Genomic DNA, 138,601 nt, shown 5'->3' with positions numbered 1-138,601 from the left:
ATTGTTAAAACCATGTTTATGGAAAACAATCTTACTTGGCTACGAATCATCGCCAAAGAAGAAGAAGGATATATGGTTTCATTTAAACTTTTAATTGTAATCTGCTTGGGGGCAGGGACCTGCCTTGTGTGCATTTTCCTGTGTGAAGCACCATCTTCACAACACTATAAAGAACCAGAAATCAGAACATAGAGCTAAAACCTCCACCCCTTTCTTTGAAAATAGATAAGGAAGAACCTTATGGAGCAACTTTTGGTTGGGATAGGGGCAATACACAAGGTTCCCTTTGAAGACTGCATGGAAACTGCAGCTAATGCAGAATGCAGCCAGTGGCTATTATCTCTGGTGGGATAGTGTCTAGCTAGTGTGTCAGACTAGGATCTGGGGGACGGCCAGGGTTCGAAGCCCCACTCAGTCATGAAGCTCACTGGGTGACCTTGGGCCAGTCTCTGCCTCTTGGCCTAACCTACCTCACAGGGTTGTTGTAACCAAATGAGCCCCTTAGAGGAAAAGGAAATAGGCTGGTCTTTTTGAAAACATCCACTTCTCCTCAGAATTCCTCAGAAATTTCTGTGGCCCCTCTACACAAGATAGCTTTGCGTCCAAGGGCTGCCGGAGATGGGCGGGGTATAAATAATAAATTATGATTATCATCACAGTTGCTGAGGACAAGGAAGGTGGCTCCCATGCTTGATTTCTTTCTCCTTTAAGTCACAGCATTTTGGTTAATGGCAGAAAAGGCCCTAATCCAGCCTTAAAATAAACATTAAAAAAAAACCAAAAACAGATCAAGAGAACACTTTGCGTGATTTTTTTGCCTTGAAAACATTTATTTTACAACCTTGGTTTCTGATAATTTAGCAGTCTTTATTTTTTCAATTTTATGTTCCTATTCAGACATACAATACATAAATTACATGCTAAAACATAAAATAAATTCCTTCTGCTTGAACTGTAGGTATGTACAGGAGCTCAGTATTTGCGAGTGTTAACAATCCACAAAGTTCGGACAGCCACAGCTACTTACATACAATTTAAAGGATGACCCTTTAAGTAACATAACAAAATATATATATATATTTTCTATGTATATGTATATATATATAATTGCTTTTCAAATGCATTTATACTTTTTGATTGTTCTTTACAACTAACATTTTTCTTAATTTAAAAAAAAAAATTCTGGATTTCCCCTTTTCTCCAGCAAGTACAAGTGCAATATGAGATTCTTGATACATCTTCATCAGGTCACACAGACTTCAGGAGAGGCCACAACAAATCTTACTAAAAATCAACAGTTAAGTGAATGATGGAATCTACCAAACTTTGCTTTCTGGAGCCATGGTTCATTTCAATGGGGCTTGCAAACCTTCACTGAAAGGAACGGCATGAAAGGAGCAAAGGCTGACTGGGCCACAGTTCATCCTAACTTTTTTTACTCATATGCAAGAAGAGGCTGCCTTGAATTGAGCGATAGCTACACAAAACAAAAAACACATACCGTGTTCCCCAATAGAGGAGAAGGGGCAGCAGGAGGAGGAGATGATACAAAAATTAATAGAACACCAGCAGTAGCTGAACAACGCAACACACACGCACACACACACACACAGGACTAATGTGGAAAACGCAATTTCTACAGCTTTTGCAGCTTGGCAAATCTCCAGGTTCATTACATACACACACAGCCCACCCATCGACACACAACACACGGGCGTACCAAAAAGTAAAATAAGATTGCTGAGTCAAAACATTGAAACGGAAATAAGCTGCAGGTCTTGCGCTGTGCAATTAAACAATTTGGGTTGGTTTGCCTCCAGCAAAATACCAAAAATCAAATGTCAAGTGTTATTGTTGGCCTACGGATTAGAATCTAAGAATTAGGCAATGGGACTGCGGGGAGAGGTAAAGAAACAATGGAAAGACAGGAAGGGTCCCTGTCCTCTTCCTCCAACAGGGAAAAGGAGAGGCTGTCTCTGCCATGCCTAGTTTTGGGGTCTTTAGACCGGGGTCCAGCAAGGTTAACCTCGCCTGGGCTGGTTCACTCCCATGGAGATTGCTCTGGGAGCCAGATCGCGTCTGCGCAGATGCGATTTCCAGCGTTTGCATCTGTGCAGATGCAATTTCCGGCACCGCAGAAGCGAGTCCCCACTCCGCCAGTTTAGCGCAGCACGCAGGGACTTGCCAAGCGGGTGGCTCAGTTCAGGGGCGGCTCGTGGGCCATTTAAACAACTCCGCAGGCCCCTTGTGGCCCATGGGCTGCAGGTTGCCAACCCTTGCTTTAGACAATCCCATCGACTCATCTCCTTAACACTCAAAGCTGAATTACCAACAGAAAAGAACCACAGCAATGCAAGCACTCATCCTACGATTTTCCATGCTATGCCCCATTTTGTTAAATACACTGCCTCTAAAAAGAGCTCAGAGCCATGCCCTGCAACTATTTCAGAAACCCCCTTTCTCCCACTTCAACCCCTGACAACCATCCCAGAAAGAACTCTTTGCCTCTCAGGATATTGCTGCCTTCTCTTTGAATCAAGCAGACATGTTCAGGGTTTTTTTTTTTTTTAAGGACATGCATTTGCTGTCCATTCTTGATGTGCTTGTTTGCAGGAGCCAAAATTGCTGCAGGAGGCTCCTAGAATCAGGGCACAGTTCCCACCTCCACCTGTAGCGTAGGTAAAAACTGTCACAAGGGTTGCTGATCGAACAGCAGACCCCCCCCCCCCCAGCAACACCACCACATCACTGAGAACATAATGTGAAACTCTGCCATTGAATAAGCTTGGGCGGGGTTCTCTCATGATAGGTTAGTATGCAATGAAATGTTATGGAGCATCACATTTTATTGACTACTGTGAGGGCTAAAATAAAAGGGGGGTTTAGAGAAGCAATGTTTGGAAATTACTAAGCTGAAAGAAAAAGCTCTTGGTAATATCAGAAATGGCAGAAATCTACCCACAAGTGCTACAAGGATGTTTACGTAAGTGCTTTATATATACATGTATATACAGATAAAAACAACAGATTCATACATACACAGCCTGTGAAATTTATTTAGCATTCGTAGGTACAATGCCCCTTGGCTCTCCAAAAAAAGGATGACTGCATCGCTCATTGCACCAAACGACTTTTTTTTTAAATAGCTGCTGCAGAGGGGATTTGGAGCTCATCTGGAATGTAGAATAAATTAAGACCAGTTTCCCAAGCGACAGTTTTCCTGAACACATCAGGACTTGGCACTTTGGTGTCTGAAAACGTAACATCTGGTTCTTAGTAGCTCTGAGAGCGGTGTGCCTTTTCCACAGCAGTTATATCTAATCAGTGCATCCATGATACATTTTCAGACACGGGAAAGCCTCCCAGGGTCACTCCTGTGTTGGGAAAGGGATGAAGAATCAGCGCTCAAAGCAAGTTTCCGGGTGCAAGCCTGCGGCTTGGCGTGATTTAGTAAGAAGCTTGGAAGTCCAATCAGCAAACTACCAACCTTCCTCAGGTCGCATTAGCCCCAAATTGCATCTCCCAGGTAATCGAAACGGCAGCCCGCCAAGCTCTCCATACCACGAGAAGCTGTACAGATCCTCCCTGACTCTGCACGAGTCTGATGATTGGGCAATAATGAGCAGGTTAACGACAGGAGTTCCTAACACAGCCAGCTCCCTGAATGCGATCTGAGAGCAAAATGGGCAGGTTCATGAAGATGCTTGGGAAAGCTAGCATCACTTCAAGTAAAAATGAAAACACTAATTTAATTGGCTAGCAACACATTTAAGCATAGAAAAATGGTGCAAAAGTTTCATATGCGCTGGCAGTGAACATTCTTCATGTAAGCCAGTGCCAATGGACTTTTAAAAAGTTCATTGCCCATTTGTCATCTCTCGCTTCATTCTCACTAGCGCCAAATGAAAAAAAAGCCATGTTGATTTTAGTAAAGGGGAGAGAAATGCTCTGTGACTCACATATTCAAGTCCCTGGGAGCTGAATTGAGCCAAAGAGCCAGAGCTAGGATGTGGTTTGGCCACCATGCAAAGCGAAGCAGTTACTTATGGGCTTGTGATGGCTTGGTGCATTATATATGCCTATCACAAAGCCACGTGGAACTCACTTTAATTGGCCGGATCCACTGGTTTTGACACAGTTAAATAGGACTGAAGGACAACCTTCTGCAAGTCTTTTAACAACATAATATGGGTTTGAAAAAATGAGAAAGGTGAGCCATGGCAGTCTAAAGGAAAACTGCTGTAAGAGGATGAGGTAGTGGACTTGATAAATAAGACTGAAGACAGATGTGGGTTTTCTTCCAGAAATTTTAAAGGTAGCTTGAAAGAAGGCTCACACTGAGAATCATGTATGCTCATCCCCACTCTCACCTTCTATTAAATGACTTTGGTATGGTCTCAAAAACCCTTAAGTCCTGTTTGTCCAGAGGCAGCAACAAGAAGACTTACAGCAAGTACACAAACGCAATGGAAAGTGAAACTCCTCTCAAATCATTTTCAGCTTTGTTTGCCTCCAGTTGAAGATAGAGCTATTAGAAATTAGAATTAGAAACTTTCCTTTATCTCAAACAGCAAGCAGACTTTGAAAGAGCCACCATTGCTCCCTGTGTCCAGCAGCACAAGATTAGGAGCAGAGAGCAGAGACTGTGTTTAAGACTATGTGAAGCACCTTCATCCTGGCATTTTAGCTTAGCAATTAATGGATATTTAGAACAAGCTTCAGTGGGATGTAAATCTAAAGGACACAATGGCGTAAGAAAACACAGGAAGTACTACAGCTTTACCCCCAAATCACTACTGGAATGATTATGAAATCATTGCCCAACAGCAAAATGATTAATAAATTGATCTACTTTAAGTGAACACAAATAGCGATACAGTACTCTGAACTCCAAGACTGAGAAGGAGAAGGGAGGGGGGAAAGTGCCTTGAAACTCTATTGAAACAATTAACTATGCTAGAGATTTAAGAAGCTTGTTTCCGGTGGCAGCAAACTGTTTAGGGGTTATTACATGTTTGTAAAATCCAGCCTGACACCGGATCATGGCCCAAGTTCTTCACTAGATGTTTTGCTCTGGAGCGCCAATGTTGTTAGGTCATGAAATCAGTCCAAGATGGTCAATTTTAATTATGTTAAAATCAAGACTGAAGACGGGCAGCAGGAGCGCAGCTGAGATCATACTTTACTTTTAGGCAAAGAACTCTGTCACCTTTTATAAATTCTCCATATTACACTCTCCATGTAACCCTCAACAAGATGGATGAGGCTTTCAAGTCTAGATATGTAAATCTGTGTGTGTGTGTCTCCTAACCCCTGGGTGTGGGACGTTGAATAAAACCCAGTGACAGGCATTAGGAATGCATGATAAGCCTGTTTTCGCCTAGAGAAAGATACAAGTCTGAAATATATTAACTTTGAATCATGCAGGTGGATTCAAGGAATATTAAAGTACTGAGCTGTCCAGGGTATTTAGCCGAAAACTAAGGGTGCAATATCAAAACGAGTGTTAACAATGTGTTAGCTTACCCAAATGTTAAGAACTGCCCTTCTGCCTAACCTAAGTAAAGTGAACATGCCATATTGGGCACCTTTGGAGAAGACTGGAGAGGGCAGGAGAAGAAAGAAAAGAGCTGGCTCGGCTTTCAAAAGACGGTTTTGGTCCATTTGGTTAAGAAGCTTTCCAAGATCTTTCCTTTAGTACAGATTTCAGGTCAGGTGTAGGGAAGATGAAGTTCTGCAAAGAAAGCAAACCCTGCTTTTGGGGAAGCAGAATGCATGTAGAACAAAGTCAGGCCTCATCCCACACAATCTGCATTACGAGACTGTGGGATGCTGAGGAGGTGATGGCAGAGCCCGACTGCACTATTTCAGACTGCGGGCAAGGCAAGACATTTCTACAATGCTCCCCAATAAACAGGCAAAGGGCTCAATCAGACTTATGTGTTAATTTTTCTATTTGCATTGACTTTGCTTTTCTCCACACGCCCTGGGGAATATTCATGTTGGCATCTCCCACTTGCAGTCTGAAATGGTACCACCTCAGAATGGTGCGAGAGAAGAGACAGCCACAGTTAATTCCAAAAAGGAGGAGGAGGAGAGACAAAATTGGGGGGGGGGCAGAGAAAAAGGGAACAGAACAGACTGATCTGAGCTCTGAAACTCAAAAGCAGCAGCAGCCCTGAAGCTCAGTGTCCCTGGGTGATGCATTTTTAAGTGGATTGAACATTTTCTAAAATGAGACTGAACAAACAATAGCAGAAAATTAGAGAATATAAGTTGCTGAGATACCTAAGGAAGCCTCATGATGCCCCCACATTCACACACACACACACACACACACACAATTTCCATTCATAATTTTTTTTCCACCGCAGAGAGGGAAACCGTTCCAGAATATCCATCACAAAGTTATCAATGAAGGGATGTAAGCGAAACCCCAAATAAAATAAACATTATCTTTAAAAAGAACACGTGCAAATCACTACATACAAGGAAACAGATGTGATTAGTTATTTGACAACCATTCAGCAATACTAATTAATCAACCACGCAGTGCTCCAATTTTGTAAAGCTCTGCACACTGGTTAGAGCAGATCAGACTTATTGATCCCATTTTAGCAAGGTAGAACAGAGGCAATCAAATTTGTGCTAGGAAGCCACATGGCTGTAGCTACAGATAGAAGACTTGGTGTCTCAGCTCCAAAACACTGTGTTTTGTCTGCTGAGCCAGTCAGCATAGATCTGTTTCCTACATCACATAGCAGCAAACTGAAGCTTGTCACCCAGTGAACACTCAAAAGGGAGCCACAGCCAATCTCAGTCCCCTGATAAGTATGCCTGTACCTGCAGCATTTATCCTAGAAATGTTTTTTTAAGTACTCTTAGATGCATACCTAGAATGCATGTGTAAAGTGGCCTTAGTTTTCTTTTTTTAAGAGGTGCTTGTAAAAATGTAAAAAGCAATGCATATTCAAACAACAGAAATCTAAACTTTACTCGACTATTTATTTGCTTAGACTTCATTCAAATGCGACAGTGGGAGCATACATAAGTTTCTGTTTTCCATGTTCATGCACAAGTTAAAAAAATGGCAGTAACTGATCATAAATAGTGCAGGGGAATGATTAAATTCAAACAAAACTAGTGTGCACTTTAATTTGAGATAATTCAAGTAACGTCTGGTTTTATAACAAAACCAACATTTTGGCCCTCTCCTATACAAGAACATCTTAACTATAAAGCCACTGACACTCAGAAGATGAAACAGATGTGCAGGGAACATTTTTTTCCCTTTAAAAAAAAAATCCCTTCCATGCAACATCAGCCATTTTCAAGGTTAGCTCTTGAGACAGGGGTGTTAGGAGCAAAGGGGCAGTTGGGATATACTGGAAATCTTAGTTGCTATCAAGTGGATGATCAACAGCCGCCTTCAAGTGATGTTTGTAGCTCAACTGTATGGAAGTGTGGTGGCTTTGTGGCAAATTTAAATTCTCTTTGAAAAATGCTCATTGTTTTTTTGGCTGGTATCGCTGCTTAAAATGCAGAATGTATCCATCACACTCGTTGTGATAACTCCTCAATACATTACAACACAAAGACATTTATAACATAAAACTCCACACATGCTAATTTTTTTTCTTTTTTAAAAAAGGAAACGAAATAAGACCAAAAGCTAAACTGCTTTAAATACTGCATGCTACAGTATCATCCATGTATCATCAAGATACGACACTGAAGGTGACAAAAGGCGAAGGGATTACAAAATATTCTCAGCAGGTTGGAGGCTGCCCTCTAATTGTGGCAGGACGTCTCCCTTCCCCGTACTCTATTATCTAATGTCCATGATTCTAGTGCTGGATTGGCCATATTATTTATTCTTATCCATTCTAGTTAACAGTGCTTCCTTAACTTAGTTAAATCCATCGGTATGGTAGCTGGGGTGGGAGTCCGCTGTGAGCTGGGTCGTCTCTGAGACTGGCTGTATCACAATAGGTGTATCTGAGGTGTCTGAAAATAAAAGGAAATCGTGGTTAGAGAGCTCGCTCCTAAAACTGCTGAAAGGAAGTGATGCAATGAAGACCTAAGTGCTTCTAGGCAACCAGGTAAAGGTAATGGTAAAGGGACCCCTGAACAGTAGGTCCAGTCGGGACCGACTCTGGGGTTGCACGCTTATCTCACTCTATAGGCCAAGGGAGCCGAGATAGAGTTTCCGGGTCATGTGGCCAGCATGACTAAGCCGCTTCTGGCAAACCAGAGCAGCGCACGGAAACGCCATTTACCTTCTCGCTGGAGCGGTACCTATTTATCTACTTGCACTTTGACGTCCTTTCGAACTGCTAGGTTGGCAGGAGCAGGGACCGAGTAACGGGAGCTCACCCCGTCACGGGGATTCGAACCACCGACCTTCTGATCGGCAAGTCCTAGGCTCTGTGGTTTAACCCACAGCACCACCCGTGTCCCTAGGCAACCAGGTAAGGGCATCTAAATTTTTTTCCCCTTCATTGCAGCTACAAATGACCAGCGTAGGATTGTGGGGGAAACAGGGAAGTTTGAAAGGCCAACTTCTGTGCAGTTTCTGTGCAGCCGTTAATTTTTAAAAAGTTCCTCCTTCTTAGGATGCTGGTTTGCTTCATTACTTTCCCATCAGTTTCAGTTAAACAGACAGAAGGGTTGTAATTAATTAATTATTTCAACACCATATTCTTAGTTAATGGTGTCCATACAGTGAGTAATATGCAAGGTAGGGGAAATTCCTCCATAAACTGCTAACTGTGTCAACAAATGTTACCCGCATTTCCTCTTAAGGCTACACCAACTAGCTTCAAAAGAAGCATACCCACTGGGTGCCTTTAGACCATCGTTCCATGAATGGGACTGCAAAGATGGAAGGGAAGCACTCTCCAGTTTCTGCCATCAAGCCAGGAGTCAAGAACTACTGGACATTTACACTCTCTGCCTCCTATGGCAAGGAGACCCACCAGCCTGGCCAAACCCATGGATCAGAGAAGGAAAAGCTTGCAAGAAACTTGGCTTTCCCTCTCCCTGCCATAAAGAACCCCCGGGTGCAATTGCCACAAGCCCTGGAACTGCGGAAGTGAGAAGCAGCACATTCTGGCCCCCAACCACAGGACAGGGGACAAAGGGGGTGCCCGGCTGTGTTTGTGTGTGTTTGCAATTCATGTACAGGTATTATGAGCTGGCTCAAGGGCCGTTCCACTGACAGGCAAGTTATAAAATCTTCTAAATGATATGATCAACGAATTTGCTCCCCTCTTCACCATCTTGTACATGAGCAAACCTTGGTTTCATTAAGGGAGATATTTAGGAATCTCCATGAAGCCAGGTCTTCAGAAAAAAACACACATTTGCAGCACAGATATGCTTTTTAGGCACCTCCTGATAAGCTTCAGTTGAAACTACACGAAGCTTCTCCTCTTCCTCTCCCTACTCAGCCCTGTGATTTTGAGACATTCCATGTGTGGCTGACCTGGAGAGCAGAAGACTTACCCCTCTCATCTGACTGTAGCTGTGCCTCCAAGTCTTCGGGGGAGACATAGTATTCCTGCTCTTCACCTTCAGGGGGTTTCGGTTTACACTTTCCACAGCAACAGTTACAGCAACAGCAGAGACAGCAACAGCAGTAGCAGCCCGTGATGAGTCCACAGAACACAAACAGCGCCTGCACAGAGGAAAAAGGAAAGTGTCTCCAACTGGCGCCTCTACAACGAATGCCAACTTAACTTAAGATCTCATGCTTGGGATATCAGCCGCAGAAAAACAGCCTCTTGAACTTAAAAAGCTCGCACCCTCCTGACTCGTAGCAGAAAAGCTAAAATGGGAAGGGAACCTCTCAGGCAAAGGTTTGCCTCTTCACAATCGCATTATGATGGTCTCATGAAAAACTGCCCAAGTGTCGTACAATTGCAAGTTACTATGTCTTGAGGTGAAGCAAAGGCCAAACCCTCTGCTCTAGCACTCCCAAATCACTGCTGTAGTTTATGCTATTGCAGTTGATGGACTGTCCCAGCCTATGGCTTCTCATCAATTACTGTGGGTGGAATTCAACCATGCGCTCTTCCAATCATTCTGTCTGCACAAGTACTGCCAGGTGGAACGACCTCATATTGTGTTCTGGAGCTTCTCCCAGCTCCCCAGAGCCAACTCTGGGGGCGCAGGGCATGCAGAGGGAAGAGAGGGAAGGGAGCCCATTGCAGAAGTCCTTCCACAGACCTTTGGCTGTGGGGGCTGATTAGTTGAATCCCACCCTGTATTCCCCCAAAATGCAAGGCAATACACCCATGATATGCCTCAACAAGCACTAAGATGTCCAGCTACTGCATAAAATAAATAAAATATGCCTGATTTGTACAAAATTACAAGAAAGCTAATCATTTCAAAACTCCTAGATTAGGGAGCTGTTTCAGTTTGCCACTCAGTTATCTCCTCTGTGACGCACAAAAGCTTCTCTCTCACGACAAAGTAGTCAGGAGAAAGCAGGAAAAGAAAGTATCCCAATGGGTGATTCATCAAAACAGGAAACCAACACATTCAGAAAGCAAGTTAAGTGACTTCAACAACTGACACCACATGACACACTGAGCTTTTGATAAAAGACCACACAACCCTTTTTGTACTGTAAACTTGAGTCAAAACAATCTTCTTTCAAACCACAAGGAACCTATAAAAGCATTCCAGGAATTTCAAGAGATAGTGCTTCGGAGACTGCTGCTTGTGGAATATTTCTAAATCAGTTGCCATTTTAAGCCAGAATCCATATTTTTTAATGGCTGCACTTAAAACTTTTAATCGTGACTGGACACCACAGGCCAAAATTTGCGACAGTACTATCATTAGAAAGGAGCATTCTGCTTTTTTTCTCATGCAGGAGGCAATGTCTCCTCCATACAGAATCATAGAATTGTAAACTAATTGTAAACTAAACAGAAATATGTCTGCTACGACAGCACATGCACATCATCTAAAAACAAGAGCAGCAACGTCTCTTGCTTCTGAAACGTTTTTACCCATACACAAATCTGAACAATAGATTATATGAGTTTCGTTAAATTAATTAATGGAGTTCTATAATAGGTTGCAATCCTAGGGCATCAGAAAGAACCTTCTGACAGTAAGAGCTGTTTGACAGTGGAACGAATTCCCTGGGAAACTGGTACTGTATAGACTCTCCTTCACTGGATGTTTTTGAGCAGAGGTTGGATGGTCAACTGTCAAGGTTTCTTTGGTTGGGATACCTACACTGCAGGGGGTTGGGCAAGATGACCCTCAAGGTCCCCTCCACCTCCACAATTCGGTGGTTCAATGGTTCTCTTGAAAAACTAACATACCTACTGGGGAGGCAGCAGAATCGCTCAAGGTTCCTAGAAACTGTTGAAAATTCATCCTGTATGGGATAATTATCGTGCTACACAAAGAACATGTTCAGAGGAGAATCTCTCTGTTGCTTACCTTTGCCCACCAGCTGGATAGCACAAAGTACGTGTTCACATTCTCCTCTCCAAACTGCTCTGCTACATACAGACCCAAGGAGCCATACTTATCATAAATATTTCGTTTTGTAGCATCAGTTAATATCGCATGTGCATTGTTGATTTCTTTAAATTTCTCTGCAGCTTCCGGATTATCTGGGTTCTTATCGGGGTGATATTTTAATGCAAGTTTCCTGTGGAAAGAAGAAACCACAGAAGAACATGACAAGCCTTCTGGACCAGGGCAAAGGTCCGTCTAGTCTAGCATCCTGTTCTCACAGTGGTTAACCAAATGCATATAGGAAACACACAAGCAGTATCTGGGTACAGCAAAACTCTACCCCTCCTCTGGTTTTCAGCAATTGGCATTCAGAAACATACTACTTCAGATAGCGGAGGCAAAGCACAGACATCCTCAAAACAAAAAAAAATTCCTTCCAGTAGCACCTTAAAGACCAACTAAGTTAGTTCTTGGTATGAGCTTTCGTGTGCATGCACACTTCTTCAGATACACAGTGAGGTTGATGGACTTCCATTTCATGCGGCTCAATGTGGTGCCTTCCATAGTGTATCTTCCATAGTGTATCTGTGTATCTGAAGAAGTGTGCATGCACACGAAAGCTCATACCAAGAACTAACTTAGTTGGTCTTTAAGGTGCTACTGGAAGGAATTTTTTTTGTTTTGACTATGGCAGACCAACACGGCTACCTATCTGTAACACAGACATCCTCGTTAGCAGCTATTAATAGCCTGATTAATAGCCTCCTTGAATTTGTATAATCCTCTTTTAAAGCCATCCAAGTTGGTGGCCATCGCTGTCCCTTGTGGGAGCAAGTTCCATAGTTTAACTATGTGCTGTGCAAAGAAGTACTTTGTTTTGTATGTCCTGAATCTTCCAAAATCCCGTTTCACTGGGTATCAATAAATTCTAGTGTTATGAGGCAGGAAGGGGGGGGACCTCTATCCACTTTCTCCATGCCATGCGTAATTTTATAAACGTCTAACATGTTGCCCCTTACTCACTGTTTCTCTAAACTGAAAAGGAGGAGGACTCAAACAAGTTGCATGATCTGCGTCCATCAAGGCATCTCAGAGTTGGGATACTGAGGTTCAGCAAACCTTCACTTGTCATGGTATAGAGATAGTTGACCTGGAAGCCCCATTTGTAAGAGAAGTGGGGGAAGACAGTGCTGTTGGCTCCCTGCCTTTATTCCACAAGGTGCCAGAAGCCCCACCTCCTTTGGGGGCCTCTTCATGCTTCTGGGTGCACCTTGTTTTCCTTTTTTTAAAAAGTAAGGTATGAACGTGTCTGACGCGAGTCTCATGTGGGGGCTCTTGCTGGGGGCAGAATCTGAGAACTGAGTGCAGCAACTCCCAGGCTGCACTTGGTGGCAGACCTGGATCTACTTTGTGCCACTTGCAAAGCCTGGCTCTGGGTTCGGGAGGGAACTTATGGTGTTTTTAACAGGTATCCCACAGCCATGAACTCAAAAAGGTTGAAAACCTCTGCCCTTGGCCATTTTGGTTGCCTTTCTCTGAACCTTTTCCAACGCTACAAAATTCTTTTTGAGGTGAGGCAACCAGAACTATACACAGTATCCCATAGATTTGTGTGATGGCATCAGTTTTATTTTCAATTCCTTTCCTAATGTTCCCTAGAATGAAATTCACCTTTTTCTTAGCTGCCGAACAATATGAAATTCAGGCTTGTTTCTGTTTGGGAAAGCTGTGATATGCAAGGTAAAGCGCACATGTGCGCGCACACACACACACACACACACACGTACAATTCTATACATGTTTACCCAAGTCCTACTGAATTCAATGGGACTTACTCCCAAACATGTATAGGTCTACAACCCAAATCTACCCTGCCCCTCCTATTATTTTCTGCAGCATTTTCCGACACTGCCAATTTTTTACAGCGTACAGCTGCTCAAGTCAAAAAGAGTAAAATTGTTTTGCCCAGATTTAGTCCGTAATGGCAGAAAGCATCCAACATAGGCAATGTAGGGCTGGTTTATATGAAGAGCAAAAGCCCATTAGAAAATGACATGTAGCTGCTACTCTGTAGAGACTGTCAGTTTCTGCTCATAAATATCCTGCAAAGAGCGCCTTGTCTCAAAAGTCACATGAGAGAGATACAACTTCAAGCAGATGTTTGCCCAAAGCAGAGAACTGCAGTTGTCGGTTGACTCCTCCACATCCAGAGGAACAAAAGACTAATATTTCCAGACAGATGCACAGCTACCCATTTACGGCGAGGAATAATATATTTTTTTTCTCAAAAAAAAAAGGGAAGATTCAGTGTGATACAGAACATAGGACGCTGCATTATATTGATGGTACAACGAAAGCTAACACACATTTCCACAAATTTCTGTTCACAAAAGAATACCTGCAGCCAGAATCTCCACAAATCTCCTATTGTTTGCTTCTCTTCTGAGAAATAGTGGGAATACAATTAAAGTTTATTATTTGGAACCCAGCGTTTCCGCCCTGAGTTAGTGCAAACTCAGGAAAAGTAGCTTGCTCACTAAATCACTTACCATTGTGAAAAGGTTTACTGCTGACCCCTAGTGTAAAATTCAGTTCACTGCAGTTTATCACTAGTATGCCCTCTGGGCTCACCCTCGCTTCCCTTTCTTTGTCCTGAGATTTCTTGTTCTTCTCATGATTTCTAGACACGGGTCCGAGAGATTTTCCTTTTGGCCTGCTGCTTTCCCCAGGAAAAAAACACTGTTTACTGCTGAATTGAAACATATGTCAATCTGCAGAAAACTCAATTGACGTTTGTTCCAATTCAGCGGTAAACTGTGGCTTTCCCTGGGAAAAGCGGAGTGAGGAAGAAAAAACCTCTCAGATTCATGCCTAGAAGACTACTGCTGTTTCACCAGCACATCTATTTAGCCAATGGACTTTTATCTTCCACTGTTCCCAAAAAAATTTAAAGCAAGAGCATCAAAAGTTTTGATTTTTTTTTTTTATGTGATTAAAAGTTTGGTGTGAAAAGCAGACTGATCTCTACAGCTAAGATTTATTCCCAAGACAAGACTCATCACGGAGTCACTGGACCTTCTTTTTCCATCGCTGCCCAGTAAAATAGCTGTGAGGAAGACACAACTTTATAAAAGCAGCATTATGTGGACTGACAAGAAAACTGTAGATCATGATTCAAGCCCTATTATGTTCCAAACTTTAGGAGAGATTTTATTACTCAGTGGTATGACCTATGATTGAAAGAGCTGACGTTCTGAAAATATAACTGAACCAATCTCTGGTTCTACTTATCTCAAAATCATCACAAGATACAGCTAGAGCAAATAGTGTACTGTGTAAAAGGAGTAAAGGTAAAGGTAAAGGTACCCCTGCCCGTACGGGTCAATCGTATCCGACTCTGGGGTTGCGTGCTCATCTCGCTCTAGAGGCCGTGAGCTGGCGCCGTCTGGAGACACTTCCGGGTCACGTGGCCAGCGTGACGAAGCTGCAGCTGGCAAGCCTGCACCAGCCCAGCACACGGATACGCCGTTTACCTTCCCACTATAAAGCGGACCCTATTTATCTACTTGCACTTAAGAGTGCTTTTGAACTGCTAGGTGGGCAGGAGCTGGGACCGAAAGACGGGAGCTCACCCCGCCGTGGGGATTCGAACCGCTGACAATACGATCGACAAGTCCTAGGCACTGAGGTTTTACCCACAGCGCCACCCGCGTCCCCCATGTAAAAGGAGTACCGGTATATAATTTTTTCTGCTTTCTTCTACTCAACTACTTTGAACAAGGAAGCTGGGGTAGATTCCTATTACCATGTTTTGTGTTTTTCCCCAGATAGAAACCATAGTTATCTATGTTTCAGATAACCCAAACGGAGTACTAGTAAATAGAATCACCTCACTTGCAGTGTTTAGCATCTCAGAGATAGCAGAAACTTACGGAACGATAATCATGAGGCAAGCTGGCTGTGTTAGAATGTATGCTATGTTCAGAGTGAGCTCTTGGCCTCCTTACCTGTATGACTTTTTAATATCATCTGAGGTGGCGTTCTTGTCCAGTCCTAGAACATGGTACAATGATTCCCCAGATGTAGACAAGGAGCGTTGCCTCTGGTCTCCCATCTTGAGCTAACCTGGAGAGAAAAGAGTATAGGACAAAAATTATAATTGGGCCAAGTACCGGATTTCACACTAGGTGGTGTACCAGGGTTCATAGCCCTGCTCAGCCATGAAACTCATTTGGTGCCCTTAGGAAAATCACCATCTCCCAGCCTGACCAAACTCACAAGAGTGTTGAGAGTAACAGTCAGAAAAACCCCTATGTGCCACTCTAAGCTTCCAGAAGGAAGGGCGTGATACAAAGAAGATAAAATTGGTTTATAATCTCAAGCGTCTTCCAACCCCCTTTTGTAGAGGGTAACTTTAGAAAAACATCTAACATCTCTGAAGATATGACTATGCCCAGTTCGCACGTAACACTACGCCAAACTGTGGCTAAGCATTGACAAGCAAACACGTCGGCACTTGAGAACAAAAATCACTACCCACAGTTTTGCTGCTGTTGCTCTACACAGAGCTAAGTGATGGTTTGGTTAAGCATTTTGTTTGAACCTGACTTGTGGTTTTTCTCCCCCCACATGCTTAGCCACAGTGTGTGAACCAGTCTACTATTTCTTTGACCCCTGCACTACTTGAGGAGCAAAAAATCCCATATCACAGTTTGTAATTGCTGTTTATGTATAGCTATTAAACTCCCGTCAAAACTGTACACAACAAAGGGGTCAAAGAAAACTCTCGCAGAACATAAGCAATATGTTTTGGGTAACCTTAAAAATGCCCGTTAGAATCCAAGCAACACTTTGTAGTCTAGCTTTAGATGCAAATTAATGCTAAATGGGGTCTGGGGAGCTAATAGGGACCCAGTTACCATAATGGGACCATCTAGTACAGTATGCTGCCCAGAAAAGCTCACAAAAATCTTATGATGACTGTATCTAACCATTACTGATATTTCCCTGTAAAGGGTAATCAAGAGATGTTATTCCTGAACATGGAGGGTATGACCATCATGCTTAATAATCAAAGCATGTTTTTTCCCCTCCTTTTTATGGTAATGATCACAATATCATCCTATGGTAGTGAATTCCTTTAGTTAAGTTACATGTTCCGTGAAGTAATGATCACAATATCATCTTATGGTAGTGAATTCCTTTAGTTAAGTTACATGTTCCTTGAAGTAGTCCCCTGTAACCCACATGTTCCGTGAAGGCAGCCCCCTGTAACCCCACCACCCAACTTAGGAACCGAATGGATGCCCCAAATGGTTACTACAAGCAAGAGTAGAGAACACTGGCCTAGATCAGGGGTGGGGACCTTCTTCAGCCTGGGGGTTGCATTCCCTTTTAGGCAAGTTTTTTGGGGAGTGGGCACATGCCAGATGCTTTGAGTGGGGTCAAAGCCAAAGTGAGCCGAGTAAGATACATTTTACCTTTGTACAGTAGGCTAGTTTTTACACAAAGAGACCCTTTCTGTTCTCCACCCAATGGATCCAAAGGCTCCATTGTCAGGGACATGGGTGGCGCTGTGGTCTAAACCACTGAGCCTCTTGGGCTTGCTGAAGTGTTGGCAAGCGCTGATCTGGCCCTGAATTGGGTAACTGTGCCCCTGAAGGACCAGGTGTGCAGCCTGGGAGTCATTTTGGACTCACAGCTGTCCATGGAGGCGCAGGTCAATTCTGTGTCCAGGGCAGCTGTTTACCAGCTCCATCTGGTACGCGGGATGAGACCCTACCTGCCCGCGGACTGTCTCACCAGAGTGGTGCATGCTCTGGTTATCTCCCGCTTGGATTACTGCAATGCGCTCTACGTGGGGCTACGTGGGGCTACCTTTGAAGGTAACAACTAATCCAGAATGCGGCAGCTAGACTGGTGACTGGGAGCGGCCGCCGAGACCACATAACACCAATCTTGAAAGACCTACAATGGCTTCCAGTATGTTTCCGAGCACAATTCAAAGTGTTGGTGCTGACCTTTAAAGCCCTAAATGGCCTTGGCCCAGTATATCTGAAGGAGCGTCTCCACCCCCATCGTTCAGCCCGGACACTGAGATCCAGCTCCAAGGGCCTTCTGGGGGTTCCCTCACTGCCAAATTACAGGGAATCAGGCAGAGGGCCTTCTCGGTAGTGGCGCCCTCCCTGTGGAATGCCCTCCCACCAGATGTCAAAGAGAACAACAACTACCAGACTTTTAGAAGACATCTGAAGGCAGCCCTGTTTAGGGAAGTTTTTAATGTTTGATGTATTACAGTATTTTAATATTTTTTTGGAAGCTGTCCAGAGTGGTGGGGAAGCCCAGCCAGATGGGTGGGGTATAAACAATAATTTTATTATTATTATTATTATTATTATTATTATTATTATTATTATTATTTAGACCTGCTGCTTCTCCATTCCAGTCGATGAACTCCAGGCATTTGCATTTTGAGAATCAATTTCTGTCCATACTTCTCATGGTCCCAAATATTTCTCTTCTCTTGAAGGCTTAGAGCCATAGTGTCTCAACCAACCTATATTCATGGAACAAACCCACCCCCCATCACTTAAATTGCTCCTTTCAGCACCTTCTTCCTCTCAGCCATGATCAGTGACAAAGAATGGGGTAAAAAATCAGTCCTTTATTTTTCCAGGGAAAACTTTCCATTTTATAAGTTCATCAGTAACTATGGATGGCGTTGAACCACAAATAGATTATAGGCAAGCTTGGCAGTTTTACTAAAAACAAGTAAACAGGGCATCAGAAATTGTTCCAATGCAAATTACACTTTGTTGTGCAGATGAATATTTTCCAGAAAATCCATGTCACTGGCCATATAATAATGATTAATTATTTCAGTGTGGGATAGCCAGTATTATGTACAATGTTCTAAAGATGGACATAATTATAATCGTATATAATGGCAAAGAGCAATTAAGAAAAGGAAATACTCAATGCTTTTGAAAGGTACTTTTTCTTTCAAAACAGCACTGAGGGCCTGACTTAATTTTGCCGGACTATAGCACTGGTCACTTGGCACCCAGATAATGAATTCCAGTTCACAGAATATGTTGGAGCCAGATGGCAAATCGGAAACCAGGTAGAAGCTGCTACATGGGCAATTACTTTAAAACCTAGAATAAAAATATTTAGAGTGAGGCAAGTAAGTTTCTGTTGAGACACAGTGAGAAACACGTGAAGCCTTGCTGCCATCTGGTAAGGCAATAATTAGAATATATTTTAAGCACCACTTTCAGGAGCCTGTATTATATGACAGCCAAAAGAGATGTCAAAATTTTAAGCACGCAGGGTCCAAATGGTTAAGGGGCAACAAAACCCTCAAACATTGTTCATGTTGTCAGGTAAGAGAAGAAGCGTCAGACGGCTCAAGGCTCCAAAACTCACAGCAGACCAAGAAGTCTGTCATGCATGTTCATAGAGTCTGAAAAGCAAACTCCAATTCTGCAGAACCCATCTGACATTTCGAGCTGTCCTGTTTGGCTGGGACGCATTCCACAGGTTTAGAAGTGTAATACGGGATTGTCACCTGACTCTGCACAAAAGAGATAATTCTTCTTACAACCTCAAGGTAATAAATGACAATGTCCTCCTGCCATCCACAACACAACACTCATAAGTTCTTACACCTTCCATGACAATAAACCCGAGGACAGAAGCCAGATATAATCATTTCTACAGATTCTATCGTAGACTCCTTTAGCACTTCACAGATAAATTAACCTCTTTCCTGACCTCTTTGCTATCCAGTTACAAGACTAGCTGTTGATACTGAGCTGGATCTTCATGCTGCCACGCCAGCTGCACTTGGACACAATGCTCGCCAAAGGTTAGAATTGTCTTTCTCAACCTGATGCTCTCCAGATGTTTTAGACTACAGCTCTCAAAAGGCCCCGCCAGCGTGACTGTGTGCTAGCTGTGCTTGATGATGATGGTGATGATTTTATTTGTAACCCGCCCATCTCACTGGGTTGCCTTTGTCTGAACTTCAGGTAAGTTCATTTTAATTTTGTCTGCCCTTTTGGTGTAGATTCTCTCTCCCCACCCCATATTTAATTTTATTATATTACTGTTTCTGGTATTTTATCATTGATCACGGTAGGGGGGGGGCTTTTTAGGGCTGAAATGCTGCAAAGTTCCACTTATTATTTCTATACCACCCTTCATTCATAGATCTCAGGGTGGTTTGCAGCATAAAAATACAAGATAAAACCACAAAACTCACAATAAAAACAAGAACAAAACAATAACCCCACCCCCTCTGATACTTTTACCTTCTGAGTATGAGCTTTTAAATCATTTATGATCAGGAATCTTTGCAGATTTGGAAAATGCTATGTTAAAACATTCCAATGCATGATCGAAATGAAAAAAGATTCTCAGCAACCTTTTTTACTACCCACATAACTGGCAGTACATAAAAGAAAGCACTTCTTTATGCAGCATGGTTATACTCTGGAACTTGCTCCCACGGGAGGCAACAACTTCATGGAGGAGAGGCTACTAGCATGTCTTTGGGGATCCTGCCCTCTTCTGCTGACATGACCAAGCGAGCGTAGACATCACTGAGACAGGACATGCTGGGAGAGCACATCTTTGTATGAAACTCTGTCCTGCCATGTGATGCCCCAAACCTTCCTGACGCAGTGCATGTGGAAGGCATTGAGGCATTGCTCCTGGCAGGTGCAAGCTGCCTACATCTCACTACCATAAAATAGCATGCTCAACACGCATGCCTGGTAGACCTTCATCTTGGTATTGGTCATTAGCATCACATACTCCCATACCCTTCTGAAGGGGCGAGCCACTGCCATAGCTGACTTGCCAATACGCTTGCCTAGCTCAGCGTTGATGAGAGAGGTTGCTGGTTACGGTGGAGCCCGGGTGGAAAAAATCGTTTACCGGCTCCCAGTGGAGTGTGGAAGGCTGCAAAAGACCATGACCTGCATCTCAAACACTGGACAGCAGGGAGACCATCCACAAAGCATCACTTGAAAATGGAGCATCTGGACAGGTTCATATAAAAAAAGGCAGTCTTTAAGGTATCATAGACTCAGACTGCTTAGGGCCTTAAAGGTTAAAGTAAGAGCTTCAGAGTGAGCCCAGAAGTAAATTAGTAGCCAGCACAGCCGAAAGAGCACCAAAGTGATGTGATCTCTATGAATGTTGTCCTCTTATGATTCCATGAACGTTAATGCTTAAAACCAACCAAAGAATCCAGTTAATACCTTGATGACAAGCACAATGTTATCAACATTCCCTGGATGTAATTCAGCCTTTCGGGGCATTATACTAAAAAGGCAAATTGATTTACACAGGCAATTAAAAAAACACCTATGCTTGGGTTATCTCCTCGGTTCACATTTTCACGTCCAAACCCCCTCAAAATCAAGCCCAAGTCCAACACAACAATGCTACTAACAAAACGAAGAGCTGCCATTCTTCAGCAGCAGACTCGTTGGGAAAAGACAGGCTGCTGGCTATTTTTGGATTAGGTCATTTCAGCTAGCCCACACTAGATTAAATAGGCCTTTGGAGGAGGTATTTTTAAAGCACGTGGCTCTCAGCCAGCTTAACACTCTCTCTCTCTCTCTCTCTCTCTCTCTCTCTCTCTCTCTCTCTCTCTTTGGTGGCACGGGCCTATCTTTTCTCAACAAAAGATGCTTATAAAAACAAAGCAAAACTGAGCATTATTTGGTTCTCAAGACTGCCTCTTCCAAAGAACTAGATGCATTGCATACCAGAGGCAAATCATGCTCCCATCCAGGTGGTGGGTAAAGAAATTTAGTGGGGTGTGTGAGTGTGTAAAGGAAATAAGACTTGCAACAGCTAGAATAAAAAAGCAGGCATTTTACAAATCCTTCCCCTCCCCCAGCCATGTTAAGATGGGGGAAAGCTATGTGACTCAGTGGGCATAATGATCCCAGATGTAAGGATGGTTTGCATATATGCCTGAAATCCACTTCTGCACTTTCTACAGCAACACAACTGTTCAAATGCAACAGACCCACTGAAACAGGGGCATCTGGGTTTAATATATGAGCTCTGAGTGCACCCACTAAAATCAATGGACATGACCATCTTAAGTTCATTGATTTCAAGTACTCTATGACTTTCTTAGACACAAACCAGAATATCCAATACATTCAATTGTTGTTGTTGTTGTTTAGTCGTTTAGTCGTGTCCGACTCTTCGTGACCCCATGGACCAGAGAACGCCAGGAACTTCTGTCTTCCACTGCCTCCCGCAGTTTGCATTCAAATTTAATGCTAAATACATTCAAATTTAATGCTAAATTTCATTTGCACTGCAACAACATTGTGCTCTGAGAGTTCTGACTGAGGTGCCTTATATTATTTAAATTAAGCAGTTATGCCTTGAGCTCCAAGGCCCAAATGCAGTGCAGGATGAAAACAGAGAGCTGCATCAGCATGAAATTCCCTGCATGTTCACCTGAGATTAACCGGAATTCAGAAACCAAATTCTTTCCCTCGCGGGATGGCATTGACAGTCCTCTTTACACTTTTACACTTTCACTGTTGTGTAAGGTGGATGAAGTATTTTGCTGGGTGCTTGCAAAAGTACAGTAGCTGGGACTGAATTTGGCATCTTAAGGATATCAATATTAAGATTTTTAAAATGAAGTTTCTGGCTCTTATGCCAGCAAAGAGAACATGAGAATATGTGGGCAATACCTGAGAAAATTTTACTACTAAACAATTACCGTATTTTTTGCCCTATAGGATGCACTTTTTCCCCTCCAAAAATGAAGGGGAAATGTGTGTGCGTCCTATGGGGCGAATGCAGGCTTTCGCTGAAGCCTGGAGAGCGAGAGGGGTCGGTGCCCACCGACCCCTCTCGCTCTCCAGGCTTCAGGAGAGCCGCAGCGCCAGCCCCACAAGGTCGGGGGACAGCGGGGAGGCGGAACGCCGCCATCCCGCTGTGGTTTGGAGGCTGACGGCGGGGAGACGCATGCTTCTCCCTGCAGCAAGCTCCGGGGACAGTGGGGAGGCGCAGCGCGTCTTCCCGCTGACCCCGGACCTGGTCTGCAGGTGGGCGGCGGGGAGAAGAGCGCTGCCGGCCCCACAAGCACCTGGGGGGGGGGGAAATAAAATTTTTTTCCTTTATTTCCCCCCAAAAAACTTGGTGCGTCCTATGGGCCGGTGCGTCCTATGGGGCGAAAAATACGGTAATTAGCACTAAGAATTTCCTTTGTATTGAACAGAACATGGCACAATGGGTCAATACATCTGGCTGTTAACTAGAAGGTTGGTGGTCTGAACCCACCCCAGGGACTGCTGTGGACAAGATCCTGCATTCCAACTCTGCAATTCTATGATTCTAAGCACTGAGCACCCACAAGGATTTTTGAGAGTTATAGAAGAGTCCTGTCCCTTCCTTGTTTCTCAACTGGTAGACTTTGTTTCCATTAACAAACAGTCCTAGTTTCTGGATAAAATCTTTGCCCTTGCGGTTGTTTTCTATAGGACAGTGGTGGCCAAACTTGGCCCTCCAGCTGTTTTGGGACTACAATTCCCATCATCCCTGGCCAGTGGTCCTGTTAGCTAAGGATGATGGGAGTTGTAGTCCAAAAACTGCTGGAGGGCCAAGTTTGGCCACCACCACTACAGGATATTAATATCAGCAGTCATACCATCAGATGTCAAAGAGATAAAGAATTACCTGACATTCAGAAGACATCTTAAGGCAGCCCTGTTCAGGGAAGTTTTTAATATGTAATGCTGTACTGTTTTTAACACTGATTGGGAGCCGCCCAGAGTGGCTGGGGAAACTCAGCCAGATGGGCGGGGTATAAATAATAAATTATTATTATTATTATTATTATTATTATTACCGCAATATATTTTCAACTTGTCAAAACATGATGCTAATCTGACAAAACCTAACTACCTACTTTAGTCAAGCTGACAGGGATACTCCAGGGATACTCTAGACTCCTTCAGTTTGGGACAGCGGTTAAATAGGAAGGTCCAACAACATGGGCTTACACCAGCATTGCTCAGAGGATTTCTCAATGCATGCAAGCTATCTTATCCCATTAGCAAATGTAACCTGGAGAAGCAACACGTATCTCAACACAGCAGCTCTCATGAGTCTGCAGATAGTGGACAGATTGACATATAACACCATGGCCTTTTTGATTATCTAAACCTAGCCTCACCAGTTTTCTTATGCAAATCCCTGCCTTGCTACAAACAATAAACTTCCAGAACCCCAAATCTACAAACAAACATGTAGTTTTAGCCTCATTCTGCTTTTGAACGTTCTTGCATTCAAAAAAAAAGTTAGGTGCAAAAATGGAAGCAAAACTAATTTAAATGTGAGATGACAAAAGATTTTCCATATACAGTGGTACCTCTGGCTGCGAACGGGATCCGTTCCGGAGCCCCATTTGCAACATGGGCAGAATGCACCCCACGTCTGCGCATGTGCGGGTCATGATTTGCTGCTTCTGCGCATGTGCGTTATGGCATTTTGAGCGTCTGCGCATGCGGCGAAACCCGGAAGTAACCCTTTCCAGTACTTCCAGGTCGCCGCGGGATGCAACCTGAAAAGATTTAACCTGAAGCAAACATAACAAGAGATATGACTGTAATGGAAAACTTAGAAGTTTGCTTTTCACAGGTAATGGATTATCTAATGTGTACACATTTTATATTCTGCAGAACACCCATATCACTACCTTTTCCACAGATTCAGCCCTTTTGGGGAGCCCTATTTCATGGGTCCCACTTATGTTCTGTACCTTTAAAGAGCATGCCTTGCTACACACTCACCAGCCATCTGTTATGCATTCGAGACAAGGAGGGTTCCCTTGAAGTAGTTTCTCTCCAAAGGCTATGAAGAAAGGTAATCTCCTGGATTAAAACAGCATCACTCTTAACTGTCTACATACCAAGCACTAAGGGTTTATAGTTAGTACTATTGCGGGGGGGGGGGTGAGGGGAACAGACATGCACATATGCTAAACCCCATCATGCTCCACATTTCTTCATTACTTTCATTGTTTTCATGTATCTTAACCAATGTTTAAGTGTTTCATGTCAGACTTAATTTAGATTAACAAACGTCTCTGCTCATTGAGTCACTACAGTGACTCAGAGTCCCTCCTTTATCAGTGAACATCTGTGCCTTCATTTTAATACCCAGCCTCATGGTGGAATCACACTGCACAATGCTAGCTAATTTGGTCGCTGGGGGAGGAAAGAAAAAAAACTACACAGCTGTCAGTCTTGTTTTCATGCGGCCCCCTCAAGAAAATAAGAAGGGGGGCTATTCAAAGTAACAATCCAACACCTTCGAAATCTCTGATATATACTAGTATCTGTGAGATAGAACATCAGCACCAACATATATAACTCTGTAAGGAAACTGCAAGGTCCATATGCTTTGTCATTTACAATAGCCCTCCCTTTACAGCTGATTTTAAGAGTATTTCCCATGTCTAACTAAACAAATTGAAGCGGCTTAACAAGAGTGACTGATCCCAAGTTGCTTACTCTGCCTTGGCAATGAAAACACATCTCTGAAGCCAGCAAGCTGACATACTTCATTAGTCTTCTAAAGTGCTAAGGCAAAAGAACGCCAAATATGCCCAGATTGTGAACATTCTAAGGATCAGGCCTCTATGTGCAGCTTGTACAGCACATGAGGAGCCTGATAAACTTCTTCCTCTGAATTCGCAAAGCCAATGGACCAGGCCTACCTCTAGAACACCTACATGCTGACATGAAATTAAGCAATGCATTGAAATCTTCAGCCACTTGGGTCTTCAATATAGAGCCAATGTAGTATGGTGTTAGAATATTGGGCTAGGACCTGGGAGACCAGGGTTCAAATCCCCGCTCAGCCACAATACTCACTGGGTGACTTTGGGCCAGTAACTGGGGAGGGGGACAGAAATGTAACCCCCCTGAGCTCCTTAAATAAAAATGTGGGCTATAAATGCAGTAAATAATCATTATTTAATATCGCTTTATGTCAAATGCATCAATTCTTAGGCTATGGTCCAATTTCAAAGCTGGCCAGTAACATCTCCCTACCCTTTTGCACAAACGTGTGGCCTGAGACTAGCGACCTCCTTAGCTTTATGGACAGGTTCATAAGTGGCACAAAGCCCCCCAAGCTGATGTTATTTCAGTGCATTGTGTACCAGGCTTCCCACTTAGTATGACCAAATCCTACAAAACTGATAGTGTGTTGCATCAGCCGAATTCCATCTAGGAACATCAGTTTGCAAATCAGTTCCAATTATTTATTTATTTGGTCCACTGGCAGCAGTTTTATCGCCTGTATGTTGTTTTTATATTGCTTTTGTGCTATGCACTTTCTCTTTTCTGTACACCACTTTGGTATTTTCTAGTAGCACGTGGCTTTAAAATCTTGCAAATACAATAAATCTTTTGAGACTTTCTTTTCAACATGGCCTTATAGGACTTGGCATTTTGCATGTTGCCAACTCTCACCCTCCTGCAACATCAAAATATCTACCACCCACCTGCCCAAGTCCCTTGTCTTCCAACAGTAGACAGCACTAGATCTGCAAAGACACACAAGCTCATTCCACAATGCATTTTCGGTTCCTGCATGAGGCTTTGTTCACAAGAGATGCACACTCATTTGATGATAAGAATACAAACCTACGTGAAATCAATGAACTTCAATTCAATGACCATCCTCAACATTGCCAACTGCTAAGAAGCCTGTTGGGTGAAACACTTCCTTTCTTATGAAGCTGAATGACCTGTCAACTACTTAATGGGAGCTCTGATATCACAATGAATTGGTTGACATCACAAAATGGAACAAGCAACAGAAGAGCCAAAGAAATTTTGAAGGAGCAATGAACATCGGTGGCTGCAAAGGAGAGGCAGCACAACTGAAGCTCAGAAGTGATGAAGCCCCAGCAAGATTATAGGGCTGAAGGCTATGACACGGACCATGTGGAAAGGAACCACAGTGACAAAAGGCAAAGACTGGCTGGAGATGACAGTGCCAAAAGGTTAGTACCCCAGGCCCAGAATGAGTGTGTGACAACTAAAATGGAGAAGTACCCACACCTGACATTGGTTTGTCAATGATGGGGGAAAGAGAGAAAAGGGCAGGTGTAGAGTGAGAAGGATAGCTAGCAATGGAAGGGGAAGTAGCTAAAGACCAAAGATATGGGAACTGGCCAGGGAAGAGTAGTTGACTAATGATTGGTGTGGAGAGAGAGAAAAGAAGCAAGAAGGAAGATGGTAAATCAACTGTGGGGCTCATATGGCATAGGGAGGAGGTCAGATACAAGGAGGACCAGTGCTTTTTTTCTGGGGGGATGCAGGGGTAAGCATATCCCTAAACCTATTGGGAATCTAAGTTTGGCCTCTTTGAGGGGCAGCATTTCAATATGAGTAGGAAAATGAGAGTAACCCTAAACATTTTCTTTAGAAAAGAAGCACTGGGAAAGACTATTATGAAGAGAATGAAATGGGTAGTTGGGGAAGGGCTACCTTGGGTGGAAGCCATGGCTCAGTGGCCCAGCACATGACTGGCATGCATAAAAGGCGTAGGCTGAGTCCCCAGCATTTTCAACTAAGCAACAAAACAGATCTCTCTGCCTAAGGCCTTGAGAGCTTGCTATCAGTAATTTATTTATTTTATTTGATGTATTAAATTTCTATACCACCCTTCATCCGAGGATTATAAGGTGGTTTACAATATGGAAGCACATAAAACAGTAGCGAATAAAAACAACAGCCCACCCCCACAGCAGATTGTATTGGATTAGATCAATTGGGAGAAATGAATCGGAGTGAGGCAAAATCATGTGTTCCTACAAAAAGAGGAGCGACCAAAATGCAATAGATGGAAACAAGCAATGGGAACAGGTGGTTGGCAGATGGAGATTAATAAAGTTGGGAAGACGGCCTGCATGAGAGCTATGGGCATGGCAAGCTCTGTCCTATGTCTCTGAGGTGCTTCAAGTGCCTTGACAGCTCAGCAGTAGCCTCAGCATTCCCTTGTACCATTCTCCTCCCAACCACCAAAGCTGGAGAAGAGGATAATCCTCACCCTCCATCTCCAAGGTTGGAAGGAAGGCTGGGGTTCATTACACTCATCTGAGTATGATGGAACATTTGCCACAGCAAGCACAACTGCTGGCCTATACATGCAGGAAAGGTTGTGAGACTGAAGGGGATTCCGTTCTCGCCTCTCAAAGTAATAGCTTTGTTAATTTCTGCTGGTATAGCATATTCTTATAAAATGCCAACGCCTTTTAAAATGCTAGCATCCCTTGTGGCTCGTTTTGTAGCTATACACATAAATAGCAGCACACTAATCTCTGGTATACAGAATTATGCTGCACAAAGTGCTCCCTGTAAATAAATGCACAGGTGGCTATGAATAAGAAGCCAGCAAAGAAAAGTACATGGCTCAAACCATCCAGGAATTATTCCGAGGGGGAAACGGCTCCCAGCCCCAAATTAACCATGTCAGAAAGTATGCCTGCTTCTTTAAAGAAGCATTACAGAGGGATCACCTAGGGCACACTGGTATGGCACACTTCCCACTTTAGCACAACAGTGCTGCATCAATTCCTTTAAAAAAAGAGCACAGGACAAACCCATGCCAACTCTGTTCATTGAGCTGTACAGGCTGAAATAGTCCACAGAGGTCCCAGATGCCCTTCTTCGAGATAACAGGTAAAAGGCCAGTGTAGTTTTGAAGTCAATCATGTGTGGATTGCATAGGACAGATGTGCATTAGACCTCCCTGAAATCATTTCTGCAGACATAGCTAAAAGATAGCTAATAGACAAAGCTAATAGATACATTAGCTAAAAGATAGCTAATAGACATAGCTAAAAAATAGCATACACTGATCCACGGCTGGTGGGGGCTTGAGTTAAGAGAGGAAAAGAGCCCATAGTTCAAGCAATGAGGAAACCCAAGCATCTAAAGGACTATGTTAATCAATGGTAAACTAGGAGGGACCCTGACTTTATTAGACTGTTATTTCAATGTCTATTAGTTACCGTAATTGTGCATGTCACTCTTTATTGCTCTATCACTCTTGAGAACTTAGATGCCAATGCAGCATACCACCTTCTACCCTTCAAAACTAGCTTTGCACTCTATTACAGATTTCTCAAACTGCATGCATGACAACTACTATATTTTTCGCTCCATAAGACACTTTTTTCTCCTAAAAAGTACAGTAAGGGGAAATGTCTGTGTGTCTTATGAAGCAAATGCTGCACGGAGGAGGGACGGATGGGAGCTATGGCTCCAGTCCGTCCCTCCTCCGCAGCTCGCTTTAAAGCAGCAAAGCGGGACAGGAGCCACTTACATGGGTGTAAAGCAAGCACAGTGGTACCTGTGTAATCCCTCTGCCCCCGCACTCAGCCACCCCCTTGGGATGACGCTCGCGTGGGCAACGTACCACGTCCCCACAGGTGACGTGCCGCCACGCAAGACCCTCCCTCCACCACTGGTCTTGCCGGGACAGTAGTGCCTTCCTTTACAGAAGTGTGAAATTTGAAGGGCAGCTGTGGTTTGGTCCTTGTGTTGTGTACAAAGGTGTGAATTAGGTAGGTTAAACTTTAAATGGGAATTGAATCAGATTTCTCCCTCATTCCTCCCTCATATGAAAGACTCCAGAGCTCTCTGCAATGAACAAAAAAGGAAGAAAGTCCCACTTCTTTTGGGTTTATTAAAATAATTGTGTGGGGCCATACCATACAGTCCTTAGATCTAAGGGACTCAATGCGGGAAGCTCATATATTTCCATTGCCTGCATCCCTTACTAGGGGATAAAGTCTCTCTTCATTTGTTAATAACAGTGGTGATGGTTCTTAATGCCACTGTTGACTGCTGTTCACTTTACATGGTTGAAATATTAGTCTGATATACCGGTAGTTTATTAAATAGTATAGTACAACATTTTATTCAGAATATATTTTTTTCTTGTTTTCCTCCTCTAAAAATTAGGTGCGTCATATGGTCAGGTGCGTCTTATGGAGTGAAAAATATGGTAGCTGTGGAAACAAGGGATGAGTCTTGCACACCAGCACCTGTTAAATCCTGTGCATTCAAAGGTTATTGTTCCAGAACTCAGGTCACATTAGATGTCAGAACTCCTTAGTCTTATTTAGTTACAGAAGTTTTTAATGACTGGTGTTTATAATGTATTTTTAATCCTTTGTTGGAAGCTACCCAGAGTAGCTGGGAAAACGCAGTCAGACAAGCGCGGTATAAATAATAAATTATCATCATCATCATCGTCATTCAATTTAAAACCTAGTGATGTTAAATTCTCAAGAATAATCTTTTGTAGAATATTCTCAAGAATATTCTCAATTAATGAGAATATTGTACCATTGAATGGCACTACAAAAACCAGTTACTGACACTAAATAAAAATATAGAAACGTCAACTGTTTAAATGAAGACCACCTTACATGCTGCTACACATAATTGTATAGGCCTAGGTACTTTAAATGTACAAAGCATTAAAGGTACTTTCTGTAAAAAAAATACCATACTGTATGGCCAACGGTATGAAATTGCTAAGAATAAGGTCATACCAAAATGGGGAGGGGGGAGGCTATTACATATAGATGCAATACATACAAATTCAAATGTTCATCGAATTATGTAGCTCACATTCCAGAACTACCAATGGTGAATGACACAATGCCCAGTAATATAACTGGATCAAAAAAAAAATCATTATTCATTACTTACACTGGCAATATCACAGCTTGACTTATTATTTACTAGATTTTTTAAAATGTTGGTTGTAAAACTGATTCTTACATTAGAATTTACAGTTTGTGGACAATATTGTCCGGAGAATTTTCTAGCAAAGAATATTCTCGAGAATATTCTCATTCTCCGGAGAATACTCTCACCTCAAATTACTATTAAAACCTAACTTTGCAATGCACATTTTGTTATTGTAATATATTCTTTTACTGCACCTTTGAGGAATAAGAGCTCTCTGGCAATGCAACTCAATCTCTTATGTAAAACTGCAGATGCCCACCCTGAACTTTTGAAACAGCGATGGCTACAGGAATGAAATTAAAAGGGTTGTTTCTCTTTCAGTCAACTATTTAATCAATAAAATGACTCAATAATATGACAGATTACTAACTATTGCTTTTTCCCAACCTGTAGTGCCAGTGCAGGATCAAACATACAGCCAACCAGCTTAATGTTAATTAAAAATAAAAGTTAAAATCTGGCAGCTTTCAAGCGTAGCCCAACTCGTGTATAATACCTTTATAAGGCTAATCCAAGATGCAGTCCTTGCAACTAGTGCTAACTAGAAAGAATTCTCATCCTCCACTTCTACAAACTCCCACAAAGCAATGATGGAATCTCTCTACCTGCTGCATTTGAAGGGAACCAAACTGCTTTCTGCTCCTGCCACATCATCTGCCAGAGATCTGAGATTTTCAAACTCTTAACAGAGGTTAAGAGGCTTCACTTGCCTTAACAAATCCGTCCTTATGAAACAGCAGAGCTAGATCCTAGATGTGGGATCCTAAAAAATCAGCCTTCAGGTTCCAGAACAGGATTCTCCTAAGGACAAAGCACAGGTAAACAATATATCAGATTGCTAATAATACACTGTGTGTTGGGAGAACAGAGATGGGGCAGAGAATATTTAACAATGTCAAATGTTTATAATCACACTAATCTAATTCTTTCTTGCTTAATAATAACTGATTTAAATGATCCAGAAGACAGTTTTATGACTTTACTCATTGACAGAAAAATATAATCTCCAGCAACTGCAGTTTGCACAGCTAATGCATGCAAATTTCTACAAGCAAGTAAGAATGATGGGGGACTTGGACTTCCCATTGATGTGAAGTCTCTTACAGCACTAGAATTCAATATGGTCAGTGATAATATTCAGCAGCTTCTAATTTGTGCAATTGATTAGAACAAGCAGAATCAGATGAGCGAAATGACTGCAACCTTTCAGCAAAATCCCACATGAAAGATTTTAAAGCATGAACTAAAAGGGTTTGGCAAGAACCTTTGGCCTTTGCCACATGAGATACTCTTACAAGTAACCCTAAAGAAAAAGGCATTTCAAGTGATTCAAACAAGTATACCCCATTGTTTTGGTGGTTGGCATCTGTCTGTCTCGGTAGACAACAGAGGGGTACACCTTTGGGGGTGAAGTCAAACTGCTGAAAAGGTCGCAGCGCCTGCTGTGGCTGTAGAGACCAATATGGGAGAGACATGTTTTGTTGCAGCTGGGGCAGTTGAAGGTGCCCAGTTGTGCTGCTGCAGATCCACCATGGTGTTTCATTGTTCTGGTTACACTTAGATTAAATGGCTGGTTGACAAATAACATCAAAAGGTAGTACACCATGAGGTTTTGTAGTGAAATCTGTAATGTGCAATGAGGTTCCATGCATTAGTTTCACTGTAGAAAACAATGCTGTGGGTTGTCAGAGCCACAGACAGCTCTCTCTCTCTCTCTGTTTTCATGGTTGAGAATGCATGGTGATGTAATTAATTAGCCATCCAGCTAAAATTAAAAAGGAATAAAACTAGATTATTTTTTTAAATGGCAGCAAATGGGTGTAAAGGACAATAAATGTTGGTAGCGAGATAAAAAGGAAACTCAAGACTGTCATTTCGGTTACAGCTTACATGTATTTATGTGAAATCATGACTGTGCCCATTGACATCTTGAAATTGGTAAGCTAATGAACACCTCAGTGAGATAAAAGGCTATTTATTCCTATTCAGATCACAGGTGATTAAACTGAAATCCATTATCAGTTGTATTTCAGGAGTTTCACACTGGAGTCTCCCTTTGAAGTATCTGTGCTCAAGAATAGCCACCTTAAGGTCGGTAACAGTGTTCCTGGGAGGTTGTAATGGTCTCCTACTGGTTTCTATTGCCCTTTTTATGTCAGTTTTTTGTCTATTTACCATCATTGATGCTTACTGCACATGTCAGCAAGGAAGGAGCACATAGCCTCCCTGCTAGGATGGAACGGTCTCAGATCCCAGCCTACTGACAGAGGTTTGGATTAAAATAAAGCTCTCTGTTTACTGAATAATCTTTCTGTTGTTTCAAATACTCTGACTATATTTTCATAAACTGCATTTTATACAGTGAAGAGATTGGTCCCTCCCCTACACACACATCCAAATGAGAGGAGAAAAATCACAATTCAGCGTTAATGCTTTGAAATCTACTTTTCTTCAGTTCCTCCATTTGCACAGAATTTCTGACTGCACTAAAACTGCAGGTTCTACAATCACATTTTTTTCTTTAAACTCATATTACTTGCCTTGAAATTAATAAACTATCTTCATATGCTAGAGGGGCAGTAGGTATACAGAGAAAATTATTGTCATCCTAGGTTGCTAACAGCAACACTTGGCCTTTAAAAAACTGATTGATTTGTTGTCAGCTATGCCTGATGCTATTAACAGATGGAGGGGAAACTAAATTCTACTCACAAGGAGATGCACTAAAGTTAGTGGTTCCAAGTTAGTCACATCCACTTATTTTAATGGATCTACTCAAAGTATGTCTAACAATGGATACAACCCAATGACAATATTAAATATTGTTGCTATAATAAATTTTGAAACATGAAAGTATTTTATCATATTTTTTACCCAGCATCTCCTCCCATAGGAGCCCAGAGTGGTACAAAATTAGATAAAAACAATCTAATTAAAATACTGTTAAGAAGCATTTTTATGTGGGTATCAGTAAAAGAGTTTATATATGCAGTACAAAAAACAATGAATAATAGGTTATCAACCCAAATAATCCTTGCCGAAGGTCCAGGCAAAATTACATCACCATAGGAGACAAACACAATTCTACAGGGGGAGAGGTCCAAAGTCAGGGTGTTCCTGCGGCGGTGACTTAATAGGCCATGCCCAATGGTGGGGCTATGAATAAGGCCTCCATCACAGATCTTAAGGCACAAGTCAACAAGTATTGGAAAAGATGTTTCTATAAGTACTAAGGCCCTAAGTTGTCCAGGGCTTTTAATACTAAGACTAACACCTTGAACAGGAACCAATAGCTCAGAGGCAACCAGTACCATGCTTTCAGGATTGGCATTATGTGATCCTACTTTGTTGCCCCGTTTATTGGCCCTAATGAAGCCAGTCACTGCCCCCAGACACCAGCTTAGGACCTGGATAGTCTCTCCTGTAAAGGTAAAGGTTAAGGGACCCCTGACCATTAGGTCCGGTCGTGACCAACTCTGGGGTTGCGGCGCTCATCTCACTTTATTGGCCGAGGGAGCCGGCATACAGCTTCCAGGTCATGTGGCCAGAATGACTAAGCCGCTTCTAGCGAACCAGAGCAGCGCACAGAAACGCCGTTTTACCTTCCCGCCAGAGAAGGCACTTTGATGTGCTTCCGAACTGCTAGGTTGGCAGGAGCAGGTTCCAAGCAACGGGAGCTCACCCTGTCGTGGGGATTCGAACCGCCGACCTTCTGATCGGCAAGTCCTAGGCTCTGTGGTTTAACCCCCAGCGCAGCAGCATACCAGTATTCCAGTTAGTAATGCAGTCCTTCCTGTTTCAACGACCCAAACTTCTTGTATAGCGGAAATATTGGACATTTCTACAGCCAAGTTCAGCATGCTAGGTTTTAAATTATGGACATGTTCATCAGCATCAGAAGCAAACTGCTAGCATCATCAGGCTGGCCGACCTCTTTCAGAATAGATCCCAAATGAGAAATGTTTGCCTCAAAACTATTTTTCAGCAGACCTTGGAGCTTTGTATCAATCCTAAACCACCCTGCCTTCACCCAGAGGAAAGAACACTGTTGAATCATATCAAGTACTGTCGAATCATAACTTGGAGAGAGACAAAACACAAATGATTTGTTTGGTTGATTCAAATCATCCTTACTGCTTTCTGGGTGCTCTGTTGTTGAGCTCTTTTGAGAAATCCACATGGGAAGAGGCAATAGCCAGGTCTTCACATCATAGTAAGTGTGAGAGTGTGTCTTATCATGACCATATAAACACGCTGGCTGCCCACAAAGAGCCTGCAGTCGCTTTGCTCCCCCCAGAATTTTTAGTTCAGCACAGGATGGTAACTCAACCAAGATTTAGCTTACAGTGTTGTGCAAACCCAGGATTGCGGTTAAAGTCTCTCCTCCTCAACCTTGGCTACAAATCATGGTTTAGGAGGAAATACTTTAACGGCAAGCCTGGGTTCAGATGACACAGTATGCCTACCCTTGGATTATTTGCCAGTCCAATCTATACAGTCCAGAGATGAGCAAAATGGCTGTTGCCTTCTTCACAGAAAATAGTGTATATATACACTAAGCCATAGTACAGCTTAGCGTGATATATGAACATGGCCAATCTGTGTGTTTAGTGGGTCTCTTGGCCTAGAAACACACTATGAGAAGCTGAGGATCCAGAGTTGTTTAAACTCATTTTTCCTAGGTAAAAGGTTATGTTTCCATCACCTAATTGGAGCAATCTAGTACATACACATGCACACAATTTTTCAGCTTAATTATGGCCCCCAACTAGCTCACACTAAGACATATTTTTAACCATCATCATTAACCTTGTTTCACAGGTTACACAGACTCTTGTGACAAGTTTAACTACCGCTGCCCAAATGTTGTTGCTCTAATAAGCTTAGTGGATTAAAATTTAGCCATTTAAGTCTAATTGACCAACTTCTTATAAAGGCCTGTGACCTTGTACTCCATGTACATATGACACACTGATATTGAGTACAAGTAGACATAAGAGGGACATCACACCGTCATGCTTTGGGGGCAGAATGATTTAAACCACACCATGGCGTGGTTTGGGACTCCTCCAAGTGCACTTTGTCCCTGAAACAGCTTTTGCCTCTCCTGTTATAAGTGAACTCACCCCCACCCTGAAAACACTGGTAAAAAGCATTGAGGGAGCGAACAATGCAGGGTGGAAAGTTTAGTTACCTCTCATGCTGCGCATGAAAGGCTCCCTCCTTATGCACACTCTGAAGGGATTCAGTAGTAACCCAAGCATCCTTCACACCCCCACCCCCACTGGGAGGGGCTTTCACCAAAGGTAGAATAGCAGTTACCATAGCAAGTAGCATTCAAACTCTTATATGACACTACAAAAATTAAGATGTTAAAGAAATTAAAGATTCAGGTAGGTAGCCGTGTTGGTCTGATGCAGTAGAAATATATACTGTATAAAAAATAAATTGTCCAGTAGCACCTTAGAGACCAACTAAGTTTGTTCTTGGTATGAGCTTTCGTGTGCATGCACACTTCTTCAGCTTATTTAAAGAAATTAAATTCTTTAGAAAGTCCCAAAGCTTTCCATTTCACAGACTAAATTACTGAATTGGTTAAATCAAAGAACCAATGAAGTATTTCTTTTGGGGAAAGATATTAAAAGAAAAACACAAATCATCTAGAAGAGAGCGCTTTAAGCTGAGCTGCCTATTGACTTATTTCTAAAATAAGTTTTTTTAAAAACTACATTAGGATTCTAATATAAAAAGCAAGCAGAAACGGAACTAAAGAAGACGAACATCAGTTGCCTCCCAGCAATGACAGGCATTAATATCATGCAGGTGGCTTTGAGTGGATGCTGGCTGGTTTTTAATATATCAAAACCGTGCAAGAGTTAACGCAGCATATTATCACCTCAGTGTAGGTAAATATCCCCAAAAAGCTGGGACCTAATTAAATATGTAACCAGCCCAGGTTATGAAAAAACAGTGCCAAGGTAATATAGATGGTTCGTATCCTTCCGAAGGAAAGTATCCTGTCAGGAGAAAAAGAAATAAAGTACTTCTATATACTGAGAAATAAAGAGTCAGCAGAAACCCACTTGGAATAGCCTAAAGATGGAAGGTAAGAAACAACTATAGCTACAAAGACATGAAGAACTGTTGTTATTTGACCTAAATATGAATTATATATAAAATCTAAAGCTGAAACCTCCACTACAATGTGAACATGTCAAAATACATTAGCAATATACTGTTTATTCTATCAGCTAAACAGCAGATACACGCCTGCTGCTCGAGAGCCGTTTGACTGACGTGATCCTGAAACCCGCCTGCTCGCATAAAAAGCCTAATGCTTTATTCTGCCCTAGAATCACCAGATTATGAATGTGAAACGAGAGCGCTAAGAGCAGAGCTCAGAGACTGTGACATCAGCAGCACCAGCAGAGTCAGAGTGACTTCATGAGACTGCGCACCACGGGCAGCAGCGAGAGGCCTGGCAGGGTGTCAAGTGCGCAAGAAGATGCGCCTCCAATGTGGGTAAGCTACACTAATACCGGAGCAGTCTTTCCAAATGTAGTAGCAAAGGAAACATCCAGCCAGGGCCTATGCAAAGCAATGTATACTGTAGTTGATGGTTTTTCCTTTTCAAAGGTGTGATTAATAGGAGAACTGGCTGTGTACAGTGTCTTGAAGCAAAATCTCCTGACAATGAGCTGCAAACAAGGAAGCAGACTTCTGCTTCTACGATGGAACTTCACCCTCCTCTGTGCTCCCCGTTCCCATGCACCCTCGAAAATCTGTTCAAATGGGTTTTGGGACCCTACCGGTGAAGGTAAGAATAAGATCCAGCAACTAAAATGGCAGTCAACGTTTTCATTTTTGGAAAACTTAGAAGTTTCCCCACCCCCTTTTTCCTCTAACTCACTAGGACACCTTCAAAATCCCGGAATCTCAGGCACACATAGGGCCAATGATTTATATGCATACATTATAGATGCATCAGACAAGAGTAAAAGAAAAACACACTCCCTCCTTAAGTTTGGTTTGCTGGTTTTTTGAGAAAGGAGGCTGTTTACAAAGGGCAAGGATGCTAGGTGGAAGTGTGAATCATACTATTTAATGTGCAATGTTTCCTTATAGCCACCTGCAAAAGACCAAGGGAGAGAATCCAGAACAGCAACCATGTTAGCACATGTTGCTAACAAGTGATTCTGGCATGCATATGCAATTTTATTAAATATTTTAAACTGTTGGTTTTACTTATATATTTTCAGTTTAACTTGCTTTTAGCTTCAGACTTTTATAAGTAACTTTCACATACATTTTATATTTTATGTACCAAGCTCCCATGGATGTAACTCAGGATTCTAGTAAAAAAAAGCAGAGTAGGTCATGCCAGCCTTAAGTCTGTCTGCCTCTGTTCTACAACCAGGAACTTCTCTACTCTACCATAAGGGGATGACTACTTTAAACAGATAAAACCACTAAATAAGATCTGCAAGAACAAAAATATGACGTGACTGATCCCTTGATGGTCCAGCTCTAGGCAAAGGACAGATAAGGACACAGAAGTTCCTGTGGGAGGTTCAAGACAGAAAACAACACATGCTTAATTCATTGAATTCTTCATCACAGGATGTTGGAAAGACCATCAGCATATCCTGACTTTTAAAAAGGATGACACAGAAGTATGGAGCTATATCAAATACTACTGGTCATGTAACCTATAAAAAGGACCCCATGTTTGTAAGAGGGTCAGTCCCAAAATACTCTGGGGTAGATGAAAGTGCTGCTGCTCAAAGGTGAATCTCAACCAGCCATCTTTATTTGGAATGGTGGGAAATTAGTTGCTTAGTGAATAGAGTGCGGGCCTGCAAGGAAGAATGGGTATTCCAATAAGACTATGAATGAGGTTAGGCTGTCAAACTTGATGGCAGCTCCGAAAATAAAGAGTGAGGAGTCACTTAGTGCTAAATGGGGACTGAAGGCGGTTGAGAGTAAAGGATTCAAAGACTATGTTTAGAAGACTGCAAACTCTTCGCAGAGTGCAAGAGGGTTTTTTCCTTCTGGTTCCTGGTATTGCCTATGAGAGCAATACAATTGAGAATTTCTGACATGTCACTGAGAAGAACAAGACCACTGAGTTGAAGGTTTACCCCAGTGCTTACCTCATGGGAGAGTAAGTGTTGGACACCATCTGTTTTAGATATTAGATTGCTATCAGCTTGTGTGCTAAATAGCTTTCTCCTCAATTAATAGGGCACGGTCCGCACCAAGTGACCTGCCATGGGGCAAACGTCAGCTTGGGGAGGATATATTTTAATTGGTAAAATGACTGCAAGGGGAGGGTTAAACTCACACTCCTCCCGCATCTCCACTGTTTCAATCCGATTTGGAACTTTCCAAAGTGCTATTAACTTTTTAAAAAAACCCAGACAAACAAACAGCGAGAGATCCTGTTCACCAATCTCTAGTCCTGCCATAAGTCAGAAGGTACTGGTATATTTTGACATGTCAAGACAGGATACAAGGAGGTAAAGCCTGGATCATCATTCCAACTGCAAAACAAAGGAAGGTGAATTGAAGTGGCACTGGGTAGAAGGGAAGAAGGGTGTTTAGGCAGGAATGTGTCTAGGCAAAGTACACACAGAGAAAGAGGAGCTCAGTTCCCATTCTGCCAGCTGTTTTAGTTTCTTCTGCACAAGGGAAACCGAATCACACACTACAGTGCAATGCTCATGCATTTTTGTAAGGGTGTGGCATTCAAAAGATTCTAACCTTAGCTGTGCTTTTTTGCCACTTCAAGTTTCTTCAAGTTTTACAATGCCAGTAAGAAAAGTGTACATTGTGGTCAAATACTACCAGGCAACGCAAGCTCATAAATGAGATAAAGTGTTCTGCACTGCATGTACTGCCAACTGAGATATTCTTTCCTTTCATTTTCTCCCATTCCTTTGGCTTAGAAACAGAGTACAGTGGAACCTCTACTTACAGATGTAATCAGTTCCGTAAGTCGATCCGGCAATCGCTTCTGCGCATGCGCAAATGGCAGAAGCCGTTTCTGCACGTGTGTGAATCACTGCAAACCCGGTATTTACTTCCGGGTTGGCCAGGGTCACAACTTGGATTGGGCCCAAGTAGAGGCTAAGTAGAGGTTCTACTGTATTCAGGTTTAGAACACTCCACCCAGGCTTAACAAAAAAAAAAAAAAAAAAAAAAAACAAGGGCTACAGGGCTGAGGAAATATTTCAGGTTTCTGGACAACCTGGAGATTATTCCAACCTGGCCCCACACAAACACAAACACCATTAAATACATGGCTATACTCAGAAAAAGTTATCAGAGAATTCAGAAATGCCTATGTTAGGGATCAAATATATTTCAAATTTCTGTCAAGTAAGATTAACAGTAATAGCCAACTAAGTCTTATTTTTAGTTTCTTTCTCTCTATATGTAAAATAAATAAATATCACCTTAGGAATTTTGAAAGTGGTAGCAACAATATTCCCTTTGGTACTTAACATAATATATTGCTGATTTATGAGCACGCTGGGTACAGCATTTTCTAGGGAACACTGAAGCTCAGTACAAATGTTACACTTAACCATGGTACCAATACCCTGGATGTTGCCTTAACCCTGGATGACTCCAAACTTACAATGTATTTTGGAGAGGACCTATAGTGACTCCTATCACACCTAACCAGTATCCATGCTGGAAGGACCTGATGGAAGCTGAGCATCCAAGAATCTATGGAACACCACAAGTTCCTGTTAGTTTGCATTTCTTAGTACAGTAGGTATTGATCTGATGTGTAGAAATCTTTCCTATTCTAATTAATTCAAGAAGGTTCTGGGAGCTTTGTGTGTGAAAGAAACAAGCAGAAGGTTCATGATGTTTGGGTTACCCCTTTGGAGAAACTGAGTACAGCTGGCTTAAGCTGGTTCTGTTATCTCTTTCCGGCAAGGTCATGCTGATGATGATAATAAGGCCAGAAGGAGCCTGGGTTTCACTTTCTCTTTCTCTCTCTTTTCCTTCTGATGTGGTGTTCCGTAGACATAATAAGTTATTGTAAGTTTAAGATAAGTCTGCTGCAGCTGGATTTCTTAAGGACAGTGCCAATCCTGAATGTATTGGATTTGTGACCAAGATGCTCATTTGCCTTCAATAGCAGTAAAGCTCTGCTGGATGAAATTAATTGCCTCTGGTCTATTTTTTTGGGAATCCTGCAACATATTTAAGTTTTTACTCTGCTAACTATACATCGGAGTTCTGCTCTGAATCAATAATGAGTAGAACTCCGTGACAGTTCCTACCCCTGAATTAAGCAATAGTTTATTACAAGCCAAGACCATAAATCAGTTTCAATCCTTCCTTCTTTTAATAAACCACCATTAAAGCTGACCATAGTTTGTCCTTTCCAGCTATAACAATAAACAGAGGTTAGAGTAAAAACAGGAAGCAGGTGCTTCCAGTCCCCAAAGACAGGAGCAAGCCCAAGGCTCCCTCACATAGCACGAAACTGCAGTTTATCATTATATCCAAGTTGGGTCATGGAAGCCATTGGTTAGTTTACTGACTAAGTCTGAGAGCATACAAAAGTCAACCATGAAACTTGTCACCTGCAAGCATAGAGGCTGGGTAAGTGGGGCAACAGTTTTTCATACTTTCCTCAATGAAGCAGATGCTTAACTACTTCATGAAGATTTACTTCAAGGGAGGTACTTGGAAGCAGTCCTTAACCTAGGTTTTCTATTGAGGTATAATAAACATCTAATCCGGCCTTGATACCTGAAATATAGATTTTTAGGGCCTACCCTATTCTTGATTCTTGTGGCTATAATTCATTTTAGACTGTTTTAAATATTGAATTTTAAATTGCTGTACCCTGCTCCGAGGCCTGATGTGGTAAGTAAGAAACTGAATAAACAGCAGTCAAGGAAAATAAACCACAGTTCAGCATTATGCCTGCAAGAATAACTGTTGCCAGGCTTTAATAAACACAAACTACCAGGTTTCAGACAAGCATCAATTACCTGAGTGACAGGAGTACTGCAACTCTAACACAGTTTATTTTGTTTATTTTTCCACTTACGCTATTGTTAATGCACAGTATCAAAGTGTGAAGTAACTGTGCCTATAGTGAACTTTCATGTCTGACCAGTTACAAGTACCTAGCAAGAAATCTCATAGTGCTTTGGACAAGGGGTTGATGCAACACCACCAAAATAAGATTAAAATGTGAATTAAGAAGAAGGAGTGGTGACTATGAAAGAAAGCTAAAATGAAACCTTCCAATTCAAAATTTGACGGAATTCAGAATACAAAAGCTGTCTAGTCCAAAATTTAAAAGCTTGAAGATAAATTGAGGTCTCAAAATCTTAATTAAATTATGAAATATCACTTTCATTTCAGCTGGCTGTCTAAAGCTTTGAGACTGGCAGTTTTTAAATTCTTCAGTGCTAGGATGCCTTAAGCACCTACTATACTATTAGGCACAATCTTATCAGCATCCTTGCAAGTGCTATTACAGTACTGCCTGTGAACTCAATTCCACCGATATTCTGCGGCAGCAGTTCTCAGACTATATCCATGCTAGGACATCTCCCTCCTTGGTGCTCATTTCCCCAAAAGTGCTTCATTCAGCAGGTTGTCAGGTCTACGGACAGCTGGTGATTCATGGACCATTTTTAGCATACTTGCTTTTTAGCAGCCCCTGTTAGTAACCAGACTGGCAACTATGCAAGATATTTTATCTGGGAAAGTTTTGGAATTAAAGACTATGTTACATAAGCGAGGCAGTGTTAGTCCTGCATTTGGCATCCTTAAAACATGTTACTACCCCCCCCACACACACACCAAAACAGCATGTACAACAGGAAACAGGAAGGCAACATTTCACCAGCAGGATTTTACTTTGTAAATTAACCGTAACACCACATGGGAGAGACAGGACCTTCTTTCATATTTGAAAAAATAAAGGCTAGTCTCAGTTCTGCACACTTGTACTGTGTCCAGTTCTGGGCACCACAATTTAAGGAGGATACTGATAAGCTGGAACGTGTATAGAGGAGGGTGAATAAGATAATATATCTAAAGCGCTGTCACAAGGAAGATGGAACAAGCTTTGTTTTCTTCTGCTCCAGAGGGTAGGAACCAAATCAATGGCTTCAAGTTAAAAGAAAGGAGATTCCACTAAACATGAGGAAGAACTTTCTGATGGCTAAGAGCTGTTTGACAATGGAATGGACTCCCTCAGAAAGTGGCAGACTCTGCTTCCTGGAAGATTTTTAAGCAGAGGTTGGATGGCTATTTGTCATGGATGAGATTCCTGCATTGCAGGGTGCTGGACTTTTTTATTTCATTTTTTAAATTCATTTTTCTTTTTCATTCATTACATACATCTCAAATTCTTAACATTTACTATACATTCCTCCCTCCCCTCCAAGACTTCCCCCAACTTGCGCTTCTGGTTTGTTTCTATTTTCACCCACTTTGCTATCTCTCAACAGAGAAAGTTATTAATAACATCAAACCTAAAAACAGAAAAATAAAAGTAAATACACCATCCTATTTCACTATCTTCTAAACGTTTTCTGATGTGGATAATGTGGATGTTTATTTAAATCCTGCCATCAAGTCTATTGACTTTCTTTGTTTCTGCAAATATAATATGAATGGTTCCCAATCTTTTTCAAAGTCTCTGTTGTCTTTTTTTCTGAGTCTATCTATCATTTTTGCCAGTTCTGCAAGGTGCTGGACTTGATGATCCTTGGGATCCCTTCCAACTAAGTCTACAATTCTGTGAAGTACACAAAACAAGATTTCTTGTTGCTTTCATTCAACTGGCAGATGGCGAAGAAAACTGGGACATGACTCATTTCTACAAGATCTTTAAATCTGATATAGTTACGCACAACTGTCGGAAATCATAAATAAGCCTTTTGGGGGGCGGGAAAAGATGAAAAGACAAATAATGAGAATCTTCGAAGATGGACTACATACTTCTTTTTGTTACTCTACTCCTTGCTTTTGGTGTTTTATTTATTTATTAAATTGATATCCCACTTTTCCTCCGAAAGGAGCCCAGAGCAGCAAACAAGTGATTTTAAAAAATCTTAAAAGCAAATCTAATACAGATGTAGACTAACATATCAGCAAGTTTGCCACCACATTTTCAAATTTATCTCTGCAACTATGGCTTGTTTCTGCCCTGCTTCCTCAACACATTGTATTCAAGCTAGCATCCTCAACACTGTACAGTGGTACCTCGGGTTACAGATGCTTTGGGTTACAGACGCTTCAGGTTACAGACTCCGCTAACCCAGAAAGAGTACCTCGGGTTAAGAACTTTGCTTCAGGATGAGAACTGAAATTGCACGGTGGCAACGTGGCAGCAGCGGGAGGCCCCATTAGCTAAAGTGGTGCTTCAGGTTAAGAACAGTTTCAGGTTAAGAACAGACCTCCAGAACAAATTAAGTTCTTAACCCGAGGTACCCACTGTACTGAGAGCATGTAGTAAACAAGTAAAAACACCAACCTCCCTTAATAACCTGTTTCCCCAAGGCTAACAAATCTGGGGTAACACACTGATAAGCAAGAGAAAAGAGCAAGAATTGACACTAACTCTGAACCTGCTCTGTGAATTTTTTTACTTCATTGTAATACGGTCTTATGCACACCCATCCATGGAAACCTTTTCAAAAGGCTGTCCATGTCTGGAAAAGGACAGAGATACTTATTACAAATGTTTGCTTGTAACTCATTATAATGGCTGTTTCCTACCGCCAACATCCAAAAAAGGATATCCATGAGGAAATCATGCCTAGCAGAGAAATAGCAAGGTGAGGGGGGGAGATATTAATCTTTTCTCCACCTACTTTTCTGCTCTGAATCACCCACCAATCTGGCCACCCTTCAAGCTAGGCTCCAAACACCTGCTTACTGCCCCCAAAACGCATTTGATATCCTGCAAGGGAAATGTGACTGGGAGCGGGTGACCTGGAGAAGAAACACAGCAGGTAGGGAATGGGTTTTACACCTCCTCTCTGCCCTCCTATTTCATCACACACACCCAAAGCTGATTTTTCAAAGATAAAGGGGCCATCAGGAGTAGAATCCAGTAACTCTTGAGTCTGGGTACCCTAAAACTCCACTTCAGAGAGAAGGAGGAGGAGGAGGAGTTTGGATTTGATATCCCGCTTTATCACTATCCGAAGGAGTCTCAAAGCAGCTAACATTCTCCTTTCCCTTCCTCCCTCACAGCAAACACTCTGTGAGGTGAGTGGGGCTGAGAGACCTCAAAGAAGTGTGACTAGCCCAAGGTCACCCAGCAGCTGCATGTGGAGGAGCAGGGAATCGAACCCAGTTCACCAGATTACGAGTCTATCGCTCGTAAGGAAATCAAGCTCAAGATTTCATTATCCCATGCTGGACAGCTCCAAGAGGACTATACCTACCATGCACTGAGAATTCCCTACATTTTCTGGACACAGGATTCCGCAGGCTTAACTGAAACAGCCTTTCTACATTAAGTACAGGTGAAACCCATAAGGTATGAAAAAGAAAACAATGTTGGAGATTGCTGGTGGGTCAAGTTTCACAGTTTAAGCAAATTAATGTATTACATAGTTGAGAAACAAAAAAATTCCTTCCAGTAGCACCTTAGAGGGCAACTAAGTTTGTTATTGGTATGAGTTTTGAAGAAGTGTGCATGCACATGAAAGTTCATACCAATAACAAACTTAGTTGGCCTCTAAGGTACTACTGGAAGGAATTTTTTCATTTTGTTTCGACTACGGCAGACCAACACGGCTACCTACCTATGGTTGAGAAATGTAATTCTCATCCTAATTACTAAGCGTGTAAAACTGACATTCCATGCAGCACCACTGCAAAGAGAACATATTGCCAAGCAGTTATATGTCTCCTACATCACCTTCTCCTTCAAAAGATTCCCCAGCAGGTCAACAAACTGCTTGCAAATTCTACATTTTGTAAGAAGTTTCATAGCTTGGTCCTAATGCACTAGTGGGTCACAAGCCCAAGGCCAGAAGCCATTATGTGAGCATGGCAGAGACAGTAAATGGAGCTCCAGAGGCACAAATGCTTAGAATCTGAATGCAACAGCAAATGCCACCATGATTCAATTAAACATACCAAGAATGTGTTTGTGCTTTCCAACTCTTGGACTTCTTTACGGACTACTCAAAATTGAAAGTGAGCAAAAATAATGAGCATAAAATGGATTAACTGGCATACATAATTTAAAAAGAACTGCTGGTTTGACAGTTTAAGTAACAAAAACTTAAAACTCTGATTCTTTACTTCATCTTTTTGTCATTAGCTAAAAGCAACCAACAACCAACCATTTCCATGGATACATTTGCAGATGCCTCAAGACATGACTTAGAAAATTACTTTATTCAGCAAGTCAGCATTTCACAATCAGCTACGTCAGAGGTAAATGTGTTAATAGCTATTTGCATTTTTTGGAGTAAATAATCTTATAAGACTGCAGTCAGAGATTTGATGTCACCAGCTTACCATCCTCAATTTCAAGAAGCTGCTCCAAACATCAGAACAAAAATATCCAAATGTAATTTTTAAAAACAATAATAATAAATGTTCTGATGTACTCAACAGCCTGTTTAGACTGGAAGCAGTTGCAACAACACACACAGGAAACACACAGAACAGAAGGGTAAGTGCTGCGTGTGACACCTTTTCCATAACACGTAGGTATGGCAACACATATCAGGTGGTGGGAGAAACTCAACATGGGGTTGTCATTTTCAGCAGCACACCAGTGAACAATGTCATATTTAGTCCCACCCCAATTTATGACTATTATACAGCAAGTCTTTGCATAAGACACAACCAGCATCTGTTCCTGAATGGCCTTGGTATGCATTTTGTTTCTGGAGCATACTAGGAAGTTTTTTAGGGTGTTTTTGCTTTTATGGGTTATCTAAGAGATAAGAGAAGGCAATTAACCCACCGAAGCACAATTAAATGCTGCTGTAAACTAATGAATCAAATCTCTTAAGGCAGTTTGCAAAGATATTGCACTGATAAGAATGAAAATATTCTCAGGTACCATTTACTAAAATCAAAATTAGTCAAAAATGGGATGCTATGGGGCAAAAGCTCCTGATATAACTCCTGATAATTGAAGTGTCATCACATGTGTTCAAGCCAGGAAGCAACAGACCTACTTTTTACTCATTTTGACTACTGTTTTGGATGGATTTTTTGCACAGACAGTGATAATCCAAAAATAAGTTTGAGAAAACATGTATTATAAAAGCATTTGCATAATTTAATTTGAATATGTATGCAGTTTGTGTTGTTGTATCTTTAACTTTGATTTAAATACATGTTGATATAAATAAATATAAAGTCAACTATTTTTCTGCTTTGCAGTTTGTTTAGCTTGCATAGTGTGATCTGCCATGAACACAATTTCCTTCTGGAAAGGCAACATATAAACTGAAGCCTAATCTAAGCTGTAAATTAGAAGACAAATAGCAGGGGATTTTTAAGCCTAGAGAAAAGGTATAGGGTGCATTTTGACAATTTTTTAAAAAAGTTAAAACAATGTTAAAAAGAAAGACAGCACAAGCAACAAGAGGAAGCTGGGTTTAGCTTAACTTTATTAACAACTTCCTAACCATATGAACAAGTGAACAAACTGCGTAAAATCAGAACTGGGCAAACACCCGTTGCCCAACCTACATTTGTTAAAATAATGGGGATACCGGGAACAGAGGAGGGATCAGTGGGTGAAATGTGCCTTCCCCCCCCCCCAGCCACTAGTTCTCACCTGCAAATGTTCCCCAAACTGTCCCCCACACACTCAAGTTTGGCTTAGTTCCAGTACGAGTTTAGCTGGGCAAATCACTCATTCTCATCCTAGGGAGGGTATAACATGGACGAAGAATAAGAACTGGCAGATTGTCCCACATCTTCATCCCTGAGGATGGTAATCCTCATGTTTCCCATATAACATTCGCCTCTCCACTAAGCTGGGAAATGCTGACCATGTTCAACCTTTACTGTCACAGTATGCCTCTGAATACCAGTTTGGGGAACCCCAAGTGGGTAGAGTACTCAAGTCATGCTTCTGTGCTGTCCATAGGCATCTGGTTGAGCCACTTTGAGTACAGGATGCAGGATGAGATGGGTCACCGGGCTGATCCAGCAGGGCTTTGATTACAGTGATACCTCGGGTTACATACGCTTCAGGTTACATATGCTTCAGGTTACAGACTCCACTAACCCAGAAATAGTATCTTGGGTTAAGAGCTTTGCTTCAGGATGAGAACAGAAATTGTGCTCCGGCAGTGTGGCGGCAGCGGGAGGCCCCATTAGCTAAAGTGATGCCTCAGGTTAAGAACAGTTTCAAGTTAAGAACAGACCTCCGGAACGAATTAAGTACGTAACCAGAGGTACCACTGTATATCCTTATGGTGGGATTTCCTCCCTTACAGCTTTTCAGAAAGGGGAACAGAAGATGCCAGTCATCTAAAGTTTCTTAAGGCCAAGTCACACAGTCATGGCTAGCAATCCGGTATGTGTGCTGGAGTAGCAGATGCATGCAGTCCTCACTGTACATATATGATGGGTGTCATGCACATATATGTCTTTACATACATTGACCTGAATGTTACATTCAAGTTGGTAAGAGCAACATTCTGAAGACAGATGTTTAGTTACTCTAATCATAAAGGGGTGGATTCACCCAACATTCCCCCAATAAGTCTGCTGCTTCCTGTCAAGTCTCATGCTTAGCTATGTCCCTACTGGAAGAAAGAAGAGAATGCACATGTGTGTTCCCAGACGTCCCCAACCCTGGGTGTGGAAGGGCAGGATAAAAACCTAACAAATAATAATATTAACTCCCACAGACAAAGCAGTCCCCTATACCCACACTCCATCAGGGGGGCCTGCTACACAGTTTAAGGGCCTGTGATTTTATGATTGGCTGCCAACATCTGAATAATATAGAGTACGTACTGTCACGTGCATAGACAGACGTCCCTAAGGTATACAGACTGGTGAGAAAGCCAAAAATGGTACCCTGGTTACCCGACCCAATCTCCGTTTTTATTGGAAGACACTTCCATGCTTCCATCTCTAACTCTCTAGTTCTGGCAGTGACATCTGTTTTGCATCGTCTTATCTTGCTCTGTAACTATGCTCTTCCCTACCCTCAAAGACATGGAACTGAAAGCCTGTAACATCTCAGTGTTAGAAAGGCTTACTACCCTTCTCTTTCAGGCACCAGTTATCAGTCTTCTGTTCAGTATTGACAAAGGCATGTGTGAGCCATCAGCTTCCATTAACCATGGCATATATAACTGAAGACAGGAAACTAGAAATAATTTCTGCGGCCACGGCAGCAGGAAATTGACACGTTATATTTCCTGGATTCTTATTTACCCACAGATTACATTTCTATATGACAGGGAAAGATGTCATATGTATGCATGAGAGCTCTCTCTATTTCCAAAGTACAATAGAATTGTCTCAGTTTACCAGACAACACATGGGTAGATAAGAGAGGTTGGTGATAAAGCAGCCAGATCACTGGGAACCAGCAGCTGTGCAACTGAGAAGCTTCCGCTCACATGAATAGCATGACTTAATGCACAAATGGTCACCACTCAATCCACAATCCAACATTTCATTGGAGAAACAGAGAACCAAATAAAGTTGAGAAGCTGCCTACAATAGTTTTGTACATATTTTCCCGCCCAACTGATTTCCAAACTGGCCCAGTTTTGAAAGGATGGGAAGTTACAGAGCTTAATGTGGTAAAGCAATTTAGTTGCAAATGAAAATGCCACACTATAGAGAAGTGCAGAATAAGTCCCCCACCACCTCCCAGAAGCCCACAAAGGTTTTCCCATTAAGGGCAAATTAATTTAGCTATGGCTTCAGTTTACTGAATTAAAGCATATCCTGTTGATGCAAATTTAAGAGCAACACCTTCACTTCCCACCCTGCTTCTTCCTCAATTTTAATCTCCCTTTTCAGTAGGCACAGAATAAATTAAAATGTGCTATCACCATTTGTTAATTGAATTGGATTTATGAGAGTCTGTAAAAGAAATGAATCATGCATCACTAGCAATATTCAGTTGAACTCAAATATTCTGCTTGTCAGCACTGGCCTCCAATTGGAGGCCTGTGGCCCACAAATGAGCAGTCTAACCCAGGGGTAGCTGATGTGGTGCCTTTGAGATACTACAACTCTCATCATCCTGAATTACTGGCCAAACTGGTTTGGGCTGATGAGAAATATAGCCCAACACTTTCTGGAGGGCTCCACATTGGCTACTTCCCTAACCTTTACATTTGTGAGGTTTTCTGTTTTGTTTCTCTTTTAAAGAAAAGGGAACAGAAAAAGACATGCATTCAGAAATCATTTAAAAGTAGCTCCTAGGTCCAACATTGGGCTTAAAGGCGGATGCCAAGTTTTACATGATTGAAAATGTATAAATACAACCATTAGCTCCTTTCTGATTCTCATCCCAAATCAGAGCTTAATTTCTTTAATGCTATATAGTTGCCAAGCTCATCAGTAGATGACCAATCTAGTTCTATCTTACATTGCTTTGCTTCAGTGACCAAATGCTGTGTCATAAATGAAAGGCAACCTCACCTTTTCAGAGTCCAAGGAGAAAATTAAAGCAATAAAACAGCTTGAACAGATAAGGCAGATTTCATCTCACACTAGTTCAAAATGATGTACTGACCCTTGAATACACATTATACTACAGAGCTTGCAACCTGAGACACAGCACAAAATGCAGAGACCTACAGCAAAAGCTAGCAGTACACATTAACTGCAAACTGATACTTCGGTGGATAAAATGCAAGCAAGATGTGAAAGCTTCTAACGTCCCTTCTGTGTCACAGCGCCAGCAGCTGGCATGGATGGCTTTCACCTCTTCCTCAGGGGGAAAACTGGCTCCAGCAACATAACATGCTCCAGTAATATGTCAAATGAATTGTTCCACCATGTCTACGACTGCAAGGTATTGATAAAGCACAGAAGAGACAACTAAGTGTTGCTCTGACTCACGGCCCTTGCTCATTTCATCCAGCAACATTTAAAGGCGCTATCTGGGGGGGGGGGGAGGGTGGCTAAAATATTTGGTGGCCACCAGTCAAAACCAGACAAGGGAGAACGCAAATTCAACTCTCAAACTCATTTCATGGATGCAGTTAATGCATCACGTCATAAAAACTCCAATGTGCAATGATTCTGTGGAATCATCTATTAGGGAGACAGGACCTCTTGAGTCTCTCCCACCCATGTCACTTGCCATTATCAATCACAGTGAATACACAGCAATCCTAAATATAAGACCATTATTTATATAATCTGTGAGCTTTTTAATCTTTAATTATCTTGGAACTGCATGAGAAGGGAGCTTGAGCACGTACCTATGATAATAGCTTTCCCTTGGCACAGAGTATATGTACGTCAGTGAAGGGATGAGGAGTTCCCCCAGCCTACCTTGGATGAAAGAGGTTCCCAAGAATAAACCACCAGCTCTCCCCTGCAGGAACTACCGCTTTATCAACCCCATTCTCCACATTATGTGGAGGAGCACATGCATGCAGACACACACATCTGCAATAGAGCCAAGGCCCAGCCTCACTTTCTTATGCCCCCCTCGTAGTTTCTTCCCAATGGCTTGAGGCCTTTTTCTTGGCAATCTGTCTATCAGCATTAACAGGGCTGTGCTCATCACCAGGCAGACTCTGGCAAAGGGGGGGGCACATAGAGAGGATGTTATGTCATGCAGGAAGAACAGACGCTTCCGACCCCAACACTTTCTCTTTCACAAACACCCAACGGCCCTATGCATGATCTCCCCACAGCCACCTAATTCCAGCCTCGCTTTTCTCTGTCATCCCCACCCCGACCAGCAGCCCTCTCTCTGCCCTTCAACTGCACCGGCCTCCTCAGCGCAAACGCGACCCCCCAATTCCCCTCCCCATCTCCCCTTCCTCTTCTTTTGCCAGCCCTTCCCAAACCCACCTCATCCCTTCTTTCCTCCCCAGTCCCTGGTCGAACGACCCCCATTCCCCAGCCCACCTCCTTGCACTCCTCTTTCCCTACCCACCACAATCTGACTACATCCCACCCCCCAAAAAACACACACCCATCTTCTTCTCCCTCTTTCCCCTCCCCACCCCTCTGGGGTGGGCCTCAATTTCCCCCCTCTCTTTCACTTACCCCCTCCCCATTTCACACCCTCCTCATCCCCCCACCCTCAATTCCTCCTCGCCCCCCCACCCTCAACGACCCCTCCCAATTCCTCCCCATTGCCCCCCACCCTCAAACACACCATGACTCCTCACCTTCCATTCCTCCTTAACACAAACCTTCTTCATTCCCCCCACCCTCAGTCGCCCCTTGCCCCCCACCCTCAACGACCCCCCAATTCCCCCCGCCCTCAAACACACCCTTCCATGACTCACCTTCTATTCCTTCTTACCCCCCCGTCACCCCTTGCCCCCCACCCTCAACGACCCCTCCCAATTCCTCCTCATCCCTCCAACCCTCCTCGCCCACCCCCCCACCCTCCATTTCCCCACACGACCCCCCTCCCCACAGCTCCCCCCCCCAATGCGCCACAGAGAGAGACCCCGAGCCCCTCCCGCAATGGCTTCTGAGGCGCTGACAGAAAATCCGCCGCTTCCCTCCTTCCCCCCCCCCCCCTGCCTGGGCCGCCGCCGCCGCCTCCGCTGCGCCCTCCTCACCTGCCGGATCCTCCGCCGGCGTCTCCCGGCGGGTTGGGCTCGGGGGGTCGGATCCTGCGCAGCTTCCTTCCTCGGGGGGAGAAGGGGGCCGGCAGCGGCAGAAGCAGCAGCACCGAGCAGAGAGAGAGAGAGACGGCGGCCGGCGAGAGGGAGCAGAACGACGACGACGACGCCGACCCGAGCCAGCAGCGTGCGCGCTCGCGGAGGAGGAGGAGGAGGAGGGTCGGGCACGCGCCGGGCTGTTCCGGAGGCTCCGCGCGCGGGGCTCGCTCCCGAGCGCCTGGCTCCGTGCGTGCGTGCGTGCGTGCGCGCGCTCCCCTTCCCTCTCCCAGGAGAAGACAGCCTGGCGCAGGCGAGGCTCGGGGAAAGGGAGCGCGCGGGGGCGCGGGCAGGCGGGCGCGCGCCTGCCTGCCTGCCTGTCAGTCAATCCGTCCGCGTCCCTTTCTCCGGCAGCAGGGGCCTGTCTGGTTCTCCGGGAGGGGAAAAAAAGAGGAGGGGAAGGGAGGGAGGGCATGCAGCAAAAATTGCAACGAGGGAGTGGGGAGGAAGGAGTTGGGAATCGTAAAACTTGTGGAGCTGGGAAAGGGGGCTGGATGATCCCCAGCCCCGAGGGTCGCCTGGTCCAACCCCCCCCCCCCCCGCAATGCAGGAATCTCCAGGAGGAGGAGGGGTCGTGCGCTTTGCAAATAAATAAATGAAGGGGGGACGCCGTGCATGATGATGATGATAATAATAATACAACCGTCGGTTTTAATTTTTCTTGGAAATCCTAAACCACCCGCAATCCCAAGGAAAGGTGGGGCGTCAGTCCCGGAGACCCTCTGACTCGGGTGTCATATTTGGGATGGTTTTTGTTTTTTTACTTCTGAGTAGACGTCAGGTGTAAGCTTGAGTAAAGTTGCCGGCACAAATCAGAGGCGTGGGCGTGTTCGCGTTCAGGTGCGGGGTGCCCGAGCGCGCGCAAATTGCAATCATAATTTAATAATTGCAATAATAATAATTTAATAATTGCAATAATAATAATTTGATAATTGCAATAATAATAATTTAATAATTGCAGTAATAATAATTTAATAATTGCAGTAATAATAATTTAATAATTGCAATAATAATAATTTAATTATTGCAATAATAATAATTTAATTATTGCAATAATAATAATTTAATTATTGCGATTATAATTAATAATCGCAATAATAATAATTTAATAATTGCAAGGAGGCGCTTCGCTGGAGGAGGCCGGTGGAGGCAACGTCTCGGCGCGCCCCGTGCAATGTGCGGGGTGCGTAGTAGCCCCACAAATCTTTGCCCCGAAGCATCTCCTTGCAGCGCGCATCCTCGACCGGGGACCCCCCCCCCGTGCACCCCGCTTCTGCTGAGCCTTTGCTAGGCGTGTTTACTCGGGAGCAAGGTCCACCGAGCCCGGCCGGGCTTGCTCGGGAGCAACGAGGCGCGGGATCGCAGCCTGGCGCTGCAGAGGCGCGCGGGGCGGGCTTCCCCCTTGCAAAGCGCGCTCGCCGGTCTCGTTCATGGCGGCGGCGGCGGCAATCCTCTTAAGCGTGCGCGCGGCCGCGGAGCGAGCTTGAAGGGTGCAGCCGGCGGCGACGGCCTCCCTTGCAAAAAGCAGGGCGCGTGCATCGAGCGGATGGTGCACGCTTCCAAATGCAAAAAAAAGAAGCAAAAGCCTGCAAAGTATTGCATTCAGGGAATGAAAAGCAGCCAGTGCAGAAGCAAATGCTAAAATCAAAGCGAGCTCCTCGCCCTTTGTAAATGTGCATGGATTTAAGAATCTTTTTTATTTAAAAAAAAATGTCATTCCCTGACCGGGAATCGAACCCGGGCCGCGGCGGTGAGAGCGCCGAATCCTAACCACTAGACCACCAGGGAAGGCTGAAAGAGAGGTTGGCTGACATGCTTATGTTCGTGAAATGACGTCAGTTTCTCTCTCCCCCTCCCCCACTTGAGTGCATTAAGTCCTAATTGCAGTTAGAATGAGGTCTCATCTCTACACCAACTTCCAGACAAAGCAACTGCAAGAAATGGCACAGAGATGGGGAGTGGAGAGAGAGAGAGAGAGGTATTTAGCTACATAATAATAAATTATTAAATTAAAATTTTGAATAACGAGATGTGATTGTTCAGCACTGCCTGGAAATGAAAAGTAAATATGGACAGTGCACTCTGCTTCAAGTAAAAATGTTGCAACCGCATGACCCCTGGAATGCATGGATTCATCAGCCGTGGCCCCTGGAACTTCATGGCCACTGGGACGCAATCAGTGAGCACCACCAAATAATTAAACAGATACATTATTGTCAAAAGCAGTAAAGGGACAAACCTGCTGCAATAAACAAGAACAGCTAGCACATTTGTCAAAGCTAAGCAGGGTCCGATGTGGTTTCAAATTGGATGGGAGACCACTGTTAAGATTCTAGCTTTGCAGGGGGGTGGCTGATTAGATGACTCCCTTCCATATCAGTAATTCTATGTTTCTAGTCAATTGGCCTTCCAGCATGGATCTGGAGAGGTGCCATGCCTAGACTAGGCTAATCAAAATCGTAGCGGTGTTTAACATTTGCCTTTCTCATTCTTTTTTACTAGGCTTAGTGGTCCAACCATTACAAATATATTTGTAATCTTGACAACAGCCTAGTAAAGTAGGCTGCATGGAGCACTGTATGACACAATGCACTGTACTGCATGAAAATCAGTGGCACTTCTCTCTTTCTTTCTATTTATTAGATTATTTATTGAGATTTTACAGAGACATAGGTTTACAAAATGCAAAGGAAAAAAACATATGAAAAGAAAAAATAGAAAAAGAAAACATACAAAATACATGAAAAAGGAAAAAGAAAAATACAAAATACAAAAAAATAGATAAAAAGAATTAAATATAAATCCATTTTTATAGCTTTAAACTCATTAGCTTGTTTCCTTGACCTCCTCACACCTCCCCTTTTTGTATTCCTCTTTACATAATCAAATCAGCAAATCCTTACCCTCTTTCGTTTATCTTAACTCTATATCTTAACATATTATAACTCTATATTTCCATCCATTATCAATCCATTTTTGCATATTCTTATTAACTTTGTTGCTAATGCCACTTATTTTCAGTCCAACATCATTTTAACATTCATTAATTTTACAGTGTTTCTGCAGATAGTCTTTAAATTTCTTCCAATCTTCTTCCACCAACTCTTCTCCCAGGTCTCGGATTCTGCCAGTCATTTCCGCCAAGAAAATCAGTGGCACTTCTAAGCATACTAAGAAATCCGCTTTTGAGCTCACTAGGACTTCTGAGTGCTTACGATTGTGCTGTGAGTTTCCTGTTCTCACAGTTGCCAACCAGGTGCCTGTGGGAAACCCACAAGGAAGACCCAAGTGCAAGAGTCTTCTTTCCTCCTGTGGCTGCCTCAACTGGTATTCAGAAGCATTATAATAATAATTATTATAATTTATAATTTATACCCTACCCATCTGGCTGGGCTTCCCCAGCCACTCTAGGTGGCTTTCAACGAAGTATTAAAATGCAGTAGTCAGTTAAACATTAAAAGCTTCCCTAAAGAGGGCTGCCTTCAGATGTCTTCTAAAAGTCTGGTACAGTAGTTGTTCTTCTCTTTGACATCTGGTGGAAGGGCATTCCACAGGGCGGGTGCCACTACCGAGAAGGCCCTCTGCCTTGTTCCCTGTAACTTGGCTTCTCACAGTGAGGGAACTGCCAGAAGGCCCTTGGTGCTAGACCTCTGTGTCAGGGCAGAACAATTAAATCCTTTATTCCTATATTTCTATATTAGATGCACTTGACCAATTTAAAAAGAAGTACTGTGTATACAGTGATGCTGCACAATTGTTTTCCATTCTTGCTATTCTGAAAGCATCTGAGCAAGAAATTCAGCAAGCTGTTGAACTGTTGATGGAAGCATACCTAGAAGATATAGACCTGAAATTTATTTAACTTTGCACTTTCACCTGTACGTGAGACAAAGCCATAGGCTTACAGCAGAGCACTCTCTGTACCATACAGACCTTTATCAAATTATATACAAGGAAACAGCAGTCACGAAATTAAAAGACGCCTGCTCCTTGGGAGAAAGGCGATGGCAAACCTAGACAGCATCTTAAAAAGTAGAGACATTACCTTGCCAACAAAGGTCCATATAGTTAAAGCCATGGTTTTCCCGGTAGTGATGTATGGAAGTGAGAGCTGGACCATAAAGAAGGCTGATCGCCGAAGAATGGATGCTTTTGAGATATGGTGCTGGAGGAGACTCTTGAGAGTCCCGTGGACTGCAAGAAGATCAAATGCATCAATTCTTAAGGAAATTAGCACTGAGTGCTCACTGGAAGGACAGATCCTGAAGCTGAGGCTCCAATACTTAGGCCACCTCATGAGAAGAGAAGACTCCCTGGAAAATACCCTGATGTTGGGAAAGATGGAGGGCACAAGGAGAAGGGGATGACAGAGGACGAGATGGTTGGACAGTGTTCTCGAAGCTACCAGCGTGAGTTTGAACAAACTGGAGGAGGCAGTGGAAGACAGGAGTGCCTGGCGTGCTCTGGTCCAGGGGGTCACGAAGAGTCGGACACGACTAAATGACTAAACAACAACAACATACAAGGAAAAAATTCAGGTGGCCTTTCCTAATGTGGAAGCAATCTTGCAGCTATTTCTTAGCTTTATGGTCACAAACTGCTTGGGATACAGGAGTTTTTCAAGACTCAAAAGAATTAAAAATGATTTAAGGGCCACAATGTCTCAAGAGAGGTTGTGCACACTGAGCATTCTGCACATTGAAAGTGACAAACTTAGACAAACCAATTTTGATGAAGTTTTCTGATGTCCTTTAGAGGAGAAATTGTGAATTGCAGAATTTTAAATATCCATTGTCATCCTTGGCTTCACTAAATTTTGTTTATAACACTTCCATTTTCTTCTAGTCGTGAGGTGGGGGATTGGGGCGAAGCCTCACAGGTGGAGTAGCCTAGGGTCTCTCTTCATCTAAATCCGACCCTGGATATCCCTGAATTATAATGTTATGGGGGCTAGGAGCTTTTCTCTTTCTGATCTCTCCAGGACTTCTTCTTTTTTTAAAGTACAGCTTTCTCTTATGAACATAAGGCCAATCAGTTTTGTTATGACAGCAAATTAGTTTGGCCTCTTTTTGGAAGCTCCCAATTTCTTTTCAATTAGCAGTTCAGGTTCTGATGTCATTAGCCTTCAAAAATATCGTAAGAGCATAGCAAGAAGAACTCAAGATTTAAGGGGCACCACTGACATTCCTTCGCCCTAGGGCCAACTTTTCATGCAGGCAGCTGCAGCCATGCGCCGCGGCTGTCGGAGGCATGGTCCGTGCACCTCTTTCAAACTCTAAAATCAGAATTAGTTGCAGATTTGTTTGGGGCTAATTATGCTCCCCCCAAGATGTCCAGGAATTGGGATCTTATCTAGTAAAGAAGAGGCGACAGGATGTTCTGGAATGCAAGATCTCCGCCGCACAAAAAGCCACGAGGATGACACCTCTCCGGGCTGCGTGTCTCCTTCCCTCCCACCCATTGCTTAATGAGAGCATCTCTTGCTGAGCTGCTTTATCATATGAAACAGTCCTGCTGGAAGAGATCAAAGCCTTGTCTCGTCTGGCACGCCATCTCCAAATGCAGTCGTGCAGAGGGACCCAGGCAATTACAAATTACAGGGCATGAGGAGGCTGGCTGCCTTTTATGTGTCCACAGATCTATGCTGTCTCTGGACATCGGATGTAGTCAGCATGGCAGCCTCGAGCTGCTCTTGAGTGACAGCTGTGAGCATCCTTGAGCCATTGGCTATGCCGGCTGAGGCCCGACGCAATCAGAGTCCAGCAACATCTGAAGGGCACCACATTATTTATTATTTTATGTATTAAAATTATATCTCACCCTTTCTCCCAATGAAGCCCAAGGCATCAACTCCAAATAAGCCACAAGGTAGAACATCTGTAAGAAATATTTGTGGCTATATACTTTCCTTGTCTAAAACAACCAGACTTTTAGAACCAGACTTAAACCAGATATCTGAAGGCAGCCCTCTTTAGGGAAGCTTTTAATGTTTAACAGACCACTGTATTTTAATACTCTGTTGGAAGCCGCCCAGAGTGGCTGGGGAAACCCAGCCAGATGGGCGGGGTATAAATAATAAATTCTATTCTATTCTATTCTAAAACATACTTGAGACAGATAACTTAACCATTTAAACTGCTTTCATTACCCTCGGCCCTTAAGACAATTATGCCTCAGATTTGTTCTCATTTGTAAAAATGAGTTTTGAATGGAAGGAAGTCAGATTAGCCTCAACCAAAGCCAGGGCCTTTTCAACACTGGCCCTGACCTGGTGGAAGAGAAGAAGAAGAGGAGTTTGGATTTGATATCCCGCTCTATCACTACCCGAAGGGGTCTCAAAGCGGCTAACATTCTCCTTTCCCTTCCTCCCCCACAACAAACACTCTGTGAGGTGAGTGAGGCTGAGAGACTTCAGAGAAGTGTGACTAGCCCAAGGTCACCCAGCAGCTGCAGGTGGAGGAGCGGAGACGCGAACCCGGTTCCCCAGATTACGAGACTGCCGCTTTTAACCACTACACCACACTGGAACGCTCTGTCTCATGAGACCAGGGCCCTGCAGGATCTGATTTCTTTCTGCAGGGCCTGTAAGACAGAGTTGTTCCGCCTGGCCTTTGGCTTGGAATTAACTTGATCCCCTCCCTCTCTTTCTTTTTCCTTTTTCCTTCTGTGATGGAACTCCTATTTGGGGACTTCCCTGGCTTTTTTCTGACCCACGTAGGACCAGTCTGGATAGCTAGCCTTGGTGAAGACTTGATGTTTTCATCCCCAAAAAAGTTTTTGAGTTTCTGCTGAAATGAAGCTGCATTTTAATGTTGTATTTTAATCTTGTTTTTTAAGTTGTATTTCAATCAATTGTTTTATATCTGGTGTTAGCCGCTCTGAGCCCGGTCTTGGCTGGGGAGGGCAGGGTATAAATAAAATATTTATTGTTTGTTTGTTTGTTTGTTTGTTTATACTGTGGCTTGCCATTGTTTTATTGATTATAGTTTAGAAATTATTTATTGTAACTGCTGAGTGGATTTCTGTTTAACTTTTTTATGTTGATATTGTCAGTGTTTGTAAAAAGCAAAAAAAAGGAGGAAAAGGTTCTGACCTCCCTTTGCCTCTTCAGCCTGGTCCTCGGACCCTTGTCGGCACAAAAAAAGAGTCCACGAGAATATCCTTGCAGAGTTTTATTCTCAAAAGTCTTTGTGCAAAACACGACTGAATAACTCCACACACCAGCACCAACCAACCCAAACACCAGCCTCAGCAACAAACTAACATTTCTCACTTATTTATACAACTTGGTGCAGACCGCTGAGTCATGCTGACCCAGCTTTATTCGCATTAAAGAAACAGCGGCCATTTTAGCCGTGACACCCCTTCTGTTTCTTTAAATGCGAAAAACCCCAACAGAAACAATACATACATACATTATATACATAAACCCAGTTTTGTCATCAGTTCATTATGGCATGTTGCTGGCAAAGGCTTGGTGAACAAATCAGCAATATTATCTTGTGATTGACAATACTCCAGTTTGATTACCCCATTCTGTACACAATCTCTAACATTCGCATGACGGATAGCAATATGTTTTGATGCGGATTTCATTATTTCTGAGCCCGCTAATGCAATGCACGATTGGCTATCTTCATACACTTGGATAGGCAAATCAACTTTACAATCTAGATCTTTTAGTATCTGTATAAACCACATGATTTCATTGCATGCTAGCGACAGGCTCCCATATTCTGCCTCACAGGATGAGGTTGCAACAAATCCTTGTTTCTTTGACCTCCATCCAATTATGGAATTGGCAAACATCATAACCATTCCACTTGTAGATTTTCTGGTAGCTACACAGCTTCCCCAGTCCGCATCAACAAATACTTCTAGTTTTTCGTCTTGTGTACTAGATATCTTCAAACATACATTTAATGTCCCCTTTAGATATCTGATAAGCCTTTTCAAAGCACACCAATCAGCAGTACTGGGTTTAGATACACGTTGACTCAGAACATTTGTAGCACATGCAATGTCTGGCCTTGACCACTGGCTTAAATATAACAGTGATCCTATTTTTGAGTGATACAACTCAGGCTGATCAAATTTATCATCACACACTGTCTTTGGGAAATCTGGTGTCATGGGAGTCTGAACTGGCTTGCAGTTTTCCATGCCAAACTGCTCTATCAAACGAAGAATTTTCTCTTTCTGACTCAATAGGAAGCTTCCATCAGCTTCCTGCCTTACTTCTACTCCCAAGTAATTGCTTACAGGCCCCAAGGCTTTAAGCTTAAACCTCTTTTCCAGTTGATTTGTGAGCTTCTGGATCTCATCTGTGGAACTCCCTGCCACAAGCAAATCATCAACAAAGACTAAGAGCATTAGATATTTGTTGCCTGATCCCTTGGTGTACAGGCATGGATCAGCCACACTCCTTTTAAAACCAAGTTTTACAAGGGCTTCATTTAAACACTGGTTCCAACACCTTCCACTTTGTTTGAGACCATAAACAGCCTTTCTCAAACGCCAGACTGCACCATTCTCCTCTTCAAACCCAGGGGGTTGTCTCATTAATACTTCATGGTCTAAATTTGCATGCAGATATGCAGCATCAACATCAAAATGGTGCACTGCTAGTTGTCTTACAGCAGCAATGGAAAGCATTAAGCGAAAAGTTTCACTCTTTACAGTGGGAGAAAACACTTCATCATAACTCTCCCCTTTAATCTGAGTGAACCCTCTGGCTACTAATCTGGCTCGAAAACGTGGTTCCCCAGATGCAAGGGTTTTCCTTTTGTAAACCCACTTGCATGACACCACTCTGCCACCAGGTGGCGGCATTATGACCTCAAACACTTTGTTACGTTTAAAAGAGTCCATTTCTTCTTTCATAGCTTGTTCCCACAAAGCACGTTCCCCAGGGGGTAAGTCTAAGACTTCATTATAACTTTGTGGTTCCACACAACTCACATTGCATACTCTCACTCCTCCTAGGGTCAAACGCTGAGGAGGTACACCCTTGTTTGAACGCTGGGAGCGCCTAGGCACTATTACTTCTTCTTCCCCCCTTATCTCTGGCTCTTCTTCCTCTTCCTCTAGAGAAGTATTATCTTTTGCCACATCTTTTGGGGAAATCTGTGCCTCCTCCTCCTGCTGCTCCTGCGTTGCCAATGGCTGAGAAGAAGCCTCTTCTCTTACTTGCAGGGGCAGTAGGCAATCTGGGTTGGCATGGATCACAGTCCATCTGTCCTGGTCAGCGAAGTCTGCACTTCGTGACAGAACCACTCGTCCTGGGCGTAAATTGAAACGCCACCCTTTGCCATAGGACTGATATCCCACAAACCGCAGTCTCTGCGCTCTAGCACCCCCTTTCTGGCGCTGAGCTTTGGGGATGTTTACATGTGCCCAAGCACCCCAGTTATGGAGCATTGTCCACTCTGGTTCTTTCCCAAACAACACACGATAAGGAATATCTTTTATAGAGCTAGACCAGGTTCTATTAATCAAAAAGTTCGCTGTCAGAAAAGCTTCGCCCCACAGCCTATGGTTGTGACCCAATCCTGCATCCACTAGCAGGCAGTCCTTTACTGACTGTATTACAGCCCCACGCCTTTCACACAGACCATTTTCAGCAGGGCTATAAGGGTTAGTCAAATGATGAGTGATCCCCTTACGTCGCAACCATGTCCCAAATTGTTTGTTCAGAAATTCTCCACCCCTATCTGTTTGCAACTGCACAACAGGGCGAGCGAAGAGCTTTTCAGCTTGGGCAACCCATTCTCTGAATGTGGGGAAACACTCAGATTTCTGCTTTAACAAAAACAACCAACTAAAACGTGATTTATCATCAATTACCAGAAAAGCATATCTGGCGCCTCCTTCAGTCTTCTGTGGAAAAGGGCCTATCACGTCACAATGGACAAGTTCTAAAACCTCTTTAGATACTCTGTCACTTTTAGAAGCCACAGGATTCCTCTTAGATTTGGCCATTTTACATACATTGCAATCTAGGAAACAGTTACAGCTGTTTACTTTTAGGTTCTTGCACACCTTTTGCATCTCTGAAAGCACACGGAAATTGGCGTGACCCAGTTTTCTGTGCAGTTCATGTACACACCCCTTATGAACTGGCAAATTATCCTGAACCACCTGGGCTGCTTTAACAGGCTTGTCCTGCATTACATATAACCCATTTTCCAACTTTGCATGGCCACATACCTGAGTTCCATTCTTTATCAGACAGCCATCCCGTGTGAAGTTAACACTATACCCTGCATTAATCAAACAGCTTACAGACAGCAAACAATAGTCCAAACTGCTGACAAACAGAGTCTCTGGTAGAGTAGTGTTCAAGCACTGCAGGAAACATGTTCCCTGGCCATCAATCTTGCTTCTACAACCATCAGCAAGATAAATTGAGTCTTTTCCATCAGCTGGCTTCCCCAGGGTCTTAAAGTCCTCCCGACTGTTGCAGATAATCCTGCTGCTCCCAGAGTCCAGCAACCATGTTCCTCGAGGTATCTTCCTCTCCTCTCGAGAAAATGCAGAAACAAACTGAGCAGAACGCGTGTTCTTCTTCTCTGAAGAGAACCCCTTCTGCTTACGTTTCTGCGTTGATTGCTGTCTCTGCTCCACGTCGTCTCCTGGAAGTCTTGCCCTGCATTGACGTTGGAGATGCCCGGGTTGGTTGCATCTATAGCATCTCCTCACTGCCATGGCCAAGTCCAAACCTTGGCGTTGCTCCATTGGCAGATTCTGCTGCTGGCCCCCTCGACTGTAACTCCTCCGCTCTTGGAGTTCAGCTTGTTTATCTGACCTTCTTTCTGCTTCTTCGGTCAATCTTCCAACCACATACTCAAGGGTCAGATCTCGGGGACGCATACTCTCCATGCTGTTAATCACGGGCAACCAGCTTTCAGGCAAACTTGAAAGAATAATGTAGGTTTGGTCAGTCTCATCATAACGCTTACCTCTCTGCTGTAGTTGAAGAAACAGAGATTTCAGCGTTTGAAGATGAGTTGCCAAACTCTCACCTTCTTTCATAACAGTCCTGAACAGCCTTCTGGTCAGAGAAATTATAGTTCCAGCAGTTTCTCTGACGTGCATTGCCCTTAATAAATTCCAGCACTCAAACGCTGTGCTGGCATTTGCTACATGCAATAACTGAGAGTTGCTCAAACACAGCATAATTTGGGCACGAGCCCTTTCATCTAGCCGTTTTTTCTCAGCAGAGTCAGTCCTCAAAACCTCAGTTTCAACACAGTCCCATAGTCCATCTCTCCTTAACAACTGCTGCATTTTAATTGACCAACTCAGCCAGTTGCTTTCTGAGAGAAGTTCAAATGGATGCCTCCCCCAATATTTACAACTTGGGAAGACTGGAAATCTGCCATCTCTGCTGGTGCTTGCTGAGCCCCTTCTGTGGGGCCTCCAGCAAACTCTCCAGACTCTCTCTTTAGAGTCCCACTAGATGGTCCTGGCTGGCACTCACCGGCTTCTAGCTGCTGCCTCTGTTGACCCTCAGGTCCCGCCTGGCTCTGCAACTGGTGTAGCCGCTCTGTGAGTTGCCTACTGTGGTCCTCTAGCAGTTCAAACTGTTCCAGTAGCCGACGCTGAGTGCTTTTCTGGTCCTCAGATCCTAGCTGCTCCAGCGTCGCTGCAGACAGTTACAGCTTGCCACCAACTGCTCCAACGCACAGCCACCGGCTCCATACACCACCAGGACTCACCAGCTCCCTGCTGAGATGCTGTCAGTCGTTTTGCACTCTGCACATGCTCAGAAACACTGGGCCCATAACCTGTCAGTGTTTGTAAAAAGCAAAAAAAAGGAGGAAAAGGTTCTGACCTCCCTTTGCCTCTTCAGCCTGGTCCTCGGACCCTTGTCGGCACAAAAAAAGAGTCCACGAGAATATCCTTGCAGAGTTTTATTCTCAAAAGTCTTTGTGCAAAACACGACTGAATAACTCCACACACCAGCACCAACCAACCCAAACACCAGCCTCAGCAACAAACTAACATTTCTCACTTATTTATACAACTTGGTGCAGACCGCTGAGTCATGCTGACCCAGCTTTATTCGCATTAAAGAAACAGCGGCCATTTTAGCCGTGACAGATATTATTATTATTTTATACTATGCTAATGATTGTTGAATGTTACTTTTTTGATGTAGGTTGCTTATTTTAAAGTTTTGTTTTATTATCACATTTTTATCACAATCTATTGCATTAGATTGTTATAAGATGTGCATTTTTTTGTTTCTTCAGCTTGTAAACTGCCTTGAGTATTGTAAGATAGAAAGACGATATACAAATGAAAAATGATTGTGAGGATGACACAACTAGACCAATTCTCCATCAGTTTGTCCAACCACGTTTAAAGTCATCTAACAGTACAGTCCCAACCATGTGAGTCCTATTTAATTCAGTAAACCTTGCATGTTTTCTTTTATGCAACCTGGATCAGTGTGGCAAGGTAGCTTTGCTGTGGGACCCAGAATTCTAATATACAGAGTGAACTCAAGGTCAGTGCCTAAATTTACAGGCAAAATCCTTCCCAAGCTTAAGACAGCAGCTACTTGAAGTGTCTGCTTGTAACAGTGCAGTATCTCAGGAGCCAAGGAAGCCAGTCAGACTGCTTCACACGTTTCATGTTGTTTTTAATTGTCTTGCATTCTGCATTGCATTGTCCCTTGAGCACCAGAGGACGCAAACCTTTTTGCTGTTTTCTCTTTGTTGTCCAGGTGACTCATCTCAGCAAGTCCTGGTTCACCGTGCAGAAAGACAATTCCAAACTGATCTCTTGTCTGTATCATAATGCTATTACACACATTTCCAAAGGAAATTTTCTCATCTGAGGGAAATCCACACTGCAGGATCAACAAGGCACTTAGCCACTCTCCAGCTGCTGTGAACAGGTGCTTTTACTGGACAAGTTCTAACAATCTGTACCAAATATGCCAGGGATTAAACCTCAAAAGCCTCTGCTGTTAAAAAGGCTACCGTATTTTTCGCTCTATAAGACGCACCAGACCACAAGACGCACCTAGTTTTTGGAGGAGGAAAACAAGAAAAAAAATATTCTGAATCTCAGAAGCCAGAACAGCAAGAGGGATCGCTGTGCAGTGAAAGCAGCAATCCCTCTTGCTGTTCTGACTTCTGGGATAGCTGCGCAGCCTGCATTCGCTTCATAAGACGCACACAAATTTCCCCTTACTTTTTAGGAGGGGGAAAGTGAGTCTTATAGAGCAAAAAATACAGTAATTGCAAAATTAGCTTTTGCTATCTGCGTTCCTTTCTGCAAATGCAAATGTTTCGAAACAGTTAAGAATGTAAAAGCCCTGGTGGATCAGGCTCAAGAACCACCTCGTGCACCATCCTATTCTCACAGTGGCCAGCAAGATACCCGTGAGAAACCCCTCAAGCAGAACCCAAGCGCAACAGTGATTCTTGTGCCCTTTAAATACTCTGGCAACCAATTCATTGTTTTTGTAGCAGACTGGTTTCGTGCCAAGTAGGCAGTCCATAGTTTTAGCACTTCAGGAGAGATCGTGGGTTAACATCCCCTCCTCCTTGAACCTCACTTCAATATACGTTGGACCTGCTTCCCGTATTTTCAACTAACCCCAGAATGTTATGGTATGGGAGAAAAGTTGCTAGTTTTAGCTATGGTTTGCCTGAGCAAACTTCAAACTGTTGTTTATGATGCTTGCTTGTTAAAACTAACCATAGTTTGTCTATGTTCTGCTGACCACTAGGATGGATTACAGCAACAAGTTAAACGTAAGGCTGCCTCTGAAAATGGTTCAGGAGCTTCAGCCAGTGTAGAATTCAGCAGCCAGGTTGCTCACCGGGGCAAGATGGTTTGAGCATATTTCTTCTTCTTTTGAGCATATTACACCTATCGTGGCCCAACTGCACTGGCTACCAATTAGTTTCAAGGCCCAATTCAAAGTGTTGGCATTGACCTAAAGGGTAAAGGGACCCCTGATCATTAGGTCCAGTTGTGGCCGACTCTGGGGTTGCAGCACTCATCTCGCCTTACTGGCCGAGGGAGCCAGCGTACAGCTTCCGGGTCATGTGGCCAGCATGACAAAGCCGCTTCTGGCGAACCAGAGCAGCACACGGAAACGCCGTTTACCTTCCCACCAGAGTGGTACCTATTCATCTGCTTTCACTTTTGTGCTTTCGAACTGCTAGGTTGGCAGGAGCAGGGACCGAGCAACGGGAGCTCACCCTGTCGCAGGGATTTGAACCACCAACCTTCTGATCGACAAGTCCTGGGCTCTGTGGTTTAACCCAGAGTCACCAGCCTTAAACAGCTCAGGACAATACCTCAAGGACCGCCTCTCCCCATATGAACCGACCCAGACCCTGTGGTCATCATCCGAGGCCCTTCTTCATGTGCCGCCTCCACGAGAGGTCCAGTGGGTGGCAACAAGAGAACGGTCCTTTTCTGCAGTTGCTAATTTGTATACCTGGCACCTTTGTTACGTATCTTTAGACACCAGACAAAAACGTTCCTCTTCTCCCAGACACTTGGCTAATTAAAAAATCTATGGCCTTTTAAACTGTACGAGTGGGGGCAGGTTTTGTTCTTGCATTATGGTATGCATTTTTGTGTTTTTATATTGTAAACCAGCCTGTGATCTTTGGGTGAAGCGTGGTATAGAAATTCAATGCATAAAGAGTTATCCTCAGTTGGCGGATTGTATTACACAAATATCTTCATCTTTGAAGTGGGGGGGGGGCAGCAGGATAAATAGGAGAGGCAGTATACACAGGTGAGTCAGAAAGCTATAAAATGCAGAAGGGACAGATGGTTTGCAACAGGTCTTCTGTGCAAACATCAGGTGTAAATATGGTTGTCGTTTCTCATTGATACAGCATTGTTCTGACCGTCCAACATGAAATGGTCAAATGCATGTAAGTGGCCTCTAGCTTGTTGTTGTTTAGTCGTTTAGTCGTGTCCGACTCTTCGTGACCCCATGGACCAGAGCACGCCAGGCACTCCTGTCTTCCACTGCCTCCCGCAGTTTGGTCAGACTTATGTTTGTAGCTTCGAAGACACTATCCAACCATCTCGTCCTCTGTCGTCCCCTTCTCCTTGCGCCCTCCATCTTTCCCAACATCAGGGTCTTTTCCAGGGAGTCTTCTCTTCTCATGAGGTGGCCAAAGTTTTGGAGCCTCAGCTTCACGATCTGTCCTTCCCGTGAGCACTCAGGACTGATTTCCTTAAGAATGGATCGGTTTGTTCTTCTTGCAGTCCATGGGACTCTCAAGAGTCTCCTCCAGCACCAGAATTCAAAAGCATCAATTCTTCAGCGATCAGCCTTCTTTATGGTCCAGCTCTCACTTCCATACATCACTACTGGGAAAACCATAGCTTTTACTATACGGACCTTTGTTGGCAAGGTGATGTCTCTGGCCTCTAGCTAATACTGTTCAAAGACTAAGAGATTTGACTGTTTTTCCCTTAGAGAAGATGCTTGTGTCCTCATCTCCCCGCTGGTTCCCAACAGCATTGTACAGGGACTGGGAACCTGTGGCCCACGGGGGTCATTTTACTGGCCCCCAAGCCACCCCTGAACCAAACTTGGCGAGTCCCCACACACTGTGCTGAACCAGCACAGTGCGGCACGGGGACTCGTTTCCGCGGTGCCAGAAATTGCGCCTGTGCATGCGCAGATGCAGTCGCCAGAAATCGCGTCTGCGCAGGCACCGAAAATTGCAGTCACGTGCACTCATGCGCACCTGGGATCTGGCCCGCGGAGGGGGCTGCGTGGCAGTAAACCGGCCCAGGCAAGGTAAGCCTTGCTGACCCCTGACATTGTATATGGCTACAGAGACTTGTGAAACCACTTCCTCTCCCCGCCTCCCCCCGCTCACTTTCCGAAGCCTTTCCCAAACCATCTGAATCACCCCTTCATTGTCGGACGACTCTCCTCTAGCCCACCTCCACTCATCAGCCAACCCCTGACCGCCTTCATATTTCATCCGCTGCAGACAAAGCCTCCCTCACCCTGGGCTGTCATCAGTTCAGTTCAGCACTGCTGGCACAAATAAGTTGTAGTGAACAAGGGCAATCACATCGGGAGCAACCTACCGTGTCATCTATTTAGAAATGTCTGAACTCCATTTCTGTAATGCAAGGAGGGTCGCCCTAAAGCCAAGGTCAAAACCACAGGACGCCTGGGCAGGTTCGCACCTGGTACACAAGCCCAAAGAAGACGACAGCCGTTTTGCTTTTCAAAAAAGAATATTTTATTGACAAAGTTCCCCCCGTAGTCACCTGTACAGGAGAAACAGTTCAGTCTGTGTTCTAACAGCTCCCCGGTCCCAGTGGCACCGCTTTCCCCACCCAACACGGGTGCCTACTTTACCCTTGAACGAACTCCAGCAAATGATACCCCCAAACCCTGCAGATTCTCTCATCCGTTGTGCCAGGTCGACACGGCGTGGTCACCATCCACAGGCAACACAAGACACAGGGAGAGTTCTACAATCAGCACGTTAAGTGTTGAAACTTGCTTCTCGGGGGGCGGCTGGGCAGGAGGGGTTAGATAAGAGCTTGAAGCCTTCTGGGGGCACCAAGGCCTTAAAGCAAAACAGCTTTATTGATATGTACTTAGGGCACTGCTAAAGTCCCACTGAGCCTCTAAGGCACAGAAAGGTTTGGATAATTTAAGAGGCACCTCTGCCTTAGAACTAAGGGGTCAGGACAGTGGAAGGTTTACAGCCTTTATCGGAAGGAGGAGCAGACACACCACATACTAGTGCTCCTAGCATTGAGTGAAAACAGAGCCAGGAACCGGTGGCAAGTGCTGCAAACAAAAGGAGATCAGAGGTGGAGCTCTTTGTCATCACATAAAGTGTACAAAGTATTTTAAGGAGGTTCCTGGTAGGAGAACCGAACCGAGAGAGAGAAGGAGCCCTCCACGATAGTTCTCTTGTGCTGCGATCAGCATGTCCTTCCTTAATCTGATTAAATGGGTGGACTAAGAAAACAGAGGCATAAACCCAGAGGCAGAGAAGCAAGTTCCACGCACTCAGAAGAGAGAGAGAGAGCAAAAGCAGGCATGTGCACTGTCACGCACCGATGAAATGAACACAAGACCAGCACATCCGCATGCGATTACTATGGTAGGATGCAGAACTCCAGTGCTTCACCCCTTCCCTCCCACCCCCCTCAAAAAAGAATTCTTTGCGCTTTTGAGATATAAAAAAGGTTATAAACCAGTAAAGCAGGTGGTGATGTAAGGCTTGTGTTTCAGCTTCCGCATTCAAAGGTAGATTGCCCCTAAATGTCGATGCTAAAAGCTGGTATGTTCTGAAGTCCACTGCATTCCAAAAAAATAAAGGTTCTGAGATTCATTAAAGCTAGAGAATCAGTATAGCAAAGCTAGGCAGTCGCTAAATAGAGGCTCTAAATATCTTCTATCAACCCCCCTCCCCTGCTTCCCGGAATAAACCCCCCCAAACCTGGTTATATATCTTAAGTGGAAACTGCAGGCTTACAAAGCTTTCCCGGTGCTTCCAATCGCAGAGAAAGCCACGATAGCAGAAAGCTGGCTATCTATATGCAGAGGAGAAGATGGAGCAGGAATCGAGAGAAGCTCCCTGTGCAGCTAGCGGCATCTGAGAACTATTTTTTCTACATGACATACAGAATTTTTTTGCCCGCACATTAGAGGGGGTGGGGGTGGGAGGAAAGAGTCCAGGACTCTGGTGAAAAAAAAAGGGGGGTGTTTTGGGCCAGGGTTGCAGAATCCTCATTGCTGGCGCTCTTCCAAAAAAGGCAGCACAGCAATGTGTTCCATCTAGAAACCTTTTTAGTGTAAAATATATAAGTGTACAAAACACTGTGTGTTCACTTTATTGGACCTGAAGAATCCAGCAGCAAAAGAACGTCTACATATATGATGTATGGATCTCTCTCGTCAGAGTGGGACCTACGGCCCAGGAACCTTTTCCTTTCGTCTTGCATGTTGGGAAGAACAAGGGGCGAGGCTCTGGCAGTCATGCACCACGGATGTAGACTTAGAAAGGCGCGTTGTCCTGGGAGGGCTTGTCGCCAGATGCTGATGGGGAGTGGAGCTCATCGGTGCCGTTGTCTTTGCCGCCCACAACTTTGGACTGGACGAAAAGGAAGGAAGGGGAACAGGTGAGAGCAGGAAGCAGTGGGCAGGACTCGCATGAAGAACCCCATCAGGAGAGGCCCTGTGCAACAACTTCCAGTTGTGCAAGGGAGCTCCCCCCGAAATTGGATTGGGGTGAGGTGTGCCCCCAGAACACAGCACGGGGAGAGGAAAGGGAGGACCATTGCAGCTGGAGAGCTGAACTGCTTGCATGATCGGAACGTTTGTAATAGCGTATTAAATTCCACCCAGCGTCTGAAGGAATGACTGTTGGGTGTGGAGCACACTTCCACCCAACAGATAAGCCACAGCTGTCTGAACATCATGCCCTCTATCTAACCTTTGCTCTCTTAGTGGTCTGGTCTGCCGTGCCCTGTCTGTGACCTGTGTCTCCTTAGTCATATGTTGTGCAAGAGGAAAGTGACGCGGTGGAAACAGGTGCTAAAATATCTTTGTACCACCCCTCGATCTCAGGATTGGAAGATGTATAAAGGTCACAGTCCAAAATGTATCTGACTGGCTTTGCATACAGTGGTACCTCGGGTTAAGTACTTACCATATTTTTCACACCATAGGACGCAGTTTTTCCGTCTTAAAAACTAAGGGGGAAAGTCTGTGCGTCCTATTGAGCGAATGCAGGGGGGCAAGCAGGAAAAGCCCCCAAGAGCCACACACAAGCTTCGTGCGGCTCTTGCAGGCTTTTCCCCAGGAGGGAGAAGGGACTGAGTCAGTCCCTTCTCCCTCCTCTAGAAAAGCCTTGCGCAATCTCTCCAGCCGTGGGAAGCTGTGCAAGGCTAAAGAGGAAGCCCGGGCAGCGAGCGTGATCCATCCCGCTTGCTACCGGGGCTTCCTCTTTAGCTGTGTGCGCCTCTCCAGCCGCGGGAGGCTGCACAAGGCTAAAGAAGCCAACTTTTTAAAAATCTCTCTATCTCTACCTCTTTTTCTTTTTTCGTCCTTTCTCCACCCCCTTATTTTCCTCTGGATCAGTGTTTTTATCTAGATTAATGTTTTAGTTTGGGGGGGGGGGATATTATAAAAAAGGAAACTTTGCAGCTTTTATTTTTGTATACAATAAAAACAGATTAAGCAAAACACAAGAGAAGGAACTAGCATAGAAGAAGAAGAGAAAAGGGAAAGAGGGAGGATACAAAGCCATTTACCAGAGGTAGATCTTAACCCTTGCCTCACCTGGGAGCTTCTCTGGGCAGGAATTCCCTCGGCTTAAGTGGGGTGGGGGAAGAGTGGCAGGTAGGGGGGTACCTACCTAGACAGTGAAGCCACATGTCTCTCCGATGAAAATTGGGAGTGGGCATTGAGTGAAGTGGCTGTGGATCTCCTGCCGCAGAAGTGTAGGACTGTATAGAGTTGGGAGGGTCACCCGAGGGTCATCTAGCCCAGCCCCCTCACAATGTAGGAATCACAGCTAAAGAACGCCAGGCAGATGGTCCCCCAACCGCTGCTTAAAAGCCTCCAGTGGTGGAGACCCCCAACAACTTCCGAGGTCACAGAATTGCAGGGTTGGAAGGGAACCCCAGGAGTCATCTAGTCCAGCCCCGGTGGACAGCGGGCATGATCCATCCCGTTGTGCAAGGCTAAAAATCCTCCTCAAGGCTAAAGAGGAAGCGCGCAGCCTGTCCGTTGCTCTTTGGGGTTGGGGGGGGATAATATTTTTTCCCCTTGATTTCCCCCTCTAAAAACTAGGTGCGTCCTGTGGTCCGGTGCGTCTAATAGAGCGAAAAATGTGGTAATTCTTTCCGGAGGTCCGTTCTTAATCTGAAACTGTTCTTAACCTGAGGTACTTTAACTAATGGGGCCTCCTGCTGCTGCCGTGCCGCCGGAGCACGATTTCTGTTCTCATCCTGAAGCAAAGTTCTTAACCCAAGGTACTATTTCTGGGTTAGCAGAGTCTGTAACCTGAAGCGTCTGTAACCTGAAGCATATGTAACCCGAGGTACCACTGTATTGTGCTAATAAAAAGAGCCTCAGCAGAGCTAGCTGGCAGCTTGCTTATGCACAGCTCACCTGCATTACCAACTCCTGCCTCATGTCCTTCACTTCAAGCGTCGTTTGAACCCTTGCCCTCCCCACATTCTATCTTTCCTTTGCACAAACCTTTGTACAGAAGCCAGTTCCCAGCTCCCTCAGACTAGTGTGACCAAGCAATATAAAAACAGGATGGGACTCAGCAGACAGGAGGACAGGTTCTTAATGGCAGAGGCAGCTGCCCCCACCTACACCCCCTTTCTCATCCAAGGAGGCTTTTCATTCACTCGTATGGGTCTCTCTCCCTGGTTTTACAGTATGCACCCTCTCCCCTTGCACACACCCAGCCAGTTATGACAGCAGGCATCTTGCTCGTCTAGCAGAAACATGTCGATCCTAAACACATCATGGCTTCGTACTGTGTCACGGGAGGGAAATTACCTTTATGGTTCCAACACGGTCTTCAAAAGACTTGAAGGTTGCAGAATTTCTTAAGGGAAAAAGAGGAAGAAGCAAGTGAGAAAATAAAACTGCACAGGCATATTAGAAACTTGCATTCCATTTTAAGGCAGGCAGCTAGCTTTGCAGGTGGCAAAGCATCTACAGACCCACCCCCAAAGCACTCATGGCCCCTGAAAAGTTTGGCTCAACCACAGCTGCTGCAAATTCCTGGTTCTACCAACATCCGCCAACCTGTTTCAGAGAAATCAATGTGCACCCAACTACAGAGGAAGTCAATATCAAAAACTACTTGGCAGCTTTGAATTTAGGGTTCCAACCAGAAAACATCCTAAAGTAGCACACACACACACACACACACCATCCCCTCCTCCCCAAAATTAAAGAGAGAGAAATCAAATATCAAGAGACCCGGGAACACACAAAAAAACATCCAGTGGAATTAGTTCAAAAGTATCTCAGTTGCCTCCAGTCGTCTTCATTTAGCTCGGTTTGGAGAATAGGTTACCAAGATAAGCTGCCAAACTTTCATAACTGAAGCGTCAAGATCCCAAAGTAGGCTGAGATTCAGCATGGTGTAACTGATAGAATATATTTGTTTATTACATTTATATACCACCTCTCTCTTCCAAGGATCTCAAGGTGGTGTACATGGTTCTCCACATTTCATTCCATCCTCACGACAACCCTGTGAGGCAGGTCAGGCTAAGAGATGATGACTGGTCCAAGGTCACCCAGTGAGCTTCATGGCTGAGTGGAGATTCAAACCCTGCTCTCCCAGGTCCCAGTCTAACACTCTGACCATTATGCCACATGGCTATGGGCCCGAGATACCTTGCTTTGAATCCCCTGGCCGCAGAGCCCATGGGCAAGTCACAATCTCTCAGCCTATCCTACTTTCGAAGTAGGCCGAGGCACCAGCTATCAAAATAGACTTATTCATGGTTGAGAAGATGTTCCCATAAATGTGTTCTTGAGCCATAAGAAAGCTTTGTAATAGCCATTTCGAAAAACTAGAACTGTATAATACAATGTGAACCAGCCATCAAACACAGGAGCTTAAAAGTAGTTTCATCAGCCTTGATGTTAGCACTCACTCGGGTCTGGCGACTTCTGTTTCAGTGTATCTGAAGAAGTGTGCATGCACACGAAAGCTCATACCAATAACAAACTTAGTTGGTCTCTAAGGTGCTACTGGAAGGAATTTGTTTTGTTTTGCTTCAAGTGGACAGTGATTAATTCTGAAAAAGTAGTTTGCCAGGCCCACCAGTTGAAAGTGATCCATCGGACAGAACCACATTTGTGGGTTGATTTTTTAAAAGCATTGTCTACATAAAGCTGATTTGGGGAACTGCCTTAGTTAATATCTGTAGACTGAAGATTCATTCCTATTAATATCCACTGACCGGCCACCCCACTGTTCTTTTGCAGCAGGCAAGACAGAAGGAAATATTTTAAAAGCAAAACAATCTAACTGGGTCCTGAGGGTGGGAAGTGGCTGTTTGGAGATGGGGGGGGGGAGAGGAGAGGAGCTTTTCGGTGGTGATGCCAGGACTTCACGACACCCTCCCCAGAGCACCTTGCCTGGCACTTCCTTCAATGTATTTTAAGCACCAGTCAGATACCTTCATTTTCTTGCTGTCGTTTTTTGTCTCTGTGCCACAGGATTTGCAGCCGCTCACATTTTTATGGATTTGCACTTTTACCCTGTATTTTATATTTTGCAATGTTTGTAACTGCATGTTTGTTAGCCGCCGTGAAAACCTTGTTGACGGGCAGGACATAAATATCCAAATTATTAACAATCCACAGTACACAATCTTTTTTCCTCTGGGGGTTCACATTGCTGTGCCTCCCCACCACCACATCACCCCATACATTTAGAAGAGACAGAGTCACCCTTAGGCAAATATGGGACTTGCAAAAGAGACGGGGCTTTTGCTACTTTACCTCATAGCTGGCATACTTATCGAGTGACGAATGGAGTAGCTGCTACTCGGAAGCATTAAGGGGAAAGGAGGAACATATTAGAAGCAGTTAAAACCCTGGAAGCTGCCACACCCAGTTGCCCCCATCCACACAGCGCCATGACAAAACCACAAAGCATTTGGGGAGACTTCCTTTGTGCAGAACTGAGTTTCGGGGGCGCAAATTGCATAGCTCCTCTGTTCCTTCCTTGATAGGCCACCACAGCTGAAAATGCAACCTTTTATACAAGCATGCCCTCCAAGGTTCTGTAACTCCCCACCCATGAAAGACGCCCCCTCCAAAGTGTGCCAGAGGTTTATAACTAAAAGCAAAGGAACCTACTGTTCTGCCCAAACAGCCAGGCTGCCGACTAGTAAATAGATACAAAACGCCACTGCTGATCTTGATTCAAATCAGCCTGGGGAGAGGAGTATCTAAAACTGGGGTCCCCCAATATGGTACCTTTGGGCACTAAAGCATCCTGGGAGGGGTCTGGAGGGGGGGGGTTCTTTGCTTCCTGGAGGATGGTCTGCTTTTTGGGCTATGTAGGGGTTTAAAGGTAAAGGAACCCCTGACCGTTAGGTCCAGTTGCGGATGACTCTGGGGTTGCGGCGCTCGTCTCACTTTATTGGCCGAGGGAGCCGGCGTACAGCTTCCGGGTCATGTGGCCAGCATGACTAAGCCGCTTCTGGCGAACCAGAGCAGCGCACGGAAACGCCGTTTACCTTCCTGCTGGAGCGGTACCTATTTATATACTTGCACTTTGATGTGCTTTCGAACTGCTAGGTCGGCAGGAGCAGGGACCGAGCAACGGGAGCTCACCCCGTCACGGAGATTTGAACCGCCGACCTTCTGATCAGCAAGCCCTGGGCTCTGTGGTTTAACCCACAGCGCCACCTGCGTCCCATGTAGGGGTTTAGCCTGGGTCTTTTGGGGAGTGAAAGGCTCTGAGCATTGCCAGTTTTCCTCCTGCGAAATGGGTATTTTGTGGCACCCGCAGTGGTTTCCGATTCCCAAATGCGCTCCTGGGCTTAAATGGGTTGGGGACCCCAGACTCAAAAGCATCCACTGGTGTTGCTGCACCTTAGAGAGCAAGCGTGACGGACACACAGCCCTCCAGTCTACAACTCCAATTCAGACCTATCCAAAGGAACCAGTGGCTAGGGATGGGTGGTGGGGTCTGCAGGCACCAGGTTCCCCTCTTCTGTTGAAGGGCAACATGAACAGGACATGTCACCACCCAGAGGAGCTTAAAGACCAGCACCCCACATTACAGGAGCAGGCTGGATGTTGAACTGCAGCAATACTGCCTCTGGTCAAAAAGCCAAAGCCGCCCACACAAGCACCAATTCATTTTAATTCAAGGGAAAGCCTTTTAATACTGTGCTCTGCCCAAGAGACGCATCTGGCCCGCAACCAAGCCCTGGAGTGGCCTCTGTTTAAAAAAAAGAGGGGGGGAGAGGCAGGGCAGCACACAATGCTGTCGACACAGCAAAGTGGGAAAGAGGCATTCAGATGGCTTTTGCAGCACTAGGTTTCTGAACCCCCGAACTTGCCTTTGGTCTATAGCCATTGGTGGAAAAGGAGAGCAGGTAAAAGCTCTCACCAAGCATGTAATGAACCTGCACAGTTGTGACACTTTGGTGTAAAAAGCTGCCTTTGTCTAGGGAAGAGCAAAGGTCCGGTTTGCCCAGCACAGTCTATTGTAGGCCAACTGGTTGTTGTTCTCAAGTGTCTTATCTGGCCCCCATCTGAGCCAAGTTGCGGAACGAAGCCGAAGGAAAGCTGTTCAGGCTCTTCTGTTGTGTCAAACCAGTTCTTGCGTTTGACATGACCACCCCAAAAAGGCATTTGGGAGCATGTATGCGTGAGACATGAAGCAACCAATAACCTCTCCTTTTTTAAGAGGGAAAACCAGAAGCTTTTGGCTTTGAGCTCATTGGAAAGATACTGGCAGCATCTATAAATGGCTCTGGAGGGCTGGAGTGTTATGTTGCCATTGGTGGTTCCCGATCCCTTTCCTTTCAACTGAAAGTGAGGCTCATGTGTATGCCTCGGAAAACAACCTTGTTTAACCAGATTCCTTGCAGATATCCCTCTTGAACAGAGTCTTACCTAAAGGAATGTGAGAAGGGATGGGCCCTGGAGGAATCCAATGCCAGCAGGAAAGGAAAGCAGTGAAAGAGGCGATTAGTTGCAAATTCCCACACCAACCAGTACAACACAACACTTAAGAGATCCCAAAGGAACCCATCTAAAGATTAACAGAAAAGAGAGCAAGCAGTGATTTCAGGAAAGGTTAGGAACATAGGAAGCTGTCTTATACAGAGTCAGACCATTGGTACACCGAGTCCAGCACTGTCTTCACAGACTGGCCGCAGCTCTCCAAGAATTCCCAGCCCTACATGGAGATGCTCAGGATTGAACCTCGTAGCTAATGCATGCAAAGCAGATTACTTGCCACTCCAAGCTCCAGCCCTGCTATATTCCTGGCACTGGGCACTGACCATGCAAGCATTAAGCCACGCTAAATTAACTTGCCGTTTATTACATCATTAAGCACGTGGCAAACCCTCATAGGTAAACAGATACGCTTGCCAACTTTTTATCCAGAGGCACTGCTAACTGCTTAAACCTGACTCCTTTAATCCACCTGTATTTACTAGGTGGCCAGTGGATCAATTTTACCAGACCCACAGATCACACAGCAGAGAGCTGCTCCCAGAAAAGAGAGAAAAAGCATCTCAGATGCAAGTGTGCCTGGGAGGAAAACAACCACGATGAACTACTGTGTAATTCCTGCCTGGAGAGTGAAAACCTCCACCTCCCTAAGAGGCTAGAGAGAGAGGGGTTTCATTTTAACACGCTATGGAGAGTTCTGTATCTAGCCCTTCAGGGTAGAAATCTACAACCAGATAATGATTTTCAACTTTGTAGAGAGGGGCTTTGCATTTCAAGGGCTAAATGTCCTCCAGCCACGAATGCATAACACACTATCTGGGTTCAATTGACTTTTACTTAGTACACCACCAAAAATTAATCTGCAGCTTTGCCGATACAGTGGTACCTCGGGTTACCAACAGTCCTGCGTATGAACGCTTCGGGTTACGAACTCCACAAACTCAGAAATAGGTGTCCTGGGTTGCAAACTTTGCCCTGGGATACGAACGCAATCCGCTTCCGGGGCTGCAGGAGGCCTTTGTAGGGAATGCGCACCTCTGGTTAAGAACGCTTCTGGTTAAGAACGGACTTCCGGAACAAATTAAGTTTGTAACACAAGGTACCACTGTATGTAAAGGTAAAGGGACCCCTGACCATTAGGTCCAGTCGTGGCCGACTCTAGGGTTGTGGCGCTCATCTCGCTTTATTGGCCGAGGGAGCTGGCGTACAGTTTCTGGGTCATGTGGCCAGCATGACTAAGCCGCTTCTGGCGAACCAGAGCAGCGCATGGAAATGCTGTTTACCTTCCCGCCGGATCGGTACCTATTTATCTACTTGCACTTTGACGTGCTTTCGAACTGCTAGGTTGGCAGGAGCAGGGACCAAGCAACGGGAGCTCACCCCGTCGCGGGGATTGGAACCGCCAACCTTCTGATCGGCAAGTCCTAGGCTCTATGGTTTAACCCACAGCGCCACCCGCGGCCCTACCACTGTATGTAAGGGCTGCTATATTTCTCTTTACACTTCCTTTCAAGCCAGGAATGCGTGTGTATTTTTGCTTAAGGCACGAAACAGATATTGGTAACAGCCGGACTCTCTCTTTCATGACCAGGAACCAGCTTCTACATTCCAGAATCCTACAGGCAACCTGATACCCAAGTCCATCTGCATCTTCAGATTAGTGTCTAAATGCAGACCTCAAGGCGTTATTACTATTACTATTTCTTCATGTTTCCCCTCATTCTACCAACCCCTAAGATTTTGTGCACAATTTTGAGAAATTTCAGTTGGCTTTAATAAGACATACTGCCCAAGTATGGATTTTGGAAGGGGCTGACACCATTGTACCAAGAGGTTCAAGGACACCCTAATGAAACAGAAGAGTTTAGATCAGGGGTAGGCAACCTAAGGTCCGGGGGCCGGATGCGGCCCAATCGCCTTCTCAATCCGGCCAGTAGATGGTCCGGGAATCAGCATGTTTTTACATGAGTAGAATGTGTCCTTTTATTTAAAATGCATCTCTGGGTTATTTGTGGGGCATAGAAATTTGTTCATTTCCCCCCCAAAATATATAGTCCGGCCCACCACCTGGTCTGAGGGACGGTGGACCGGCCCACAGCTGAAAATGATTGCTAATCCCTGGTTTAGATCCTTAACCGCTTCTCTTAAGTCACGTGAGTGGGATTTGGCAGCATGCTCAAAGCATCTTTTTCTGCCCCCAATTTCTCACAAGCTGTAGAGCAGCAAGAAGAAATGCAAGCCAAGGTCCGGTAGCCAGAAATTGAGTGCAGCAGTGTCAGAGTTAAGAGGACTGAGAGTCCAAAGGACTCTGCTTCAAATGAATATTGGGAGAACAGCTGTTATGAAATCTCGCATCCCAAAATGTCCAGTACGATTTGGCCCAATTTGCATTGTACATAAAAGTTTGATGATAGTGGCCCCTTGTTTTCAAGAGGGATCGTGAAAACCATGCCATTTGCCAATGCTGCAAGGCCGTTAATTCCATTAATTAAAAAAAAAAAGATTAGCAAAGGGGTCTCCACTGGGGCTTTTCACAACAGTTAGCTAGCTAAGATGGGTTGGATCCAGAGGAAGTTATGTCACAGTTTGGTTCCATTTATTTCAGTGGAACTGAAATGTGACTAAACTTATCAAGTTGGACTCTGAGGAAGCTAAATCAGATTAGATACTATAGAAAATATACAGGCAATGCATCGAGGTTGAAGGCTTATCCAGCAGGTGTCTGCGAGGTTCAAGGAGATGATTGTTGCTTAGATCTGACCAAGACATTGTCCCTTCATCAATTACCTTTCCCCTTACTTGGAGGAGCCAAGGTGGAAAGTTTCATCCAGGAACACACTTCAAAGCACACCAGCAAAACAAAGGAATGCAGTTTGCTTCTTAAGAGAATAGTATAAAAAGAGCAGAATCTCTAAGGCACATGACAAAGATGAATGAGGCTGAACAGAGAGGAAAAAACCTCTTCTGCCCAAAGGAAAGAGGTTCACTGCAAAACAAAAACACCAGTTTCACTCCTTTTAGTCTCTGATCACATAAGTCAAGCTTTGTGGCACAAGTCTGCCTTTCATTTGAGGGAACTGGTTCGGTAAGGACTAGGAAAAGAGCCTCTATGGACATCAGGATGAGACCTTGCAGAAGGAGGCAGCTTCTCTCTCCCACTTGTTTGACTGCTGCTATCTGGGGCAGAGAAAATCACAAGCAGCAGTACTTTATTGACATTTAACTAGACATTACCAGGGTGTGGGAAAGAGGAGACCACAAATTATCTGTCCTAACTAAGTTTCAACCACACCTTTGTTATGATGTGGATTGAAAGTTTGTTCTCTTTGAGTATAAACCACCAAAGTCTCCATTTATCACATTACGCTAAGTGGCTCAGAGCAATGCTCTGCTTTCTTCATTAGTCTAGCGACGAGTTCTATTCCTACTTTCTTTCAGATCCTGTGTGATCTGGCCACAATGACTTCATACCATGATGACAAATACATTGCTTTTTTAAGGACCGCTGCTTTGTGGTTCAAAGGTTTGACAACCTGTATGAACATTGAAATGCCTCTTTAAAACACACACACACACACAGATCTAATCAATGTCTTTGCTATTCACACTGTAGATGCCACATTGCAATTTGTGAATTTCAGGAAGTCGACCATGCAAAACTAAAATAGCAAACTAGCTTCTTAATAACCTAGAGTAGGAGGATGGAAAGGCATGGGTCTTGTTTGCAAGCTGTATCAGTTTCCAGGAAAATGTTATCAAGACCAACGCATTTATGAAATAATTCTCTGGGACATTTAAAGCAAGCATGTTGCTTTTGGTAAGAAAACGGTGCTATCTGCTAACTCGAAGAACAACACACACACAAATACACATATAACCACAATGTACTAGAGGTGGCAATAGTCCTGAAAGTGCTATTATGTGATCAGAGTTCATATCAAGCGCTTACCACCCAGATATTCCCAGCCAGAGAGGGAAAGGAGAATGTCTGAGAAGAATCAATGTTGCAGTGAATACAAGGGCTCAATTCTACGTTAAGTACTATTAACACATTAAGCAGTTGATGTATACAATATAGTGTAGCACAACACAGCTTGCATTTATAAAAATTCTCAAGAGTAAGGATTGAAGGGGAATCATTTGCTGTCCTGCATTTCACAAATAAGTGTGAACCTACCCTGTGAACCTTGGATAACTTCCTTCCATATTCTCTTGACCAAACTAAAGTGGCAACTGTTAGGATATTTCCGTTCCACCTTAAAAGGGAGCAGGCTTTGTGAGTCACAGAGTCTGCGTATTTCCTGTTCACAGGATGTTTCTGTTGTGTCTATGCTTTCGTTTCACTCTCTGCCTGAGCAGACCGAAGCAGGCAGTCATGTTTTTTCTTTGTTCTGACCAACGCTGAATAAACTTCTAAATAATACTCTCCTGCGTGCATCTTTCGCTGTGCAAATTCTGCTGATAGAGCGTGCATCAGTTCTGGAATGTCACAAGCTATTTTCTGGAGCTCGTGTCGCTAATTGCTGATACTGTATCTACGGGAGATCGATGGATCGTCCGGAGGTGACGTGGGGGCCATGATGGGCCATATCTCCCTGGCAGTATCCCAACAGCAACTTCACTTGTTGTAAGTTAATGCTAGTGGTGCATTAAATGGGCATATAGCATTTAAATAAGACTTCATGTGTCTTCATGGGGAAATGTAGCGTTAGGTTTCTAGTCGGCTTTTAGCCCTGTATTTAGACTACCACCAGTTCAGTTTAAGATGAAGGCTGAATCAGTTCCCAAACCAGAAACTGCATCCTTCAACAAACCCTACACAACTATCACCTGATTGCAGGCTACCAAAGTTTGGAGCACATAGACAATTTGCAACGGAGCTGAACTCTAGTGAAAGTCTAAACATTTAGGGGATGTTTTGATTGTTTACTTATAGGCCGCTTTTTCATGAGATTGCCCAAACTGGCTTACAGCAAACATCGAAATATAGAGCCTTTGAAATACAAATATACAAAATATAGAACATGTCAGTAAATAAATAAAAAAGCCTAAACCAATTTGGCAAACAGAGAATAAATTCAATATTACACACACACACGAAAATTCTAGGCTTAAATACATAAATACAACACTAAACAAGAGTTAACCAGCAATGAAGTTTTTGGTACTGGTCTTGCTGCACTCCCAAGAGGGGAGGGGTAAGTCCACAACCCAAGTTCTTACTGAACCCATGAACAAACAGGATTAGACCATCTAATGGGTTAAATGGGTCGTCCCCCCAACTGACCATTTAAATAATCAAGCTTATAAAACATTAGGTGTGTAACAAGCAGAGAAATCTACGCCAAACAAGTGTTATTAAGTTCTGGACACAAGTTCTAAACTTAGTTGCTTATACTGTAGTAGTATTACACAAGCACATGTGTAGGCAAAGGACATTATAGAAATCAAAAAAATCCTCTGTAGTTTTTCATCTCAGAAAAACAGCGAAGCAAAAAAGAAAAGAAATCAAAGAATTTGTTTAAAAGGTCAGTTTATGTTACATCATAGCGTCTGGCGGTGGGGGACCTGCTTCTAAAATCAGCATAACACTAACTGCAAATTCCTCAGAACTAAGGGGAACATTGCTTTTATCAGATATCAATAGGGCATTATTATTTTATTTTTTTAAGGAGAGGCCACCAAGGAAAGGCCATTCTTGGCTTCAGAGAAAATGTCAGTGAAATAGAAAGTCTAACATTCGGCACCTCTCGCCCCTGTAACTGGAACCAGTTAATAATACCAGGGCTGTTAGATACTGATTGCTACTCTTGCACTGGGAACATGCTCAACTTCCTCTTCCCTTTGAAGCAAATATAGCGCAAAAATTACCTCATGTCTCCAAGCTTCCGGCTGATCACAGAACCCACATTGGAAAGGGCAGCCGAAGTCTTCTGCCCTGCCTGCGAGAGAGTTTCCTGCGTCTTCTTGTAGCTAGGCAAGAAAAACAAGGCTTGTTAGCAGCTGAAGACAGCAATTAAGGAGGAAGAACGAGGCGGCGCTAGGGGAAAAGGCAGCTGGTGTCTGGCAAACAGGGCTCTTGTGGATAAGGGAGACAGCGGCACTTCTGACCAGGGTCTCATTGTGGGCAAGCATCACTTGAGGGTCATCCATCTTCATTCCTAAACACCATGCAGCTGTGGTTAAAACAGGGCATACGCAGCTGTAAGTGACACTGGCATACATCTTCAGAGGCATTTACTGAAACTAAAAGACTTCAATGAATAAGTGAGAATGGCTGGAAAGCTGTTCAGCTGGTTCCCAGTGCAATGATGGGTTTAAAGCCCTTTTGCACAGAAGCAGCGAAGTTGATTCTTTAACATATGCCTTTACTAACAGTGCTGATTTTTAAAAAATAAAATCTCACTGCACAGGGCTAGAAGCGTTTTCTCACTGCAAGTCGGTCAAATTGGATTTGGGGCATCCGTTCTCCTTACAACCCCCGGCTTTTCCCTTGCGCCCATATTAAAAAAAGAGGATTTCTCATCTACCCAGAAATTACAAAGCAGCCCCCATCACCCCCGCAAAAAAAGCTTTCAGCTGGCGACAGCATTAGAAATTTAGTAGGAACAGTTAACAGTGACAAGTTAATTCAGAAAAAAATCAGCCTTGCTTCTGCTATGTAAGGAAAATGTTTCCCATCAGTTACCATTAACATTGCTATTTTAAAACAGGGACAATAGCAACACACTCCAAAGAATTGAAGTACCCATTTCTGGGACAGTTTTCTGCCATCAATCCAAAGACTCAGATGGCACAGTCTTTATGTTTTAGTTCTAAACACAGTATTTCAGTCCCTACTGAGCAAGCCACTAACATCCCCAGAAAAAAAATCAGTGCACAGAGGGAACAGATTACAGCCAAGCACCTTTTAAACTCTTCCCCTGATAGTTGAGGCTGGAATTCTGCATGCACTAGTAACCTAAACTCAGTGGGACATGTCCCTCATCAGCCACGTACAAGATAAGGCTATTCGCATTGCCATTAATTAGGATAGCATTTTTTGTATACAAACAGCCATCGCTGGTGGTGAGTATATTCCATATCCTAACGAAGTAAGCTGTTGCACAGTGAATCCTCAAACTCACTGCCCCGGGCTCTCGTGTGCTAGCTAAGATCACTTCTAGTATCAGAGCCAAGCTGGAGAGAAAGCTCAGACTGTGCTCCATGGAGAGACAAGACTTGTCCTCGCCCGTGAACCCAGGCCTCCGGTTCCTTCCTCTGAAAAATTATTTATTATCTATTTATTAAATCTGCACTGCAGCCTTCTTCCCAAAGGTGCCCAGTTCTCATTGAGGCTGGCAATTCTTGTGTGTAACCTGGGCTACTTTAGATTTACAGGTGGGTCCTCACTTTGAAGCTTAATAGCTAAAAGTAGTGCTCCAGTAGGAACACACCCGTTGAAAACAAACCTGCCAAGAAGGCTAGACCCACCCCGATTTTCTATGTAGAGGGTCTGAGATGGGAGCCACAGCTGCATCCTCAAGAGCCAAGGCCATTTTACTTGCTTTGTTTAAAGTATTGGCAGTTTCATTAAACATGGCTGCAGCTATCCCAGGTATTGGTCCTCAGTTGTTTAAAAGGGCACGTGAATGTCATTTGTCTTCTTCAGCATTCTCCTGCCCTGCATTAGGTGTTAAGATACTGCAAGGGTCGGCTGGGGACGACTTAGCAAGACCAGCTGTCATGTAGCTGTACCTATTATTCACCCTGACACCAAAAGCACCCCCTGATTACAGACCAGCAAGTTCCTAACCAATTGTCCCCCAAAACGGGGGGTATAATCATCTGAAGGGGTAGGCTAGCAGCCTCCGGTCTCTGTATTACTCAAACATTAGGGTTTTTTTAACGCTAACCCTAAGCCCCAGCATGGTTTCAAACACTCTCTTCTCTTTCTCTGGCTCAGACATGCAACACAGAAGCTCCTTAAGCACTGTACAAAATCTGCTTCTAGCCTATGTGTCCCAGAAGCCAGATTTTGCTTCCTGTGCTGACAAGAAAGCTTGTGTATTTGCTCGTACCGCTCTGGAATAATACTGCTTATTCAGCTGAGGCCTCCCAAAAACCCATCCTGCCTTTCTGCAGCCCCAGCTGTCTTAGCAGAAGCTGAAGTTTCCTAAAAATATAGGGAAGAGATATTTGCTTTGCAATACCCTAATACACAGTCTTCCACAAGCCAATGCCCTTCCAAATATTTTGAACCAAAGATCTCTTCAGCCTCAGATCTGTGCTAGCTGGGGCTGATGGAAGCTACAGTATGAAACATCTGGAGGGCACTGGGTTGGGGAAGGCTGATGCAGACCTCCACCCCTCTAGTCATTTGTCACCAAATTCAGTGAAGCCTGAAAAGGAAGGCTAGCACAGCACAACTAAAAAAAGGAAAAGGTTAAGGACCCCTGACAGTTAAGTCCAGTCACAAATGACTCTGGGGTTGCAGCGCTCATCTAGCTTTACAGGCCTAGGGAGCTGGTGTTTGTCCGCAGACAGTTTTTCCAGGTCATGTGGCCAGTTTTTCCAGGTCATGTGACTAAGCCGCTTCTGGCGAACCAGAGCAGTGCACGGAAACACTGTTTACCTTCCCGTTGCTGTGGTACCTATTTATCTACTTGCACTTTTGGCGTGCTTTCAAACTGCTAGGTTGGTGGCAGCAGCGGGGACTGAGCAAGGGGAACTCACCCCATTGCGGGGATTTGAACTGCCGACCTTCTGATCGGCAAGCCCAAGAGGCTCAGTGGTTTAGACCACAGCGCCGCCCTCGTCCTTATAGCATGACTAGAGGTGTTTAAAAATTCAACTCCGGAAACTTTCCACCAAAGTTGACTTCCTGCTGAAGTTTTCAGGAAGCTGAAGTTTGCAAAACTTCCTGATTTGCTAGGAGGTTTCCACTCAGATTAAACTCAGAACAAACTCTGATTAAACCCCACCAAAGAAAACGGCTTTCTGTTAACTCAAAGCAGCTGCTGGGGTTTGTCAATGCATAGCAAGGTAACTATACGCTTTCGTGGGAGAAAGCAGGTAGCACTTAATCTCAGTTTAATGAAGGTCAAGTTCCTCTCTCAGAATTTCCCCCTAGTCAGCCAAAATATTAACAGGGAAAAAGGGCAGGTAGCACTGAGAGGCAATGAGTTAAACAATAAAATACTCCAAAAGCAGACAAGTGTTGTGGGGAGTGGGGAGGAAGGGTCAAGCTCCACAAACAAGTCACTAAGGCCAAGTACTATACAGTCGTACCTCTGAAGTCGAACAGAATCCGTTCCAGAAGTCCATTCGACTTCCAAAATGTTCGGAAACCAAGGCATGGCTTCTGATGGGCTGCAGGAAGTTCCTGCAGCCAGTCGGACGCCGTGCTGGGCGCTCGGGTTCCAAATAACGTTTGCAAACTGGAACACTCACTTCTGGGTTTGTGGCGTTTGGGAGCCAAAACATTCGAGTCGCAAGTCGTTCGACTTCTGAGGTACGACTGTAAATCCAAAGCATCTTCTCGCAGAATAGGCCTTTCCCAGTTCCTTATTTCTGATGCAGTCCTATCCTCCCTATAAAGCCACTCCAGAGGACTGGGAGATCCTTCAGAGTGGCATTCAATGAATGAAGTGCTGCAGCAGGACTGGAAACCAGTGACCCACCCACCTCTCACATGTGTGCAAGCAGAAATGCATTCCATTCCAGCCTCAGCTTCTCTGAATTCAAGTCAACAGGGACTCTTCCTCCCTCATCAGCTCCATTGAATTGAACGGGAAACAATCAAGAGTTACAGGGTTCTTCTATTACTTCCACTTATTTCAATGGGGATAAGATGCTCTCAATGGGGAGAGGCACACACATGCTTGCAGTTAGGAATTATGGAAGCTGGCTCTTATTTCCTTAAAAAGTGGCTCCTGGGGACATCAGAAGAAATATGCTGATTATGGTAAGATCATATAAGGACTATAACCAGAAGTTTCCTAGACATAAGGTGAACCAAAGGAAATTGTTGCACTAACCTCCTGTTGAAACTAGGATTGGGAATCTACGGTTCTCCAGAACCCTCATCTAAGGGTTACAAAATGCACCTTTCTTAAGCTCGTTTTAATTTATATGCAGTAATGCTTCACACAGGAGCATTAGTGTGCTTGGTTGGGTTCACTGCAAGGCCCTGTGAGCGGACTGAATACAAAACCTTTAAAAAAACAATAAAACTCCATTCCCTTACCATCTAAATTCTGCACCAAGAAAAAATGCATTCTACGACTTGCAAAACTATGCCATTTGCAACCATTTTTCCCTTTCTAGTATACTGTGGGTTCTTTTTCCTCGTTTGCATGATTTATTCTGCTTTGCTAGTCATGGGTGGGGTACAGTCACTGAAGTTCTCTGGCTGCTGAAATTTCAGAAATGCTGCCCACATACTTTCAAACTTTTTTTTTTACACCCCTAAGGGCTAGAATTCATGCATTTAGAAAAATTAATTAAAAGAAGAGAACCTCAGGATTCTGGTCCCACTATTACATTCTGCATTAAATTTTGCACTCCCGCAGAACCGCAGTCCACAAGCAAGAATCATCGGCAAGCTTAAGCTGCGAGTTAACCTGAACGAGGCCTATGAAAAGGAAGCACAGAAGCAGGCGAAGGTGTTCACTGCCAAAGAGCAATGGGCAAACGTCAGGGTGGCAAGCATATCACAGATAAGTTTATGGGATCTTAGAGAAAGCTGCCACGCAGTATGCTGCAGAGTCTAAGTCATCCTTCTCCCATTATCCCTAATTAGTCAGCAAAACAATCGGCGTTTAGAGAATGGAGACCAAGCAGGAAGGCAGTTAGTGCAGGGAAGGAACTGTTAGTTGCAGGATGCTATTGGAATAAGGGAACGTGCTTTAGGCTGAAGGTTAAGACACTCACGCTTCTGATTGGGTTAATTTCTCATTCCAGTCCTCCAGGGTGCTGCTGGCCGAAACATATCTATAAATACAACGGAAGTTAGAGAAGGGGCCAAAACCTTTCTTCCACAGCACTCCAAACCACAAGGGCTGTCACAAAGTCATCACTATTCCTTCAAGCTTTTGTATTTATTCCTCCCTAGTTTGTGTCATTTCGAGCTCAGATTCCTTCCTGTTCTCGGGGCGAACCATCGAAGACATGCAGTCTTAAATAAATAAAATGTTCAGGTGTTGCAAAAATGGTCTCTCCAGCTCCTTCCTTTTCATGCTTGCGGAGGGCGGGGGGAAGGCACCGCCCTAGACTTAGCAGTCCTACTTTGCTGCCGTTAGATTAAAACAGAGCCCATCCCTGCAGGATCAGGCCCACAGCTCACCTAATCCAGAATCCTGTCCTCACAGTGGGCAGCCAGATGCCCTAATGGGAAACCAGCAAGGCAGGATTCAAGCACAAGAGTTTACGCTGGGTGTTCAGGGAGGTGCATCAAAACAGCAACCGTTCTTCTTCCTTCCTTTGGCAAAGGCAGACACGCCAGCGACCCCAAGGCTACTTTAACCAGCCTCTCCCTTTCCCACTATGGTTTGGTTGAGGCAGCTGCGTCTCAAAGAAATTGCTACACATACCTTTACGCGACTTAACATTTGCCAGGTGCTTTGTTTTAAAGTGCAATTAAGTTTAAAAGGCTGCAAGGCTGCTGCAGTGCAGAGAGTGGTGGAAGGCAGGTTTTAAACTGCCATTTCAAACATTTATTTCTATGCCTCCCCTGCGGAAAAATCAATCTGAAAGGCTAGATTTGGGGGGGGGGGTGGAGAGAGAACGTGTCTCACTGTTGCCTATGGCTTGGGCTACCATTTGCAATTAGATGCACTGCAGCATGTGGGAAAATAAAGAGTGAAGACATAATTGAGCGTCTTAAAACAAGGTCACACTAAGCCTAGGATTCTATAAATACAAGTGCTATAGCAGCCTGTTAACACCCAGTCTTCAGAAACTGCTTTGAGGTTTTTTGTTGGGGGGAGGGGGCGTTTTACAATCAAGCAGTGTATAAATGAAATAAAATTAACATTTGGCTTTTTGAATTTTTTTTCTGCACTGGGGAGGAAAGTGCCTGTTTAATAGTTAGCTGGCTGGCTATAACTACCTAGTCCAGTCCCAAATATAAAGAAAAATACAAGCCAAGACAAATAATTTGGGTCAAAAAGAGTTCTAGTGGGCCAGGCTGCCAGCTTTAAGCTGAATTGTCAGGCTTGTAAAGTAAGTAAGCCTGAAAGAATCACTACTACCCTGACTTTCGCTCAAAGGGGCTGTCCAAGGATCAACAGAGTGCCCTGTCCAAACTCCACCAGCTTATTTGGACTTCTGCACCAGGCACGGGGCAAAGGGATTCTCATACGCTAATTCAGGCAAGGGTGGTCATGTTGCCAGCATGCAGACCTACATATACAGGCATGCACGCAGTCGACCATATGGACACAGCTCCCTCCCACAGCTCAGCAACACCACATCAGGCAGCCTCGGCCCAAATCTCAAGCCAGCCAGGAGGCTGCAACACAGCCATGTTCAAAGTTGCTCCATCCTGGCCTAGAACTAAACCCTGAATACATTTCTAGGCGTGCTTCCTCAGCAGTGAGCAGCACTGAACTCGGTGGGACCTTTGAGCAGAGATGCACACAGCAACACTGCAGGTCTATCAGCTTGAAGGTCTCCCACAGCCCCATCCATCCTCCTTTGCTGCCTCTTGCACCTGGAAGGACAAGATGCTGCTGCTGCCGTCAGCTCTCTCACCCCCCCAATGAAGGAATGATGCCTTCTGTGGCCACCTCACATAGTGAAACCCAAGGCACCATTTCTCCTTTGCAAAGCAGCCTCCAGAAGAAGAGGTTCCCAGTGAAGAAGCAGTGAGCCAGGGTGAAGAACCCTTCTCTGCTGCCCGCAAGTGTTTGCAGGGGAAAAGCAATGGGCAAGAGTTGAGCATCCTTTCCCACTGCTGACCTCCCCCTTTCAACACCACTTTGTAGCCATGGAACATACGGGTATTCAACTAAGTTTAATTCAGAGTATAGTCACTGAAATCAATCGACCTTAAAGTAAAGGGACCCCTGACCATTGAGTACAGTCGCGGACAACTCTGGGGTTGCGGCGCTCATCTCGGTTTATTGGCCGAGGGAGCTGGCATACGGCGTCCGGGTCATGTGGCCAGCATGACTAAGCCGCTTTTGGTGAACCAGAGCAGCGCACAGAAACGCTGTTTACCTTCCCACCGGAGTGGTACCTATTTATCTACTTGCACTTTGATGTGCTTTCGAACTGCTAGGGTGGCAGGAGCAGGGACCGAGCAACGGGAGCTCACCCCATCGCGGGGATTTGAACCGCTGACCTTCCAATCGGCAAGCTCAAGAGGCTCTGTGGTTTAACCCACAGCACCACCTTACTTAGTCATTAATTTTAACGAGCCTACTCTGCATAAAACTTTTACCACCCGACGGTTCCAGCCGAAAGATAAAACCAAGTTACGAAACTGCATTTGCTAACACCCAGCCTTCACATTTCCCGCTATCCTTTGTCCATGGTCTGCATGTGAGCATCAGAATCTGAAATGGTAAAACCTCCCTTTTGCCATGTACAGGAGTGATGCTAAATTAACGTAGCCAATTCCCAGCTGGACTTCTGCAATGTTTCAATGTGGCCTGGTAACTGATTGGAATTTTCCTTTCTCTATGCAAGGAAACGTCACGGAAGCCAGCAAGATGAGCTTAATCTTGAACGGGGACAAGAAATGTTTATGGGCAAAAGAATGGAGTTTTGACGTTAATAAGCGAAAGGCCCAGAAGTTGCTCCTCCAACATCCCAAGCACACAGCCAGCTTCCTCTGGGACCAAAGTGAAGGGGTAGAATGAGTCAGAGGAAAAGAGCAAGGAAGAGGGAGTTGGTGCTTGTAAGGCAGGAGAGGAACTCACAGGTCCGATCGGGTCAGTTTCTCATTCCACTCTCCAAGTTTCTCAGAGGTTTTCATATAACTAGAAACAAAAACCTGGGGGTCAATCACACTTTTGAAAGCTGGGGTCAAAATGGTTTCAAGAGAGGAGAAGAAAACCCAATAGCCAAGAGGCAGGTGATGAAATATTGACCCAGCCTGAGAGGTGGGTCTTGGCAGCACTCCTGTCAGAGAAAAATGAAGCAGTGTGCAAGATTCACAGCATCCTGGGATGGGGAGCTAAAGTGTATTTGTAGCTTTGATATATGCATACAGTTCCTCAGATGCCTTTGGGAAGAGATTGTGATTTGGAATTATAAAATTAAAGTTTTACGGCATGAATGGATTGGGGTGTGCACTGCAAAGCTGCTACAGCTGTTCCTCAGGCAAGCAGAAGTCTTGGCAAGGAGGGTTTTAAAACCAGGGGGTTCTACGTAAGTCAACATGGCAATTAGAAGCCCAGACTGCGATCCAAAGAAACACCAAGCCTGGATAGCTCAGTTGGTTAGAGTGTGGCGCTGATAACGCCAAGGTTGCAGGTTCGATTCCCGTATAGGGCAGCTGCATATTCCTGCAGGTTGGACTGGATGACCCTCAGGGTCCCTTCCAAGTCTTCAATTCTATGATTCCACTACCATCACAAACAAGCTAACGGGCACCCTCTATTTGACGTAACTGGCAACGGGAGCTCCATGCAGGCATCCTTCAAGTCTCCTTCCCTGTAAAGCAAGTGTGAAGAAGTGGTTCTGACTGTTGGAGCCAGATCCTTATCTCCCCTACCCTTCATGGCTCAGATCTGAGAGGTGGGCATGGGGTCAGGTGAGGGGACGCTCTGACGTTCCAACAACTGTTGCGGCTTCAGAGCGCTGGGCAGGCCACGCAAGGAGCCCTGCGTGGTGCTTTGGAGCGCTGCCGATCAGCTGAGCAGGGCCTCTTGGTCAGGAGCAAGGAGATTACAAAGAGCACCATGGCTCTTTGCCAACCCCTCCAAGCAGCCAATCCCAGCTGGCCTGCCCCACTGATTGGCGGTGGTAGCAAGCCTCCCTTGCCAATACATAACTGGGAGCACTTTAAGGCTGCGCACTGGCAGCCCTGTCGCGTGTGTTATCGGTTGTGGCTGTGGTTTGGGGATAAGTCTCCTGGACCAGAGGTCCCCCACTGCTATGGTAAAGGTAGATTTACTGCTTCAGGATCTCAAAGGATAAAAAACTCATATATAGGACTTCTCTTTTCTGTTGGAGCAAGCCCCAATGGAACACCACGTCTAATTCTGCAAGTTACGGTGGAAAAATCACCCTAGGCAACACCTACGCAGTGGAGACCTGGACATCATGCCAGCTCTTTGAGAGGTTTTGCTTCAGGCCATCCAAGGGGGTCAGGCCCAGCTTTCTCTTCAGCTCCCCGCAGTGTCTCTCTTTGGCAGCCAATACCTGGCGCAGGGTGCCTATCTCCTCTTCCACCTGCAAAAAAAGAGGAGAGATATCTGGGTTAGAGACCCGAGTGTTGCAGGAGCAGGTACCTAACGATTCAGCATGGAAGGTGAGCTGTGACGTCCTGGCCTCCAAGAGACGAGGCAAGCAAGACATGAACCACAAAGCATTTTAAATGTATTAATCAACATAACTGCTTATTGCGCTAAACAGCTTTAGCTTTGTTCTGCAACTAGTGGGCTGTGGCCACAACTGGGTTGTAGCCTGTTGTAACGTGTGAGGCAGCAGTGGTGCTACCAACATACAAATACTTCGCAAAATTAATAAGTAGGTCGGGCTAAAGGTAGCTCCCCAGAAGACTGAAGGTTATTTATCAAAAGCACTGTTCCCCTGACTTGGGTCTCGGCTGTCTTGGAATTACAATTCCCATCATCCCTGACGACTGGTCCTGCTAGCTAGGGAAGATGGGACTTGTAGTCCAAAAACAGCTGTATACCCAAGTTTGGGAAACGCTGGCCTGGAGCAGAAATGGCCAGAAAGTAGGCCACAGTGGGCCGCCTAACAGCTGATGGTTTCTGGGATTCTTGCCAGAACACTGTACTAGCTGGACCTTGATCTGATTCTGCAAACACTCTTTGTGTACACAAGGCAAGAACTCGGGGCCACTTCCTACAGATTGGTTGTTCCTTAACTGCCTAAGTATTATGGGCATGTGATTTTACTTTTGTGAGTTTAGACCATGCAGTTTTTGATTTAAAAAAGTAGACTGCATAGAAGTGCTATCAGCCCTTGTACAAATAATATAATTGATTAGGGAGTTTCCCCAGCACATCAGCTTTAAGGGAGACCTGACACAGCAACATTCCTGATGGATGTGTTTGTATGAACACAGCTCTCTGTTTCCGCAGTCAAGTTTCACATGCAGGCCAATTTGTGGTATGAAGCCCAATCAGGAGAAAGATAAAATATCAAAGTGTTGCAATGTGTGAACAGTGGACCTGACATATCAGTGATTTGCTTCCGGTCCTCAAGGAAATCCACTGTCATTTATCTACAGAGGACTGTGTGTGTTGCAAAAGGTTCCTGGACACGTTTCGGGACATACCATCTCAGCTTAGCTCTGGCCAGTGCCCTCCAATGCTAGACTTTAACACTATCCCACAGAAGCTAAGTGCACGCCTAGAATGTGCCAAAGAAAAGGGTTTTTTAAATGGAAAGTATTCAGCCACCTTTCTTTACTAAGCAACCACAGGATTCCTAAGGAGCAGGGTCTGAAAACCAGTTTTAGAAAACCATGCCCCAGTTTTAGAAAACCATGAGCAGGATCTGTATTACAGAGAAGACCTACTGCCAAAGAACAGTGCAGTGTTGGAACTGGAATGGGGAGAGTTTTACATCCCCAAAGAGATAGCCATGAAGCTCACTGGGTAATCTTGGGCCAGTGCGTCACCCTAACAACTCACAGAGTTGTTCTGAGGATAAACGTTGTGGAGACCACATCTGCCACCCTCCACTTCTCAGAGGAAGGGCAAGACAAAAATGTACTAAAGGGATACTTGAATTTCCAGGTAATGTGGCTGTTTGCATAGTAGCACCTTCAAATGCCACAATATTGTCTAATACTAATACTACTACTAATAATAATATATTATTTATACCCCGCCCATCTGGCTGGGTTTCCCCAGCCACTCTGGGCGGCTTCCAACAGAACACTAAAATACAATAACCTATTAAACATTAAAAGCTTCCCTGAACAGGGCTGCCTTCAGATGTCTTCTAAAAGTCTGGTAGTTGTTTTTCTCTTTGACATCTGATGAGAGGGCGTTCCACAAGGTGGGCACCACTACCGATAAGGCCCTCTGCCTGGTTCCCTGTAACTTGGCTTCTCGCAGCGAGGGAACCGCCTGAAGGCCCTTGGCACTAGAGCTCAGTGTCTGGGCAGAACGATGGAAGTGGAGGCGCTCATTCAGGTATATTGTACCAAGGCCGTTTAGGGCTTTAAAGTCAGCACCAACACTTTGAATTATGTCTAAGACTCTAAAGCAGTGTTTCCTCAAACTTGGGTCTCCAGCTGCTGTTGGACTACAACTTCCATTATCCCTGACCACTGGTGCTAAACTAAGGATTATGGGAGTTGTAGTCCAACAACAGCTGGAGACCCAGTTTTGAGGGAAAACTGCTCTGAAGGAACATGTCTACAAAAGAGGGAACTACAAGGTTACACCAGGCACTTTAGAAATTCTGTTCTGTGAGCTTTCTAAGTCTGAGCTCTTTAGAGCTACAGAGAAAGAATCATCTGGGCTCCCTCGTACCACAGCAGCAGAGCACAGCATGGAGAAAAGCAGCGTGTGAAGGCAGCCTCCTTTACCTTGACCAGCTCGGCCCTTAGCTCTTCTTCCTCCGCTTCTGTGAGCCCATTGTAGGCCGAGGCCCTTGCAGGAGGAGCAGCGGTGGCGGCAGCACTCGTGTTATCCACAGGCACATCTGTCATAGTATCCGACAACAGACCTTTGTTGGGAGAGTTAAGGTTGATATCTGTCATGGACAAGAAGCAAACCAGGGGGGAAAGGATAAGCAGCTAAAAGGCAGAGCATGTTAGTCTTGCAGGCGCCCCTCTATACGGCGAAGGAGAAGAGGGAAAAGAGGAACAGGCTGCTCTAAATGAGGTCCTGCCCAAGAGACCCGCAGAAGCATATTTGCATTATCAAGAGCTGCAGAGAAGCAGCTTCCCACAAGCTACATCCACAACAACTGTGCGCCGTCTGCTGTCCCTGGAGACATGGCCTCTTCCCTTCCCCTCCGGCTGACATGTTCGGAAATGGCAATCTAGCGATCTTGTCATTCTCCTTGCAGGGAGAGCAGGTAACTCAAGGCTGCCTTGCACAGTAACCCAGCAACAAACCCAGGTTTGCCAGAGCATACATAGGGACTTGCCTTTTATTATCAAGGCCATCTACCTTAGTATTGTCTACACTGACTGGCAGCAGCTCTCCAGTTTCAGAAAGGGGTCTCTACCAGCCCTACCTGGAGATGCCAGGATTTGAACCTGGGACCTTCTGCACTCAGGGCAGATCCATAAACTACAGTCCTTCCCCTTCCATACCCTTGACAGGGAGCCAACGCTAGTACTGGCATTCTGAAGACTACATCTTTACTGCACACATCCTCATATTATTCTCATTCCCCCTGCAAAACGAAGGGGTGGGCCTATTAAGACCACAATGGGTTGCCTTGCTTCTTGTAATCTATATTGGAAGTGCGCCAAGGGATTTGGTGGCCCAGCTGCCTCAGGAGTGATATTATGCTGATAGTCACCGGCAGAGGAGCTCCTCCGAGCCCAAAAGGGTGGGGTAAACAGAACGGTCTCTAGTTGCTTGCTGAACATGAGATTGGGGCAGGGTAGAGGAAGTGTGATACAGACGAGGCAGAAAAGCCGAAATCCACACTCTGTTCCAAAGTTCATGGAGGAGAAGCTTGCTAAGTTGCTATCTCTACACCAAGCTTACCTCATCGTTTTGCTGCAAGGCTACAAATCACCTTGCTGCTTGCTTAGAGGGATGGAAGTGCAAGACATGAATATATGAAGCTAATGCAATATGACCTTGCTGTCGAAGCCCTAACCATTTCCACCAAGATGACCGTCGGGCAAGATGGAAGGGAGGCTTTCCTAGGTAAATCAGCCACAAACAAATGTGGAAGGCAAGCTTCAGAAGTTTTTCCAATTCTGCTGAATTACGTTACTCTTTGGCAATTGCGATGACAGCCTCTAGGGCAGGGGTGGGGCACCTGAGCTGGGGCCCTCCAATTCCGCTCCAGACATTAGGGGTAGATGAGACGTTTGGGCCTCAGGCTCCCATGCCAGCTCTAGAAATTGCAAGATGCCCACTTTTCAGCATAAAAAGAAGTACTCTTGCTGTCTTTACCCCTCAAAAGCCCTGCAGATAAGACAGCAGATGCACTTTCAAAGACACAAAGGAGCAGGCAAAAGGTTAGGTTTAGCAAACAAAGCATCACTACACACACGACTGTGTGTTACTGCTCACAGCAGACAGGAGTCAAGAGCCTACATAAGTACGTTAGAAATTAATGCAGCTGCTTGAAAAACAGAGGAGAATCGCACAGACCGTATGTTTTCATTCTTTGCTGGTAAGCATCAAAGGCAAACCTCTCAAGAAAAATGAAAGCAGGGAATCTACTGAAGCTCAAAGCTATAGCTCTTTGATCTCAAGCTAACCCACTTAAAAGGATGGTGGGTAGCTCAGATTCTCTAGCTCTGAATTCAGCCTCCTGGAATTCCACCGCAGGTCCTCCCCACCTAGCTCCCCGATCAAATCCTTGGGGCTCCCTGCGTAAGGGGTAGCGCAAAATCAAAGACCAAGCTTAACATTTTGAGTTTCCTGACTCCCATGATCACTCAGCAATCTATATGCCCTGCCCACCTAAATTCAACCATCATGCCCATCCAACCAAGGTTCAAATCATAGCTGTCAACTTTTCCCTTTTCTTGGGAGGAATCCTATTCGGAATAAGGGAATTTCCCTCAAAAAAAGGGAAACGTTGACAGCTATGGTTCAAATCCCCACTCCGCCACAACCCCCACTGAGTGTGCTTGGGCCAGCCGTTGCCTCTGAACTTGACCTACCTCACAGGCTTGTTGTGGGGATTAAAAGAAGAGAGGAGACCTAAGTAAGCTCTCTGATCCACCAACTTCTTGCCTCAGCTGGGCCTACACAGAAACAACTCTTGCATGTAAACACCTTCCTTTCTTAATAATCCCCTTCCCACTCACTCTCCATGTGGCGCACCCTAACCCAACCCACCTCAAAAGCAAACATTCCTGCTGCACTGGATTTAGATCCAGGCCTAGTTCTCAACTTCAAGGTGGTCTTATTTTTATTTAATAAATAAAATAATAATAATAATAATAATAATAATAATAATAATAATAATAATAATAATAAAGCTGTGGTCTATATTTAGGGTAGTTGCTACTTAAGACAACTTCCCTGCCAGCTTAAAAGTAATACATAGTTAATTACAAGAATCACCCTAATCAGCCAGCTGAAACCCCAGCATCTGCTCTCAAAGGCCAATCCCCAAAAACAAACAGATGCTCAATCCCCATTTAAAAGCTGGCAAGGGAGAAGGCTACTGGCACCAGGAAGGGCATACCATAATCATGGGGCCGCCACTGAAAAGGCTCCCACATAACATGCCTGCACACCGAAACTCACATTGTTCCACAATACAAACAAAAAGGTGTGGGGGGGGGAGAGAATCATTTTTTCCCATTTCATAAAATTTATGCACTCCATGATCGTAAAACAAAACAAAACAAAACAAAAGCTTCAAGTGGTTTTCAAAACCCCTGCACACAGAAATCTAATGTCAGAGATCTAGGCCAGAGTAAGCTGGCCTAGAAGCCTTCTTCACAATACCTTTCCACATGCAGGAATCTGTCCACTTACACAGCCTAGAAACCGTCTCCCCGATACGCTGGCTTTCTTCAGACAGGGCTCTGCCTACATACATCACCTAGAAGCCACATCTCGACATGCTAGCTTTCTACATGCAGGAATCTCTTCACTTAGCCTAGAAGCCTTCTCCCAAATACGCTGGCTTTCTACATACAGGGCTTTGCCTATTTACACATGGGCTAAAATCCTACCCCTGTAAGTTACCTTTCTACATGCAGGAATCTCTTCGCTTATACAGTCTAGAAACCTTCCCCTCAACATACTAGCTTTCTCCGTGCAGGGCTCTGTCCACTTCCATGGCCCAGAAGCCTCATCCCTGACAGGCTAGCTTTCTACATGAAGGAATCTCTTCCCTTGGCCTAGAAGCTTTGCCTACTTATATACGGGCTAAAATCCTACCCCTATAAGTTACCTTTCTACATGCAGGAATCTGTCCACTTACACAGCCTAGAAACCGTCTCCCTGATAGGCTGGCTTTCTACATCCAGGGCTCTTCCTACTTACATGGCCTAGAAGCCACATCCCTGATAGGCTAGCTTTCTACATGCAGGAATCTCTTCGCTTATACAGTCTGGAAACCTTCCCCTCGACATACTAGCTTTCTCCGTGCAGGGCTCTGTCCACTTCCATGGCCCAGAAGCCTCCTCCCTGACAGGCTAGCTTTCTACATGCAGGGATGCGCTCGCTTGCCAGGCCCCGCCCCACCTGCCGCCCCCCTTCAGCCCGAAGCGGTGCCGCCCTGGAGGAAGCCGAGAGCGGGCCGGAGGCAGGATGCGTCCCGCCCCGGGGCCTGGCCTCCTCCTGCCCCCCTCCCGCCCCAGCGCGGCCTTCCCAGGGGGACGAGGCGGAGGCGGAGGCCCTCTCCCCGGCCCGGCCTGCCTTGGCCTACCCTGGCTGGCGCTCTCCATCTCGCCCGGAGGCCGCTGCGCAGCTACGCGAGGGAAGGAGGCGGCGGCGGCAGCAGCAGCAACAAACTCCTCGCTTGACGGCGCGGCGACGTCACACGCCTCCCGCTCTTCCGTCTCCGCACACACACATAAGCTCACTTCCGGCCTCTCCCGGAAGTCGCAGCTATCAACGTCATCAGGAGGCGCTGGCGGCCTTAAAGAGGAAATTGCAAAGGGCCAAAGCTGCCGCCCTCACTTCCGGATCCCTTTTGACGCTTCTGCATTGAGGAGAAATCCTCAATATAAATTGGAGTTGGACTCTCCATTTGCTTTCTCCACGTTGGCCGAGGTGGGCCGTTATCCTTCGGTTCCCCCTCCCTTCCCCCCCCTGCTTTGGGGAGAAAAGCGTGGCTGTTTCAAAACAGGGCAGTCTGCCTCTAGCCTATCTCGGAAGCATTTATAAAGGCTGGCGTGGAAATCTGAAGGAGAAATTGCATTTCTGTTTCAGATTTTGCACTGAACCTTAAATGTCTTCGCCGTTCAGTCCACGCGCTGTTACGACCTGCGAACGGAATCCGGAACTAGCCTGCGAGTTCGCTCCAGCCCGCAGCCCTTTGGTGTCACTCTTTGGCTGCAGACCAAAGGGGTTCAATCGCAAAGTTGCGCTTATGATTTCCGGGCAGTCTTGTCGACGGGGTGACAGAAGTCTGCGGTGCGCAATTGCAGTTACTAAGTCATTTATATATATAATTGGCTATTAACTGGCGCCACCGCGCTTGGCAGTTGGGGGGTTCACAGATAACGTTCAGCAGGTGTGCAGTTTGTCTGTAGCCAACAAATGAACTGTACACACCAGTGATGGCCAAACTTGGCCCTCCAGCTGTTTTGGGACTACAATTCCCATCATCCCTGACCATTAGCTAGGGATGATGGGAATTGTAGTCCAAAAACAACTGGAGGGCCACGTTTGGCCATCACTGGTATACACCCTTTCATGCAAACACTTGAGCAGGTTGCAGAAACAGTTTGCACCTATGTGCAAATAGTAAGCAAGCCTAATAGCTCACATTTCCCTTCCCCCCCCAAAAAAAACTGTTTGGCCAGTACTATGACGGCTGAGCGCCTCATAAGGGCCAGTCTCCTGGTATGGAAGCTGTTAAGTTGTGGGTGAATGTATCAGACAACACAGCAATTCTTCAAACAGCTCTTGTTTATTCACAGCCAGAACAGAACTGAACTGAAGGGTTCAGCCAACCTGCTTAGATAGAGCTCCACTAGAACGCAACAGTAACCACTTTCTGTAACTATCCATTCACTGAACATCACTTTCAATCCCTTATTTGCATATGTGGACATGAGTGAAAACTATCTACAGTATCCCCCTGCTGGCCCAGGGTGAGAACTTCAGAACATAACAGAAGCTTTACTCAGAAATAAAAGCAGCAGCGACAATACAATTAAAACTCAAGAGTATCCAGCACACCACAACTGCTACAGCCAGGAAAGCCATTCAGTGGTCCACCAAGACCCTCGACAATTTTCAAGTCATGGGCGGGGGACGGTTTTGTAACTATTGCTCTAGATGTGTAGAAATATGCCATAATTCAACCCAACACATTTCAATTTGAATTGTTCACAGGCACCTTTGCCCTAACCAATTTCAATCAGCCAGCCCCCCAGATCAACAGCTAAGCAATACTTTCATTGGGCCCAACCACAACGTCACAAAAGGTGTGGCAAGCTTTCGAGTTCTTCAGTGGGTAGGATGTTACACAACACAGGGGCTGAGGGGGACCAGGCAGGGTGATGTTTGCTCAGGACTAAGCCTTGCTGAGAAATGGAGGCAGTGAGAGATTTTACTTTCTTGGGCTCCATGATCACTGCAGATGGTGACAGCAGCCACGAAATTAAAAGACGCCTGCTTCTTGGGAGAAAAGCAATGACAAACCTAGACAGCATCTTAAAAAGCAGAGACATCACCTTGCCAACAAAGGTCCGTATAGGTAAAGTAGTGATGTATGGAAGTGAGAGCTGGACCATAAAGAAGGCTGATTGCCGAAGAATTGGTGCTTTTGAATTATGGTGCTGGAGGAGACTCTTGAGAGCCCCACGGACTGCAAGAAGATCAAACCTCTCCATTCTGAAGGAAATCAGCCCTGAGTGCTCACTGGAAGGACAGATGGTGAAGCTGAGGCTCCAAGACTTTGGCCACCTCATGAGAAGAGAAGACTCCCTGGAAAAGACCCTGATGTTGGGAAAGATGGAGGGCACAAGGAGAAGGGGACGAAGGAGGAAGAGATGGTTGGACAGTGTTCTCGAAGCTACCAGCATGAGTTTGACCAAGCTGATGGAGGCAGTGGAAGACAGGAGTGCCTGGTGTGCTCTGGTCCAGGGGGTCACGAAGAGTCGGACATGACTAAATGACTAAACAACAACAAGCCTTGCTGAGTTTAATGGGACTCATAGCTCCATTAAGCCTGGAACTGATGGAAGTTTTGGTTGACAATCATCTGCAGGGTACTAGCTTGGTAAAGCCTGCTCTGGTGGGTTTGATTAGTAGGGGAGTCTTCCCTTCTCGTGGCCTTCCTTCAGTCTGTTATGTCTCCCTTTGGACTGTAGGTGGAGGTATCAGCCCAGATATCCCTTCTGCCCCAGGCTCTAAATTAATATCTCTAAATCCACGCACCTTGGTTTAGCATCCTGGCAGAAAGATGTTCTGCAAGCGAGGGGCAAGTGGTGAGTCACTGGGAAAATAAGCTCTCATGTTACAGCTTAGCTGAGGCAATCTAGCTTAACCACTTTTAAAGGGATTTCTGGGGAAATCATTCCGACTTAACCATTTCTGCTTTCAGGGACATCTGCATACCGCATTACGCAGTGAAGAGGCCTTTATTCTCAGGAACTGGGCCTTTATTGTGGTGGCAACTACCCTTTGGGAACCCCCTTACAGATTAGAGAGACACCTCTATTGTCTTTTCTACATGAATTGAATACTTTCTTCTTCAGCTATCCCTCTTGTCTGCATCTGTAGTGGAACTAATTTTTTTGTTATACCTATTTTCATATGTGGAATTGTTTCAAAATGTCCACATTGTTGCAATATATATACAATTGATTTATAAATGGAACTTTTTAAATATAGTTTTTGATGGTTACGATGCTTTATCTGTTTCATCAGTATATATTTTATTGTTGTAACCCACCCTGGATCTTGAATAAGAAATCTAACAAATAAATAAATTACACAAACATCACAAAGTATTGCCCTTCTGGGTAAGTCTTGGGTGGGGGTATTAAAATGACAGCTGTCAGCAGCATGGAGGCTGTAAGCGCCCTGGCTGACATGACTTTCATGCTCCTACAAAATTCACCCACCAGCATCACAAAGGCAAAATAAGGGAACTGGTTTGATACGCCACCTTTTGTTCAGTTTTGCCCTGTCCCCTTAAAAAACAAAAATACCCAGGCTGAACATTCAGCCTTCCCGAAGTTTGGCCTGGTCCCAAGTTAAATCCTTGACATTTTCAGCATCCGCACCATACATTTAAAACACTTTAATACCACTTTCAGGGTCCCAAATAATTCTGGGCATTATAGTTTGTAGTTTGTTAAAAGTGCTGTGAGGAGATCCCTATTCCCAGAGTTCCCTGGGAAAAGGGATTGGCTGCCTTCAGATGTCTTCTAAAAGTCAGATAGTTGTTGTTCTCTTTGACGGTGGGAGGGCGTTCCACAGGGCGGGCGCCACCACCGAGAAGGCCCTCTGCCTGGTTCCCTGTAACTTGGCTTCTTGCAGTGAGGGAACCGCCAGAAGGTTCTCGGTGCTGGACCTCAGCATCCGGGATGGACAATGGGGGTGGAGACGCTCCTTCAGGTATAGTGAGCCAAGGCCATTTAGGGGTTTAAAGGTCAGCACCAACACTCTGAATTGTGCTCAGAAACATACATTGGTCAAAAGAGCCCGGCATTGCAGGGGGTTGGACTAGATGACCCAAGAGGTCCCTCCCCAGTGTGCAGTTCTAGGATTCTATGGCTGTGCATACTTACTGATCATGCTGGTACTTTTGGAAAGAGAGAGAGACCGTCTGATAGTCCCTCCAAGGGACATAGGCCTGAGGGTCCATGTGCACCCTGCACCTGGGGGGAGAAACAGATAAGAGATTCTGGGCTGACAACCTTGATGTGATGGCCTGGGAATCCGATTCAGAGGCTGAACTGGAGGAATCCCAGCCTGCACAGGAGTCCCTGCCTCCAGGGCCGGCTGAATCCAGGAGCAGGCACCAGGTGTGCCGGATCCTCAGGAGCAGGCACCAGGTGAATCCACTCTGGCTCCAGAGGTGGTTGAGGACTCAGTGCCTACAGGTGAGTCTCCCCCTGGGCCCAGTAACCCTTCAGCCTCTCCTGAACTGCAGAGGCTCAGGGCAGAGAGGCGAAGGGAACTGGTTTCTCCCAGGAGGAGTGCTCGCCTTAAGGCCAGGAGAGGCGGGTCTCCTGGGGGCCGGGACTGCCCCTGGCCTCAGAGAAGATAAAGGCCAGTAAGCCCGGTCCCAATTTGTGGAAGCAATGTCGTTGATGAGCTGTTTTGGCGAGCATCCAGTCCTGTTTCCCCCAGAGTTCCTGTCCTTGCCCGGCTTCCCGCTGTGGACCCCACTTCGCCCGAGGAGGACTGTCTGCCGACCCTCAACTCAGGTCCTGGACCTCGCCCCACGGTAACCTCCCCCCTGGAACAGCACACTTGACTTGTGGCATCCCAGCAGTAAGCAACAGAAATGGGACCTCCTTTTTCAGACACCAGAACTGCCTGGCTGGCCCCATCTGCACTATGAATTTAAAGCAATATGATACCACTTTGAAGTCATGGGTTCCCTTGCCCCAAAGAAACCTGGGAACTCTAGTTTCTTAAGTGCACAGAGTAGGGCTGCCATATCTTGAAGAGCAAAAAAGAGGACGGCCCAAGCCACTGCCAGCCCGAGCCGGGGAAAGAGGTGCATGCCTTTCACCCCAGCTCTGGCTGGCAGCAGCTGCGGTGTGCAGAGTAGCCCAAGCCTGAGCCACTGACAGCCCAAGCGGTGGCAGGATCCCAGCTCATATCTGATCTTCGCTGCGGTGGCTTCACTCTGCTGCGGTGCTTCTGGGGCACAGCACCCTCTTGAGCATGCCCGTGCGCCCCCCCAAAAAACCCACCCACCCCCCAAAATAAAAAACCCAGGCATTTCCTTTAAAATGTAAACAAATGTAAAAATAAGGGATTTTTTAAAAAAATAATAGAATACAGATTACTCAAATGTAAGAGAAATATGGAAACCGCAAAAAGAGATAGAGGGAAGTCAATAAACATAGGAGGGACTCAAACCAGTTTAGTGTAATAGGATGAAAGTGACGGTAAAGGGGGAAAAGAAAAGATGAAATATGAAGGTAATGTCTTTCTAGGAACTTTGGATATAGAATGTTCAAATAGTCGTTTGTACTCCTTAAATAATTTTGTGTATTTGACAATTCCCCCCCCCTTTCCTTTTTTAATCGTTTTCTTTTCATATTTTCGTTTATGTATTGTTTTCTTTTCGGTATATGTGGGTGTAAGGGTTGATTTATTTTCTTGCTTTGTAAATTTTAAAAAGGCAATAAAGATTTTTTTAAAAAATGTAAATATCCTCCCAGATAGGTATGTTGGCCCCCCCCAAAAAAGAGGACATGTCCTAGTTTTCCTGGACGTATGGCAACCCTAGCCGAGAGTTGTTAGGGGACTCCTATTTGCTTCACAGAGCTACAATCTTTAGAGTTCCCTACCCAGAGGGATTGATTTTTAAACCACTCTGAGAACCACAGCTCGGAGAGTGTTTAAAATGGTATGATACCGCTATAAATGTTCAGACAGGGACTCTTTCTGGTCTGTTTCCATTGCAGGTACATGAAGACACAACAGTTAGTCTTTGTGACGGTAGCAAATCTGTGTTCTCCAGGACACCTTCCCCCAAATCTGCTGATAAGGCTCTCTCACAGCTCTATCTGTACTCTGACATCTCTCGTTGTTAAGCCACCATTTTGGGGGAAATCACATTGTTAAGTTGTGGGTGAACATATCAGACGACACGGCGATTCTTCAGACAGCTCTTGTTTATTCACAGGCCAGAACAGAACTGAAGGGTTCAGCCAGCCTGCTTATATAGAGCTCCACTACAACGCAACAGTAACCATTAACTATCCAATCACTGAACGTCATTTTCGATCCCTTATTTGCATATGTGGACCTGAACTATCTACAGTATCCCCCTGCTGGCCCAGGGTGAGAACTTCAGTACATAACAATTATGGAACAATTCACTCTGGTCCTTAACAATGATGGACTGTTTTAAAAAGTTTTATAGTAGCGACGAGCGCTTGAGAAATTCAGTATTTGTGGAGCCTCATAATAACTGATCTGATCCGCACAACCCAATCTAATAAGCAGCGAAAAATTCACAACACAATCTTCTACTCAGAATTGAATTCAATGGGGCTTACTCCCAGGTAAAGGGGATTAGGATTGCAGCTTCAATTATGCACCACCTTTTGTTCTTCCCAAATGTCCTGGCATTGTTCTCTGGTCAAAACAACTGAATGGAAATCCATCTTTTGAGAGGAAACGTTTCCAAAAAGTATTTGCATTTTCCTATTAATAACATTTTCTCTTTTAAAATTTCTGGTGAATGTTGAAACAGGGCGGGGTGGATTTATGGAAAACAAGTGCAAACAGAAATGTCAAGACTAGACTGATTGGCCCATCCCTTATAGCAGCCTCCGAAAACCTGGTGCCCTCCAGTTGTTTTGGACTACAAATCCCATCAGCGCCATCAGCAGAACAACATGCAGGTACAACAGGTTCAGAGCTTTATAGTGACCCCTGCAATGGACCAACAGTGCAGGTAGCAGTGTTGGCTGTTAGAAAGCACCCAAATGTAAACGATATGGTTAAACCCATTTTTCGGTCGAACTCAAAACATTGCAAAATAGCAGGCATCCTTTTTTGACATTGCAGTCATTCCTAAGAAATGCATTGCTCTGCTGTCCTCAGTGTTAGAGACTGGCCTTGACTAGAAGTTGAACATTTAGGTTCACTAGTCCCAGCTGTGGACCAATCAGGGCCGGATTTAGGTTTGATGAGGCCCTAAGCTAGTGAAGGTAATGGGGCCCTTTAGAAGGTCGGCGGTTCAAATCCCCGCGATGGGGTGAGCTCCCGTTGCTCGGTCCTTGCTCCTGCCCACCTAGCAGTTGGAAAGCACATCAGAGTACAAGAAGATAAATAGGTACTGCTCTGGCGGGAAGGTAAACGGCGTTTCCGTGTGCTGCTCTGGTTCGCAAGAAGTGGCTTAGTCATGCTGGCCACATGATCCGGAAGCTGTACGCTGGGTCCCTCGGCTAATAAAGCGAGATGAGCGCCACAACCCCGTACAATTATAATTATATACTGATTAATGGTGTTTTCTGTTTTATTATACATATTGTCTTCTTCTTTGGCAATCACTTGTAGCCGAGCAAGATTGTCTTCCATGAAACACGGTGAATATGTACAATAAAATATTGTTGCACTCTACCATGTTATGCTTAATGGATTGGTGGTATGTAAATCCTTCTATAAATAAACAAATGTCTGCAAATCACAAAAATAAGAGTGGGCCCCAAAGGCTCTCCATTTGCAGAACTATACCCCCCCCCCCCCGCATATCAGCCACCACAGGGTGTTATTCAGCTAAACTCTGCTCAGAGTAAGACCCACTGAAATTAATGAACAAGTTTTTTAAAAAAGGCAAAGGGGACCCCTGACCATTAGGTCCAGTTGTGGCCGACTCTGGGGTTGTGGCGCTCATCTCGCTTTATTGCCGAGGGACCCGGCGTACAGCTTCTGGGTCATGTGGCCAGCATGACTAAGTCACTTCTGGAGAACCAGAGCACCACACAGAAATGCCATTTACCTTCCTGCCGGAGTGGTACCTATTTATCTACTTGCACTTTTGGCGTGCTTTCGAACTGCCAGGTTGGCAGGAGCAGGGACCGAGCAATGGGAGCTCACCCCATTGTGGGGATTTGAACCGCCGACCTTCTGATCAGCAAGTCCTAGGCTCTGTGGTTTAACCCACAGGTCCATTTATTTCAGTAGGTCTACACAGAATAAACTTCTTCAAATACCACCCCTAGATTTCAAGCACCCTTCCGCATCAAAATGCACAAGCTTCTAAAAGCACCAGTGTTTGCATGTCACAAAAATAAAGGGGATGGTTAGCAGGTCAAGCCAGGACTAGGGAGACCCGGGTTCAAATCCCCATTCAAGCCACAAAGGTCATTGGTGACTTTGGGACATTCTCTTTCTCTTTTTCCTTAGGATGTGTTTATATTCCTGTCTACCAAGCACGCCTTGCCTTTCCAGTGTGGGGTTTTCAATCCATGTTCACATACCGTTATCCAAAATGCAGGCATATCCTGTACTTTGCTATAAAACAGTACTGTTTGATGTGTTGCTTCTCAAACCAGCTTCGCACTAATTGGGATCCTTAAGCCCTTCCTAATTCACATCTAGCCAAGGTGTGAGCAACTGTGGTGGCGTAAGGACATCCCCAACGCTGTCAACACCACCTGGTGTGTACACAAGCAGGAATGAATTCGACACGAATGAAGCAGGGGTGATGTGAACATTTGCTCCCAATATATAGTCCAAAAATAAGGCAAATAGCTCCCTGCTGCTTGTTCTTTATTGCAGCTCCTCCACACACCAGGGCCGGCTCTATCATTGGGTGGAGCGAAGGGGCTGCCTTGGGTGGCAAAAACTGGGGGACAGGGAGTTGTGTGAAGACGGAGCTGTATGTTCCCTGTGTGGGTTACCTTCTGCTCCCTAACCTAGCTTGCTTCCCTTAGCTGTGGCAGAGAGAATGCTGAGCTTTTTGGCCTCGCTTTGGAAGCAAACAAGGCCCTTGACCATCCCATCGCAGCAGGGTAATAAAGCAGACAACCGTGGATGAGGCCAAACAAAGCTTATGACCTCCACCCTAAGCCCACTCTCAAAAGTGGTACCTCGGGTTACAGACGCTTCAGGTTACAGACTCCGCTAACCCAGAAATAGTACCTCGGGTTAAGAACTTTGCTTCAGGATGAGAACAGAAATCGTGCTCCGGCGGCGCGGCAGCAGCAGGAGGCCCCATTAGCTAAAGTGGTGCTTCAGGCTAAGAACAGTTTCAAGTTAAGAACGGACCTCCAGAACAAATTAAGTTCTTAACCTGAGGTACCACTGTATTAGCAAGGAAGAGCTGTCCGTTGGCAACTCTCTGCATTTCATAACAGTGTGCATTTGATTCCCACATTGCATGGGGTTGACTAGAAGACTCTAGGACCCTTGTACCTACGGGACCTCCCACAGGGGACCTTATGGTCTTCAAACAAAAACATCTTGCAGGTCTCGGGCCACAGAGAGGTTAGGCTGGCCTCGACCAGAGCCAGGGCTTTTTTGGCTGTGGCTCCAATCTGGTGGAATGCTCTGCCACAAGAGACTAGGGCCCTGCGGGACTTGACATCTTTCCGCTGGGCCTGCAAAATAAAGCTGTTCCACCAGGTTTTTGGCCAAGGCACAGTCTGACCCCTCCTTTGGTGATTCGTCACAGAACTCTAGCTCAATGGTTGCCATTAATTTGATTTGAACTGATTTTATAATGAATTGATTTTAGAATGCTGTATTATTTTACTGTTGTTAGCCACTCTGAGCTCGGCTTTGGCTGGGGAGGGTGGGATATAAATAAATTATTATTATTATTATTATTATTATTATTATTATTATTATTATTATTAGGGTCTTTTCCATCTCTATGGTTCTATGTCCGTCTCTTTTCTCCCTCCCTCTCCTCCCCCCACAACTCAAAAGGAACTGACAGAGCATAGCGTTGTTGTCGGGGAAGGATAAATCTGGGGGCACCCAATTAACTTTCCCAAGCCTGTCTCTTTCTCATTCTTTCTTTATGCGTCTTTCTCTCTCCTCCTGATCCCTCTCCCCATCTCCTGCTACAACTTCCAGGGCATCTGAAAGTCATCCGGCTTGAGGAGAGACCAGTGTGTGGCGTCCACGTTCCTCATGTGCTTCTTGGCCAGGAACAGGGCCATCAGCTGCTTCCCTCGGCGGGCGAGGTGCTTCCCCACCCTCCAAGGGAAAGAGGGGCTCCCGTCCTCAAGGCTGTCTTTGTACTTCTGCAGCTCCTTCACACACCACTCGTCATTTATCCTGTAGCGCTTGTAAACAGACTCCTCCTGTTTGGGGTTGGCAGCCCTGAGCCAGACCTGGACAGCTTCCAACCCGTCCTGGGACATGATTTCGGGGTAGCGATACTCCAGGAGCTGCACTAGCAGCTCGTTGGCTCGGTTGCACCTGAGGTTGGTGATCTGGTCCTCCAGGCCAAACGGGCATGTGGTGATGACCTCGTCTTTGGTCCTGCGGATCAGCAAGACGGGTCCCTGGTAGCGGCACAGCTGCTCCCCCACGTTGAGGTTGAAGTGCTCCTTCACCGTCCGAACCACCAGCTTCTTCCAGCTCTTGGGCATGATGTTGAGGGCCAAGGGGAGCAGGTCGTCGAAAGTGGCATCCAGCACCAAGGCTCCCAGAGACGGGTATGTCATGGCAGCCCATGTGGCCGAGTAGCCCCCTAAGGACCACCCGTACACAACAATGTCTTGTATGTTGAAGCCCAGGCGACAGGTGGCATACCGGATCACGACGTCCACCGCGTTGGCGTCGTTCTCCGGGTAGGGCTGGCCGGTGCTCCCGGCGAAACCGGGGTGGTTCCACCCCAGCACGGAATACCCGGTCCTCAAGGGGGTGAAGAGGCAGCCCCACTGGTAGAAGCTGACGTTCCCCTCGCAGCAAACAACCAGCCGGTTCCCCCGCTGCTCCCCTTGTCCTTTCACCTTGTCTCTCCGGTCCACAAACATGGTGTCAATCTTGTTCCCGTCGCGAGCTACCAGCTTGGCCCGCTTCCCGTTGTAATCCCTCAAGAGGCGAGCTTGGCCCTTGGCCAGGACGGGCAACAGTGCTTGGTTTAGGAGGAAGACAGAGCCGGGGTAGATCAGCCAGCGGCCCAAAGAGTGTGCCATGATATAGCTGGCCAACTGGCCGGGCATTTGCTTGAAGTGGCGGAGGAAGTTCCAGCGCGAGACCCGGTCTCTGCTAGGGCCTTTTATCAAGGCCGATGCCAGCGGACATGCTCTCGCCGCTGCTTTGACCAAGATCGGGCAGCCACCGTGACCTCTGTTGCTGCCACCGTGGCTGGGGGAGCTGCCGTTGACACCGGCCTCATCCCACCGGAAGTCAACAGGCCAGTTGCTGAACTCAAAGTCGTAGCTGGCCGTAAAATAGGTTTTGAATATGTGGGCCAGAGCCTTTGGAAAACAGAAGACGCACATGGAGAGAGATAATGGTTATCTTCTAGGAGAGGCATAAATTACATAAAAAGAGGTGTGGGCAAGGAAGGTTGCCCCACGGCAGATATTTCTGACGTCTCCAGAGCTTTCCCGTTGACGGATAGATTACTTCATAGGTACATGATGCGGGCTTTGGAACTGATTGGAGCTCACCCCTTTGGCCATGGTGAAGTGGTCATTGGCGCCTGCCCATCAGGGGCCTCAGTATCCCTAGTCCACAGGGAAGTGTCACAATCAGTGAGGTCGTGCCTCCTTTGTGAACATTGCAGCAGAGGCCAGCACTCAGAAGTAGCCAAACCAACCAGTCCTGGTGTCCCCAGATGAACGCTGAAAAGAGGACTGGCTGTGGTCCTTCCACACTTTTACTGCCCACACCTCCCTCGCTTTTAGCAGGTGGCTTGGTCAGTGAATCACATCAACTCATTTGCCTCGTTCTCCCCCAATCTTCAGGTAGTCAGACCACCCTCCCCAAACCCTCCGTGGATATTTCGGCAACCGGAAGTTCATTCCCGCCTTCTTTCGGAGCAAGAAGGGGGAATCAGGCTGTATGGGTGTGGATGTGCTTTATTTTAAACACACACCCCCAACACTCGTATGATCAAGCTTTAAAACACTGCAGGGATGCTCTGCAAGAGGAGATGGGGGGTGGGGTTTGTGACATCATAAAACAGCGGCCAATCAGGGCTGTGAACAGCCAGGGTTCTGGTGCAAATTATAAGAACTTGGCTATTGTTGCCTTGGGCTGGAGAAGCCAAGGAAGAAACATGGGGGGTTTATATCCAGACGATAGCAATTAGGTTGCTTGCTTGTTTAATGCACATTCTTACGCACTCTCATTCACTTCTGTAAGGTTACTGTATGCCCACATGGAAACACAATCCCAGCCCCTCATGCCAAAATATCACTTATTTATTTATTTATTTTATAATAATGTATACACTATTTGCTTGTAAAGCCTCAAACGTGGTTTACAGTGGTACCTCTGGTTACAAACTTAATTCATTCCGGAGGTCCGTTCTTAACCTGAAATCGTTCTTAACCTGAAGCACCACTTTAGCTAATGGGGCCTCCTGCTGCCGCCGCCGCAGCACAATTTCTGTTCTCATCCTGAAGCAAAGTTCTTAACCCGAGGTACTATTTCTGGGTTAGCGGAGTCTGTAACCTGAAGTGTTTGTAACCCAGGGTGTTTATAACCTGAGGCACCGCAGTACAAACAAGACAAAACAACAAAACATCAATAAGAAAAGTTAGCCACTGTGATTTTAAATGTTCAAAGAGTTAAAATAACAATAGACTAAAAACAGATGAATACTCGCATCAACTAAACTTTTGTCGAAATAAGACTGTTTTAAAGATGCTTTGGGATTTAATGATGGTTGTAGAGCATGAGACTCTTAATCTCAGCTTCGAGGGTTCGAGCCCCATGTTGGGCAAAGGATTACCTCACTACAAGGGGGTTGGGCTAGATCATAGCTGTCAACGTTTCCATTTTTTTAAGGGAAATTCCCTTATTCCGAATAGGATTCCTCACAAGAAAAGGGAAAAGTTGACATCTATGGGCTTAGAAGATCCTTGTGTCCCCTCACAGTTCTATGATTCCAATCTGGCAAAAACACCTGAGGTTATTGACATCTGTGGCACGACCTGGGGACATTTCCAGCCACATAGAGAGACCTGGAGGGGCTGGATTTGGCCCCTTTACCTGAGGTTCCCCACTGTAGTTTTCATTGAAGAGAGAGAGTGACTGAATGACCAACCTTGCTTTCTGAAAACCTGCATGTTCATATTCATCAGGTGGGCCTCAGGTGAAATCGCAGTTGTCTGCCTTGAGTCCATGAGACAGGGTGAGCTATGAATAATAAATAATAATAATAATAATAATAATAATTTTTTATTTATACCCTGCCCTTCCCGGTTCAGAAAACCAGGCTCAGGGCAGCTAAGAACAAATTTAAAACACTTAATTGATGCAACAAAACACAGCATAAAACAGAGTATAAAACGTGAATAACAATAAAATCAGAATTCAAAAATCAATTTAGGGGGGGAAATCCATCCAATAAACTTTAGGTGATCACCAGGGCTAGCTGGCTAAATTAGTCCTATTTGGGCCAGCGAGGAGACCAGGGGAGAATTAGCTGTGGGATCCCAGAGCGGGCGATCTTCATAAAAAGGGGAGGGGGAGGGAAGGAAGGGGAATAAAAGATCAGGCTAAATTCAAATTGAAAGCCAGGTGGAATAGCTCTGTTTTACAGGCCCTGCCGAAGGAAGTTGAATCCTGCAGGGCCCTGTATGCAATTATAATGATATTAACACATACTGGCAGTTTTATAAGGGGTGACTCTCTCTACATGAACTTGGGGCTGTAGCCAAGTAAATTCTACTCAGAGTAGACCCTTTGCAACTGCTTGTCCGGGTGGAGGAAAGAAATGTGTATGTGTGGAAGCGAGCCTATCACAGAAAGGCAAATTTTACATTTGTTGCTCCGCCCACCACTTGGACGTGGCCCTCAGGAAGCTGTTCCTAAGTGGCCCTCACCTCCCTTCAAGGCTGAGTGTGGCCCTCAGGTGCAAACCTTCACCTCTCCCTCCTACCCAGACTAAAGCTGGTCACACATTTGTATCTTGTTTCTCTTCAACACCCTTCTTCTTTCCTTCTACCTCCCCTTTGCCAAATGTTAGACTGCAAGCTCCTTGGGGCAGAGACTTCTCTCTCCTTGCCTGTAGCTCTATAAATTGCCATAAACATCACTTATATAAAAAGGTAACAAAGCCTGAACTCTATTTTTTCCCCCTGTCTCAAGAAAAACTATAAGCAAAATAGACATATGTGCCTAGCTCAATTATCTTTCCCCCTATTATTTTCGACAGAGACGTGTCTGATGTTTCAAGGCCAAAATCTTTTTCTTCTGCTGGTCTCGGATTCTGCTGCCAGCTGCAACTCAGTTGCCCCCAAACACCTGTCCCAGTTGTGACTAAGAGATAAATAATTGGAAAGAGGGGGAGCACAGCACTCAATAAGCCCTAAAGAGGGAGGGAAAGTTGTATCAAATAAAACGTTTCCGAAAACGTGTCATTAAACGAATGACACTGTTAGGAAAGGATTGTGTCAAGTGGCCCTCATGAAGCAAACACCTAGCTTCAAGCACAAACTTTCTTTGTGGAACCCACTACTAATAACAGTTTAAGGAAAAAATAGAGGATTTCCCACAGACTTCTGGCTGGCCTCTGTGAGAACAGGGTGTCAGACTAGATGGGCTATTTGCTCTGATCCAGCAAGGCTCATCGTAATGTTGTTAGAAGGATAAGATACCTTATGTGTATCCCAAAAGTAGAAATGCAGAGGAAGGAGGGAGGGAGAAGATTAGATTTCCCATTATCAGCCTGACCCTCGTGACATCACAGTTCAGTCCCAGTGATGTCATTGCCGTGGAACACTTAAGTGTGATGACATTATGCATTGCCTTTCTGCGGGTCCTGTAAGCAAAGAAGCACATGAGGAGCTGCAACCCTCAGGCATTTTAATGGTCCATCAAGGTTAGGGATGGGGAGTCTGTGGCCCTCCAGATATTGCTGGACTACAACTCCCATCATCTCTACTTGCCGCACTGGCTGGAGCTGATGGATATGGGAGTCCAGCGATATCTGGAGGGCCACAGGATATCTGGAGAGCTCGATTGAGGTTCACATTGTTGGCATTTCCTCAGAGTTCTTGCAGAGGTCTTTTCCAGCTCTGCTACCTGAGCTGATCATCCTGCAAGACTCTGGGATCGGTTCTGGGCCATTCTGTAAACAATGTGCATGTCATCCCATTGGGTTAAGTCTCCTCCCCTAGGGGTGCACGAGGAAGTCGATTTCGGTGGGTTTCGGTGTGAACTGGTCTCATCTGCACCTCCTGGACTAATGCATGGATCAAGACATATTATCCAGCTATTTGGGAGCCTGTCCCTGTTAAGTATAATAGTTTAATAGACAATGAAATGAGAATATCTAAGTGTGTACTGATGAAAAGGTTTAACGTGGGGGATATATTAAAGCCAAGGAGAGCACTCTGAGCTCTCCCTGAGTTGATAATTATCTGTTTGCTGTTCTCTGGTAGCAAACATGTGAGTGTTGTAACCTTAGATCATGCGATGATGGTATTGAGTTGCAAATCTTTTGTCTCAAGGCTCTGGGAAGTAAGGACATGTAAAAGACCCTCTCTGACTAAGAGAGAGAAAACAACTCCAAACTAAAACTGGAATCGTCATATTTTGTAGGTTGCTGAGCCTGTGCTAGACAGCACAAGACACTGCATAACATTTTGGATGTATCATTTGATGTTTCTGTTTTATTCTGAAGAGTTCTGCTATTAAAAATTTGAATATTTATGGGTCTGGACAATGATTTCTTCCAAAAGGACTCAGTTCTTATCCATCCAGTCACTTCAAACTGCATAACACTAATATCTGCAACAGTCACATCAAAAACCCCTCACCTAAAGCCAGGTGTGATCCTTCCTGGGCCTGGGTCTGCTCCTGCTTCTTGATGCATCTCTGTGGACTTGGAGACAAAGTCCAGCTTTCCTGCTCCCCTGACAGCTCACTCTGTGCGATAGAGCTTCTCCACCACATCATCTGACAGAGAAATGGCCTTTCTGGCCTTTGAAGACCCAGACTCCTCACTCTGAACCAAGCCAGAGGAGAACCGGACCGTGAAACTTCCAGAGGGAGAATCTCTGTGGAGGGTCTAGCTTGAGCAGGACAGTTGAGACCCAGGGTCTTTTCCTTCCCCTTGTTGTCCTCATTGGAGACCTTGGGCAGAGCCATGGCATGGCCTCCTTGGAAATCCTACTTCAGGCCAATTTTGCTTTCCAAAATCCAGTGGATGGGAACCCCTCAGAGGTGGCAGGGAGAATATCCTGGCTCTGGAAATCTCTCCACAGAAAGGCTCATCTGGTGCTGAGCCAGATGTCTTTCTAAGACCAGGTGAAATTCTCTTTATTTGGGTGGAAGAAGACTGGAAAAAGTTTAAAGACTATTGTCAGGGAACTGTCATTGGAGCCAGAGGCGGAGGCAAGGCTCCCAAGCGATGCTGGAGAAGGGCCCAGCAGGAAGAGAGGGAGCTCATCGGCTGGGGAAGGAAATGAGCGTAACACCAGGGATAAAGGGGGGCAGATGGGGGAATCGGCGAGGGGGCTCCAGGACTCCTTGCCGGAGACCAGCAGGGAGAGCACGGGTCCTCAGCTGCCCACACCCACCCTGCGCAGAAGACTTCCACGCAGGGAGAGTAGGCGGAGACTTGGCGTCAAAGAACTTCTTTGCTGGAAGAGGTTCAAGAAACGCCCACTGACGGATTCTGCTAGCGACTGAAGAGCCACGAAGTGAAGGGCTGTCCAGACAGAAAAGGTTTAACCAGGCAACCTAGCCAGGAGTGGCGGCAACTTACGCACGAGCAACCCCTATAACCATTACAACTATTTACAGAAATGCTGTAAAATGAATGAATGTTAGAAAAATGTTGGAATGAAGTTATATGGCTTTAGTAGAAATGTTATAAGGAACTAAGTACAAATAGATTATTAATGTATTAAAGGGAAAAAATAAGGTTAGAATATGTTAAGATAATTACAGGACAGAAAACAGAGGAAGATGGAAAGGAATTGCTGAAACAGTTAACTGAAGTGGAATAGAAAAAGGGAGGTGTGAGGAGGTCGTTGAAACAAGTGAATGAAAGATAAGATATTGAAATTATTGGATGTGTCTTAAATTGTTTTTGTTTTGTTTTGTTAGTTTAATGTCTTAGTGTTATGTAGTGTCTTTGTTTTTGTATTGTATTGTATTGTACTGTATTGTTTTGTTTATTTTTTCTTTTGTAGTGTTTAAACTGTTAATAAATATTATTTAAAAAAGAAATTCTCTTTATTTGCCTGGGGACTTTTATGTCAGTCAGTAATCCTGCTGTGTCTTTCCTGTGGTGACTCCCCAATTGTGGATGCTTTCTCCAGAGAGGCTGGCTTGGCGCCAACATTGCATGTTTTTAGACACCAGGAAAAAACATTCCTCTTTAACCAGACCTATGGCTATTAAATAATCTCCCCCCGCCCCGATTTTTATTAAATCTTCCAAATTATTACATAACTCTGTCTTTTTTACACGTTTTCTTCTTGACTTCCTGTCCCTCCTTCCCTGATTGATATGCCCCCTTAATAGGTGCATTAAAACACATCTACATTTATTTTCTAAACCCCCAAAATCCATTTTCTACATTCTTCCATTGTTCATATCTGCTATTAAATATATGGCCTGTAATCATGTGGCAGGACAGACTGTTATTAAGATGATGATTTTACTATTAGGCTGTCTGTCAGTATGCTTCTTACTACGTTTTTATTGTGTTTTTGTCGTTGATGTTTTGCAATGTGTTTCTAGGGTTGTACACCACCCTGAAATCTTTTGATAAAAGGTGGTATATAAATTGAATTAATTAATAAGTTAATTATTAATAATACGTATTTGTAAAACATACTTTGCTGTTTTAAGTCATGCTGTTTGCCACATTGAGAAGCTTGGTCAATTAGAAGCAGGCTAATTCTAAAAATGAACAATAAATAAAATAAAAAATGAATAATAAATCTCCATGGTGGGTGTGCGAGCAAATGTTACAGTCATACCTCAAGTTGCAAACGCTGCGGGTTGCGCATTTTTGGGTTACGGACCGCGCCAAACCCGGATGTACCGGAACGGGTTACTTCCGGGTTTTGGTGCTCGCGCATGCGCAGAAGCGCTGAATCACACTTTGTGCATGCGCAGAAGCGCCAAATTCCACTTTGCGCATGCGCAGAAGCTCTGGATTGCATCACACGCGTGCACAGACGCGGAGCTGTGGGTTGCAAACGTGCCTCCCGCACGGATCACGTTCACAACCCGAGGTATGACTGTATTTTTATTCATCTATTTTTACATTTATACCCCACGTTTCCTCCAAGAATCTCAAGCGAGGACACATTTTATCTTCACATCAACCCTGTGAGGTAGGCTAAGCTGAGAGTGTGCAACTGGCCCAAGGTCAGCAAGTGAGTTTCATGGCTGAGTGAGGATTTGAACCCAGGTCTCCCAGGTTTCAGTCCAACGCTCTAACCACTACGCCACACTGCTGGCACAGACACAGAGAAATGCTCGCGCTATGCTGGTGGAACAGCCAAGATACCCAGTGTCAAAGCAACAGACACGCCCACAGAGAGCCTGGAAGCCAATGCCCACCAATCAGGGCGTGTTCTGCGAGCCACGCCCACACAGAGAATCAGCCAATGAATTTGTGACAATGAGGACATGCCCCCCATTGCATCAGAAAACATGCAACATGTGAGAGGTCACCAGAGCATCAGCACCAGTGATTACCCTGCTACTGTCAGTCTTGGCTCTTCACCCCTAATAATAATAATAATAATAATAATAATAATAATAATAATAATAATAATAATTTTATTTATATCCCGCCCTCCCCAGCTGAAGCTGGGCTCAGAGTGGCTAACAACAGTAAAAAGAACACAGTTTACATAAAATCATAATCAATCAGAATACATTCTAAAATCAATTCATTCTAAAATCAGTTCAGAGTCAATTAATGGCAACCCTCAGGCTAGAGTTCTATGAGGATTACAGAAGGAGGGGGTCAGACTGTCCCTATAGGCTGGGAGTTCGAATCCCTCTGGAATAAGAGTTCAAGACCCGCCTGGGGGGGAAAGACCCTTTTGCTAAAGAGCCAAGGGGTGGCGCGAGAACACTCAACCAGGGCAACCCCAGGCATGCACAGAGAGCAGCTGCTTCGACTGGCTCAATGCCTAGGAAACAGGGCTGGGATTCAGGAAATCAAGTCCTACCAGGGCGGATGGAGGGGAACATATCCCCACTTCCCTTTTGCATGCTGATCCCCACCCCACCATGTCAGAGGGAGACAAAGGAACCAGCCATGCAGTAGGGACAATTGTCTCACTCCCTGCTCCAGCCCAGTGGTGGCTGGTGGCCATTGGGATTGGTAAGGAAAAGCAATGACAAACCTAGACAGCATCTTAAAAAGTCTGGTCCTTACAATGATGAAGGACAGTTTAAAAAAGTTTTATAGTAGTGACGGGCGCTTGAGGCATTCAGTATTTGTGGAGCCCCATAATAACTGGTCTGATCTGCACAATCCATTCTAATAAGCAGTGAAAAATTCACAATGCAATCTTCTACGCAGAATTGAATTTAGTGGGGCTTACTCCCAGGTAAAGGGGTTTAGGATTGCAGCTTCAATTATGCACCGCCTTTTGTTCTTCCCAAATGTCCTGGCATTGTCCTCTGGTCAAAAAAACTGCATGGAAATCCATCTGTTGAGAGGAAACGTTTTCAAAAAATATTTGCATTTTCATATTAATAATATTTTCTTTTTTAAAATTTCTGGTTAATGGGATTTATGGAAAACAAGTGCAAACAGAAATGTCAAGACTAGACTGATTAGCCCATCCCTTATAGCATCCTCTGACAACCTGGAGCCCTCCAGTTGTTTTGGACTGCCCTCTGGAACAGCAGAAGGTAGAATCTGAACCAAAAGACCTCACCACCGCCTGCACAAACAAACCGCAATGATGAATGCTAGTTTTTATTTCTCTCTCTTTTTCTACAGTCAAGCCGCCACCTCCCCAGCCGAGCTAGAGCTTCCAGGGCATCTGAAATTCGTTTGGTGGCAAAGTTCTTCCATGGGTGGTCTCCACGTTCTTCAGGTGCTTCTTGGCCAAAAACAAGGCCATCTGCTTCTTCTTCACGGGGGGGAGGTTCTTCCCGACGTTCCACGGGAAGCTGCAGTTGGAGCCAAGGCTGGCTTTGTAGCCGCGGAGCGTTTTGAGGCACCAGTCCTCATCTACTTTGTAGAAGAAGCTGTAGATGAGGTCGTCCATCTGAGGGCAGTCCGCAGCCAGCCAGCTGCGCACCACTTCCTCCTCCTCAGATATAAGGTCGGGGTAACGGCACCTCAAGAGCTGCAGGAGCAGCTCGTTGGCTCGGTTGGTCTTGATGACAGGCAGCTTGCTCTCCGAGTGGAAGTGGGTGCTGGTGATTTCGTCCAACGTCCTCCTGACGAGTAGCACTGGGCCAGGGTATTGGCACAGCATCTCCGCCACGTTGAGGTTGAAGTGCTCCGTCACGGTCTTGACCACCAGCTTCTTCCAGCTCTTTGCCATCACCTTCATGGCCAAAGGGAGCAAGCTGTCAAAGGAGGCGTCCAGTACCAACCCGCCTAGCTCCGGATAAGTCTTCGCAGCCCAGGTGGCTGTGTAGCTCCCTAAGGAGTAGCCGTAGATGGCAATGTCCGGCAGGGCAAAACCCAGCCGGCGTATGGCATATTGGATGACCACATCCATAGCGTTGACGTCATTCGCCGGATAGGGTTTGCCCGTGCTTCTGCCGAAACCAGGGTGGTTCCACCCTAGGACAGAGTACCCGGCCTTCAGTGGGGTGAAAAAGCATCCGACCTCATAGAAACTGCCATTCCCTTCGCAGCAGATCACCAACTGCACCCCCCGTTTCTCTGGACTCTTCCTCTTCCTCCTGTCCACAAACATAGTGTCGATTTCGTTCCCATCACGGGCAATCAGTTTGGCCCGTTTCCCGTGGAAATCCTCAATGAGGCGAGTTCGGGCGTTCACCAGTATATTGGGTGGGACTTTGTTCAAGAGGCAAACGGAACCCGGGTAGAGCAGCCAGCGGCCGATGGAGTGAGCAATGGCATACCTGGCGAACTTGCTGGAGCAATGCTTGAAGGAGTGGAAGACGCTGGATCTGGAGCTCTCCGCCACGGCGCCCTCCTGGGGGACTGTAAGCATCCCTTGGGGGTTCTGGTTGTTGTTGATGGTGATGCTGCTGCTGCTGTGTCCGTTGGCGATGGTGCTGGTCCCGGCCTCATCCCAGCGATATTCCACTGGGCACTTCTTGAACACACAGCTGTCTTTGATCATCAAGTAGGTTTTCATTTTGTAACACATGTTGGAGCTCTTTAAGGGGGGAACGTTCACGGGATCAAACGATGGAGCCTTTTGGCAAGCTGGGTCAAGTTAAAGGAAGGGGAACACGAAGAAGAGAAGGACAAAGAGATATTTCTAGAGGCAGGCTGGAAGTTAGCAACTTTTAATGAGGATCCAAACCAGAAGTAGACGTGGAGCAGCACTAGAATGTCTTGAGATGGCTGCTGCCCACCTGCCCTTGGCTGATGTTGGGAGGGTCATATCCTGCAAAAGGGCAACCGGGCACTTCCTCCAAGAGCCCCTACAGGCCAGTCACTCAAAGCAAAGGTAATAATAAGCCATGTCAGCCCCCTTTGTGAGCAATTACCCCTCTGAGGACTTGGCTGGGAGGCCCATCAGCTGCCAGGGGGGTCTGGAGGTGGACATGGCAAATTCTTCTCTGGGGCGGTGGAGCAAGAGCAGAGTCTGTCCACTTAGTCTGTCCACAGAGTCTGTCCCATCAATCCCTGCCTCGTCCGTTGCTCCCATGGAACAAAAGGCTTTCTTGCGGGCCAGAGTGCCCCTATTTCCCAGGGACCGGGAATCATAGAATCAGAGCATCATAGAATCATAGAGTTGGAAGAGACCACAAGGGCCATTGAGTCCAACCCCCTGCCAAGCAGGAAACACCATCAGAGCACTCCTGACATATGGTTGTCAAGCCTCTGCTTAAAGACCTCCAAAGAAGGAGACACCACCACACTCCTTGGCAGCAAATTCCACTCTCGAACAGCTCTTACTGTCAGGAAGTTCTTCCTAATGTTTAGGTGGAATCTTCTTTCTTGTAGTTTGGATCCATTGCTCCGTGTCCGCTTCTCTGGAGCAGCAGAAAACAACCTTTCTCCCTCCTCTATGTGACATCCTTTTATATATTTGAACATGGCTATCATATCACCCCTTAACCTCCTCTTCTCCAGGCTAAACATGCCCAGCTCCCTTAGCCGTTCCTCATAAGGCATCGTTTCCAGGCCTTTGACCATTTTGGTTGCCCTCCTCTGGACACGTTCCAGTTTGTCAGTGTCCTTCTTGAACTGTGGTGCCCAGAACTGGACACAGTACTCCAGGTGAGGTCTGACCAGAGCAGAATACAGTGGCACTATTACTTCCCTTGATCTAGATGCTATACTCCTATTGATGCAGCCCAGAATTGCATTGGCTTTTTTAGCTGCCGCGTCACACTGTTGGCTCATGTCAAGTTTGTGGTCAACCAAGACTCCTAGATCCTTTTCACATGTAAGTGGGCCTCATCGAAGGTTGGATACCTTCTTCCATCAGTAACATTATTAACGCTTGTTTAATTCGTTACGCATCCTTCACTCTAAGGTACCAGGTCAGGCAACAAGGTAAGAAGGTAAGAAGAGCCTGCTGGATCAGGCCAATGGGCCACCTGTTCTCACAGTGGCCAGACAGATGCCTGTGGGGAAGCAGCAAGCAGGATTCGAACACAGGAGCCTGTGGTTTCCAGCAACTGGTACTCAGTTTGCATTGGGGGGGGGGAGTTCCCGAAGGAAATTCCAGCTTGAGAGGAACCATTGTCATCAAGGCATCTGCGGGGGAGAAAAGGTTTAAATTCCTCCTAAAGGTTTAAATTCCCCTCTCCGTTCTTGCTGTGAACTATCAGCCCAAGTGATGCAAAAGGCATTTTTTTAAAGCTGCACATTAGTTGTGTTTTATGCCGTGTGCAGTTTGGTGCTCAAGTTGAAAGGGAAGTGTGACCAGCCAGTGGGAGAAGCCGTCTCTCTTTTTGCTCTCCAAACTCCCCCCACCCACAGCACTGACCACAGAGGCATCGCTTTCCTCTTCACCACAAATGCAGCTCTCAGAATGACGTGTAATCTCAGCCCACAGTCTTGAAAAACCCTACAATATCCCCCATGCACCAGGAGGCAGACGACGTTGCGGGGACCAGATGCATTTCCTCGATTCCTCTTTCCTAGGAAGAGGGAAGAGGGCGCAGGATGGTTGCAAAAGCCCCGGCTGGAGACAGATGACTGTTGGAGAACTGGAGGCGGTAACGGTGGAGGGGTTCCTGCCTGTGGCACTCTTTGAGGAAGCAGGAAAGAGCAGCGATGATGCTCTTTTCAATCCCCAGAGAGCTATTGGGGGCGAGAGGAGAAGCCTGGTTTTGGTACAAATCCGTCATTCCGTTTTCATCACGGGGAGAACAAGTCTCTGAGTGCAGTTTGAACAAAAGTGAAAATAGGACACACACACACACACACACACACAGCACAGGAAACAAACTCTGTCTCTAATCATCTTCTTAGTTACTTCTGTGTTAATAAATTTACCAGTGGCGTAGCGTGGGTTGTCAGCACCCGGGGCAAGGCAAGTAATTTGCACCCCCTAACCCGTGGAATTGCGCCCCCTAACCCTAACCCCCAGATGTTGCGCCCAGTGTGGCCGGCCCCCCCTGCACCCCCCACGCTACGCCACTGAACTTTACATATACTGTACTCAGACATGTACTTTGATCTGCAGTTTTATCTCGCAATGCATGCTTTTATTTGTTCTGCATGTTTTATAAACTTGCTTTTCGCACTGATTTTTTTTTAAATTGACGCCTCTTTTATATTCTTCATAAACTGCTTAGAGGTTTTCTTTACAGTGAAGCTGTATGCAAATATTGTTAAACAGTGGGCACTTGGTGTCAAACACCAGCGGTGGGAGCACAGTGGAACCAGAGTGAATGTAATCAGTGCTCTACATCACATTTGTATATCACCTTTCGTCCAAGGAGCTTGAAGGGGCACACATCATTCTCCTCCTCCCCATTTTATCCTCGCAGCAACCCGGTGAGGTAGGTTAGGTTGAGAGTAAATGACTGGCCCTAGGTCATCCAGTGAGCTTCATGGCCGATGGGGATTTGAACCCGGGTCTCCCAGGTCCCAGTCTGACACTCTAACCCATGGGTAGGTAAATTATGGCCCAGGGGTCAGATTCGGTCCAATTACCTTCTCAATCCGGCCCACGGACGGTCCAGGAATCAGCGTGTTTTTACATGAGTAGAATGTGTCCTTTTATTTAAAATGCATCTCTGGGTTATTTGTGGGGCATAGGAATTTGTTCATATTTTTTTCTCCAAAATATCATCCAGCCCCCCACAAGGTCTGAGGGATAGTGGCTCCCTGTTTAAAAGGTTTGCTGATCCCTGCTCTAACCACTATGCAACACAGCCTCATCAGCTGCCATTCCACCTGGCTGCATGAGAAGGAGAGTAGTGGCCTTAGCTCCTAGACATCCTTATCTTTCTCCTCCCTCTCTGGCCCTTTCCCCAATTATATGAGTAAGCCGTTAACGTATTTTGAAAACTGTGAACTGCATTGAATTGGTAAATTGGTAGAAAAGTGACCTATAAATGTAAATAGGTGCTGTTGCCATTTCCACATAGTTGTAGGTTGGTGTTAGAGAGGGGGGTCTCCATGTCTTTAAGAGATCGAAGGCTGCTTGCATCACATACCCCCCAAAAAAGGTCCCTATTCTCCAGGGACAGTCCTGGAATTATGAAAGCCATCCCAGCTTTTGATTTGATCCCGAAAGGTCCCTATTCCCCCCCCCCCCCGGCAGTGCTGCCTGGAAGAGGATGAGCTGGGTGTCAGGAAAGGGCAACAACTTATTTTCTTCTTGTGTGTGGGTTGTTGTCGTCGTTTAACTCCCAGAGAAGCAGAGCGGTGCTTGTGGGATATTCTGCCTCAGGCGTCTAAATAACATGACCAATGTTGGTTTTGTGCCTGGGCTGCTTTCAGATCAGATAACCTGTTCATTAAGCTTTCTTGCCAATCTGTTTGCACAGAGTTTCTTAAAGTTCAGGTGACATTGACGAGTCATTTCTTTCTTTCTTTATTCCTTATCAAGAAAAGTCTGTGGGGGGGGGTTTCCGAGGGGGGAGGAAGTGTTATTTGTGAGGGGTGTTTCTAAGACTCAGGTGAAACTGTGAAGCTCCCTTGTAATTTTTGCTCTTCTTAGAGGCTACATGTTGTTTAAGTAATCTTGCAATGTTTTTAGTACCAAAATGTGGGGTTTTTTGTTTGTTCTTGTTTTGCTGTTGTTATAAAACTGCTTTAGAAGTGTTTGTTGGAAATGTATTCCTGTTTCCTTTTTTTTTTGTAAGCCGTTTTGAGCTTTTCTTTTTCTTTTGCATGTGTTACAGTAAAAATCTGGGTGCGAGGCTGCTCTGCCACCCAGCTCGTCGGACTAAGTCCGCAGGTCCCTGCGGAGGAAAATGAGCTCAGCCGGAGACAGGAGCAAGCTGCAGAAGATCCAAGTTTATTGCGCAACAGGTTCAAGGCAAGATTGAACAGCGAGAAAGGGGTGACATGAACTTTTGAAACTTCCCTCCATGTCCCAGAATACAGTGCAAAACACATCCCAGTTACATCATGAATACATTAAAGAGAGGTTGGGTTACACAGGATTAACATATGGAGGAGGGAGGGGGGAATATGCAGAGCTGGAGATATGCGCAGATAAGCACATCCTGATGAGAAGACAATGGTCCATGTACTGGCATTGCCTGGAGAAAAGGCTTGGCAGAGTGATTTGACAGGATTAGGGTCTTGACACCTTGCTTGAGGGATTATGGAGGACAGGGGAGGTGTGATGGAGTCCTAGAGAAATTGAGCAAATTGGCACGTTGATTTTCTATGAATTTTATAGATTTTAGTCCCTTTTGACATTGACAATTGGAAATAAATTGATATATTGTAGCGAAGAAGAAGGTAAAGATGACATGCCCCCCCTTCCGTATCAGTATGGAATAGCTGCATACAGATAAAATGAATGGATGAATGCTCCGCAGGAGATCAGTTCTAATTGCACAGCCTGGATTACCCAGTATGCAACTGAATTCCACCCCAAAATCTATTACATCCATATCCCACCTTCCTTCCAAGAAACTCAGGGTGGTGTGCAATAGTTCTCTCACAGTTCTAAGGTGGTATGATATTGTTTTAAATGAATAGTGTGGTTGGGACCATAACTTTTAAAAGTGTAACTTTAAGAAGTTGTGCTTTCTTTTTCCTGCCCCCCCATCCTGATCTTTTTCATTTGCATATTGAATCTTTTTATATCATAAGCCTGGGGGCAGGGATCACCTCAGAATAAATAAATAAATCACTTTTTTTTCCTTGCTAAAGACATGGCCACTGGTCCCATCGCCTCCTGGCAAATAGAAGGGGAAGAAATGGAGGCAGTGAGAGATTTTACTTTCTTGGGCTCCATGATCACTGCAGATGGTGGCTGGGGGATGGGGGAAAATGGGAGTCTAGCAAAATTGATTGATTGACTGACTGTGTTTATATCACACCTTTTTCTCCAATGAGCACAAGGTGGCACACATTGGTTTTTTAAAATATATATATAATTTTTTTTATTAGTTTTTCAACAATATTTAAGCATACTTTTACATCTTATTCAATTTTTTTGACTTCATTCAGTCCTGTCTGAAAATTTCCCAATCTAATCTCTTAGTATGCATTTCTTATTTTCCCTATTACATTTCAAACTCGTAACCAATATCTCTATCTTTTCCTACTTTGTAACACTCCGTATATTTCCCATTACAAAACTTCTTGTCGTCCTGCTAGCGTGATTTGTTGATTACAGTTGCTCTTCAAATAATTCATAAACTTCTTCCAATCTTCTGTAAATCTCTGGTCCCGTAGGTTTCGAATCCTTCCTGTCATTTTGTCTAATTCTGCATAGTCCCTTAATTTCGTTTGCCATTCTTCTTTTGTCGGAATTTCTTCTTGCTTCCATTTCTGGGCTAACACTTGCCGCTGTTGTTGCATATCAGAACAATTTAACATCTTGCCTATTAATGTCTTGGCCTATAATACCAAGTAAAAATGCTTCTGGTTTTTTAAAGAATTTTTAAGAAGACATTGTTCTCCCCCTCCTCATTGAATCCCCACAACAACCTTGTGAGGTAGATTAGGTTAGGCTGAGAGGCAGCGACTAGACCAAGTGAGCTTCATGGCTAAGTGGAGATATGAACCCAGGTCTTTCAGGTCCCATTCCAACACTCAAACCATTATACCACCATAGCAACAGTTTGCAAAGGCGTCCTGGCTGCTGACCAGGTCAGGCAGCGAAGAATTTGCTGCTACTCTAACTCCGGCCGTAAAACATCCCTGTTTTGGAATCAGCAAAAATTCCCCTGGAGCTGAACAAAGTCCTTGGGCTGATCTCCTCTGCCAGGATGGATGGGTGTGTGTGCGGAGAGGAACAGGCTGGAGGAAATGGGATCAAAGGCTACACTGGCAAGTGAAAGGTCACATCCATCACCGAGAGGGTAGGAAGAGGGCAACTGAGGCAGCAGAGGAGGGTCCAGGGTGACTCTCTGGAGAAAGGAGGGGAGGTCAGGATGTCCCGAAGAAAAACAAAACCTCTCCCTTGAAATATGGATGGATTGTGAGGAGTGGCAAGGAAGGAAAAGGTCGTTTTATTTGAGAGGGGGTTTTGAGGGGGGTGGCTGCTGGGTATGCTGGGATTTGAGATGCACACAGAAATTTGAAACCCCAGCAGCGCACAGCTCATCCTGGTCTATCCGCAGCAATCTTGCCTCAATTTCCCTTTGCGACAGAGAGCACATGAGCACTGGGAACACACCGGAGTAAGCAGTGACATGAACACAGCCTGTATATGTTCTGCAACAGATGTTATGGCTGCTGTCTGGGGTGTGTCTTTTTATAGAAAACGTTTTTATTTGATTTTACAAATATAAATTTATAACGAAACCAAATACATATCCATATACAGTAGAGAGATTTCTCTGAACCTCGAGATTTCCCCTCCATGGCTCCTAATGTCAATTTTTCAACTGCATATTATGTCATAGTCTATATTTTATATCCATCCATATTATCCATAGTAATTGCAACATGACAAGTGAGATTAAAATGCTGCTAATGTTTTCATCTGCTTACAGTGGCCTCCTAAGTAAATTATAAATTTCCCCCATTCTTTCTTGAAATTTTTGTCTTCTTGGTCCCTGAGCTTTCCGGTCAGTTTTGTCATTTCGGCATGGCCCAACAGCTTGATTTCCCATTTCTCTCTGGTAGGGACTTGCGTTCTTTCCATCTCTGGACTAGTAGCATCCATGCTGCTCTTGTCACATACATGAAAAGTCTTTTCTGTTCCTTTGGGATGTCGATACCTACAATTCCTAATAAAAAGGCTTCTGTTTTCTCACAAAAGTTATTTTAAACGTTTTTTCCAGTTCATTATATATCACTTCCCAGAAAGCCTTTATAACTTTACACGACCACCACATATGATAAAAGGGGTGTGTCTTGTGGGGGAGTGGCCTGGGGAGAAATGGCCTTGCGGGTCATATTGGGACTCCTCCTGGGGCAATGGCAACTCTTTGCAGTGGAGGAAAACACAATGGTTCTAGGCTAATAATAATAATAATAATAATAATAATAATAATAATTTATTTATACCCCACCCATCTGGCTGGGTTTCCCTAGCCACTCTGGGCAGCTTCCAACAAAATACAGTGGTACCTCGTGTTACATACACTTCAGGTTACATATGCTTCAGGTTACAGACTCCGCTAACCCAGAAATAGTACCTTGGCTTAAGAACTTTGCTTCAGGTTGAGAACAGAAATCGTGCTCCGGCAGCGCGGCGGCAGCAGGAGGCCCCCATTAGCTAAAGTGGTGCTTCAGGTTAAGAACAGTTTCAGGTTAAGTACAGACCTCTGGAACGAATTAAGTACTTAACCTGAGGTACCACTGTATTAAAATACAGTAATGCATCAAACATTAAAAGCTTCCCTAAAGAGGGCTGCCTTCAGATGTCTTCTAAAAGTCTGGTAGTTTATCTCTTTGACATCTGGTGGGAGGGCGTTCCACAGGGCGGGTGCCACTACCGAGAAGGCCCTCTGCCTGGCTCCCTGTACGGCAAAAATGAAATTCCTTGATGAAAGTATCACATCCCCTTCCCTCCAGCTCTACAGTTCTGTGTTTCTATGATCCACTTGCCTCTCTTTTGCAAAGTCCTTGAGGTAGAGATCCATCTTTCCGCCACCTTATTTTGTCCCTCTGCAAAGTAAACTGAAGGACATTAATACCCACCACGGATGAGTCAGGGCAGGCCAGCAGGCTGGGTCTTAACCCCAGTTGGCTTCCTTCACCCGGATCCGCCTGAGGCCATCTGCTTGCTTGGGGAAGGGGGGAAAAAATCTCCCACCCTGAAGGCTAATCTTCTTTAATCTCTGTCAATTGGATCTGTGCCTTTGTTCCACCAGCCAGCGGGAGACCAGCACGTTGGCTCAGGGAGAGAGAGGCAGGCAGCCGTGTGGTTCCTGGGCAGAACACGTGTCTGCCTTCCGTGGGGCAACCCCTTGGCATAATAACACTGTGCTACATCCACAAATGTTTCTGTTTTCATTTTTGGCAGGGTGGCGGCTGTATAACACCGACTCAAACCAAATCATCCAGAACAGGGTAAGACCAAGGACAGTGCTTTCAAAGCATCCAGTCAGGCTGGCATAGAGTCCCACAATCTGGTGTCCAGGGCAGCTGTCTATCAGCTCCATCTGGTACGCAGGATGAGACCCTCCCTGTCCGCAGACTGTCTCGCCAGAGTGGTGCATGCTCTAGTTATCTCCCGCTTGGACTACTGCAATGCGCTCTACATTGGGCTACCTTTGAAGGTGATCTGGAAACTGCAACTAATCCAGAATGTGGCAGCTAGACTGGTGACTGGGAGCAGCTGTTGAGACCACATAACACCGGTCTCTACATTGGCTCCCAGTAAATTCATCTCTAATCATTCTAGAACAATAATAAGCCACTCCCAGTACGTTTCCAAGCACACTTTAAAGTGTTAGTGCTAGCCTTTAAAGCCCTAAACGGCCTTGGACCAGTATACCTGAAGGAGCGTCTCCACCCCCATCGTTCTGCCCAGACACTGAGGTCCAGCTCCGAGGGCCTTCTGGCGGTTCCCTCCCTGCAAGAAGCCAAGTTACAGGAAACCAGGCAGAGGGCCTTCTCGGTGGTGGTGCCCGCCCTGTGGAATGCCCTCCTATCAGATGTCAAGGAAATAAACAAGTATGTGACTTTTAGAATACATCTGAAGGCAGCCCTCTTTAGGGAAGTTTTTAATTTTTGATGTTTTATTGTGTTTTTAATATTCTGTTGGGAGCCACCCAGAGTGGCTGGGGAATAAATTATCATTATTATTATTATTATTATTATTATTATTATTATTATTATTATGCCCTCCAGATGGTTTGGGCAATGGCACCCATCAGCCTCAGCTAGCATGGTCGTGAGTCTAGAAACTCTCTGCATTTCAGAGTGCCAGGCACCTCAGAAGGCCTGCCTAAGAGATCCTTTTATTGTGGCATTTCAGCACCAGACCCGTTACAGGAGTGTTTATGTTCTGATAAGAGTCCACCAAGTTGCTTTAAATGTTATGTATTGAATTACTCACCCTGGGCCAGCAGGGGGATACTGTAGATAGTTTTCACTCAGGTCCACATATGCAAATAAGGGATTGAAAGTGACGTTCAGTGATTGGCTAGTTACAAAAAATGGTTACTGTTACATTGTAGTGGAGCTCTATATAAGCAGGCTGGCTGAACCCTTCAGTTCAGTTCTGTTCTGGCCTGTGAATAAACAAGAGCTGTTGGAAGAATCGCTGTGTCATCTGATATGTTCACCAACAACTTAACACTGGCGACAAAGGTGGGATTCGAACCCACGCGTGCAGAGCACAATGGGTCTAGAGGCTCTCTGCATTTAAGAGTCCTAGGCACCTCAGAAGGCCTACCTAAGAGATCCTTTTATTGGCACCAGCTTGCCCAACAGCTTGCTGGTGTTTATATGACCACTAGGCCTGTTTCCCCCGCATGCCTTGCTGCAGACCCTTTGCTCTTCCCGCCTGCCCTCCCCTCCATGCAGATTGGCTGGCAGATGTCCCTCAGGGCTGTTGCAGCCACGGCACAACCTCCTAATCGTGCCCTCCTAGGAGGAATGCAGATCGGGTCTTGCAAGGTTTCGAAGGGGATTTGACACCCTCCAAAATGGATTCATGCTGTCAGGCGGATTTGCAATTAACTCAACCATCCTCTCTCCCCCCCCCACTCACCACAAATGCCCGCTTTGTTTCTCGCCAAAGGCGGGCAGAGACAAAGGCATGTAGATTGCGTTTCCCCAATACAGCCTGCCATTCTGGGGGCTCTCTGCACCCACAATAATCTGAGCTTGATGAGAGAGACACTTGCATTGGGCTGTGTTAATTGTGACCTTTTATTGCCAAGACCATCTCTCCGCCGGCAGCTGAGCCTCCAATTCCAAACAGCCAGGGCTTATTAACATGACTTCTAATCCCCTAACGACCCCCTGATTGTTCAGACATATGGACGGCGCCTTCCCCCTTGCCAGATGAACCCCCTACTTCCATCTCACCCACTCCAGGAAACCCTTTGCCTCTGACAAGGCTGGCTTTGAAGTGAAGAGTCTGTCAGCACAGCATCCCAGTTCGGTGGGAGTCCGTCATAAATATCAGATTACCAGCCCGCTCCCCCACCGCATCCTCTGCCCCATTTCCCCTCTTCTCCCCCCCCCCCGCCTCATCTGTTTCCAACAGTGGGTTCGCAAAGCTGCTTGCCAGCTGCATGCCCACTTTTCCCAGGGCACAGAGAGGGAAGGGTGCACTCTCTGCAAAAAAAAGATGCCATCAAAGAGCTTGCGATCAGGGCCACCCTCTCCAGTCCTCCTGGAGCAATTCAAGGTTGCAGAAATACATGGGAATGGAAGGCAATGGAAGAGGGAGAAAAAGGATAAAAGAAAAGGGATGGGAAGAATGAAAAGAAATAGGATTCCCAGGAGTAGTAGAAGTAATAATAATAATAATAATAATAATAATAATAATAATAATAATAATTAATAAAAAAAAAATTTATTTATACCCCACCCTCCCCGACCAGAGCTGGGCTCAGGGTGGCTAACACCAGTAAAATTACAATAGAAACATAATAGGAGTTAAATACAGGTTAAAAAGCAATTTTAAAAGCAGCCTCACTTTAAAAGTAGCCCATGGATCAAAACCGTAAGGGGAGGGAAACATAAGGGTCAGACTGAGTCCAAACCAAAGGCCAGGCGGAACAGCTCTGTCTTGCAGGCCCTGCGGAAAGATGTCAAGTCCCGCAGGGCCCTAGTCTCCTGTGACAGAGCGTTCCACCAAGTTGGGGCCAGTACTGAAAAGGCCCTGGCCCTAGTTGAGACCAATCTAACCACCTTGCGACCTGGACCTCCAAGGTGTCATTTGTGGACCTTAAGGTTCTCTGCAGGGCATACCAGGAGAGGCGGTCCCGTAGGTACAAGGGTCCTAGGCCGCGTGGGGCTTTAAAGGTCAAAACCAGCACCTTAAACCTGACCCTGTACTCCACCGGGAGCCAGTGCAGTTGGTAAAGCACTAGATGAATGTGATCCCGCAGCAAGGACCACGTAAGAAGCCTCGCTGGAGCATTCTGCACCTGCTGGAGTTTCTGGGTCAGCTTCAAGGGCAGCCCTGCATAGAGCAGCGCAAACATACACCCCTCAAGCCAGTGTGCATTCTGCCTCCAGTGCGGTGTAGTGGTTAGGGTGTTGGACTAGGGCCCGGGAGGACAGGGTTCAAATCTCCGCTTATGCGATGAGGCTCACTTGGTGACCACAGGCCAGTGCCTACCTCACAGGGTTGTTGTGATGATGAAATGGGAGGGGGGAAGGAGGAATGCCACCTGGAGCTCTTTAGAGGAAAGGTGGGGCAGAAATTTTATAAGGCGAGTAACAGTTGAGATGATAGAGGCTTATAAAATCACCCAAGGAAAGGAGAAAGGGGGGGGGGAATCACGATACTGGGGTTCATAGACATCCAGTGAAGCTGAACGTTGGACGGTTTGGGACGGTGAACTTTGCACCGTGAATTTCACTGCCCTCTAAGGCAGTCATGGAATTACAGTATTTTTTGCTCCATAAGACACACTTTTTTCCTCCTATAATGTAAGGGGAAATGTCTGTGAGTCTTATGGAGCGAATGTGTGGTCCCTGGAGCCAAAAAGCCGAATGTATGGTCCCTGGGCAAAAAGCAGATTGTGCTTTTTTTTTTGTTTAGAAAGAGGGCAGGGGGTGTTGAAACAAAGCTGCTGAGCAGCTGATCGGCAAACGATCGGGAGGGAGATAAGGGACTCTAGAGATAAAGGAGGCTGCCTGGGAGGGGGGAGGTAAAAGCCCATGGATCCTCAGGATTTTTGCACTGGGTCACCCCAAATTCACCATCAGATCACATAGCATGTCCATGGCTATAGCCTGCACCAAAAAATCACGCATCCACTGTTTCGTGGGGCCGCAATGGCGCAAAAACGTGGTTACAAAGCACGGATCCACATGGATCATACTTTGACTATCTCCCTGGCCTTGACCTGTTCCTCTCCTGCCTTTGGCCTTGAAACGGATCCTGTCTGAGATCAGACCTTGCCAGCATTTCCTTGCCTACTTCTGATGGGCTGAAACGAAGCTCAAAGAAAAGAAAGAAATATTATGGGAGGGAGAAAGAGAGAGAGTGAGAGAGAACAGAATTTGTGAGATGGTGACTTGATGGAAAGGATACAGGCGAGGGGGGTGGCGGGCGGGAGCAGCTTGACCACTTGAGGAAACTCAGTGGATCTTCCTGGAGGCGAGGGGTGTCTGTCGCCAAGGCAGATGCTGCACATCTGGCAGCTGCGAATGCACTCTTGGGAACCCCAGAAGACAGTCTATAACTGGCAAAGATCAGCATTCCCAACCAGCTCTCTTGTTTCCTGCACAGCCTTTTGCTTACCAGATGTGTCCTCGCCTCATCTATTTTCCTCTGCTCACTGCCCCCCCCCCATGCAGTCCAGCAACAAACGAAGCTCCCAGGATGAGCACAGCTCAGAAATGGCCTGTAAGATTTATTCCAAAGGCAGCAAAAGTGAAGTTTTGGGACACAGATGGACCCTCATCGGGGGGATCGTACATTCTTCTTCTTCTTTGGCGATTCCTCGTAGCTGAGTAAGACTGTCTTCCATAAACACGGTTTTAACAATGAGTCCATAAGTGACTGTGAAGGCCAATTCTGGATCCACACATCCTTCCACAGTAAGGACATAGGTTCCCGGGCAGGAGCTGATCACGGTGTGGATTTGCCAAGCATGCCTTCCTCTTAGCACGTTTCTCCCTTGTGTCCTGAGTTTGAGTGTCTTCAAAGCCCATGACACCTTTGGCAAAGGCTGTTCTCCACCTGGAGTGCTCGCAGGCCAGTGTTTCCCGGTTGTCAGTGTTTATACTATATTTTTTGAGTTTTGCCTTGAGAGAGGCTTTAAACCTCTTTTGTTGACCACCAGCATCACGCTTTCCATTTTTAAGTTCAACATAGATACTGCTTCATAACGAGGCAGACCCTTGGTCCGATATAAAGCGGTGTAGAAATGAAATGAATAATAATAATAATAATAATAATAAGCTAGCTTAGTACTGTCTACACAGACTAGCAGCAGCTCTCCAGAATTTCAGGCAGAAATGCTGGGGGCGCTGGGAATTGAACCAGCTTTCCACTTTGCCTTGAGGTCTGTTCTGTGGTCTGCATGTTGGGACGGTGCAAACTCTGAACGTACAAGGGAGGTGGAATCCGGACACATATTTAAAAAGTTGTGAAAATGCTTTTTTTTTAAAAAAATTGAAAAATATATGGAATTTGCCATAGCTCGCCATCACCATCTAGTGTCCCATTTGTGTAATGCACTTTGCAACACACCGGAAACGTTTTATATGTAGCTGTATAGCTGAGTCCAAAGTCAAAACCAGCATCTCCCCTTAAAAAATAAACAAATCTTGTTTCTTCAGTATTTGTATTTTCTTCACCTCCTCAACCAAACATGAAAAAGGGCAAGAATTCATTCCAGACAGCCCAGATGGTTGTCTGTTTGAGGAGTCTGACTAATGCCAGCTCCAGATGGCCTTTAAAGCGCACTCCTTCCAATTGCTCCCCTCTTAGAACAAACCCCCAGGGGCCATCCCATATCTTTCCAGGATCTGGAAGACAATTCCCTCTCCAACCACCCTCCAATGGGAAGAACAAGATGATGATGGGTCCTTACCTTAACCCTTTCCAAGAGCCTGCAGGGTTGTTCAGTGGATTTTATTCTACAAGGTCACCAGTGCAGGGAACTCTGGCTCCCCCTTTTCCCTTTTAGTTTTGCACATAGATTATTCATTTTTAAGGCACAGTTCACTGAGACTCAGGGCCCTTCCAGGTGGCCTGTATGTTGCGAAGGACAGAAAGAAGGGCAAGTTAAAAGAAAAAAAAGCATTGCAAACTCAAGTCCCTGGAACTCTCTTCCACAGGAGGCAGTGAGGACCAGCAACTTAGTTGGCTTTAAAAGAAGATTGGACTAAGAAACAGGGAAATTGAAAAGAACATTGTTCATGTACGGAATAACAGCGGCCAGAATTTTAGTAGCAAGAAATTGGAAAAACACAACAATACCCAACACGGAAGATTGGCAAATCCTAATAGTAGAATATCTGCAGCTAGCGAAAGCGACAGGAAGAGTAAGAGGCCAACCAAAACAAAAAGTCTATAAGGATTGGAGAATCTTTAAAGAATATTTCGAATACTATGGAGTAAAAGGAAACATCTTGGCAGAATTCGACTGATCCCTGTATTGTATAAATGTAAGTTTGTAGGGCGGTAAAAAGAAATTATATAAGAAATATGTAACTGTGCGGTATAAAGTAATGGATAGATGAAGTACAGAGAGATTAACTGGAAGTCAGCTTTAAATTTCTTTTCTATAAATTTTATAATTGTGTTCAATACCAGGAGTATATATGATGATAATTATATTAATCTTCTTATATCTTATAGTGTGGTGGTTTGTTTGATTTTTCTGTTACTTGTTTGTTTGATTGCATGTTTATTTACTTGTATGCACGTCTTTTTTCATAAATGTATTTATTTTAAATTAATAAAGATATATATATATATATATATATTTAAACCCTGCTGCTGGTCTCATCCGCTCAATCTACCAGAGCCTGTCTTCGCAAGCAATGGAAGTCCCCAACTCTCCAACGCTTTGAGACCCACCGGTTACCCTCACCTGGTTCAACCGGCCTGTTGAAGCCATTCCCAGTGTGCAGCCGCTGTCACATGCTGACAGCTTCTAGGAGCCGCAGGCGAGAGCTGAGGGCAGAGTGGGGACCAAAGGTGGACAAACGACCCCAGAAGGAGCACGACATGTCCCCCACCAGACAGGCACTCCTGTCTTCCACTGCCTCCCACAGTTTGGTCAAACTCATGCTGGTAGCTTTGAGAACACTGTCCAACCATCTCGTCCTCTGTCGTCCCCTTCTCCTTGTGCCCTCCATCTTTCCCAACATCAGGGTCTTTTCCAGGGAGTCTTCTCTTCTCATGAGGGGGCCAAAGTATTGGAGCCTCAGCATCAGGATCTGTCCTTCCAGTGAGCACTCAGGGCTGGTTTCCTTAAGAATGGAGAGGTTTGATCTTCTTGCAGTCCATGGGACTCTCAAGAGTCTCCTCCAGCACCATAATTCAAAAGCATCCATTCTTCGGCGATCAGCCTTCTTTATGGTCCAGCTCTCACTTCCATACATCACTACTGGGAAAACCATAGCTTTAACTATACGGACCTTTGTTGGCAAGGTCTCTGCTTTTTAAGATGCTGTCTAGGTTTGTCATTGCTTTTCTCCCAAGAAGCAGGAGTCTTAATTTCATGACTGCTGTCACCATCTGCAGTTAACAAACTACAGATCTCCAAATTCTTTGCAGGAAGCCACTGTGGTTTCTAGTGGTATCATAGTGCCTGAAATGTACGGTGTGAATGTGACCCTAATTTTCCCGGGACGTGCATGAGTTGGGCTCTGGAAATGTGGCACAACCTATTTTTAACAGCCACCACCTGGCCCTGGGGTGAATTGGCTCCACTCCTAAGCAGCTCTGCAAAGTCCTGTTTTCATGGACACAGAGGGAACCTGCATGGCACCCAGAGGCTCAGGATGAAATGAAGGAGCGGAACTGAGTGTGGAACAAATGGAAAAATATTACAAAAAAGGAGTAGATAGCCCTAATCCCAGAGATTTGACAGAAGAAAGCCAGAGGGCTGAACACACACACCTATGTCCTGATCCGTGCTGGATTTCTTGGCTGGCGAATTGCAGAAAGGACAGAGTTGCTGCCTCAGAGCTCAGCTCTTAATCCTGGCACAGTAGAGGCGGCAGAAAGAACAGAAACTGGGGGATTTTCAAAGGGCCTTTAACCTTCTCCTGTATCCTTTAAGATTTGACTGCTTGAGTTCTCCTTCCTCCCAGGATGCTTGGCATAGCCTTATCAAAGATTACGGCTGTCTAGTCCAGCCATCCCCAACCACATGCCCTCCCAAGGGCTGCTGGGAGTTGTAGTCCAAGGTGTTATGTCTTCAGTGTTCTGTGTTTGCCTGAACTTGAGTCCGGACTAAGGATTCGGAGCTCCTTGTGTTCTGATTCAATACACAATTTCCAACCATAGAACATTTCAGGATTTGGGCCTCTGCCATTGGCCCTTGAACTCTGAGTCGTGATTTGCAGCTTGGAAGTTTAGACAGCCAATCACATTGGGAGTGGGAGTGGTCCAGGTTTTCAGAAATGTAAATAATAATAATAATAATACATAATTTTATTTATACCCTGCCCTCCCCAGCCAGAGCTGGGCTCAGGGTGGATAACACCAATAAAATCACAGTAAAAACATAATAGGTGGGAAAGAGAGAGGGGGGGGGGAAACAATTTAAAATACAGGTTAAAATGCAATTTAAAATGCAGCCTCCTTTTAAAGTAGCTGATAAATCAAGACCATAAGGGGAGGGAAACATAAGGGTCAGACCGAGTCCAAACCAAAGGCCAGGCGGAACATCTCTGTCTTGCAGGCCCTGCGGAAAGATGTCAAGTCCCACAGGGCCCTAGTCTCTTGTGACAGAGTGCTACCAAGTCGGGACCAGTACTGAAAAGGCCCTGGCCCTAGTTGAGATCAATCTAACCACCTTGCCACCTGGGTTGCTTTGTAAGTATGGTAGTTGCTTTGCCCCTGTTTCCCAGTTATGTAGTTCAATAAAGGTTCTTGCTGTTATCACTGTGTCTTGCCTCGTGAGAACCCACCTACACTTCACAAAGCATCTGCAGGAGGACAGGTGAAGAAGGTAAGAAAAGCTCAACCAAAGGGTCCTTCTAATTCAACATCCTGTTCTCACAGCGGCCAACCAGATGCCTGTGGAAAGACTTGCAATCAGATTCCTGCATGAGTGTTGCTGAGGAAGGCTGCCTTATACTATTCCTATCAATCTAGATGATCATGGGGTATTTGGGATGCTAGAAGAGGGTATCACTTCTGGTGGGAGACTCGACATGCTCCTTCTGGGGTAGTTAGTCCACTTTTGGCCTCAACACTGCACTCAGCTCTCACCTGTGGCTCCCAGAAGCTGTCAGTATGCATCAGCAGCCACACTCTGGGAACAGCTTCAACTCGCCGGCTAAACCAGGAGAGGGGAGCCAGCAGGTCTCAAACCCTCAGTGACTTAGGGTCTTCCTCTGCATGTGAAGACAGACTCTGACAGACTAAGAGGGCAAGATCAACAGTGGGTCCTGCAGTCAAGAAGGCGATTTCTGCATGTGCTGTAGAGGGAAGTGAGGGGCAAATGGAGATCATTAAGCGGTCGCCGAGACCACATAACACCAGTCTTGAAAGACCTACATTGGCCCAGTACATTTCCGAGCACAATTCAAAGTGTTGGTGCTGACCTTTAAAGCCCTAAACGGCCTCGGTCCAGTATACCTGAAGGAGCATCTCCACTCCAATCGTTCTGCCCGGATGCTGAGGTCCAGCTCCAAGGGCCTTCTGGCGGTTCCCTCATTGCGAGAAGCAAAGCTACAGGGAACCAGGCAGAGGGCCTTCTCGGTAGTGGCGCCCACCCTGTGGAACGCCCTTCCAGCAGATGTCAAAGCGATAAACAACTACCTGACATTCAGAAGACATCTTAGGCAGCCCTGTTCAGGGAAACTTTTAATGTTTGATGCATTACAGTATTTTATTATTTTGTTGGAAACCGCCCAGAGTGGCTGGGGAAACCCAGCCAGATGGGCAGGGTATAAATAATATAAATTAATATAAATTATTGTGACTTCCCTCCTTCTCTGGTTAGGTACTGCTCACCACTGACCCATTTGGCAAGCAGCCTCATTACAGCTTCTCAAGGAAGAGCCTTTCAGATTTTGAGGGCTCGTCCACACTAATTGAGTTGGGGCATCTCCCAGACTGCCAGTATTCTGCGAGGACAGGATTCTAGAACTGGGCAATTTAGATTTGTGCAATTTAAGTGGCTTGAACTCATAGAATCATAGAGTTGGAAGAGACCACAAGGGCCATCGAGTCCAACCCCCTGCCAAGCAGGAAACACCATCAGAGCACTCCTGACATATGGTTGTCAAGCCTCTGCTTAAAGACCTCCAAAGAAGGAGACACCACCACACTCCTT

The 138,601-nt window shown here is 45.2% G+C and overlaps 3 protein-coding genes, 1 long non-coding RNA gene and 1 pseudogene across 23 annotated transcripts; 1 reads left to right on the top strand and 4 right to left on the bottom strand.

The window, feature by feature from the left end:
• Window positions 1-809: 809 nt before the first annotated feature.
• On the bottom strand, window positions 810-52,101 carry DNAJC5 (DnaJ heat shock protein family (Hsp40) member C5). 4 transcript variants are annotated; one of them, XM_081917360.1, is made up of 6 exons: window positions 52,085-52,101; window positions 31,028-31,118; window positions 15,495-15,612; window positions 11,467-11,680; window positions 9,508-9,679; window positions 810-8,007 (listed from the first exon to the last, which is right to left on the bottom strand). In XM_081917360.1, exons 3-6 carry the CDS (start codon window positions 15,599-15,601, stop codon window positions 7,910-7,912), a joined length of 591 nt encoding a protein of 196 aa, XP_081773486.1. In that variant the 5' UTR covers window positions 15,602-15,612; window positions 31,028-31,118; window positions 52,085-52,101; the 3' UTR covers window positions 810-7,909. The 4 variants fall into 4 exon arrangements, with proteins under 4 accessions (XP_081773486.1, XP_081773489.1, XP_081773487.1 ...); XM_081917363.1 differs by lacking the exons at window positions 31,028-31,118; window positions 52,085-52,101 and adding an exon at window positions 26,190-26,212; XM_081917361.1 differs by lacking the exons at window positions 31,028-31,118; window positions 52,085-52,101 and adding an exon at window positions 26,048-26,183.
• LOC309373220 lies at window positions 26,347-32,623 on the top strand. The gene is made up of 3 exons (XR_014169862.1): window positions 26,347-26,551; window positions 30,938-31,135; window positions 32,340-32,623. It is a non-coding gene; the product is annotated as an uncharacterized lncRNA (long non-coding RNA).
• A 16,311-nt stretch (window positions 52,102-68,412) lies between the features above and the next one.
• TPD52L2 (TPD52 like 2) lies at window positions 68,413-113,470 on the bottom strand. Of its 16 annotated transcripts, none has more exons than XM_081917227.1 (12): window positions 113,359-113,470; window positions 111,804-111,895; window positions 102,664-102,753; window positions 94,624-94,790; window positions 92,137-92,285; window positions 90,809-90,868; window positions 87,816-87,875; window positions 82,773-82,874; window positions 76,836-76,862; window positions 74,703-74,744; window positions 72,735-72,783; window positions 68,413-70,308 (listed from the first exon to the last, which is right to left on the bottom strand). In XM_081917227.1, exons 2-12 carry the CDS (start codon window positions 111,880-111,882, stop codon window positions 70,213-70,215), a joined length of 921 nt encoding a protein of 306 aa, XP_081773353.1. In that variant the 5' UTR covers window positions 111,883-111,895; window positions 113,359-113,470; the 3' UTR covers window positions 68,413-70,212. The 16 variants fall into 16 exon arrangements, with proteins under 16 accessions (XP_081773353.1, XP_081773361.1, XP_081773363.1 ...); XM_081917235.1 differs by having other exon boundaries at window positions 94,624-94,763; XM_081917237.1 differs by lacking the exon at window positions 87,816-87,875.
• Window positions 108,575-110,652, bottom strand: LOC309372954 (ABHD16B-like). Its single transcript, XM_081917058.1, has one exon. The coding sequence runs from the start codon at window positions 110,026-110,028 to the stop codon at window positions 108,637-108,639; it is 1,392 nt and encodes a 463-aa protein (XP_081773184.1). The 5' UTR covers window positions 110,029-110,652; the 3' UTR covers window positions 108,575-108,636.
• Window positions 113,471-118,646: 5,176 nt separating the features above from the next.
• On the bottom strand, window positions 118,647-120,314 carry LOC309373315 (ABHD16B pseudogene; annotated as a pseudogene). Its single transcript has one exon. The product of its transcript is annotated as an ABHD16B pseudogene (transcript).
• Window positions 120,315-138,601: the final 18,287 nt, after the last annotated feature.

The sequence above is a fragment of the Podarcis melisellensis genome (assembly GCF_964234715.1).
Source record: "Podarcis melisellensis genome assembly, chromosome: 6".
In the NCBI taxonomy this organism is placed as follows: Eukaryota; Metazoa; Chordata; class Lepidosauria; order Squamata; family Lacertidae; genus Podarcis; species Podarcis melisellensis.
This window is presented reverse-complemented; position numbering and strand designations above follow the sequence as displayed.

What these genes read in the sequence shown, in the direction of transcription:
- DNAJC5 (XM_081917360.1), bottom strand. Translation starts at nt 15,601, where the DNA reads ATGGGAGACCAGAGGCAACGCTCCTTGTCTACATCTGGGGAATCATTG. An exon ending in TATCCAGCTGGTGGGCAAAG is followed by an intron (nt 9,680 to 11,466) that starts GTAAGCAACAGA and finishes TCCTCTGTGCAG; the next exon opens with GCGCTGTTTGTGTTCTGTGG. An exon ending in GCTACAGTCAGATGAGAGGG is followed by an intron (nt 8,008 to 9,507) that starts GTAAGTCTTCTG and finishes TTTTATTTTCAG; the next exon opens with ACACCTCAGATACACCTATT.
- LOC309372954 (XM_081917058.1), bottom strand. Translation starts at nt 110,028, where the DNA reads ATGTGCGTCTTCTGTTTTCCAAAGGCTCTGGCCCACATATTCAAAACC.
- TPD52L2 (XM_081917227.1), bottom strand. Translation starts at nt 111,882, where the DNA reads ATGGACTCAAGGCAGACAACTGCGATTTCACCTGAGGCCCACCTGATG. An exon ending in GATGTCCAGGTCTCCACTGC is followed by an intron (nt 90,869 to 92,136) that starts GTAGGTGTTGCC and finishes TTTTGTTTCTAG; the next exon opens with TTATATGAAAACCTCTGAGA. An exon ending in CCCTTCTCACATTCCTTTAG is followed by an intron (nt 74,745 to 76,835) that starts GTAAGACTCTGT and finishes GCTTCCGAGTAG; the next exon opens with CAGCTACTCCATTCGTCACT.